This window comes from Heteronotia binoei, chromosome 21, assembly GCF_032191835.1.
Source record: "Heteronotia binoei isolate CCM8104 ecotype False Entrance Well chromosome 21, APGP_CSIRO_Hbin_v1, whole genome shotgun sequence".
Classification (NCBI taxonomy): Eukaryota; Metazoa; Chordata; class Lepidosauria; order Squamata; family Gekkonidae; genus Heteronotia; species Heteronotia binoei.
In genome coordinates, this window is record NC_083243.1 from 93,716,062 (window position 1) to 93,844,791 (window position 128,730).

The window sequence follows — 128,730 nt, forward strand, 5'->3', positions numbered from 1 at the left end:
AAATACCATGTAAGTGGTGCTCCTGTTAGCTCTGAAGCCACACTGGCTCTCTGGGAGGAGTTCTTCTGCAATGGTGGGCACCAGTCTGTTCAGGAGTATTCTAGCAAGGATTTTGCCTGCGATGGAGAGCAGGGTTATCCCCCGGTAGTTGGAGCAGTCTGACTTTTCCCCTTTGTTCTTGTGTAGAGTAATGATGATTGCATCGCGAAAGTCCTGTGGTAGTTTGCCTTGTTCCCAGCAGGTGGCAAGTACTTTGTGAAGTGTGCTATGTAGTACTGTGCCCCCATGCTTCCAGATCTCTGGTGGGATTCCATCAACTCCCGCTGCCTTGCCACTTTTCAGTTGCTTGATGGCTTTAACAGTCTCTTCTAGGGTGGGGATCTCATCCAACTCTGTTTTCACTGGTTGAAGTGGGGTGAGGTGGATTGCTGAATCTTGAACTACGCGATTGGCACTGAAGAGAACCTGAAAATACTCCAACCACCGGTTCAGTATGGATACCTTGTCTGTGAGGAGCACTTGGCCGTCTGCACTACGCAAGGGACTCTGAGCCTGATATGATGGACCATATACTGCCTTCAGGGCTTCATAAAACCCTCTTAAATCACCAGTGTCTGCACACAGCTGGGTTCTCTCTGCAAGCTTGGTCCACCACTCGTTCTGAATGTCTCGAAGCTTGTGCTGGAGGTTGCTACATGCAGCGCGAAAGGTTGCTTTTTTCCCTGGACAGGAGGGCTGAGCAAGATGTGCTTGGTAGGCAGATCTCTTTTTCGCCAGTAGTTCTTGGATCTCTTGATTGTTCTCATCAAACCAGTCCTTGTTCTTCCTTGTAGAGAACCTGAGGACTTCTTCAGAGGTCAACAGGATGGTAGTTTTTAGGTGTTCCCAGAGTGCTTCTGGAGAAGGGTCTGTGGGGCAACTGGGGTCCTCAATTCTTGTCTGGAGTTTTGCCTGGAAGGCAGCTTTAACTTGGCAGACTGAAGGCTGCCAACCTGAAACTTCCTCCGGGGGATACCGCCTCTCCTGGGTGTAGATTTAAAGTGAAGACGGAGATTACAGTGTACAAGACGATGATCCGTATGACATTCTGCACTGGGCATTACTCCGTGCAGAATGTCATAACAATAATTAACAATAACAACCATCAAAATAATGTTATTATAACAGCACCCGCCTCACAGTCTTACTGGATCGTTTTTATGTGCTGTTTATGGCTACCCCAGCCCCTCTTTCTCCTCAGTTCTTCCTTTTAAAACTTTTCCCTCAGGACTATAGAACTCAAGGGGTGGGTATGATATGGATTTCTCTGTTCAAGTCTCTTCGGGGGTTTTGCTTTCAGATGGATGTATAATACAATTCGTAGGGGACCACAGCAGTTTTGTTAGTTTTCCCAAATTATAGGCACCAGAGAACTTTAAAATAAACCACAGATATTTAATTCAACACAAAGTCTTCAACTGGGGATATGGGAGATATTTACATGGGCTACAAAGAATCTCATACAGTTAACAAGTTGCTCAGTTGTTTCAGGCTTTCTAATATCCTCTTTTTCTTAGGTCTCTCAGGTTCACAGTTCCTATTTAATACACTCCACCACTAGTATAGGCTGGCCTCTTGGGTATACTGTGCCAAGTCTCTCAAGTCGACTGGAGCCTCTACTCCCAGCCCTTCTGACTTCCAGACCCACATATATTCCCTCAACCACCTCTCTATATCTTAAGAGATGTATTTAAGTGTCTGTGACCGTTCAGGCCTTCACAGTGACTCTCCATCTTAGTCACACACAGCCCCTTGCTGTTTTTATAAAACTAGCAGTCAGCTTTTCTTCTTACGAAGACTCTCCTTAGCTACTGTCTCAGCTCCCTCAAAGACGAACTCTCTCAGACTCTGTCAGACCCTAACTCCCTCTGGCTCTGTCAGACAACTAACTGACTGCCTCAGCCGTTAGCTGTCACTCCACACTCTCTGAGAGTTTCGAGCACTCTGGCCCCCACCCTCAGGTCACCTGACGCAGGCTCTGTGCGTCTTCAGTTTTCTGTTTAACTCATCTTACCATCACAGTTATATATAACAATTTTCAACAGAATTCATTCTTGTGTTCTTGGGCAGTAAATACAGCATTTTCAACAAAGTCCATCCTTGTGTTATAATACAGGACAAGTAACTAGTTGTATGATGGAATCGGCCTGAATTAACTTACAGACCCAGTTCTGTCAGCCCCTTCCTGAGTTTGACCACTTCTTGGAGGGTGCTATACCATGTCCTGCCACTATGGCACATTGCCACCACCTGCTCAGTTTAGGGGTCTTGACTGAAAGGAACAGGACTCTCTATCTCCCTTCCCAGTTCTGACGCCTGGGAATTGCAACTATGGGTGGTTCCTTCGTGAAGTCTCAGTGCTTGTACCTTTGGGGAATGTTTAGCCAAAAATGAAACAGAAGGTTTTGTACTTGCTTATTAAAAGAAGCTGGCTTGCTTCTTATCACAGCCCAACAAGAGGAAGATATTAAGAATTCTGACGAAATTGTAATACAGAATGAGTTTACAACTAGTTACTTATCGTGTATCATAAAACAAAAATGGACTGTTGGAAATGCTGTATTCCAACAAAAGAATGAACGCTGTTGAAAAAGGTCATATTTTTATGGTTGTTACTGTTAATTCTCTATGTAAATGATATTTGTGAAATTCATAAGTAGTTTTATTTAAAAAGTATAGTAGCCCATATATTACAGTTATTTTATTTTAATTTAGCATGATTCTGTGAACAGATCATGACAGGGAAGGCAGGAAGAGCTTAACCAGTGCTTAGTTCTTGTGACCCTTTCTTACATGCCCAGAGAAATGCTGATCACCACTTTGGGGTCAGGCCAGGCCAATTTGGCCAGGAATCCTGGAGGTTTTTTGCCATCTTATGGGCATGGGACAGGGGTCGCCGGGGTGGAAGGAAGTATTTGTGAATTTCCTGCATTGTGCACAGGGTTGGACTAGATGACCCTTGAGACCCCTACCAAGATTATATGAAGGTTTCATATCCCTGTTTTAAAGGAGGCTAGATGGGTGATCTATAAAAATAGTAGATCATATGGTAAAACTGTTTCTGGACCGTACCAATTCAGACTGGAGCATGGGTATTGTATAGTTGAATATGTCCTATAGAGGAAATGACCTTAATATGGGGGAGGGGGACATATTTGAAATATCATAGCTGAAGCAAAGAAAAAGAATTTAGTTACTCATTGAAAGTACTGATTTTATGTCTAAGAACTGTAGGCTTCGTTAACACAGAAAATTTTGTATATTTAAAATATAAACATACAACTTAAAAGAAATGCAGTGCTTTATTGAGAAACTAGATTAGAACTAATTACCACATGTGCATTCTTCTTTGTATAGAAATGTTTTGGTTTTTTTACACAGAGGACCATTTAATTATATGGCTCTGACGAGGGGTCTGGCCAGACAGAGCTGATGGGGTTAACAAACCCAGTGGAACCAAGAGCTGGCCCCTCCCACAACTTGACTGATTCACTGCTGCCGCCTGCAACATTCTCGGCGCCTGGCTCTACAGCTGATGAGGAACAACAACAGGCAGACATACACACCAATCCACCACCCCGCCTTACTTGCATACAGGAAAGCTCCATCAGGACATAGCAACCAAATTGAAAGAGGCCAGAATGCGGGCAAGATGTTCACTCAGCCCAGAGTTTTAGCAGACCCCAGGCTGGCCCCGCTGCCTGCTAATTGGAAACAGCAGCAGCAGGCTATCTAAGCTCCTGCTTCGAGCTGCATGCTCTGTGAAAGCAATGTCCATCTGGTGACTTGTGACCACTCTGGCTCCCGTTCCTAGGCTTTGTTCCTGCTCTGACTTCCCGGTTTCCTGACTCCTGGCTTGTACGACCCTGCTCTCAGGCTGTGTTTTGGATTCAGCTACTGGTTCCCTCAATGCTCTTCTGGCTCTGACTCGGACTGAACTCGGACTTCCTCCTTGCATGCACCCCAGCTCGTGACATATATAATCTTCACCCGCAATGTCAACTGATATAGCCCAGGAATCATTTATGTTTGCAGTTTGTTCAGTCTAGCTTAGTTGGAGCATTAAGATGGTACATTCCTCCCTTTATCATGTCAGTTATGTAGCTTCTTGTTTTTTTTAAAAAAAAATCACCACTTTAGAAAAGAAGACTATTCATATGGTGCATTTTCAAGCAAGCAAATTTCCACATGGACACTGAGGGCAACATGTGGACTGGAGTATATTAAGAGGAATGTAAGGAATTAAAGGATCTAAGTTCATTTGGGAGGGGAATAGTTCTTCAAATGCTGCAATAAAGATAAGACAGAGAGAAATGGAGGAAAGATTATCTGGCTAAATCAACAGTTTATATATTTAATGTAAATATTTGACAATTACCCACATTTACCAAAAGCATTGCCCTAACTATCCAGTAGGTGGTGGCAGGACATCACCAATGCTTCCTAATTTTATACACTTCTTTTAATTTTACAGTCTCTCTTACATCATTTTGCAGCACGCATGCATGCACGCGCACACACACACACATTTTTACTTTGCTTTCTCTTTACTTTTAAATGCAAATAGTGTTACTGAAACATTAAACTCTCATTGAAGTGCCCATGTTTAAGCTTCCTCAGATTCTTTTTACGAATGTGCTTTCCTGAACTGAAATCTTACAGAATCTGATCACATGACATGCTATTTGTTGCATTCTTTAAAGCACAAACTTAAAAGTGCAAAGAGTACCCATAGTAAGTTGAGAGACAGACAGACATTCACCAAACCAGCAAAAAACTCTCTTCAGAATTGCTGGTTATTAGTTAGGAAAAGGATAACCTCTCACTGTCAATGAGACCACAGAGAATGAAAGTGACTTTGGGAATGGTCTTTAAAATAGGGGCAGATACTGCTTCCTAGACACTTTTTAAAGTTCAAATGTGTAGAATTTCATCCAAGGTGATCATTTCAATAAAATGCTGTGCTGCACACATTAAGGCAAACAGCAATATATACCACCTTTTTGTACTCCCCCCCATCCCCGCATTTTTCAAGCCACTGTGTAGCAGAGCTCTGCATTGGCATAATGCCTACAAATAGTCAAAGTGCTGGAAAAAATAATGTGCTATTCCAGCCAGATGTTCCTGATAAAAAATGTGCAGACAAATAGTTTTTTCATACCAAGTAGCTCTGGTAATTTCATTGCCCATCCCTGCTGTTCACCATGACATTAAGAATTATCCCAAGGGACATCAAGTCCAGCACTCAGCTTCCATCAGAAGCCAGTTAAATGCCCTTCTGAGCTCCCAAAGCAGAGCATGGATATTGTAAGCATCCCTTATTTTTATTCCCAGTATCTGATACTCTTTGGTACATTGCCTCTGAACATGGGTGCTCATGTTGGTCCATCTAGGATACTACTGTCTGTTAGGGTTGCCAGGTCTGACTCAGAAAATGTCTGGTGACTTTGGGGGTGGACCCAGGAGACTTTGAGGGTGGAGCCAGGATCAAGGATGTGACATCGCTTTTGTGATGTCACATCCTGTGATATCACTTATAGGTCAAAGGTGACATGCTCACTTCTCAAGCTCCACCCCTTCTGATAATGTCACTTCCAGCACACTGCACCACTTCTTCCTGAGATGTCACTTTCTGGGCACTCCCCCAAACCCGCCTCTTCCTCTGAAGTCACTTTCTTCTTTTAAAATTCAGTTCAAATACACTGTCATATATCATTTCTCGCCCCTATCTTTTCCTCATTTTACATTTCCTGTAGACTTTTAGGCTTCCTTCCAGGTAGAATCCCCCCCCCCCCCAAGCCTGTCAATAGATATCTTGACTGGAACTGACAGGATTAAATCAGAGACCTTATATATGCAAGGTATGTGCTCTTAAATAAGAACCAGCTCTGAAAGCAATTTTAATTACCTGAAACTGTGATGTGATTTTGTGGCCTGTTTTGTTCCACATCTTTATAAATGATTTGGATGAAGGAATAGAGGGAATGCTTATTTAATTTGCAGATGATACTAAATTGGGAGGGAGAGCAAATACAGTAGAAGACATAAACAGGATACAGGATGATATTGACAGGCTAGAAAACTGGGCTGAAACCAATAAAATGAATTTTAACAGGGATACATGAAAAGTTCTGCATCTAGGTAGGAAAAATCCCATGCATGGTTATAGAATGGGGGAGACTTGTCTTAGCAGTAGTATGTGTGAAAAGGATCTAGGGGTCTTAGTGTACCATATGCTGAACATGAATCAATAGTGTGATGTGGCTCAAAAGGCAAATGCAGTTTTGGGCTATATTAACAGAAGTATAGTGTCCATATCATGTGAGGCGATGGCATCATTTTACTCTGCACTGGTAAGACTTCACCTGGAGTATTGTGCTCAGTTTTGGGCACCACATTTTAAAGAAATAGACAAGCTGGAACTGGTCCAGAGGAGTGTGACAAAGATGGTAAGGGGTCTGGAGATCAAGTCCTATGAAGAAAGGAGCTGGGCATGTTTAGCCTGGAGAGGAGGTACTTGAGAGGTGATATGATCACCATCAAGTATGTGAAGGGCTGTCATAGAGAGGATGGTGCAGAATTGTTTTCTATTGCCCCAGAAGATAGGACCAGAACCAGCGGGTTGAAATTAAATCAGAAGAGTTTTTGGCTCAACATTAGGAAGAACTTCCTGACACAGCAGTTCCTGAGTGGAACAGGCTTCCCCGGAAGGTAGTGAGCTCTCCTTCCTTGGAGGTTTTTAAACAGAGGCTTAGATGGCCATTTGACAGCAATGCGGACCCTGTGAATTTATGGGGAGGTATTTGTGAATTTCCTGCATTGTGTAGGGGGTTGGACTAGATGTCTTTGGAGGTCCCTTCCAACTCTATGATTCTGCGATTGTTGATACAGCTTTAACAAATAGCTTCACTGTAGCTGTAGTCCTAAAAACATTTTCTGAGGATTAAAATCTATCAGTGAATAGGGACTTACTTTTGAATTGAATTATGAATTTTAAGAGAAAGCAAAACACAATTTTAGTGCTCCTGTATGTGTATGTCTTCAGGGATCAACTATACCTGGTTTACTTGCATGTTTTATTCTTACTTCCTGCTTTCTTTCATTGATTATGAATGCCATTTTCAAAACAACTCAACTGTGTGCAGCATCCTCCATGCACTTGTGTGGAGTTATTCTATCTAACATTATATAATATAGTGGGTTCTAAGCATTGATGAGATGAGATAGCAGTGATAAACAGCTCTTTAATAGATACAGCATGGTGGAGACTGCTGAACTGGGCCAACATGGCCAACTATATACAACTCTGCGTTCCTGCACAAGCATGTTATTGGATCGTTCAAACCAGCAGGGGACTGGGTTTGGTGCAGGGCAGCAAGGATTTGGATCCTGCTGCCCATTGTTCCCAAGTCCCCAAGCTCTGTTCATCTGGCTCCAATGAGCCTGGCAAGAATGCCAGTTACAGTCTTCACTTACGTCCTGTACACAACACATTATATTCCCAACTAGTATTCCTTGGCATTTGAATAGATGATATACGTGTACAATACTCAGCAAAAATTGTATTTTGTATTATGGCAACAAAGTGAGAAAGGATTCAATGGAAGAGCTGGATCTGATAACTATGTCTATGACATACTTTGCTATTATTTATTTGTTTATTCACTTCATTTGCATTACTTATTTATAGCTCACATTTCTAGCTGAGTCAAAGTGAATAACAGAATAAAACAATGAACTCATACAGCATAAAATTTCCAATGAACAATACAGTAGCTCAGAATTAAAGATAGTGCGAGCAGCAAACTGCCTAAGGCAAGGTACATTATATGCAATGTAGTAAGTGAAATTACAAAAATAGAAGACAACACCATAAAAGCAGGATAATACCTTGAATAATCAGTGCCGGAGATTATGATCCCATTCCATCGTAAAGTTGCCATCCTGGACTGTTCCACTCTGCTACAGTTCTAATCCAGTCTGTGATGGAACTGGCTCAATTTGACTTACAGACCTAGTTCTGGGCTTGTGCCACTTCTGGGAGGGATCTATTCCATTTCCTTCCACTGGGGTACACTGTCACCAATGTCATGTTGGTGTCTTCCTGCCAGGAGAGACAGACATTTTCCTGATACCCCTTCTCAAACTGAGACCCTGCCTCCAGTTTCTTGTTACCCAGCACCAGGTTAACAAAAGGATCTGATTCCTTCAAAGGAGGGGGGGGGGCTGGAGGATTAGCAACAGTTGCCTTGACTGCTTGCCTTCCCCCTTCCCAGGACTCCCCTCCCAAAGTAGCATTGGAAGAGCTATGCATTCAAAATATTTAAATATTTATTAAAAAGAGAAAAAAAGATTATAAGCATACTTTTGTACCCCACCAGATCAGCAACCAGAAGAACAAAGAAAAGTTGGTCATAAAAGTTGAAGTAGGAAGTTCTGGCTCCTTCCTTCCTTCCCCAGGGGACCAGAAGGAGGAGGAGCCTCAGCCAATAGAAGGAAGAGAGGCTTAGCTCAGTAGTTCTGCTGTGCGATTGAGAGAGCCTGGCAAAGCAAGCACTGCCTCCCCCCCCTTCTTCCCAAGGGAGGAGCCTCAGCAGATTGAGAAAATAGAGGCTTTGCTCTATAGTTCCTGTGTGATTGAGCAAGCCTGGCAAAGCAAGCTGTGATGCAGATGGAAACGAGAGAGAGGGAGAAGGAAGCAAATGGCAGCCAATTGCTCGTGGGCCTGATAGAAGTCTCCAGGGGCCTCATTTGGCCCCTGGGCCGCATATTTGACACCCCCGCATAGAGCATGTTTTTAATAGCTAAACATATTTTTCATAGCGCTGTAAGAACTGGGGGAAACCAGTATATCCATCACAAATGCACATGAGAAAGCATTACAAACTGCAACTTGGATCCACCAGAGTTTTTTCTATGGTACATGGCTTTCACCAGCTGAGTGTGACTTTTTTACCTCCTGTCTCTTATGGCAGCTCCTCATCTCCCCCCCCACCCCACCCCGTCTGTACCTCAGAGACAGGTGACACACACTCACACACCCCGGAACAGCGTTTCAAATTATTGCAGGAGGGTGAAGGTGAGAAAGTCACACTTTGTTGGTGGAAATCTTTGGAAGAATTCCAGTGACTTCAAGCCAATGATTAAATCTGGACAGCTACATAAATTTAAAACTTGGGCCTATATGGCTGTCTAGATTCAAATAAAAGTCTGCCTATATTTAAAGTACTATTTCCCCCCAAACAGGGTATCTATATGATCTAACACCAAATACCTCAGATCAATAGAGGTGGGAGCTTCTTAAAAATGAAATATTAAAGGCACAATAACAAATTATTTCTATGAGAAAGAAAACTTGGAGGAGCTTAAAGAAGCCAAGGTGGCTTCATAAAAAGCTCTCTAAAGACTTGAAAAATAAAAGGCTAATTTAGGAAATGGAAGGCGGGATTTATAACCAAGGATGAATATAACCAAATAACCAGCGCTTGTAGAGAGAAAGTTAGGAAAGCTAAAGTTTAGTATGAGCTGAGGCTAGTGAAAGATGCTAAAAACAACAAAAAGGGTTCTTTTCCTACATTCAAAGTAAGAAAAAGAGCAAGGACATGGTAGGCCCCTTGCAGGGATAGGAAAATGAAATTGGAACAGGTGATGAAGAGAGGGCAGAACTGCTCAATTCTTACTTTTCCTCAGTCTTCTTTTGTGAAGGAAAAGGTGCTCAACATGACATAAACAGAACACATGATAAGGAAAGGTCATTGCAGCCTAGGATCAGCATAGGGGTAGTACATCAACACCTAGTTTCTTCAAATCCTCAGGGTCAGATGAACTGCATTCAAGTGTACTAAAATAATTTGGAGACATAATTTCTGAGCCTCTGTCCATTATTTTTGAGAATTGTTGGGGAACGGGTGAGGTGCCAGAGAACTGGAGGAGGGCAAATGTCCCCATCTTCAAGAAGGGGGAAAAGGAGGATCTGGGTAACTAACAACCTGTCAGCTTGATGCAAAAGTTTAAGAACAAATCAAATAGTCAGTCCTTGAGCATTTAGAAAAGATGGCTGTGATTACTAAGAGCCAGCATGGGCTTCTCAAGAACAAGTCCTTTCAGACTAGCCTTATTTCTTTCTTTCTTTTTTGAGACAGTTGCTACCTTGCTGGGTTAAGGGAATGCTATAGACGTAGTTTGTCTTGATTTCCATAGGGCTTTTGATAAGGCTTCACATAATATTCTTGTTGACAAGTTAGTAAAATGTGGTTTGGATCCAATTATTATTAGGTGGATCTGTAAGTGCTTGACAGTTTGCACCCAAAAAATACTTAATGGTTCCTCAACCTCCTGGAAAGGAGTGACAAGTAGAGTGCCTCAAAGAACTGTCCTGGGACCTGTTTTGTTTAATATCTTTATAAATGATTTGTATGAAGGAAAAGAGGGAATGCTTATTAAATTTGCAGATGATACTAAATTGGGAGGGGTAGCAAATATAGTAGAAGACAGAGTTACGATACAGAATGATCTTGACTGGCTGGAAAACTGGGTTAAAACATATAGCATTAATTTTAACAGGGGTAAATGTAAAGTTCTGCATTTAGGTAGGAAAAATCAAATGCATCATTATAGGATAGGGGAGACTTGTCTTGGCAGTAGTCCATGTGAAAAGGATGTAGGGGTCTTAGTGGACCGTACACTGAACATGAGTCAGCAGTGTGATGCAGCAGCTAAAAAGGCAAATGTGATTTTGGGTTGTATCAACAGAAGTATAGTGTCCAGATTGTGCAAGGTGATAGTATCACTTTGCTTTGGTTAGACCTCACCAATGTTCCCTCTAAGACGAGTTAGCATGAGCAAGCTCACAGATTTTTAGCTTCCAACTCACACATTTTTTGTCTTAGCTCATAACGGATGACCCCAGAGCACACTAATATATGCAGTAGCTCACAACTTTAATTCCAGGAGCTCACAGAGTAGAATTTTTGCTCAGAAGTCTCTGCAGCTTAGAGAGAACATTGGACCTTACCTAGAGTATTGTGTTCTGTTTTGGGCACCACAATTTAAGAATGATATATACAAGCTGGAACATGTCCAGAGGACAACAGAGATGGTGAGGGGTCTGGAGACCAAGTCCTATGAGGAAAGGTTGAAGGGACTGGGTTTGTTTAGCCTGGAGAGGAAATGAAATTAAATCAAAAGAGTTTTCGACTAAACATTAGGAACAACTTCCTGACAGAACTGTTCCTCAGTGTAACAGGCTTCCTTGGGAGGTGGTGGGCTCTCCTTTTTTGGAAGTTTTAAAACAGAGGCTAGATGGCCATCTGACAGCAATGCTGATTCTGTGAAATTAGGCAGATCATGAGAGGGAGGGCAGGGGGAGATACTTGTGATTTTCCTGTATTGTGAAGGGGTGATGACCCTGGAGGTTCCTTCCAACTGTATGATTCTATGATTCTCTGTGTGTGTTTGTGTGTGTGTTTGCAAGTGAAAGACTTGCAAGTGTAAGAGGGACTTGCATGTGTAAGAGAGAGATTTGGCATTTGTGCTTCAATAACCTTTTTTTCTGAATGCAACTGAGTTACAAAAAGAGTTATCTGAAAGAATATACTCAATGCAAATGTAGAAATGAATGAAGAGTGACATGTGCAAGCTGCAGAGTTACTTAAGTGGAAAACTGGTAATATATCTGGAGTTCAACTTGCTGTGTGTTGTTCCATAATGAAAACATAGCATCCCCGAGCAGCTTTAAGATTCAGAGATCCCGGAGAAGAATGCTTCCAGATGAACAGATTATGACAGCAAGACTGCCTGTCTTCTGCACTTTCCCCAAAAGTAGCATTCAGAAGAAGCTCATGTTTTCCCATAAAGTATTTGTGGATCTTCAGTGTAGAGTAAATTTATATATTCTTCAGAAAATCTAACTCGAGTGGCTTTTTATTCCACCTCCTTTCCTTAGGTGCAAAAAGTATTTTCTTAAGATTTTATTATTTGAAACTGCTCTGTATGCTGCCAGATGAAGATGCAACACCCATCCTTCCAAGAAATCAGGGTTCTTTTGACCCTAGAAGTCATGGGAAAAATTGATTTACCCATTTAAAGCTTTCTGCAGACACCAAACTCCAGTTATGCTTTCTCCCCAATGAACTACAGTGCCCTGAAGTCCTTCTCTTCCCTCCCAACTGCCTTTTAAAAAAAAGTTTAGAGTTTATCAAAAGGATAGAGGGGGTAATTCTGGTCCCCAGCAGGCTGGGCTTGAAAGTGAAAGTACTATGCATAATCGTAATTGGCGCTCTAGTGACCGCAACAAATATTGAAAAATGATTTTAACACTGTTTCCATGTGTAAATAGATGAACAAAACCTGTTATCTCAATTTGATAGGAAGGTGCAGCAAATACTTAAAACTAAAATTTCTCTCCATAATTTATATCTATAGATACTTTCTCCATAACAAATTTCACACTTTTGGCTTTGTGGTTTTAAACTACTTTTGCATTGGGGGTTGAAATTACCCCCAGAGAACCAGTGTTTGCAACCTGAATTGTTCTGCCTATAGTAGGAGAAGGCTAAAAGCCCTCTGTTTATGCTCTGTCAAAGCTTCCATTATGTACATAGCCACATGGAAAACCTCAAATTGAACTGTATTGCAATTTTGGAAAATGGGGCCATTCTATCCCTCTTGCCAGGGGTGGTTTTGTAGAAAAAAGAGGTGGCAGAGCTCTTTAGCATAACTCAGCATATGCTGCCCACCCACCCCCCCAGTCAAAAGCAACCCAATGCAAGAAAGGAGAGCCCCGGGCAAGCAAGGGCAGCTCACTGGAGCTCTCCTTGCCCCCCCCCCCCTTCACAGTCAAAGGCCATCAAAATCTATGGTGCAGCCTCATTTGGAATACTGTGTACAATTCTGGTCACTGCATCTCAAAAAAAGATATTATAGCACTGGAAAAAGGGCAGAAAAGGGCAACTAGAATGATTAAAGGGTTGGAACACTTTCCTTATGAAGAAAGGTTAAAACGCTTGGGGCTCTTTAGCTTGGAGAAACGTCAACCAAGGGTGATATAATAGAGGTTTACAAGATTATGTATGGAATTGAGAAGGTAGAGAAGTACTTTTCTCCCTTTCCCACAATGTGAGAACTTGAGAACATTCTTTTTTTCACAATAATAAAGTTTATTTATCCTTTACATAAAATAATTACAAAGTGTCAACAATTTAGCATACCTCAAATCTGACATATGAAAATCACAGTAAACAAGGACAAAACAAAAATTAAATACAGATCAAAAATAGATCCGTTTTTTGTAGAATGAATTGTTAGGTACAATGTCATATTCAGTTAAATACTTTACCAGAGGAAACCAGACAGCTACCACACAATGGTCATATTGCTCAATTGAAAAATCTAAAGAATTGCGTGCAATTTTATTCAGAACAAACAATTCCCACAGCCTATGAAACCATTGAGCTAATAAAGGTGGAGAAGAGTTTACCCAGTTTGCAACTATCGTCATTCTAGCTGCTGCAATCAAAATATTAATTAATTCAACAGTACCTTTGTTAAGCGCATGGTCTTTCCAATTGTGTAAAAGATATACATCAAGTTTTAGAGGGAGAAAGTAACCTGTAATAAGTTTGATCTGAAATTGGATTTGTTTCCAAAATTTTGAAATATGCTTATATGTCCACCATCCATGTATAAATGAAGCAACCTCATCACAATTTTAATGCAACTAGATGCAATAGAAGGGACAAATTTATGTAACCTAGCTGCAGACCAACACCACCTCATAAGAATTTTTACAAATTGGAATTTAATAGTAAAAATATTAGATTTGTTACCATATGAGGATCAAATTCTGTTCCACTGAAAGCTATCGATATGTTTATTAATGTATTTGACCCAACTAGCCTGATAGTTTAGAGGTTTAGTTTCAGATGTGTTAAGCAGAACTTTGTATAATTTGCATAACATCTTTAGAATCACCCTTCAAGTACTTGAGCAAAGCCTCAAAAACTGTTAAGGAGCGAGTACGCATTACTTGAATTTGAGGGGAGAAAAACATGTGCTTAATTTGCAGGTATTGAAACCAGTGAATTTTCAAACCTATCTTCTGTAAAAATTGCTTGTCTAAAAACTCATTTTTGTGCAGGTAGTCGATAAGAAGGTTACAACCTGTCACTCTCCAGTGTTTGATAAAATTACGGTCCTGGCCTAATGAGAACCAATTCTGGTTTAAGAACGTATATACTGATATATCCGACACCAGCCTATCTTTATATCTTTGCCAGATCGTGAAAAAGGAATTCAGGAACAGATTTTCAGTCCACATAGTCTGTACTTTAAGTTTTGCATTCCATAACAAATCTTCTTTATCATAAAGGATTAAGTATGAGGATTCTATTTGTTCCCTATGAAGTAATATAGCAATAGCTTGAGTAAGGATTGTAGCAACATAGTAGTTTTGTAAGTCCGGAAAATCCATACCATAAGAGTCTGTTGCCATTTCCTAATAGAAGAATTAGGAATAAGAATAGGAAGAGCTTTAAACAGGAACAAAAATTTTGGGAGAATGAAGTTTTTAATTAAGAAATACCTATCAGGCCATGAAAAATTCTGTTTATCCCATCTTTTTAGTTGAGTGCTTATTGAATCAAGTAATTTATCAACATTATAATGAATCAAGTTAGAAAGATCCAGAGGAATCTGGATTCCTAGGAGTCTCCAAGAAGTGGTTGTCCATTTATTATATCCCAAAAACTTAAGGACCTTTAGAGTATGTTGGTGAATTCAAATTGGGTATAGTTCAGATTTATCTCTATTGAAAGAGATACCAGATATAGAGGAAAAGGTGGAAGACACATTTTGCAAAGCAGAGATAGACTGTATTGGGTCAGCTAAAAAAAACTGTTAGGTCACCAGCATAAATAGCAGTGTTGTATTGTTTGTCACCTATCAAGATTCCAGCAATTTCAGGGTCTTAACTAATAGCTTCTGCTAGCAGTTCCAGTGCCAATATAAAGAGAAGAGGGGACAAGGGACAGCCCTGCCTAGTTTCTTTCTGAATATGTAGAGGTTGAGAAGAAAGACCGTTAATTTTTAGAGTGCCTGTGGGATTCCTGTACAAAGCTTCTATTGCATTTCTGAAATTAGGGCCAAAATTCATAAGGTCTATGACTTTGAGAAGGTAAGGAATTTCCACACTATAGAAAGCTTTTTCTGCATCTAGTGACAAAATTAGTGATTCTTCTTTTCGTAATTTACCATATTGAATAATATCAATAGCCTTACAAATAGTATCAGTAAGGTTTCGATTAGGGAGAAAACCCGTTTGATCCACATTAATATATGAAGGAAGAATTATTTTTAACCTATTTGCAAGAATTTTAGTGAAGATTTTATTGTCTGAGTTCAAAAGAGAAATTGGGCGATACGAAGATGGATATAATGGATCCTTATTTGGTTTAAGGATAATATTGGCTTGAGACCATGTTTCTGGCATTATGCCTGTTTTTAGAATAGAGTTACACAACCCTCTTAATGGTTCCGTTAACTCCCTTTTAAATAACTTTAAAAATTCAGGGGGGAAGCCATCATTGCCAGGAGTTGTTTGATTTTTAAACTGCGAGATTACAATCTCTATTTCTTTTGTGGAAATCTCTGATTCCATTATATTCTTATGCTCAAGAGATTTTTTAAAATAATGTTTTCTGTAAATACTCCTCTATTTTCCCTATGTCCAGATGAGTAAAAGAGTAAAGTTTGGAATAGTAAATGAAAAAAGCTTGAATAATTGATTTTGATAAAGTGTGGACATCACCACTTGTATCTTTAATTGAGTAGATATGCCTAGCCTTTTTTTGTTCTTTGGCCTTCCACACAAGAAACTTCAAGGATTTATGAGACCTATATCTTTGTTTGGTATAAATTAAATTTTTCTGTATGCTGTCATTTTCTAAAGTCTCTAGAAGATTTCTTTCAGCCAATAATTTTTGGCAAACTACTTGACTTCCTGAAATTTTGTGTTGTGCTTCCAGAGCCTTAATATTGGTTATTAACAGACTAATTGCATTCTCTTTTTTCTCTTTTTAAATAAGAATTTATTTAAATGAGTTGTCCTCTGAGAGTTGCCTTAAAAGCTTCCCATGTCACTGAATGTGAGGTGTCATTTGTGTAATTCTCCTTGAAGAAATTGATAATATCACTAGCTATTTCCTGCCTAATTTTATCTTGCCTAAATATACCTAAGTTCAAGAGCCATCTTTTTTCTTTGGGTTGCTGCAAGATAATGGAGAGTGGTCAGACCAAGCCTTAATTTCAATATCTGCCTTTGAAATTTTATCTATCAGTGTTTGAGAAATTAAAATAAAATCTATTCAGAAATATGACTGAAATCTCTGTGAATAGAATGTGTAATCTCTCAAAAATGGATTTTTAAGTCTCCAAATATCACAAAGTGAATGTTGTTGCAATAAAGAATGTAATAATATTTGTGAAGACTGAGAGGAGTATTTTAGCTTTCTGGGACTTGATCTAATAATTTATTAGAGATATAGTTTAAATCTCCGCCTAAAATAACTTCCCCTTCTTTAAAGTCTTGCAGAATTTTAAAAGTATGTCTCAGGAATTTAATTTGGAGTGTATTGGGTGTGTTAATTGCCCCTAGTGATACCAAGTGACCTTTTACCAAAATGAAGCATCCTTGAGAGTCAATTTGTAAGTCCTGAAATTCAAAACGGATAGATTTTGCAAGTAGTACTGCCGTACCTCTAGATTTTGAGGAACCAGCAGCATGGAACTGATAGCCAAGCCATGAGGATTTCAAAATAGGAGTATCGTTAGATTTGATATGAGTTTCTTGAAGAAAGGTAATATGTGGTTTGAATTTTAAAATGTGGGAAAGTATTCTACGACATTTTATACCATTATTAAGACCACGAATGTTTAGAGACAGAATTTGGTAGCCATTAGACATACTATGTTTAGTATTTTAAAAGGCTTAACAACTGATAAAGTGCTAACAATAATATCAAATAAGATTCAACCTCTGACACTGAACCTTGGAAAACTAAAATTTACTACTAACCCTAATATCTGTACTTTATACAGATTCCTAAAGTAAAACTAATCAAGAAATGAACTAATACAACACTGAGACAGTAGATCCCTTCCCTTATACCCCCTCTCCCCACCCCCAACCCTTTCCAGATAATGCTAGTTCCCTATAAATGCATTTCCACACAACACCAGTGGAATAAATATATGAATGTGAAATTTTGAGTGATAAACAACTCAATCTAAGTGCTAATTGCACAGTGCTAGTTACCAGAAATCTTAATACCTTATACATGCTATCATGAACACACAGGGGTATGTATATATAAAGTTTGGAGTTGACAATACACTTATAAGTACCACAAGCTTTTATACAGAGGAGAGTCACATAAAAAGCTTGGAGTAATAAATAACTTAACTGAAGTGCTAATTTCACAATGTCAGTTACCAGAAATCTTAATACCTTGTACACACTACAAGGGCATATATAAAGCTTGGAGTTGGCAAATCACTTAGAAATACTGCAAGCTTTTATACAGAGGAAAGTCACATTAAAAGCTTGGAGTACAGGAGACTAAAAACTCTCCCTCTTACTTTTTGCAATGCATGCTAGTAATTAAACCTAACTCTGGGAGGAAGATACCTTTTTTTAAAAAAAAAAAGCAAACAAACCCTGAAGCTATGTAATTGAACAAAGTTACCAAAAGACTTACAGTAAGAAGATTCATCTGAAAATAAGGTGCTTAGTAAGTTTCTGAAGTACCCAGATAGAGGCTTCTTAGACTTCTACTGAAAAAGCAGTTACAATATATCAAAGCAGCTTATTCATACAGGGGATGATTACATATAATTGCTTGGAAACTAACAAATAGGCTGGTAATATGACTTGTGCACTATACAGAGAAGAGTCACAAAAAAGGCTTTGATATATTACTCTTTCCATTATATAACCTCCTAGGCCTATACTTATCATAGAGCATCAGTCTCACGTGTAGACTCAAAACTTGAATTTGGAATATAAGACATGAAAGTAATGAAAACACTCTAATGAGATGTCTTAACTACTATATGGAGGAGAGTAAAGTAAAGTAAAGTAAATTTATTTTTATATCCCGCCCTCCCCCGCCAAAGGCGGGCTCAGGGCAGCTCACAGACATGGAGTACCATGATTTGAATAAAATGCAATGTAAACAACAGTTTTAAAATACAATTCAGTTACATAAGTTAATTAAAATAGATAAAACAGGCGCTATAAGGTGCTATAAATCACAATCATGCATAAGATGGCTGGATGACTACAGGTCAGTTTAGCCAGGTTCTGTCTTAAAAGCAAGCTGAAAGAGAAAGGCTTTGCAAGCCCTGCGGAACTGATTCAGGTCCCGCAGGGCTCGCACCATCTCTGGAAGTTGATTCCACCATCGAGGAGCCATTGCTGAAAAGGCTTGCTCCCTGGTTGTCTTCAATCTAGCCTTTCTTGGGCCAGGGATTTTTAAAAGATTTTGAGAGCTAGATCTCAGTGCTCTCTGGGGAATGTATGGGGAGAGGCGGTCCCTAAGGTAGGCAGGTCCTCGGCCATATAGGGCTTTAAAGGTAATAACCAGCACCTTATAGCGAACACGGTACACAACCGGTAGCCAGTGCAGGTCCCGCAGCCCAGGCTGTACGTGTTCCCACCGAGGTAGTCCCACCAGCAGCCTGGCCACCGCGTTCTGCACTACCTGAAGCTTCCGTGTTCGGTATAAGGGCAGCCCCATGTAGAGGGCATTGCAGTAGTCTAGTCTCGAGGTGACCGTTGCATGGATCACAGTTGCTAGGTCGCTGCGTTCCAAGAAGGGAGCCAACTGCCTCGCCCTCTTGAGGTGGAAGAAGGCGGAGAGGTACATAAAAAGCATGGATATTATTTTTCTTCCTATTATAATGTCTCATTTCTGATAAATCAACAAGCATACTTAACAAATATCTGAGCACCAGTTCCCTGGGGAGATTGTATAAAAAGCTTGGATTTGAATTAAGCAAAGTAAAAATAATGATGATATTCTAATGAAAGCCGTCTCCTTGGTGAGTACTAAATTTATCATACTCATTACTAGGGAGAGTGATATAAACAGCTTAGATTTCTGGAAATCAATAACATCTTCTTGCTAACTTCTAGGCATCAAACACTTGTATATAATACATATTCTTAAATATAATGGGAGAAAAAATACAACATGTTATGATGAACAGCAACCATATGTGAAGAAATCTATAGAAGTTACAAAAACACAAATTTCAGTTAGTGGTTACACTTAAAGAGATGGTTACTTAAATATTTTTTCAGGAGTAGATGATTGAGACAGTTTCCTTTTATTGGATTTTTTGTCCACTTCCATTAAGTCTTTTAAGTGTAAGTTGAATAGTAAGGCTTCCCCTGATTCCTCATCATCAGCAAAAAATTGCTTGCCATGCAGAGAGACCATCGGTTTTCCAGTTGCAATCCAGCGATATTTGATTTTATTTTCTTGCAGTTTTTTGGTAACAGGTTTCAGCAAACGTCTAATCTGGAGCGCTGTAGGTGCTAAGATCTGACATTCATTGTACAGCAGGAAACCTTTTTATTTTGCCACATTCAGAAGTGACCTTCTAACTCTAGCATCCAGAAAAGTTACCACAATATCTCTGGGCAGAGTTCGTTTTGAAGCATTAACAGAACCCAGTCTGTAAGCCCTTGAGATGGCTGGAAAAATGCCCTGTTCCAACATTAAAATGGAGGCTAGCCACTGCCCCATAAAGACAGTTAAATCTGTAGAATTCTCAGTGCCCTCAGCAAACCCACGAAATTTAATATTTCCTTGTCTCACCAACCCTTCAAGAAGTATAGTTCTGTCCTCCAAATTGATAATCTCTTCCTGTGCCCTCTGACCTGCTTCCTGGTTCATTAAACTGTTGCTATAAGCAGAATCAGCGATCTGTGCTGTGGAAGAGACTGAAGCAGTTAAGTTCAGTTATTTGTAAGTAACAGGTTGTAACAGTGAAACGATCTTATCTGAGATAGTCTGTAACAAGGATTCTTCCTTGGCTTTAATAGATGATTTAATAGAGTCTTGAATAAATTTCCTTGATGCAATGTCAAAACCCGGTGTTTCCAGGCTATTTGAGTTAAGGGTCGCCATTTTAGCTGTTAGTGCTTTGTTCAGGCCGCTCTCAGGCTGAGGTAATTTAGGTGGAAAAAACAAACGCTGTTGCCTTAAAGAGTTTTTAATATTAGCTACCTTAGGCAGGCCTGTCTTCCCCATGTGTTGGGATGTTTTTAGCAGGATTTTTGTTGGGTCGGAGAGGGATTTTAGGGGGTCAGAGGACAGAGTGTGGGATCAGACGCCTACATACTCCGATGCCACCAACTGTCCAGATTGAGGACATTCAATGAAGTTGCTGAGCAGTCAGGTTAGAACTGATAAAAGGAAGTACTTCTTCACCCAAATGGTGATTAACGCATGGAATTCACTGTCACAGGAGGTGGTGGCGGCTGCAAGCATAGACAACTTCAAGAGGGGATTGGATAAACATATGGAGCAAAGGTCCATCAGTGGCAATTAGCCACAGCGTATTGTTGGAACTCCCTGTCTGGAGCAAGTGATGCTCTGTATTCTTGGTGCTTGGGGGGGCACCGTGGGAGAGCTTCTAGTGTCCTGGCCCCACTGATGGACTTTCTGATAGTGCCTGGTTTTTTGGGGCCACTGTGTGACACAGAGTGTTAAGGACTGGTTGGGCCATTGTCCTGATCCAACATGGCTTCTCTTATGTTCTTATTCCAGCAAGCCACCTGCTGCCCAAAATCACATAAGAAGTGAAGAAAGGATGTTGTGGGCTTCTCCAGGGGTTAATGAGGGCTGCTGGGGTGTGGCAAAGCCCCAGGTGGCTGGCTGGCTGCCTGCTCTCCTAAGCCAGGTATAATATAGTGGGTCCAATGCATTGAAGAGAAGGGGTGGTAGTGATAATCAGCTCTTTATTAGACACAGCATGGTAGAAGACTACACTAAAGGAAGACTGAGGAACTGGGCCAACAGGGCCAACTATATACAACCATGGTTTCCCGTGCAAGCACGTTATTGGGTCATTCAAATCAGCAGGGGGCTCATGATTGAAGCAGGGCAGTGGGATTTGGATCCTGCTGCCCATTGTTCCCAAGTCCCCAGGCTCAGTCCTTCTGGCTCCAATGAGCCTGGCTGAAACACTCGTAACAGTCTACACTTTGGTCCACATACATAACACCAGGGATTGTTATGCAGCTGCACCTACTAGTCAATGAGCAAGGTAGGTGGGGAGGAAGAGGGGAAGCCATCAGAAAGGTTCAGGAGCTGCACTCCTGTGAGCTGCTGCTCAATCTGAGGCCTGCCTCTTGCAAGACAAGCCTGGACATGTTTGCAGGCATCCTTTGAATCTCACATTTTTCAGACGAGAAGAAGCTATTTAGTCTGAAACTTTAGATGACCCATAGCCATCTGTGCAGTGAGCTGATCATTTCCCTTTGTTGTGCTCTATCAAAACTCAAATTGGACTGTATTGAAATTTTGGAATATGGGGTCATTCTATCCTCCTTCAAGACAAGTTACTTTTATGTTACCTGTTGTTCTACATTGCACTATTGTTACATTAACTTTCAGTATTGTAACACTTAAAATGATTGCTTTCTTTAAAATAAACAGTTTTACAGATTCCCAACTGTGTCTTATGCTTTAAAAAATGGTGGGAACAGTTTGACCCCGTTTACATTTCTGTGGGGGTTTGGTGTTTTCAATGAGGGGTATTTTTGACCCCAATTTCAAATTTTACTTTTTTTTCTCCTGAATTACTGAAGAAAGTTATTCTTGAGGCCTGGTTTTTTTCCTAATAACTAATGCCATGATTGAGAGCACTATCAGGTTTCCATTACTTCTTGCTGTATATCAAGTCACTTTGACCCCTATTCCAAAGTAATTTAGTCATTTTTTTGCCTCCGTGAAAGTGGAGAGCCAACTTTGTAATGTAACTCTTGTTATACAAGTATCCACTTAAAACACAGTATTCCAAATGAGACCACACCATCGATTTATACAGGGGCATTATACAGGGGAATTGATTTGTTTTCAATTCCCTTCCTAATAATACCCAGCATGGCGTTGGCCTTTTTTATTGCAATCGCACACTGTCTTGACATTTTCAGTGAGTTATCTACCACGACCCCAAGATCTCTCTCTTGGTCAGTCTCTGCCAGTTCACACCCCATCAACTTGTAATTGCAGCTGGGATTCTTGGCCCCAATGTGCATTACTTTGCACTTGGCCACATTGAACCTCATCTGCCATGTTGACGCCCACTCACCCAGCCTCAACAGATCCCTTTGGAGTTCCTCACAATCCTCTCTGGTTCTTACCACCCTGAACAATTTAGTGTAATCTGCAAACTTGGCCACTTCACTGCTTACTCTCAACTCCAAGTCATTTATGAACAAGTTAAAGAGCATGGGACCCAATACTGAGCCCTGCTGCACTCCACTGCTTACCGTCCTCCACTGCGAAGACTGCCCATTTATACTCACTCTCTGCTTCCTATTACTCAGCCAGTTTTTGATCCACAAGAGGACCTGTCCTTTTACTCCATGACTCTCGAGCTTACTAAGGAGCCTTTGATGAGGAACTTTATCAAAAGCTTTCTGGAAGTCAAGGTAAACAATATCTATCGGGTCTCCTTTGTCCATATGTTTGTTTACCCCCTCAAAGAAATGTAACAGGTTAGTGAGGCAAGATCTTCCCTTACAGAACCCATGCTGAGTCTTCCTCAATAACTCGTGTTCATCAATGTGCCTACTCATTCTGTCCTTTATAATGGTTTCTACCAACTTTCCTGGTATTGAAGTCAGACTGACTGGCCTGTAGTTACGCGGATCTCCTCTGGAACCCTTTTTAAAGATGGGGGTGACATTTGCTACCTTCCAGTCCTCAGGAACAGAGGCAGATTTCAATAAAAGATTACATATTTTTGTCAGAAGATCCACAAGTTCAACTTTGAGTTCTTTCAGAACTCTTGGATGTATGCCATCCGGACCTGGTGACTTGTTAGTTTTTAATTCGTCCATCAGTTGTAGGACCTCCTCTCTTGTCACCTCAATCTGGCTCAGGTCTTTCAACACCCCTTCTAATAGAAGTGGTTCCGGAGCAGGCAAACACTTCTCATCTTCCACAGTGAAGATGGAGGCAAAAAATTCATTTAGCTTCTCAGCCATTTCCCTATCCTCCTTCAGTAATCCTTTGATCCCTTGGTCTCTTCTTTGTTGTCTTTGCTGCCACCATCCTTGAGTATTCAACAATGTTGGACAGCTTCCATTTTCTTCAATTGGATGATATGTTTAGTCTCTCTCATTTGGTTAATGAGACTGAGTTTTATTTGAATTTCTGGATCCAAGCACAAATGCTCCTTTGTGGAGTGGCCCACATCCTACCATTTTCCTGGTACCCTTTTAAAGTGACCTAGTTACAACCAACAGAAAAAATCTGTCTGATATTCTAGTTGTGGGGGAAAAAAACACCCCACCATTTGATCCTGGTTCTGTTTAAGGTAAGGAAATAATCACTTATTAAAAGCAAGTGAAACCGGTGTCACTTTCTTGCTTAACTGCCTAAAACTCAAAGTATATGCTATACAATGGTCACTTTAACAAGGATGGTCAGGCATGATTCTCCAGAGAACTATAATGAATGGAATGTTTATTATCAGAGCTGACTCAAGCAGTGACAAAAGTATTGCACCTGGGTGAAAAGGAGTTGATCTGTCAAGAAAAAGGACCTTAAAATCAATCACATATTTTTTAGGGTGGGGGGAGATTAACAGCATCAATTATGATGGTGGTGGTGCTTTTCTTCTTCTACCCTCATGCTATTTTATAAAGCTTTCTGATATTTCTAAAATAGCATGTGTCTATCTATGGCTTTGGTTTTTAACACTATAAAACATACGTTGTACAAGCAGGGGTACCAAGGAATCATATAAGGAGGGGAAATTTTGCTTTTATTATTTTTATTTATTTAAATATTTATACTATGCCTTTCCCTATGGCTCAAGGTGGCTTTCAAATCTAAATTTAAAACATACAAATTACAATAAAACTACTAATAAGACCCCTCCCCCCAAAAAATGTGCAGCTTACACCCCATTAAAAGCCTAGGCAAGGGTCATGATATGTGGTGTCAACTTTGCCTCCTTTGCAGTGGGTCACTGCAAATTATTTTTCCTACAGGCTTCATATAAAGATTGAATAATAAGGGAGATAAGATTAAATCCTGTGGAAATTTAGTAGACAAAACCCATGTTAATGATAACTGGTCTTCAGTAACAACCCTTTGAATCTGGTCTGTAAAGAATGGTTTAAATTAATCCAAAGTACATCTCTGATATATACTTAGAATCATAGAGTTGAAAGGGACCTCCAGGGTCATCTAATCCAACCTCCTGCACAATGCAGGAAACTCACAAACACCTCCCCCTAAATTCATAGGATCTTCATTGCTGTCAGATGGCCATCTAGCCTCTGTTTCAAAACCTCCAAGGAAGGAGAGCCCACCACCTCCCGAGGGAGCCTGTTCCACTGAGGAACTGCTCTAACGGTCAGGAAGTTATTCCTAATGTTGAGCCAGAAACTCTTTTGATTTAATTTCAACCCATTGGTTCTGGTCCTACCTTCTGAGACACAGAAAACAATTCCGCACCATCCTCTAGATGACAGTCCTTCAGGTACTTGAAGATGGTGATCATATCACCGCTCAGTTGTCTCCTGTCCAGGCTAAACAAACTTTCCTCATAGGACTTGGTCTCCAGACCCCTCACCATCTTTGTCGCCCTCCTCTGGACCCATTCCAGTGTGTCTATATCCATCTTAAAATGTGATGCCCAAAACTGAACACAATACTCTAGGTGAGGTTTTACCAGAGCATAGTAAAGCGATACCATCACATCACATAATATTGACATTATACTTCTGTTGATACAGCCCAAAATTGCATTTTTAGCCACCGCATCACACTGTTGACTCATGTTCAGCATATTATTCACTTAGACCTCTAGATCCTTTTCGCACATATTACTGTCTCCCCCATCCTAAAACCATGCATTGGATTTTTCCTACCTAAATGCAAAACTTTACATTTATCCCTCTTAAAATTCATTTTATTGATTTTAGCCCAGTTTTCCAGCCTGTCAAGGTCATCCTGTATCCTTTTTCTGTCTTCTGTGTTTGCAACCCCTCCCAATTTAGTATCATCTGCAAATTTAATAAGCTTTCTCTCTATTCCTTCATCCAAATCATTGATAAAGATGTTGAACAAAACAGGTCCGAGGACAGATACTTGAGGTGAAGCAGGGCTGAAATAAAAAGATATTAAATTAGGTAAATTGAAAGCCATCAATTAGGCACAAGGGCAAGAAAGCAAAAGGTCAAAGAGATTTTGAAAGTGCTTGCTAGATGTCTCTGTGAAATAATCCTCCTAGATTGTGAAAGTAAGGAAAGGGAAGTTAGCAGTGTGTTTGGCAGCATAAGGCAGCAAAAGAGGAAGTTAATCCTTCACCCACTGCATTTGCCTCAACTGCGGAAAAGAGGAACTAGAAACTGGCTGGAATAAGCATTGAGCAATGTACCTTGGAAAATGTCTTGGGAGCAGGTCAAAGGTGCAAATGTGTTTTTTATGAAGGATATTGCTGCAAGAGTGTTAGCAACATCAATGCCATTTATGGAAAGACCCTCCCTGTCTCCTCCTTGTTCCTTTAGTAATATGACGCTTGTAATGATGTATGAGATATGGTGTGGTCCTTTCCTATAATTGTGCAAGTGTTTACTGGAAATGATTGTCTGTGACTGTAGACCTTCCTGAAATCGGGGCTCCTAGATTCATTTAGACATGAGTCTGGTCTGGGGTCTGTGTACACGTTAAATAAACAGCTGTTTCTTTCTGATTTCGCTTGTGGCCTCATTTCTGCCTGACCACCAGCGGCTAAGGTTGCTGCTACAGAGGCACTCCACTTGTCACTCCTCTGCAAGAGGATGAGGAACCATTCGCAAGCACTCTTTGGGTGCAATCTGTCAACCAGTTACAGATCCACCTAATGGTAACAGAATAAAAACCACATTTTACCAACTTGTCAACAAGGATAGTATTTGGAACCTTATCAAAAGCCTTACTGAAATCAAGATAAATGATGTCTACAACATTCCCCTGATCCAGCAAGATAGTCTCGAAAAAAGAGATCAGGTTAGTCTGACATGACTTGTTCTTGAGAAACCCATGCTGGCTCTTAGTAATCACATCCATTTTTTCTAAAAGTTACAGGACCGACTGTTTGATGATTTGTTGTAAAACTTTTCCAGGTATAGACATCAAGCTGACAGGTCAGTAATTACCCAGATCGTCTTTTTTCCCCTTCTTGAAGATGGGGACAACATTCGCCTGCCTCCAATCTTCCAGCACCTCTCCTGTTCTCCAAGAATTCTCAAAAATACTAGCCAGAGGCTCCGAAATTACATCCGCAGCCTCTTTTAGAACCCTTGGATGCAATTCATCTGGCCCTGAGGACTTAGTTTCATTTAAAGAAATTAGGTGTTTATGTACTATCCCTATACTGATTCTAGGTTGAAACTTCATACCCTCCTTATACGTTCTGTTTTTGCCATGTTAAGCACTGTTTTCCTAAGAAGAGAAGACTGAGGGAAAGTAGGAATTGAGCAGTTCTGCCCTCTCTTCATTACCTGTTACAATTTCACTTTCTTGCCCTCGCAATGGGCCCACCATGTCCTTGCTCTTTTTCTTATTCTGAACATAAGAAAAGAACCCTTTTTTATTGTTTTTGGCATCTTTCACTAGCCTCAGCTCATACTGAGCTTTAGCTTTCCTAACTTTTTCTCTACAAGCACTGGTGATTTGTTTATATTCAACCTTGGTTATAAGGCCGTCCTTCTAATTCCTAATGGAGTCTTTTTTATTTTCAAGTCTTTAGAGAGCTGTTTAAGGAGCCAACTCGGCTTCTTTAGACTTTTTCCATTTTTCTTCTCATAGGAATCATCTGTGATTGCGCTTTCAGTATTTCACTTTTAAGAAACTCCCACCCCTCCTGAACCCCCTTCTTCCTATTTCTGACCATGAGATTTTACCCAGCATAGTTCGAAGTTTATCGAAGTTTGCCTTTCTGAAGTCCAACCTGTAAGTCTGACTATGTATAGCTTTTCCCTTCCCTAAGACTGTAAATTCCAAAATCACATGGTCACTACTGACCACCTTTCTGAAGTCCAACCTGTAAGTCTGACTATGTATAGCTTTTCCCTTCCCTAAGACTGTAAATTCCAAAATCACATGGTCACTACTGACCAGGGTGCCCACTATTTCTACTTCTTCAATCAATTCTTCCTTGTTGGTGAGAATCAAATCCAAGATAGCAGATCCCCTTGTTTCCTTCTTCGCTTCCTGGAAAAGGAAGTTGTCAGCAAGACAAGTCAGGAATCTATTTGACTTTTCATTTTTAGCAGAGTTGGACTTCCAACAGACATCTGGGTAATTGAAATCTCCCATGATCACTATATCCCTTCTCTTGGAGAACTTTGCAATCTGTTGTAGGAGTATCTCATCCAAGTCCTCTGCCTGGCTTGGTGGTCCATAGCAGACCACCACAATAATATGACTGTTATTTCTAACTCCTTTTATTTTTACCCAGAGACTCTCAACTGATCTGCCATGCTCAGATTCACATATTTCCTCAAGGCTGTTACTTCTGCTCCAAACATTTCATAAAGGTAGTGCACTCTGCTATATCAAAGGCAACAGATAAAGTCCAGAATTAGAAGCAACAAAGAGACAAGGCCTTTGTCAGGGCCAGCACTAGGGTTTTGCCTCTTCAGGAGCCCTCCATGCAAATGCCCTCCCCCCACTCAACCCTCCCACAACATGGGAAGACTGAGCAGGGACAGATGGCCCCATTTGCATGGAGGGTTCTTCTAGAGGTGCAAACACACACACCCCACTCGACCCTCCCACAGCGCAGGAAGACTGAACGGGGACAGATGGCCCTGTTTCCATGGAGGGCTCCTGTTGAGGAGCCTTCCATGCAATACACACACATCCCGTTCAACCATCTCACGGTGCAGGAAGGCCAAGCGGGGACAGATGAGGAGCCCTCCATGCAAACGCCCCCCCCTTACTCGACCCTTCTGCAGCATGGAAAAGCTGAACAGAGCCAGATCACTTGGTCTTTCCCTTCCCTAGCACCCTCCGAGGATGCTGGGGAAGGGAAACACCACTCTTTCTCTGCTCTGAGGGGTCGAGGGGAGCTCCTCTGATCCCTCAGAGCTGAGAAAAAATGAGTGGGAGGCTCAGGTACGGTGTGAGAAGGGAGGAGGCACCTGCCCCACGCCCTAGGCACCTGCCCCACACACCTAGTTCATCGATTCCCACGCACCGGCCCTGGCCTTGTCTACATTCAGATGGAGATTGGGGATCTTTAGCTAAATTGCCACCACCATATCTGTCCCATAGCCTGAGTTGAAGTCATACTGAAAAGGGTCCAGAGCTCCTGCATTATCTGAGAAGGGCTTGAGTTGGTCCAGTCTTAGTTGCCTTGTTCTGCTCTCTTAATTACCTTGCTCAGAAAGGGCAAATTAGAGGCAGGGTGATAACTGGCCACATCACTTTTTTTTAGGGATATTTTATTGTGCAGGGGATGGCTGACTGCTCTTTGAGTTGCAAAGGAAAAATGCCTTAAGTCAGTGACTGATTTATGATAGACATCAAATACCGATTTATGGGGTTCTTACATGATTTCAGCAGCAAGGATGAACAAGGATCCAGAGCACCCTTGGCTTGCCACTACTCCCCCCCCCCCAACCTGTGACATTGACTCAGCCCACCCTTGCTGTCTTCCCACCCATCCACCTATCCTTACCTTTCACTCACCTCCCCCCCTTGCTGTCTCCCACCTACCCCCAATCCTTGGCATTCACTCACCCCCCCAATTGCTATTTTCCCACCCACCCTGCAACTGAAAGAAGAAGAGGAGGAGGAGGAGGAATAAGAAGACTGCAGATTTATACCCCACCCGTCTCTCTGAATCAGGGACTCAGAGCAGCTTACAATCTCCTATATCTTCCTCCCCCCACAAGAGACACCCTGTGAGGTAGGCGGGGCTGAGAGGGCTCTCACAGCAGCTGCCCTTTCAAGGACAACTCCTGCAATAGCTATGGCTAACCCAAGGCCATTCCAGCAGGTGCAAGTGGACGAGTGGGGAATCAAAACCGGTTCTCCTAGATAAGAGTCTGCACACTTAACCACTACACCAAACTGGCTGGATCTGATATAAATGAGATCTTGTGTACCTATTTAAGATGAGGTAGCAGAGATATAAACTTTTTAAAGGACACAGACAAAAATGAATAAAGATTTTTTTAAAAAAACTTAAAACATGCTTTAAACATTAGCACCTGTTGGTCTTAAAGGTGCCTTCTCTGTATTTGTCCCATGGGATCCAGGGAACTGGCCAAAGGAAGCTCTAGCTCTTTCCCTCCCTCCCCGGGAGACCAGGAGGGGGAGGAGCCTCAACCAATGGAGAATATTGAGGTTTTGCTCTGTAACTCCTGTGTGATTGAGCGAGCCTTGTAAAGCAAGCTGAGAAGCAGAAGGAAGCAAGAGAGAGGGAGAAGGAAGCAGCCAGGAGCCAGTTGCTTGGGGGCCTGATAGGAGCCCCCAAGGGCCTGATTCAGCCCCCGGGTTGCATGTTTGACAACCAGTGCTAGAAGGTGAAGGAAGCAGGAAAAGAGGAAGGCCCAACATGAGATGGATTGACTCAGTAAATGAAACCATGGCCCTCAATTTGCAAGACTTGGGAATGGCTGCTAATAATAGGGCATTTTGGAGAATGTTAATTCATAGGATGCTTTCACATAGCAACTGTTTGCGAGTGGTTTTTGCTATTCTTACACAGTAAAAATCCAGTTGCAAAGTGTTATTTAGTGTGTGTGAATGCACCCACAGAGTTGTCATAAGCTGGAAGCAACTTGATAGCACTTAACAGAAACACACACAATGCAAAAAGCTAGATTCCCCCAACTAAAAATAACTGTAGGGTTGCCAGGTCCTACCTGGCTGCAGGCACAAGGACTTCCTTTCATAGAGTTTTATACCAACCAGCACCCCATTTGACATGCCCAGTGCAATTATATCACTTCTGGTTGATATCATCATGTCAGGCGCAGTCAAAGATCTTTGGAGGCAGGGCTCTCCCACCAGCCAATCCTGTGCCAGTGGGTTGGAGGCCCCAAGATTGGGGAGGGGGGGAACCTGTCCCTAGAAGGAAGTTGGGAGCCCTAAATAGCTGGCTTAAGTCTGTTTGGAAAGCTGATTAAGTTACTAACACAGAAATTTGCTGGATATTTCCAATAAATGTATGAAACTAAGTCATGTTCATAACGATCTTGAATGACAAAACCATCAAAGGAATCTCTTCTTAGGTTTGTATGAGCTATTATGAACAATATCTGAGATATATGCCAATTAGATTGGATAGACGTTATACATAGCTATAAACTTACATGAGATCATGTTAACAATGTATATTTTGTATTTTATATTTTAATTTCAGGAGAATGTGTGGTTATTTTCATAACAATTTATGTTCTGCTTGTATCAACTAATTCTGAGGTGACAGTTTATCTCTTATTTCTTAATTTAAACATTGGCCTTTATAGCTTGGTTATTTCACTGAGAAATCTGTTGGCTAATATACTTTTTTAAAAAATCAAAAGTTTAGACAAATAAAATGGCCTACAATACCTAGCATTCCATAGCCCGTTCTATTGGGCAGGAGGAAAAACAGAAAAAGCATAGGCTCTGATTAGTGTCAGTCAAACAAAGCAGGAGTCAAGTAGCACCTTTAAGACCAACAAACTTTTATTCAGAATGTAAGCTTTTGTGTGCATGCACACTTCTTCAAATGAGGAATGAGGTACAGTAAGCAGAGCTACATATAGCTGGTGGAGTTTAGAATGCAAAGTGGTACAAAGTTAAAATCCAATAGCAGAATAGTAAAATTAACAAATTCAGAAAACCTTTTATAATAACACAGGTCGAGATGCAGGACAGGAACCCGGAAGTGACCGACAGGCTGCTTCAGCGTGCCGCTGCGCCGGCCCCCTGGGCCCCACAACGATGGGACCGATGCCACAGGGACGGGCTCGAAACACTCTATGACCCCTCAAAAGAATAGCAGTCTAGCTCGCTTCCCCCGAGCCCTGCCGCCATAAGCCTCAAGGGGGCTCATTTTGCGGCATCTCCCGGCGGGAGGGTGGCATCCGCACGGGACACATATCAAATGAAAGAGGGGGCGCAGGGCTATCAGAAACAGCCAGCGGAGGGAGTCGCGAGACCACCCCACTGGGGGATCCACACCCCGAAAGTGATGAAGGTGGCGCAGATAGAGCCAACAGAGCAAACAGGACAAAATAAATAGGCTGCATTATGCAGCACAGTTGAGAAAGTGCCTTATCCCATATACTGATGAAGTAAATACAGGATCTGAGAACAAAATTGCACCAGAAGACACAAACACAAAGCTCCCTTACACTGAATCAGTGCTTGGGTCCACCAAAGTCAGTATTGTCTACTCCAGTCACAAACACAAAGCTCCCTTACACTGAATCAGTGCTTGGGTCCACCAAAGTCAGTATTGTCCACTCCAGTCACAAACACAAAGCTCCCTTACACTGAATCAGTGCTTGGGTCCACCAAAGTCAGTATTGTCCACTCCAGTCACAAACACAAAGCTCCCTTACACTGAATCAGTGCTTGGGTCCACCAAAGTCAGTATTGTCACATAAGAACATAAGAGAAGCCCTGTTGGATCAGGCCAGTGGCCCATCCAGTCCAACACTCTGCGTCACATAAGAACATAAGAGAAGCCCTGTTGGATCAGGCCAGTGGCCCATCCAGTCCAACACTCTGTGTCACATAACAACATAAGAGAAGCCCTGTTGGATCAGGCCAGTGGCCCATCCAGTCCAACACACTGTGTCACATAACAACATAAGAGAAGCCCTGTTGGATCAGGCCACTGGCCCATTCAGTCAGGAAGGGAGGAGGGAGGGATGGAAGGAAGGGAGGGAAGGAAGGAAGGAAGGAAGGAAGGAAGGAAGGAAGGAAGGAAGGAAGGAAGGAAGGAAGGACGGACGGACGGAAGGAGGGAGGGAAGGAAGAAAGGAAGGAAGGGAGGAGGGGGGGAAGGGAGGGAAGGAAGGAAGGGAGGAGGGAGGGAAGGGAGGGAGGGAGGGAAGGAAGGAAGAAAGGAAGGAAGGAAGGGAGGAGGGAGGGAAGGAAGGGAGGAGGGAGGGAAGGAAGGAAGGAAGGAAGGAGGGAGGGAAGGAGGGAAGGAAGGGAGGAGGGTGGGAAGGGAGGGAAGGAAGGAAGAAAGGAAGGAAGGGAGGAGGGAGGGAAGGGAGGGAGGGAAGGAAGGAAGGGAGGAGGGAGGGAAGGGAGGGAGGGAAGGAAGAAAGGAAGGGAGGAGGGAGGGAAGGAAGGAAGGGAGGAGGGAGGGAAGGAAGGAAGGAAGGAAGGAGGGAGGGAAGGAAGGAGGGAAGGAAGGAAGGAAGGAAGGAAGGAAGGGAGGGAGGAGGGAGGGAGGGAAGGAAGGGAGGGAGGGAAGGAAGGGAGGGAGGAGGGAGGGAAGGGAGGGAAGGAAGGAAGGAAGGAAGAAAGGAAGGGAGGGAGGAGGGAGGGAGGGAAGGGAGGGAGGGAAGGAAGGAAGGGAGAAGGGAGGGAAGGGAGGAGGGAGGGAAGGAAGGGAGGAGGGAGGGAAGGGAGGGAGGGAAGGAAGGAAGGAAGGAGGGAAGGAAGGAGGGAGGGAAGGAAGGAAGGAAGGAAGGAAGGAGGGAAGGAAGGAAGGGAGGAGGGAGGGAGGGAAGGAAGGGAGGGAGGGAGGAGGGAGGGAAGGAAGAAAGAAAGGAAGGAAGGGAGGGAAGGAGGGAAGGAAGAAAGGAAGGAAGGAGGGAGGGAGGAAGGAGGGAAGGAGGGAGGGAAAGAAAGAAGGAAGGCCAGCTGCCCCCCCTCCGCCAGCCGCCCCCCCCCCCGCCAGCCAGCCACCCCCCCCCCCGCTTTTGGCTTACCTTGATCGAGGGCGGTGGCGGCCTCTCCTCCGGGCTGCTTGCGGGGCTGGCGGCGGCTGCGGAGGCCGGGAAGGCGGCGGAGAGGCCGGCGCTGGTCTCTGGAGGGCCTCCAGGGACCAGCGCTGGCCTCTCCGCGGCCTCCGCTGGCCTCTGGAAGCCCTCCAGGGACCAGCGGCGGCCTCTCTGCTTCCGGCGCTGGCCTCTGGAGCCCTCCAGGGACCAGCGCCGGCCTCTCCGCGGGCCTCTGGAGGGCTTCCAGGGACCCGTGGGGGCCTCTCCGCGGCCTCCGCGGGCCTCTGGAGGCTCTCCAGGGACCTGCGGGGGCCTCTCCACTGCCGGCGCTGGCCTCTGGAGGCCTCCAGGGACCAGCGCCGGCCTCTCCGCGGCCTCCACGGGCCTCTGGAGGCCCTCCAGGGACCCGCGGGGGCCTCTCCACTGCCGGCGCTGGCCTCTGGAGGCCTCCAGGGACCCGTGGGGGCCTCTCCGCGGCCTCCGCGGGCCTCTGGAGGCCCTCCAGGGACCCGCGGGGGCCTCTCCACTGCCGGCGCTGGCCTCTGGAGGCCTCCAGGGACCAGCGCCGGCCTCTCCGCGGCCTCCGCGGGCCTCTGGAGGGCCTCCAGGAACCCGCGGGGGCCTCTCCACTGCCGGCGCTGGCCTCTGGAGGCCTCCAGGGACCAGCGCCGGCCTCTCCGCGCCCTCCGCGGGCCTCTGGAGGCCCTCCAGGGACCCGCGGGGGCCTCTCCACTGCTGGCGCTGGCCTCTGGAGGCCCTCCAGGATCCCGCGGGGGCCTCTCCACTGCCGGCGCTGGCCTCTGGAGGCCTCCAGGGACCAGCGCAGGCTGCTCCGCAGCCTCTCCGCGGCCTCCGCTGGTCGCTGGAGGCCCTCCAGAGTCTCTGGAGGGCCTCCAGCGACCAGTGGAGGCCGCGGAGAGGCCTTCGCTGGTCGCCGCTGGTCGCTGGAGGCCCTCCAGAGTCTCTGGAAGGCCTCCCGGGACCAGCGCCGGCTGCTCCGCGGCCTCTCCGCGGCCTCCGCGGCCTCCTCCAGAGTCTCTGGAGGGCCTCCAGCGACCAGCGGAGGCCGCGGAGAGGCCTTCGCTGGTCGCCGCTGGTCGCTGGAGGCCCTCCAGAGTCTCTGGAAGGCCTCCCGGGACCAACGCCGGCTGCTCCGCGGCCTCTCTGCGGCCTCCTCCAGAGTCTCTGGAGGGCTTCCAGCGACCAGCAGAGGCCGCGGAGAGGCCTCCGCCACCGCCGCCGGGCCCCGCGCGCGGGCGGGGAAGGCGGCGAGTGAGGGAGGGAGCGTCCCTGCGCGTGCGCAGGCGCCTTGCGCACGCGCAGGGACGCTCCCTTCCTCACTCGCCGCCTTCCCCACCGGCGCCCGCGGCCCACCGCCTCCGGGGCTGGCTAAACCGGGACCTCTAAATGGTCCCGGTATAGCCAGCCCGGGAGGCGGGAATAGGGGGCCAGAACCGGGACATTCCCGGGCGCCCGGGACGGTCTGGCCACCCTACCTCCAGCTCACACATTTTTGTCTTAGCTCAGGAAGGATGACCTCAGAGCACACTAATTTATGCAGTAGCTCACAAGTTTAACGCCAGTAGCTCAGAACTTTAATGCCAGTAGGTCGCAAAGTAGAATTTTTGCTCACAAGAATCTGCGGCTTAGAGGGAACATTGACTAAGGCTCAGGCTGTTTTTAACATTCTATGCTATGACGACCGGCTTAGTTCTTACTGTGCAATTTTGGTGAGAGCTTTTTTACAGGTTAATTTCCAAACTCTATTTTTCTGCCTACCTATGAAGTTTCTCAAAAACATAGAAACCCCTGCCTTGTCTGTTGCTGGCCTTGTTGTGCTGCTATGGTCATTTATATGAGGGTCACACCAGATGTAATAACTGAAGTAGTAGTAAATTTAAAGAGTTTAAAATTATGATTTAGGACATCCTCAGTTCTACCTGTGCCATGTGTTCTCTCTCTCACACACACACAGGGCTGGATTAATAATTAGATTAATTATATGGGTCCCCATGCCTTTAGAGGCCCTGGGTTGGCTCCCCCCACCTCAGTTTTCTCCCTGCTTGCAGCTCTCCCAGCCTGCACACGCAGCCAGCAACTCAGCTGCTCTTTGCCCAGTTTGCCTGGTGCACCTGCTGCTGGAGTCATCACCAAGTTTGCCTCTCTCTGCCTTTACCTCACAGCTTTGTCAAAGGGGCTTTTGAGAAGGTGCCTGCAGGCTGTAATGGGGGCCTCAGGCAGTGGGGCAGGCACTCCAACTCTGAGAAAATTTGTGAGGGGTGGGGTCAAGATTTTGACCGCCTAGTGGCCTCCACAGGGTTTAATCTGGCACTGCTCTCTCTCTCTCTCACACACACACACACAGAGAGCCTTAGACCCCATTTGCAAGACCACTGAAAACACTGCTTAGGACAGAGATCCCCAGCCTTTCTCAACTTCAGAACTGTTAAGTCAGTCAAAAATAAAACAGCAGCTGTACTTTCGCAAATGTTAAGTTTTACCTCAGAATCTTTCCCAAACATCCTTTCCCCCATCTCTTCCTTTCTCAGTGCTTAAAGAACTAGCATTAATCTAGTGTGTGTGGGGGTGGGGTCAATACAGGAGAGTTTGGGTGCCAAAAGGTTAGTTGCAGAAGCATTGAGAGGAAGGGCACAGTACCAATGATATAATGGGAATTATTAATGGGTTCCAGTGATGCAAGTACAACATGGGGGAAAGAACAGTTGCTTCCTAGGAAATGCAGTTGCCAACAATGGGGTCTATTTCTGGAGAGATGTCATCAGAACAGGGGTGGAAGTACAGCCTGCCCAGGAAAGAGACAGCAGAATATTAGGCATTTCATAAATGGCTGGCTGGTTGGCTGGACGGATGGACAGATGGATGGGTAGTGCTGGAAAAGTGCTAATAGCCCTAACTGGTTAGAGGATGAGTGTGGAATGCATAGCCTTAAAGGGTCAAAGGCTTAGAGGGAAGATGATTGACTTCTTTTGCTGGTTAACTGATACAGAGAGGCACCCATTACAAAGCCTGAATTACAATTAGTTGTCAGCAACAATCAGTTTAAAATGACTGAAATATAGTTGGTTTTGGTTTCTATGGATTTTTTTTTTTGCTAGATGATGATGACCAAATTTGGAATTTGTACCCTAGAGCAAAACATGACTTTTCACCTGCCAAGTTTAAACCTGAAACCTATCTGACAGTCTAACTTGACCATTATACCCATAAGAGTAAAATAAAGCAGTTTATGTGTTGTAAATTAACATCAGCCTCTTCTGTACCATATTCTGACCTGAACCAATGAAGGGTTTTGCAGTTCTTCAGTATCCTAGGCTGGGTCAGACTATTTCTAAATACATTTTAAACATATATAGGACACACAGAGAAACAAGAAAAATCAGCCACTCAGCAAAGTGAAAAAGAAAGTGGGGAACTATTGCTGCCTCTGCCATCCAGCCAATAAGAGCACAACCACCTAGCTAAGGAACAGGGTCAAGTACTACAGAATGGATTGGGGATGTTCCTAAGCAGGGCTGTCTTAACGCATGGGCCTGATGGGCACTTGCCTGTGGGCCCCACAAGCATAGGGGCCCCATACTAATCTGTGTATGATGCAGTACTAATAACCAGGTACTGATAGTTTGTGAATATATGAATGGATAAGCTTTTTATTTATTTTTCAAGCCTCGTGTATTGTTCAAATGTTTATCATGTTGGTTAGTTGTTGCTGTACAGCATGTATTTAATGTTTCAACACTGATTTTGTTGGAAGTGCCAATAAAATAAATATATATTCAATTTTATCGACCATTTACATTTTTATTCCTGTGAGTAGTTGCCGTAGGGTCCCAGTACACTGCTTTGCCTGGGGCCCATAATGCTGTTAAGATGGCCCTGTCCCTAAGCCTTGATATCTCACACTTCTGACCTGGATGGGCTCTTCTTAGATACATGTTAATAACATCAAACAAGTTTCTTTATCATGTATGGTCATAACAGGCATGAAAAGGGTACCTCAAGTGAAGGGATTTCACATTGCATTGCAGCAACAGAGGATCTCACATATCTACTACAAAAGCATTATAGAGGCCTAGTTGTGCACTGTAAATTGAGAAAGTAAATAGCAGCCAGACTAAAATGCCAGGTCCTCAATGTTTTGAATATGTTGTACAATTAAGTGCTAAACATTGCTTTAGGGATTCCATTCTATTATCCATTATGATTAGCAGAGCAGATTTCTCATATGGATGGCATTGTTCTACATCAGCGACCCCCAACCTTTCTGGCATCAGGGACCGGTTTTGTGGAAGACAATTTTTCCAGGGATCGGGTGGGGGGAATGGTTTCAGAATGATACAGTTGTGCACTTTATTTCTATTAGTTTGGTATGATGGTGAAGTGTGCGAACTCTTATCTGAGAGAACCAGGTTTGATATCCCACTCCTCCACTTGCAGCTGCTGGAATGGCCCTGGGTCAACTATAGCTCTCATAGGAGTAATCCTTGAAAGGGCAGCTTCAAGGAGAGCTCTCTCAGCCCCCCTACCTCACAGGGTGACTATTGTGAGGGAGGAAGGTAAAGGAGATTGTGAACCGCTCTGAGACTCTGAAATTCGGAGTGGAGGGCAGGATATACATCCAATGTCGTCTTCTTACTATTATTATTACTACATTGTAATATACAATGAAATAATTATACAACTCACGGCCCAGTTGCTAACAGGCCACGGACCGGGACTGATCCATGGCCCAGGGGTTGGGACCCCTGTTCTACATCACTGATGCTGGTAGTGCATCAAGGGGGCTATTTAAATGTGCATAGATCCAGGTGAGTAGTTAGGGTTGCCAAGTCCCCCACGGCCTCTGGGAAAACTCTATGGTACCACAGAGCATCTTGGAAGACCATAGAGTCTTCCCGAAAATGCCTAGAGCGGCTGGCACACAGCATCAGCTGCACAATGACGTCACTTCCAGGTGATGTCGTTGCACCAGCAACATCAGGGGGTTGCTGGTGCAACAGTGGGTTGGGAACCTCCAGGGCGAGGGAATCCCAGCCCAGGGGCTTGACAGCCCTATGGGTAGTTGCATTGGTCTAAAGCAACAGAATAAATTTAAGAGCCCAGTGGCACCTTTAAGACCAACAAAGTTTTATTCAAGGCATAAGTTTTTGTGTATACACACACACTTCTTCAGATACAATATTTAAATGTGCAGTTATGGAAGTGGTTGTGAATCAACAAATGGCATTAATAAGAGGTTTCAATAAACAGTGGATCTGTATCAATTGTCTGTCATCTGGAAAGCAGTTGTAATAGTGGGAGATCTCCAGCCACCACCTGGAGGTTGGCAACCATAGGTCAGACTATGTCAACAGGGCAATTATTTGGAAGCAATCAGTCTAGAGTATACTTGAAGTGATACAGCACTTCAGTTAAGAAGGGGGAAAACGTGACAAGAAAGAATCTCAAATTAAATAATCTTTATAGTCCTAACAAGATACAAAGCTAGAAAAAAGAAATAATAGAGAAATAAAAACATGAGACAATGTTGCAATATAGTAACATAATCCTAGAAATACTGCCCATGGCAATTGCCTAATTTGGGGGAGAGGGAGGCATGGAAGGGTAAGTTTGAGAAAGAAGTACTTTTCTCCCTTTCTCACAATACAAGAACTCATGGGCACTCAATGAAATTGCTGAGCAGTCAGGTTGGAACAGATAAAAGGAAGTACTTCTTCACCCAAAGGGTAATTAACACATGGAATTCACTGCCACAGGAGGTGGCAGCAGCTACAAGCATAAACAGCTTCAAGAGGGGATTGGATAAACATATGGAGCAGAGGTCCATCCGTGGCTATTAACCACAGGATATTGATGGAACCAGGGCTGGTGCGTGGAAGTTCGTGACCTAGGCAATTGCTTAGGGCACCAGCTCCCAGCAGGGGCAGCGGGCTAGCGCCCCCTCCCCGCTCGCATCATCCCTGAGCCTCCAACTAGAGAGTGTGTCCTCCAAACTCAGAGAGTGCCAGGGCATTGAGGGGTCAAAGGAGCTCCCTGGCCCCTCAGTGCCCAGAAAGAATGGTGCTTCCCATCTTCTGTGCCCTCCGAACTTGGTTTTTTTGGCCATTGGCCTGATCCAACATAGCTTCTCTTATGTTCTTGCATGCATTACCGTGTTCAGGAGAGAAGAATCCATTGCAGGAGAAGGAAAAGCTATTCCAGTGCAGGGAACTCCCAGTGTGAAGGGGAAAACCCCTGAATTGGAACCAAGTTGGAAGCTGGGGGTCGAAGTGAGGGATAAAGATCCAGGGCAAAAGGAAGGGAATTCAGTGATTCAGTAGAAAGGATGGAGGTTTGATAAATAAGCCAGTCACAAAGGTGCGGAAGGTATAGAATAAGTTAAATTGAAAGAAGTGGGGGGAGGGGGAATCCTGTGACTTCAGTGGAAGAAGGGTCAGGAGCAGAATTGACTACAAAGTTGAGGGATGCCAGATGACCCATAGATAGGTATGGAAATAATGTGTGTATGAGGGTACTTCCGGAGGCTTTAGACAAGAGGGCTTTAAAAATAGATGGGCACTCCAATGTGATACCATCCATGGAAAGTCCTTCTAGTTCAAGAGCCCATACTTTGATATTAAACTGAGTATCTGATCCAGGCATCCAGTATGTTTTGGGATGAGCAAATATAAAGGACCCTGGGTGCCACCTCTTTTGAAATGCTCCCCATTATAACATAGTTTTATTTTTTTAATTTATATTCCGTTCTCACTCACAATTGAGGGGCTCAGGGCAGATTACGACATAAATGAGCAGTTAAAAAACAATTGTAATCAATACATACAGTTCAAACATTTAACCACATGTAGGGTTACCAGCTTCCAGGTGGGGCCTGGAGATGCCTTGCTTTTACAACTGATCTCCAACTGGCATAGACCAGCTCCCCTGGAGAAAATGGCTACTTTGAAGGGTGGACTCTAGGACATTGTACCATGCTGAGGCCCCTCCCCTCCCCAAACTCAACCCTCTCCTGGATCAACCCCCAGTCTCCAGGTATTTTCCAACACAGATCTGGCAACCCTAACCACATGATGTATTTTATTGATTCCCAGGGAGAGAGAAGAGGGGAAGAAACAGAGGGCAGCATATAAATAAAAACTCCCTGGTCTTACCCATAGACCTGGCAATATAGTTCTGTTTTACAGGCCATGGGGCATTGAGCTATAGTCTGTGTGAGTGAGAACCCCCTATTTTTGGTGTATATATGGACATCGTGATCACTGGTTTGGTTGCCAGGGTGCCTGGAGTTTCAACTTGCACATATCTGCGCTATAACTTGGGTTTGGCCTGCCATTTCTTAAGAAACTTATGTGAATGCTATAGGCCTCACCTTTACAGCAGCAGTCTATCTCTGAATGGGTGCTAGCAGAAATGAAAGCAATCTCCCAGCCTCTCCATGCGTGCACCATCTCAGCCGTTGCAGTGAAAGAAGCCACGCTGCCATGAGCTGTCTAGTCAAGCAGTTTTCAGCCCTTCTCGATGGAAGCCATTTCCAAGGCTAACACCACTAGCACATCCAGACTCCATGAAGGAGAAGCGGGAGCCCCACGTATCAAGTGATTGCTTCAGACTTCTGCATAAGGCCATTATGCTTGTCTTAGGCGTGTATCCTGCCAGACTGCCAAGCCTTTGTCAAACAGAACATTCAACAAAAGAAGATGCCAGCCAGAGGAGTAAGAAGAGAAAGACCAGCCTTAATCCAGAGCCAGAGCTATTGTGTAAATCGGGTGTCACCTTAGATACCAATTTGGCCCTCTATTGTAATTTTAGATAAGCTTGTGTCCTCTCAACCCATAACTTGCCCAAACTATCACTTTGGAGCCTCCACTTTTCTGAGGTAATGAACCATGTGATGCAGAATCATATCCCATCTGACCCTGTGTTATAGATCCTTGGACCTCCCTCCCCCTTGGGGCTCAAGGTAGTCCTTATAACCTCTGACCCAATGTCCCCCAGGTGTGTATCTGACAAGTACCCCTACCCTGCTGTTTAGATACACTCCCAATACCTGATTAGTTGAGGGTCCTGCCCCCATCTCCTTTTTCATCACCATTGGAGCCTTCCTGGAAGACTACGATAGGTAATTGTATTGCCCTGTTTGTCCATCCCTTGCGTTACCCCTTTATATTTCATGCTATTTTCTTAGGTCTGTATGTGTGTTGAATGATTTTATTCCCTTGTATGATTGTCTTTATTTTATAACACCCTTGATTATTAGACAACATCTCCTCGTTATTGGGTGACTTCCAAAGGAGACATCTTCTGTATACATAGATCCTGATCTTGCTAGAGCCTAGTTGCTCGCCATACTAATTCCCCAAACCTAAATCTTGGGTAATTTGACTAACACCTGCCACCTGTGGCTCTTCCAGATCTGACCAAGAAGTCCATCTTCTCCTCTATGCTATATTCTAAACTAAGAGCAGGCCCTTGTTTGCTACAGATCACTTCAAGTTTAGAAATCAAAGCTATCTGGAAAAGGGTTTCCAATGGTTACTGGACAGCTATGGGACTCCTGTCTTGCCTAAGCATGTTCTAAAATATGTCAAGGTCTTCTTTTGGCTGGCTTTTGATGACTAGAATGAAGCTACTAGGAAGAGTTGAGTTTTCTCTTCTCCAATGAATGAGCATGCAGAGCTTTTGCACATTTGGTCTCCCTCATTCATTTTAACCAAAAGAGCAGACCTGCAGCATAGGAAAAAGAACTGTGCTCAAATTTGCCTCTCTCCACTGAAATAGTAAAAAAAACAAAAAACAGTTCTTCTGGGTGGAGGAAGCTCTATGTACACTTCAGAACTGCTGCTTGTATAAGAAATTTCTGGCTGGAGGTATATTTAATTTTTGTTGTTGTTCACACAGGGTTTCTGGGATTTATTTATATTGTAAAATGTCAATTTTTAGTCTTCTTTTAAAATAAGTAAAATATATGAACTGAGTAAAAGAATTAATGTACATGTCTGCCTTTGTAGAACTGTCAACAGTGTGCATTCATTGATCATGGTGAGCATATTTCTGGTTATTTACTTAAGTCATGTCCAGGGATAAACCCTGAATTTCAGCACCACCAGCAGTACTGCACGGACAGTGAACCTGTCAAACAAACTCAGCTCAACTGACCAGAATAACTCCTCTTAGCTAGAATATTGAGGCAGGCTCAAACAAGCAACCTCCACAGGACAAAGGCACACCAGGACAAAGGGCAAGCAGTGTCCAGCTTTGTTCTGTATGGAGAGCAGGAGAGGTTGTGACAGATTCACAAGGAAAGGGCAAAAAGAGACAAAGATGAGAAATACAATCTTAGGTATGCCATTTGTCAAGTGCAAGAATAAGACTTTTTGCCCTTTATTCTCTAAATCTTTAACAGCATTCAAATGGTTTGGCAAGTTCAGTAGATCTCTTAAGACATCTCCGCATTAGCTAAGAACCCAGACTCTTGTGCTCTTGCTTGGAATAAATCAAGAACATGAGAAATAGTCCTTTCAGTGGTATAGAGCAATGTGTAACCTAAACAAAAGCTGTTGAAGCTGGGGTACATTACTGGTGAATGAATGTTGTGCTGATCCCAGCCTTCTCAATGTGGTCTTTGTGAGTTTCAAAAATGTCAGTTTCCTTATCCAAGAGGCTCCAGCTGAGGTGGACTAGCCATTAACATGACAAGGAATGATCCCAGCGAGCTGCTGTCCTGGAGAGCCACTGGTGGCTAGAAGTGAGCAAAACCTAGCAGTTCTGCTAGCACCACAGGAGGCCTTGGGCTCAGATCCTTCAGCAGCAACTATGATTGTTATTGGCCGGCAGGGCTGGATTAACCATTAGGCAAAGTAGGCACTGACCTATGGGTCCCCACACCTTTAGGGGCCCAAGCCAGCTTTCCCCCCTGCTTGCAGTTCTCCCAGCCTGCACACACAGCCAGCAACTGAGCCGCTCTTTGCCCGACTTGCCTGGTTGGCTGCTGGCATGGTCTCCAAGTTTGCCTCTCTCTACTTCTCCCCAACAGCTTTGTTAAAGGGGCTTTTAAGAAGGTGCCTGCAGGCTGCAGTGGGGGCACAGGCAGTGGGGTAGGCATTCCAACTCTGAGATAATTTGTGAGGGGGCCCCCAAGATTTTGACTGCCTAGGGGCCTCCACAGGGTTTAAATCCGGCACTGTTGGCTGGCCTGTTGCCTCCCTTTGCACTGTAGCTGGTTGGCAGTGAGTGAGCTGTCATGTATCATGGGTGCTGCTGGTCAGATCTGACCTGACTAGACCAGGCTATGCTGCTCTATAGTGCTGCAGGGGCCATTTGACTTGGCTTGCTCCTGGGCTGCTTTAACTCCCAAGTCTGTTCTTGGGCTTCAGCTTCATAGTTCAGTAAGTCCACATGCTTTTACTGAACTCACTAATAGAAGTACAGTCTGTGAGTAAATGGGTAATTTTTTTGGGTATGTTTGTATTTTTATGTGCATGTGAGTGTGAGTGTGCACCTGGAAATCATGTTGGTGACCTCTGGTGACTGACCCCTACTGGGACCATGGAAGATATTCAGAGAGGCGGCTGAATAAACCTATCCTCATGATTACTGGTATTTCAAGGAGGTCTCCCATTCTAATACTTGCCAGAGTTGACCCTACTTAGTTTCTAGTATCTTATGAGATCCCACTTGCCTGGGCTATCCAGGTCAGGGCTAGCAAGTCAGTATTTATATGATTGGTATTTCAAGGAAGTCTCCCTTCCAAGTATTAACCACAGTCGACCCTGCTTAGCTTCCAAAATCTGATGAGATCAAGCTTGCCTGGGCTATCCCGGTCAGGGCACAAGTGAGTATAATTTTGTATGCCAAACTATATTCATAATAACCATGACTGGATCACTTTGTCTGGTGCTGTTACCTTGCTATACATCCTGAGATTTTTTCGCTCTAAGGGGGCCTTCTATGTTCCGGCAGCACTGAAACTGTTCCAATACAAAGTGTTAACACAATTGCTCTATGGTATTAACCTGGGCATTTCGGCTAAAAAACTGAAGGCTCTCGAAAAAGTGCAATCTAAATTTCTTCGTAACGTTTTGCAGCTTCCGCCAGGTGTGTCAAATGCCCTTTTGCGTTTAGAAACTGGGCAAATGAGAATTGAGGCCAGAATTATGTTATCTTCGGCATATCAATGGCTAAGGATCCATAAAAACAAAAAATAACTCAAGACCCCTATAGGCCAAGGTGGCTGCAATTGGTCAGAAGCAACTTAGAAAGTATAGGATTCTCACTTGAAAACCTCTTGGCGCAGAGCTATGCCAAAGCAAAAAGTATTATCAAACAAAGAATCTGCGATATAGAGAGACAAAGGGATCTAGAACAGGCCCCCTCTTTTTTAGCATCTACTGAGACCAAATATGTTATGAGGACGGCCAAGTACTTTTTTTATTTGGAGGTACCAGCCCACAGAAGAGCCTTTACGTTGGCTCGATGTGCAGCCATGCCCTCAAAGGTGCTAGAAGGGAAATATAGAAAAGTCCCGTATGAAGACCGACGCTGTCCTTGTGCTATGGGAGAGGTGGAGTCGATGACCCATATGTTTTTTCGATGGCCTTTCCACCAAGTACAGAGGAATAGGTTTGTTTCCCCGTTTGTAGTTAAACCAATGGCAGACGCGGATGAGGCATGTTTGGAGAAACTTTTGGTGGATGCAAGTCCAACTATCTCTAGACAGATAGCCAAATTTTGCCATTATCTTGTGAAGTTCCATACTAAGAAACAAGAAACTGCATGTCTTGTATGACCTCTTGGAATTTTAGTTTATAAATGTTTTTATATACTCTGATTTAAAGGATTTATATAAATTGGAACTGACTTGAATTTTAAAATCGGTTAAATTATATTTTAGTTATCTTGGATTGTATAGGTGGGGAAATGTTCAAGTATTTTATGTTTTTTTAGGAGGGTATTTTATACTATCTTAGGTATTTTAGGAGGGTTTTATATGATGTGTTGTAGTTTTTATATTGGTCTATGACTGTAATAAAGTTCATTCATTCATACCTTGCCATACTCAGGGAGGTTCAGGTGCTCAGATGCTGAATTTGCTTTGTAGGCACTGGTGTCTGTCAGAGAGGAGAGGAGAGGAGAGGAGAGGAGAGGAGAGGAGAGGAGAGGAGAGGAGAGGAGAGGAGAGGAGAGGAGAGGAGAGAAGAGAAGAGAAGAGAAGAGAAGAGAAGAGAAGAGAAGAGAAGATAAGAGAAGAGAAGAGAAGAGAAGAGAAGAGAAGAGAAGAGAAGAGAAGAGAAGAGAAGAGAAGAGAAGAGAAGAGAAGAGAAGAGAAGAGAAGGGAAGGTGGCTCAGTGGTAGAGGATCTGCTTGGGAAGCAGAAGGTCCCAGGTTTAATCCCTGGCATCTCCAAAAAAGGGTCCAGGCAAATAGGTGTGAAAAATCTAAACTTGAGACCCTGGTGAGCCGTTGCCAGTCTGAGAAGACAATACTGACTTTGATGGACCAAAGGTCTGATTCAGTATAAGGCAGCTTCATATGTTCGTATGTTCAAAGCTAAACTAGGTAGCAGGAGTAGATTGCCTGAATTAGGTTACTAAACCCAGGGAGATTCCATCAAGAGACTGACTTTTATTTCCTGAAATGGAAAGAACTATGTTTTATTGTATTTGTTTACAAGTTTTTATTCCACTTGTCTTAAAGAAGCTCTGGATGGCATAACTGGTTCTTCCTCCTTCCATTTTACCTACACCTATAACCTCATAAGGTAAGTTATAGTGACTGACCCAGTCTAGTTGGACATTTTAAGAATCATGCCAGAAAAGGCCCTCCCCTTTCTTTTCTTTCTCCCCAGTAGTCCTTTATCCTCTGGGCAATGAGATCCTTCCAAAGTAAGGAAATCCAGAGCAAACCAAAGAATTTGTGCATAAGGATAATTTGTCAAGTAATTGGCTGGACGTCTCAAACCTTTGGTTCAGATGCACATGGCTGAATTTCGAAAGGTCTTTGCAGGCATGGAATCACAGTCATTCATCAGCTTCCTACAGGTTAATTCTTACAATCTAATCATGCTTTTCCAACTCCATATTGACATGGAAGATAAGATTAAGACCATTTGGTGACAGTGCAAGCTAGACATAGCAAAGCAAATGAAAGGAGCAGAGATATTTTTTAAAACAGCCAAATGCAGGCAGTCCATGATGCTGAGATATGTGGGTATAGATTAGATTTTTTTATTCCACATGTCCTCCAGAGTTTAGAGCAGCACACATGGTCCATTTCCCCCATTTTATCCTCATAACAATACAGTGACCTAGGTTGGGTTCAGAGAAAGTGAACCAACATCCCCCAGAACAGAGTAGAGGGTTGAATTGAGGTCTTTCCAAACATAGAGTGTGATCACACAAGAGATTTGGCCTGACCTAGCCACACTTCCCTTCCAGATTTAATGTGCACAATCACATATGCACACCTGCTCCTTGAGTCCCACCTGTACTTACCTCATCTTAGGATGGGCTGGGAATGGAACTTCCTGGCAGCAAATCTCTAAAATGTATGCAGGGCGTGTTTCTCAGCTGTCTGAATGGCTGGGGTGCGTAATGCACCCACTCTGCATGTACAGGAGCAGTCTGAATGCTCCTCTTGCATGTGTGTGGCGTGTGCCTCTTCTGGCAGCAGGACGAGGACTGTGTGATTGCTGCGGCATGTATAAAAGAGAACCAGTTTTTTTCAAAGCTGGGATTCTGCTGTGCCAAATTTCCAGTGTGATCCCACCCATAGTCTGACACTCTGATCTCTGTACCATACAAGTTTAGGATGCTAAATGCCTGCTGAAACTCTTTTATTCTTTTATTGTTCAGAACTTTATATTTTGTGTTATATGCTACATTCAGTATACCTCCTAAAATATATATGTATGAACTGCATATGTACATAGATAAATAGAAACTGCTGTAGACAAGCCAAAATCAAAAGCATCTAGGAACCCTTATCCAACAGAGATCAATACTGGAAGTTGTGGGGAAATAATGAATCACTTAATTTTAAAGGAATATAAGGAAGTTGAATTCTTTTTTGGATAGTCAGTGTGCTTAGAAATGTGAGGTTCTGGAGCAATTTAGAAAAACCTCATTAAATGTTAATAGCATCTTAGCTATAGTTGTCAACCTGTATTGTCACAGTGACAAGTTGGCTAGAAGCTTCCTGCAATGTTTTACATGCTAAGGCTACAGTAGGTAGAAGGGGGCTCAAAAAGAGTGGAGTTCACTGCTCACCAATCTAGTCATACATTCAACTGCATATTCTGTTAGACTGATGTAAGTAATATGCACTTGAGCTTCCATTCCTTCATGCACACATAACGATATTGCTTATCTTCTATATCCCACTTTTTACATTTATTATTTCAGCTATATCTCTGTAACTTCCTGTTGTATGTGTTTATCTCATTTCATCATGTGCTTTGTTTCATATTTTGCCTATCTAACAACAGTTGGAAGTGTCTCACATACATGCTAAGTGAAACAATTACTGTTTGGATTGAATCTTCTTTTGAACTGACCTCTCTTTGTAAAATGCCTCCCACCCACCCCCACCCCAACCTTTCCGTTGTGTGTATAATCGGCCTTATAGACTTACATGCCTATACATCAGATGAAGTGAGCTGTGACTCACAAAAGCTTATGATGAAATAAATTTTGTCAGTCTTTCAGATGACACTGGACTCCTGTTTTGGTCTATTTCACTTACAGATAACATGGACAGCTTTGCAGAACTGAATCTCAGTGTATATCCTTGTGGCACTTTGGTTATCTTGGATGTATTCTTTTCTCTGTAAGCTGCACCATACTTTTACATAGCTCAAACTGATTGTCCTGCATCTCTGGCAGCTAACTATGGGTTATATACTGTCCACAGGGATGGATTATTGCTGCCCAGTCCTTTTTTGTCATTAAAATTATGACCCGTAAGAAACCTTTTTGTGTAGATGTAGTCTTGGCCTCCAATCTCCATCCTACTTGACCTGCAGGGACTGGTCATTTACATATTTGCATTATCATTGTCCATTTTTGACCAACAGGTCCCTAAAGCAGGATGTCCAGTGTGAAATTTATGAAGAATATTATGAAGGAGTCCTGAACAAGTGCTGGACCACCCATCCTCAAAAGGTCTTTTGTTTGATTTCCACCTTAATTTCATTACGCTTTCCCACTACTCTTTTTGACATGAATTTGTCATCTCCACTGCCAACACACCTCTCAGCCTCTCTGTGCTCTTAATGGCTGCACTGACAGACAGGAGTTCACAAGACACTCTCATAGCTGTATTACTTGGTGTCAGTTGTCATATTGTTGCATAAATCCCCAAACATTTGTCAGGCAAAAGGGTGGAAATTAAAGGGGTGAACAAACCAGAAGTACACACTAGCACCATGGGTAGAGCAAACACAGTTTTACCTGGAATTAAGTTCCCCGCAACCTGGACAGTGGAAATGGACCAGCCTGAGACCAAAGTATGAAAATGTCCACATTCATGTTCCTGCCCATCAATTAAGATAATCAGCAGAAGTCCTCTCAGCGTGCTTCCCCTTCAGAGGTCAGCAATATGACTACAGAGGCAGGGCTTTTTCAGTTATGGTGCCTCATCTGTGGAATTCCCTGCCAACAGCTATTCACTTGGTATCTACCTTGATTAGAATTAAGTGCCAAGTGAAGACAATTTAGTGTTTGGTTGATTTTCCCCCCACTCATGTTCAAGCTGGTTGCTTTAGGCTGCTGGCTGTTGGTAATACTGGGATATCCTAATGATTTAAGCTACCTCAGAAGCCTGTTTGGTAGATACAAATTTAAAATGAATAAATATTCTTCCCCTTCCATAAGGGCCAGTCTAGTGGTAGTCAGCAGATCAGGACCTACATGTGGCTCTATGGTATGCCACCTGTGGCTCTTCAGAACACTGTTTCCCAGTGTGGCACTTTGCCCATGTTTCAGGAAAGCGGGAAAGACCCTAGTCTAATGGAGCCTGTGGTTGGTAGGTGGGTTCCACCTTGAAGCAGCTGTCCCCAGAGAAATGGGTAAACTGCAAACCTCCTTAGGGCCTCATGTTGAGAATGGAAATATGGTTCTTTAGGTTGTCATTGATGTGAATGTGGCTGTCTGCAAGCCATGGAGTGAGCATCACTGAGCTAGTCTCTCTCCTTCCTCCCAGCAGAGGGGCTGCATTTTTGACACTTGCATAACAAGGCAGTAGTTCAGGAGGTGCAACTTGCTCCCCCCCACCACCTACACACACAATCACTGCATCTCCCTTCCGAGGAAAGCTGCACCTGTTGAATTCCTCCACCTCTTGGAGTTAGCAGGAACAAAGGTGCGTGCAGGCACAGCTATGGGAAGAAGCCACCATCTCCCACAAATACAGCAGCCCCCACCTCGCGCACACATCATACCACACTCCATCGCCCCCCCCCCCCCGCCCTTGCGTTCTCTTCCGACTCCTCCTCCCGCCACTGATTTTGCGCCGGAGCCCGGCGCGTCTGCGCTCCCTCTGCCCACTTGCCCCTCTTCTCACAGCGGCGCCGCCTCCAGAGCTGTCAGTGCGGACGCTGAGGCAGCTCTTCCAGCCGGGTCCCTCCTGCTTCCCCTGCGCCTGACGACGACTTCAGCAGCAGGTAGAGCCCCAACCGCAGCGGCGCCGTGAGCCATCTCTATTCCCGTCCTCCTCGGGCAGGAATGAAGGCTGTTTAGCTTGCCCTCCCTGCCTCCACCCCTCCCTCCCTCCCTCCCTCCCTCCCCAGCCCGCCCGCCCGCCCGCCAGCTCGCTCGCCCGCTTTTGATCAAGCGGTTTCTTTCGGAGGCGAAGGATGCGTTTAGGGGGAATTGTGAAGGACAAGGGCTTGTCAATACCGTCCTAGGGCCGGGGAGACCACCGCTGGAGGGGACGGGAGAGTTCCCCAAGAAGCAGTGCAGGGGAAAGGGTGGGTTGTCAATTCGATGCATGCCTTTTCTTTATGGGGCTTTGTTCTGTGCTGGGCTCTTATTGGAGCCCATGCAGAATCCTCCTGACAAGGGAGACAGACTGCACCTTTTGCTTTAGTTACTTTAAGTTCTTCACCTTATAGTATTTTGGTCAGCAGCACCTACCGCCCCCCCCCCCCCCCCTTGCAGCTAGGAAACAACCAAATCGAATGATCCAAAATAAGGGATGGGTAAGAGTTATGCTTGCAGGAGGAAGGAGGTGGGTGGAAGATGGAAGAGCCACTGTATTACATGGGAATACAAAAGACAAGAAGGTCCATTGGTTTCAATGGAACTAAAGGGCACTTTTTACAAAATTAAGGACACCCCTTAAAATATAAGACATCTGACAACTCAGGATCGCACACCTAACACTGCTAACCCATCATCTACAACATTCATATGGGGTAAGATCTGTCTCAGAAGTCAATTCTCTGCCCCCCTTTTAGGTTGTAGGCTTCTAGTTTGTAACAGGAATCTATCTAGACATTGGTAGATTATATTTGAAACAACTGAGAGGAATGATCTAATTTTATCAATATAAAAATATAAACGGTATGGGAAGGCACAGTAGGATGTTTTCCCTGTTTTTGGAGATGAGCTCTGAGCAGTCATCCACTGGGACAGTTTTATCAAGCAGGTAGCAAGTGGAGGGAGACATTAAGCCCAAGGGATGTTTCAGGAGTAAATTTCTGGGGTTTTTTAAAACTGACTTGTATCCTTTGGCCACCCTCTCTGACTCCTAAAGAGATGCTGGCCAAATCGCACACTGCATTTTGTGACAGTCTTTGCTGTGACCTCTTCCCCAGCTCCCTGGAAAGTGGGCCAGCTTCTCATGAGAGATATCTTTTTCTCTCTGGCACTTTCTTGCTGAGTTTGTGCACTGGCAGGAGGCTACACTCTGGCCTCTGTGATTATGCACATATGGAGCATGCTTTGCTTCAATTATTCATCTTGGTGCCCCTATAATTTCCTGCAATTTCTTTTCTCAAGGGAGCTTCCGTGTATGCTGCACTTGCAAGGGTGGCCCCATTTGGCCACGTGACTTTGTCTAGATCTTTTATCTTTTTAAGTCTTTATTTAGACACTCATTGCCAGAGAAATAAGGGTTCAGCAATAACAGGAAAATTCATCTGGGCCAGTCTAAATACACTATAAACACTCTCAAAAACAAAACATCAGAGGATTGCATTTTAGTGCAAGGCTTTCAGGAAGGCATATAGTAGCTAGCCTTTTGGAGGTTCTGGGCTCACATTTTGTAAGCTGCAATAGCCTTTCAAACCACCTGTTTTTCCAAATGCTCTCACTGATTCCAGTGATTTCACATACAACAGTGATGTTTCTTGAAATGACATTTTGTCCACCTGATAAGTATTCTTGAGACTACAGTTCCAAACAATGCCTATGCATCACTCGATATTGTTGGAAATCCGTCCAGCTTGTAATCATTTATACCTGCATGGTCTAAAGGCAGTTGAGGATACTGAATATCATATTCTGTACTTCCTATCACAACATAAAGCAAAAGAATGTTTTATTTGCCTGGCTCTTTTTGGTAAGCCGATGCTCAGATTTGTTTCCTGTTATCTGTTACACAAAAGATTGTTTTGTGCGCCATGGCTGCAGAGAAGATTGGAAGCAGGCTTATTAAATCAATGCCTATTTCCTGTCAGGCACCTTGTATAACTATCATGATTTCTGGCTCTTTTATTCACCACAGTTGTCAGATACTTATTTTAGATCTTTTGTGTTTATGATGTATTGTTTTCACTGATGTTGGAGAGTAGGGATTGTGATGACCTTTAGCTATAACTAAGAAAACTGACAGACTGACAGTTTAATAGCCAGTCATGACCATAAAACTATTAGCAACAGCAAACCAACCACAAATCCTTAGACATCTGTGACTTCTTACTTTTTTGTCACAATTTTTAACCACAAATAATCAGCTGAGACATTTTTTAGTTCAGTAAATAAGTAGCAAATTGCATAACATCATTAGAATGAGTGTATATCATCCCATTTGCTTGTATAAAATCTTAACCATACAAATCAGCACCAGATAACTCGAGTGAAACCAAAAATTGTTCACATTTTATCATTGTCTCAAGTTTCTGCGTGCCATGTCCTTTGCTCTCAAAAAGATGCACATAGACCAAATTCTGGCATCCAAATTTGGTATCCTGGATAAATTTCCTAATATAATTAAATAGATGCAAATGTACTGTGCTTCCTAAATTCTGGTGTTTGACCCTCTTAGGGTTTTTTTTTTATTAAGGAAGGAAGAAGTGATGGGAATGAAAATGTGAGGGGATGGAAGATTAGAGGTCAGAGGCCCAGCAAAAGTAGAGAATAGAATCTGTGGCAGGGACATGACAGAAGGCACTCCAGCCTCAGCCTCTGACCACTGGAAGTCAATCATGGCAATTGTGTTCTGGTTTCTGAGGGCCTTGCTAAATAGTATGTTAGGCTTCCCGTGAAAATAATAATACCTGAAGATGATGCTAATCTTATAGTGAATTGACAGTAGTCCTATATTGCTAATGTTACCAAGTTGCTTACCTTGCTACCAAGATGGAGTCCCCTATCTGGTGAGTTAAATACTGTCACCAAGTATGTAAGGGGGAGTAAAATGGAGGAGTGGGAAGAACTAAGAAAGAAAAGCATAAAACTTTTAAACATTTGAAACTCACAGACACATTTATAGTTTAACAGGAAGGAATTCTGATGCATTGTGCTGATGACACAGGCACCATCCAGTAGCTGCCCACCACAGATTAACATAGCACAAGGCTATTAACTCATTCAGTATTTTTAAAGTTTTCTCCTTCCTTTTAGTAAAGACAATAGTACTCCTATAACACTGTAGGCTTCATGGTAGAATTTGTGGGGGGAAAGCTCAAATCTCAAAAGCCTAAAACCAAATGTTACCCATAAAACCAGCATTGTACAGGATTCAAGGTTTAAGAATTCATTGTTCAATTGCTAGAAATATGTCACATTTCAATGTTGTGGGGGGTTTTTTTAGATTTTTACCTCTGATTAAATAATTTAATTTCAACGCCAGTCACACTAATTAGTAAATCAATCATTTGATAAAATAGAATGTAAGAGTCTTGCCTTCCATCCTAGTTTTATTCTGTTGTATTACCTGATCTAGATAGCCCTGGCTAGTCTGAGTTTGTCAGATTTTGGAAGTGTAGCAGGGCTGGCCCTGGCTAGTATTTGGATGGGATTCCTGCCAGGGTCATGACACAGAGGCAGGCAGTGTCAAACTACCTCTGAATATATCTTCCCTTGGAAACACCACAGGGTTGTCATAAGTCAGCTGTGACTTTATGGCATTTTCAACCACCATGGGCTTTGTTATTAGAAGACCAATGGAAACGCTGGAACCAAATTTCTCTTCTGATTACAGAGTAAATCCAACACTATTTGAAGCCCATTAGGATTTCACTGCTGGTCTATCAGTCATTAGTGGCACCGGCTCTTCAGGGTTTCAGGTAGATGTCATTCACATCCTCTGTTACCTAATCCTTTTAACTAGAAATCCTGAGGATTAAACCTGGGACTTTCTGAATGCAATACAGATGCTCTTGTAGTGAGCCACAAATACTCCCAATTCATATGTAAACTTCACACACCCATGGTGCATCTACATAGGCTACTTATTGCCAGTATACCAGCTCTGCAAGTAAATGGATCAATTCATGTGGCAAGCAAACACACAAATACATTAACACATGAATCATAACCTTGGTCCATCAAAGTCAGTATTGTCTACTCAGACTGGCAGCAGCTCTCCAGGGTCTTATGTCAAAATCGTTTATATTACCTCCTACTTAATCCTTTTAACTTGAGATGGTACGGATTAAATTTGGGACCTTCTGCATGCCAAGCAGATGTTTATCCACTGAGCCACAAGCCCTCCCCTAAAGCACATTTCTACATGACAGGACATACATGAAGCACTTGGCATGGGCAAACATTTTACCTTTGGCAGTTGTCACATCTGTTGCTGTTTCTACTAATTTCCAGATTTCCCTCATTTCAAAATCACCTTCTCTTACTGCTACCTGAGAAACTAGTGGAGTTCTCAAACCTCTTTTTTATTAATTAGAAGCTCACCACTACTAAAAGTAAAATCCAGTTGCTTCACATCAGCTATAGCATTCTGTCCTTGTCTGGACTGCTTTCCTAAAGCCAGAACAGACTTGCACTGGCTCTGCTGCCACTTGGAAGGGCCATGAGATGCTATGGAAGGTAGTTAGACAGGATCAAGTCAACTTCCCCTTCTTGTCACATGTTATCCGGTTTCTAACATTAACGTGCCAAGTGAGGAGGAGGAGTTAGCCACCACAATATGGCCAGGTACTGCTATGAGCAAGTCCTAGTACCAGCACATGTTTGTGAACTGTGGTATTGCACTGCCAGCCCAGCCCTATAACTCTTGAATCAAAATCTATGTCATAGTATGCTAGTTGGCTTTTTGCATTGCACTTAAGAATTTTCAGATTGTCCCAGCAATACTTTCAACCACATGCAACCCACAGGTAGTTCCCCTCTGCAAGTTCTTTTCAGTGCCATATCTGGTATCTCAGATGTCCTGTAATGTCTCCCATCTAGCCTTTCTAAGCTACTCAGATGTGCCAATTAGACTGAACACAAGAGTGGAATTCTTGCTGTGTTTGATCAAAGGACTGAGGTTTCCAGTAGGAAAAAACCAGTCAGGAGCAGGAACTGATCACAGAGCTAAGCAGCAAAAAGATCCATCTGGAGCATTGTAATTGATTGCTTGAACAAAGAGAGAAAAGAGGGACAAGAAACAGATTTACAACTGATTTCATGATGACCCTACCGTCAAATGTTTGCAAACTACAGCAGTGTTTCTCAGCTGGTGGTATCCATATAACTGGTGAGGTGCAGAAGTAGTCTAGATGATACATGGATTTTTCATTAATATTACTAAGATTTGGTGTCCTTCAGTCCCCATGACCACCTGCAAGTATAACATGCCATCTCCATCTGACTCCACCTCTCAGAGATGACTCATCTGTGACCTTTTGGCATGCTGGTAGTAATCTTGGAAATTAGGTGTTTCTCCTAATCTCACACTTTCTCTACCCACCAGCAAGTGTCTTTGATGTACCAGTTCCCACCGACCCTACTTGCCAAGGATCATCCATTGTGCTCTGCAACATGTTATGTCCTTAACGCTTACAATAGATATAATAACAGAAATAAACAATAAATATAATAACAGAATGTCTGTAAAAATATATTTTTTTAAAAAAAGAAGTTGGCCTTTTGTTTCTATCATGGTGGAGCCCAGGTTCTTTCATTGAGTAATTGGGGGGGGGGTCATAAAAATTTGAGAACCTCTTTTCCAGAGTACCTACTCCAGGATGGGATGGAGATACATCTTATAAACAAGGATCTATGATAATGATGATGGTGGTGGTGATGGTGGTGATAGTATTAATAAAAGTACATAATCAAGTCACAAGGCAAGAGATAGGCATAGGTGGTTTGCCATTGCCTTCTTCTGCATAGGAAGAATAAAATTAGCTAGATAACATTGCAGCTATTTTAAACCCCATGTAAATTTGTGTCAATGCACCAAGACAAAAAAGGTATGTAACTTCTCCCTCCTATCCCTGGGTATTTCAGTCATGCTTAATCTATACCCCAGTTACAAAAGTCTGTTATAAGAGTTGTCTCAAAGCTATCAGAAATACAATTGGAAAGAGGACATTGTTCAATAGAAACATTAATTTTTACAATATTTTTGAGACAGGTGAATGATAAATAATGACATACCATGTAAATAAGAGAAATTGGTCTCAAGTTTATAATATATAATTTAGCATAATTTGTATCTCTGCTTGAATCTGAACTCAGTGCAACTCCATCAATCACTGGGGAAATCAGCAGAACAAAATCTGATTGATACTACTATTAGGGTCATTATATACCAGCAGATATCTAAGTGGACTTGTACCTATGAGACTGGTTCTCAATTCCCCTTCACAGAATAGCCTTTGAAGAGGTCACTTTCTCTGTTTTTACCATCTTTGGGACAGGAATAAAAATGACCTACCTTATAAGCTTGTTATGGGAATGAATTGGGTAAATATATATCTGCTGGACAGTAGAAGTGTTCAATGAATTGTTAACAATGGATATAAGAGGGGATGTCTGCATATGCCCTAACTGGGGAGATAAAGTTATGGAGGATGTATATTGGTTGAAAAACTGTATAAGATATGAAATGTTGACTATGACTGGTGGGAGTGTCCTTTGAAGAAGGGATTATATAGTACATATAAAGTAGATATAAGTTATCAAGTAAGATTTGTTTTTAGTCTGTTGGTTTCCTAGGGAGCATCTGAGGAATGTATCTGCATGTTCATTACCATCAGCAGGTCCTTTCAATGTGGGATGTGAAACACCATAAATTTGCTATTTGACATCGAGAGAAACCAATAAGGTGTACATTGTGTCTTACCTAAGCTACATGCCAGATCCAGATAACTAATAAACATAGGATAGTTGTAAATCAACTATCAAAATTAATATTCTATCTATGAGTTACCTCTCCATTTGCATTAGTAGCTCTACACAGTTTGTAGATTGATATGTATCAGTGATACAGGTCATCAAGGCTTCTTTTTTAAATATCAGAAATGCACAGGAACACAGCTTCAGCTGTCTTGGTGTTTTCAATTTACATTGTAACCTCTTATCCCATGTATGACCTAAACTCTCTTGCCTTCTTGACAAGTACCACACAGTGGCGCTGTAGCCCAAGCCTGTATTGCTCTTCCATGCCTGCTCCAGAACCACTAATTTTGGAAGGGGTGTTGAAAGACCTGAGTCACATTGAGGTGACAAAAGAGGAGGTCCTACAACTGATAGACAAATTAAAAACTAATAAGTCACCAGGTCCAAATGGCATACATCCAAGAGTTCGAAAAGAACTCAAAGTTGAACTTGTGGATTTTCTGACAAAAATATGTAATCTTTCATTGAAATCTGCCTCCATTCCTGAGGACTGGAAGGTAGCAAATATCACCCCCATCTTTAAAAAGGGTTACATAAGAACATAAGAGAAGCCATGTTGGATCAGGCCAACGGCCTATCAAGTCCAACACTCTGTGTCACACAGTGGCAAAAAAATTTATATACACACATACACTGTGGCTAATAGCCACTGATGGACCTGTGCTCCATATTTTTATCTTAAACCCCTCTTGAAGGTGGCTATACTTGTGGCCGCCACCACCTCCTGTGGCAGTGAATTCCACATGTTAATCACCCTTTGGGTGAAGAAGTACTTCCTTTTATCCGTTTTAACCTGTCTGCTCAGCAATTTCATCGAATGCCCACGAGTTCTTGTATTGTGAGAAAGGGAGAAAAGTACTTCTTTCTCTACTTTCTCCATCCCATGCATTATCTTGTAAACCTCTATCATGTCACCCCGCAGTCGACGTTTCTCCAAGCTAAAGAGTCCCAAGCGTTTCAACCTTTCTTCATAGGGAAAGTGCTCCAGCCCTTTAATCATTCTAGTTGCCCTTCTCTGGACTTTCTCCAATGCTATAATATCCTTTTTGAGTTCCAGAGGAGATCCGGGAAATTACAGGCCAGTTAGTCTGACTTCAATACCGGGAAAGTTGGCAGAAACCATTATCAAGGACAGAATGAGTAGGCACATTGATGAACACAGGTTATTGAGGAAGACGCAGCATGGGTTCTGTAAGGGAAGATCTTGCCTCACTAACCTGTTACATTTCTTTGAGGGGGTGAACAAACATTTGGACAAAGGAGACCCAATAGATGTTGTTTACCTTGACTTTCAGAAAGCTTTTGATAAAGTTCCTCATCAAAGGCTCCTTAGAAAGCTCGAGAGTCATGGAATAAAAGGACAGGTCCTCTTGTGGATCAAAAACTGGCTGATTAATAGGAAACAGAGAGTGAGTATAAATGGGCAGTCTTCGCAGTGGAGGACGGTAAGCAGTGGGGTGCCGCAGGGCTCAGTACTGGGTCCCATGCTCTTTAACTTGTTCATAAATGATTTGGAGTTGGGAGTGAGCAGTGAAGTGACCAAGTTTGCAGATGACACTAAATTGTTCAGGGTGGTGAGAACCAGAGAGGATTGTGAGGCACTCCAAAGGGATCTGTTGAGGCTGGGTGAGTGGGCATCAACGTGGCAGATGAGGTTCAATGTGGCCAAGTGCAAAGTAATGCACATTGGGGCCAAGAATCCCAGCTACAAATACAAGTTGATGGGGTGTGAACTGGCAGAGACTGACCAAGAGAGAGATCTTGGGGTCGTGGTAAATAACTCACTGAAAATGTGAAGACAGTGTGCAATTGCAATAAAGAAGGCCAACGCCATGCTGGGATTTATTAGGAAGGGAATTGATAACAAATCAGCCAGTACCATAATGCCCCTGTATATATCGATGGTGCAGTCTTATTTGGAGTACTGTGTGCAGTTCTGGTCTCTGCACCTCAAAAAGGATATTATAGCTGTAATGCTGTGGACCAAGATTATATATGGTTCCTCTTAAATTTTAAGTTGGGCAGGCTTGAGGCCTGCTTATAAATTTTTAAATGTTTTATTTTTTCTTTTGGCAAAGCCCTAGAACCTAAAGGTCAGGCCCATTAGAGAAGGCCTTGAGTTGGTGCACCTGCAGATTTGTTGCCCAGGGAACTGAAGGGAGACACCTGTGGCTGACACCCTTATCTGGGTCTCATTAATGTTATTTTGTGAAGTTGAGTTCTGATTGGATTTTTCGAATCTAACCACGAGGGCTCCTTAAGAATAAAAGATTACCTTTTTCTTTGCTCTGAGCTCTCTACGGGATGATTGGACTAGACTCTGGAACCCTAGACTCTACGCTGGGGCTCTCTGTTTGTGGATTCAATGGACTTTGTTGCCTGATTTCTTTGGAACCATATGGTGCCTTTAGTTAAGTATATTTTGCAACGTTATTGTTTTGGCTCACTGCTCTTAATGATAATTTTTAAGCCTATCTTTAAATAAACTCTTTTTTGGTTTTAAAAAAGAGCTTTCTTGTCGCTTTGTGGGGGGGGGGGGGTGTAGCAACATGCCAAAAGCTTACTCGACCGCTCCGAAGGTCGCCTAATCTACCAAATAAGAAAAAATACCTTGTCTGGGGAACTCCCGGCCACATCTGCTGTGGTTGGGCTTTCCCTGGTCTTAGAGGATAAAACTCTGAGGTTGGGCTGGGATCTCAAAGTGTAAAAAGTAATCCAGCCTGGTGGCAGTTTACCCCAGGATCCAGTTTTGGGGCCTGGATATTTGGATTTTGTTTGAGCCACCATTCTACGGCCCGCCTGGTCTCGGTCATAGGGGTCGGACCGTTACAATAGCATTGGAGAAAGTCCAGAAAAGGGCAACTAGAATGATAAAGGGTTGGAACACTTTCCCTGTGAAGAAAGGTTAAAATGCTTGGGGCTCTTTAGCTTGGAGAAACGTCGCCTGCGGGGTGACATGATAGAGGTTTACAAGATAATGCATGGGATGGAGAAAGTAGAGAAAGAAGTACTTTTCTCCCTTTCTCACAATACAAGAATTCGTGGGCATTCAATGAATAAAAGGAAGTACTTCTTCACCCAAAGGGTGATTAACATGTGGAATTCACTGCCATAGGAGGTGGTGGCAGCTACAAGCATGACCAGCTTCAAGAGGGGATTGGATAAAAATGTGGAGCAGAGGTTCATCAGTGGCTATTAGCCACAGTGTGTATATATATATAAATTTTTTTTGGCCACTGTGTGACACAGAGTGTTGGACTGGATGGGCCATTGGCCTGATCCAACATGGCTTCTCTTATGTTCTTATTCTGCAGTCACTGATTGGCCACAACATTTGCCTGCCTCCATTTTCTTCCTGCCACAGGGAAAACGAAAGCACGATCCTGGTGAGCCCTTCTTCTTTCTGCCTTACACATTTCCTCATCTCCTGGAGACCTAGTAAACCTCATCTACATGTGTCCCAGGTAGTCTTCAAGTCATGGTTTGCCTACTGCGACTATCCTTAGTTTGCAGAAACATCTCTGAAGTCCCATGTGCATAGTTTATATGGTGTCCTCTGTGAGGATCTGGGAGGCCCATGGCTGGTGGGAGACTGTAGTAAAGGCGGACTGGGACTCCCAGGAATGACTCACCTGCTTTCATGTTGATAAGTCTGTTTTCAAGCACATAGTTGAACAAGAGCCTCCATAGTGTGAGTTGTGTTCCAGACAGATTTGGAGCCCAACAAGTGTGCTGGCATTGACCTCTTTTACATGGCTGGAGGACATGATATCATTGAAATTATGTCCCTGTTTTGGGCTCAGCTAATCACAGTCCAAACTGCCATTTGTGACTTTAGGATGGCACTCATGGAAGAACTGTCCCACCTTGCTATCACTGTGGCCAGGGCTTCTTTTGTAGAAAAAGCCCAGCAGGAACTCATTTGCATATTAGGCCACACACCCCAATGCCAAGCCAGCCGGAACTGTGTTCCTCTGCGTTCCTGATCAAAAGAAGCCCTGACTGTGGCTGTGGGCAACAACCCTTCACTGGTAAGGATGCATGTTCCTATACCCTGATGTCCTGTTTTGTCCCCCCCACCCCAAACTTTGTGAATTGCTGCCCAGACAAGCCTTCCCCAGCCAATTATAATGCTTTTGATTTTTTCTTTCAAAATCTGCACAATTACAATTATCACTGCTAAAATTCATTTGCATCTCTTTAGCCTAGTTTTCAAGACTGTCTCGATAATACTAACCAATCCTGAATATATATGTGTGTGCATGTTATGGGGTATGTTGGGTTGATCTCCCAACCGGAATGTGGCATCAGGAGTACCTCAGCATGGGGTTGATAATCCCAGGTTTGCTGCCCTGAATTTTCTGATGGGAGGATGTGATACAAAAGTGATAAAATTAAACTATCTTAAAAGAACAAATCCTTACCATTCCACTTTTTTATCACTGCTTAGAGCAGATCTTAAGCAATGCTGCACTAAAGATGTTTTAAAATACATTATATTAGTCAGATTGATTAGCAGGTCTGCAACTCACAATACAAACTCACTATTTGTCAGTTTCCATGGTGATTTCTCCTACACCAAATGGATTAGAATCAAAATCCTAATTATTAACTATAGTGCCAAACTTGTGTCAGGAGGGCTGATTACAGACTGGCACTTTGGGTCGACTCAGAAATGCCTCTGAAGTCGACCCCAAAAAACTGTCCAGATGGCAACATCTGCTGCCCATCCCTGTCCCACACTTACCCCATCCTTGAGGACACTCTAACCGCCTCAAAAAGGCACCACTTGGAAAGTGGTCCCTTTTCGCTGGGGCAGCTCCAAGGTGGTGCCCGGCCATCTGGAAGACGTTCCCTGGCCGCCCGAGGCCTGCCCCTTCTTCCAGCACCGTCTGGAAGCTCCAAAGCACTCTCCTTCCAGCTGGCTTTCTTCGGGCAGCTGCAAGCCACCCCAAACCGGCCATCTGGTTTCATCCAAGGTGTCTCTTCCTAGAGATGCTCCCCGCTCACCCATCCAGAGATCTCTTGCAGGGAAGCTACTGCTTGGTCTTCAGCATTAATCAAATGAGAAAATGCTAGAAGAGGCTGTGGCTCAGTGGTAGAGTACTTGTTTGGCACATAGAAGGTCCCAGATACAATACCTGGAACATACAAGGATGAGTTTGGTTTTTTGTTTTAAAGAACATTTAGTAAGCAGTATGCCATAATCCCTAGCATCTCCAGGCTTGTTTTTTTTTTTTGGTAAAGAATCCATTAATAGTTAAAATGAAAGACATCAGCTCAAGACCCTGGAGAGCTGCTGCCGGTCACTATACTGACTTTGATGGATCAGTGGTTTGACTCAGAATAAAGCTGCTTCTTGTGATCAGATACTGTTATGTAGAGCAGGGGTGGCCAATGGTAGCTCTCCAGATGTTTTTTGCCTACAACTCCCATTAGCCCCAGCCAGCATGGCCAATGGCTGGGACTGATGGGAGTTGTAGGTAAAAAACATCAGGAGAGCTACCGTTGGCCACCCCTGATGTACAGCATACAGTGTTTAAGGGGAAGGATTTTTGTGGCTTAGGTTGTTGGACCAGGTTTTTTAAAAATAGAAAAATTAAAGAAAACTTTATGTTGCATTCTAGAATATTTTTACCTATCTGTATATACTGACCTTTGGAACTAAAACACAAGACATCTGGTAATGCTGATGCTGTGTTTAGATTATAAATAAGTCTTACAGATAAAATTCAAGGTACAAAATTTCCTGAAGAAATGAAGCAGTGAATGAGAAGATTATTTATAATCTAAACATAGCATTAGCATTACCAGATTTCTTTATACCTTTGGGTATAAAGGAACCTGGCCCAAAGGGTTTTGGTACAGAGTCATTTGGATCCCCCCAGAACCCTTGGGAAACAATAAGGGTTAAAAATATGGGACCCATGATTAATGCACTGTCTATCAGTGAGAGGAAGGCTCTCAACATGGGCAGGGAATTTGGGTGTCTTGCACTTATATGGGATCCAGGAGGTACTCTCTGAGAGAGCAAGAGTTGCTGGGAATAGTAATGTCCTCTTTGATTGATCAATCTGCCTGTTTATCCCTTCAATTTTCTGATTATTTGGCTTCTCTCTCTATGCTTCTTCCCTGCCTTGTATCTTTTGGTGAGAAATAGGGTTCAGAGGACAAAATTACCTATGACCATTTGACATATATATGACAAATATGTTGAAAAATGTACCAATCCTTATGAGAACGCTGGTGGACTAAAGCAGAAGGAATAACAATGGTCTTTTTCATATCATTTAATGATATGCAAGCTGTAAAAGCCAGAAAGGATTAGACAAAGAAAAAAAACCCTCTTGAGTACAACTGGTCTGCTTTTTAAAAGATTCTGCTAAGGGAAATGATAGTTTTACTCCTGAGATATTAGTCTTTCCAGGCAGACAAAATAATAGCTCTGGGAGAAGGTAAAGATCATCAGGTGACAGAAAAGTAGGTGATTTTCTTATATCAGTGAAGCAGCTATGGAAGAAATCTGTAATTCTCTCTGGGATTGCAAAGCTGAAGAGCAAGCACTGGAAAGCATTTGTATTGAATGCAAAAAACAAAATGGAAGGTGAGGAATTAGGCTGTGATGCTGAAGACTTCCCATTGAGGCTTTGCTTGTTCAACTGGAACATATTAATAGTGTACACCATGTAGCTCATGCATTTTTACCAAATGCAGATCAGAGGGGGATACTCCTACTTTAATATTCTGTACGATTCATAGAATAAACATATGAGGATAAAGAGGACATTTAAGGGAGGGCATTAAGGTACTGTATAAGTCTAATCCATACTGTAGAACCGTTAAATCATCCTCAAGCACCCCTAGATCATGTTGTGGTATAATTGGTCAGGAACCAGGAAAAATGCCTTCTATCTCCAAAGCAATTACCCAATCTCTGACTTTTGCAATTGTGCTGAAAGAGTGTGAGTGAGGTTTTATGGTCTCCATGGTACTTCTCACTAGACCAAAGGCAGATAGTCTTCCTTCAGTATAAAACTCTTAGTAGCTTAGATAATTAAATTTATCTTGATTTCAGTACAGATTTTGATAAGGTTCCACATAATATTCTTGTTGACAAATCAGAAATGTGGTTTTGATCCTATTACCGTTAGGTAAATCTGTAACTGGTTGACAGATCGCACCCGAAGAGTGCTTGTGATTGGTTCCTCATTCTCTTGGAAAGGAGTGACAAGTGGAGTACCTCAAAAATCTGTCCTGGGACCTGTTTTGTTCAATATCTTTATAAATGATTTAGATGAAGGAATAGAAGCAATGCTTATTAAATTTGCAGATGATACTAAATTGGGAGGAGTTGCAAATACAGTAGAAGACAGAGTTACGATACAGAATGATCTTGACAGGCTGGAAAACTGGGCTAAAACAAATAACATGAATTTTAACAAGGGTAAATGTAAAGTTCTTCATTTAGGTAGGGAAAATCCAATGCATAATTATAGGATGGGGGAGACTTGTCTTAGCAGTAGTTTGCGCAAAAAGGATATAGGGGTCTTAGTTGACCATACACTAGAATGAGTCAGCAGTGTGATGCAGTAGCTAAAAAGGCAAATGTGATTTTGGGTTGTATCAACAGAAGTATCAACTGCTGTTGCTAGACCTATCTGCTGCGTTCGATATGGTCGACCATCGGCTGCTGACCCGCCGCCTCGCCGACGCAGGAATTCGGGGGCTAGCCTTACAGTGTCTCTCCTCCTTTCTTGATGGTCGGGGACAAAGGGTAGCAATTGGGGGGGAGCTGTCTCAGAGGCACCCACTTCATTGTGGTGTGCCCCAGGGAGCAGTTCTCTCCCCGATGTTGTTTAACATCTTTATGCGCCCCCTTGCCCAGATTGCACGGAGGTATGGGCTGGGTTGTCATCAATACGCAGATGACACCCAGCTCTATCTATTGATGGATGGCCGGGCTGGTGATGTCCCTATAAATTTGGACCGGGCATTACAAGCCGTGGCTGACTGGCTCAGGCTGAGCGGGCTGAAGTTGAATCCGGCGAAGACTGAGGTCCTTTGCGTGGGCCGCGGCGGACCGGGAGGGGAGATTACCCTACCGGCTTTTGACGGTGCGCCACTGGTACCAGTGCGCAAAGTCAAGAGCCTGGGAGTGCTTCTGGAATCCTCTCTATCAATGGAGGCCCAGATAGCCGCCACTGCTAGATCCGCCTTCTTCCATCTTAAGAGGGCGAGGCAGCTGGCTCCCTTCTTGGAGCGCAGCGACCTAGCAACTGTGATCCACGCAACGGTCACTTCGAGACTAGACTACTGCAATGCCCTCTACATGGGGCTGCCCTTATACCGAACACGGAGACTTCAGGTAGTCCAGAACGCGGCGGCCAGGCTGCTGGAGGGACTACCACGGTGGGAACCTGCGCGGCCTGGGCTGCGGGATCTGCATTGGCTGCCGGTTGTGTACCGTGTTTGCTATAAAGTGCTGGTTATTACCTTTAAAGCCCTATATGGCCGAGGACCTGCCTACCTAAGGGACCGCCTCTCCCCATATGTGCCCCAGAGAGCACTGAGATCTAGCTCTCAGAACTTACTAACAATCCCTGGGCCAAGAGATGCTAGGTTGAAGGCTACTAGGGAGCAGGCCTTCTCAGTGATGGCCCCTCGTTGGTGGAACCACCTTCCAGAGATGGTGCGAGCCCTGCGGGACCTGAACCAATTCCGCAGGGCTTGCAAAACATTTCTTTTCCAGCTTGCTTTCGAGATAGAACCCGATTAATCTGACGTGTGGACATCTAGCCATCTTGTGGATATTATGATTACAGTTTTTAGCACCCATTTTATACATTTTATCTATTCTAAATAATTTATTATGCAATTGATATATTTAAAATTGTTTACATTGTTTTACATGAATCATGGGATCTCCATGTCTGTTAGCCGCCCTGAGCCCGCCTCGGCGGGGGAGGGCGGGATATAAAAATAAAGTTATTATTATTATAAAAGTTATTATTATAAGTAGTGTCCAGATTGTGCAAAGTGATAGTCTCTACTCTGCTCTGGTTAGACTTCACCTAGAGCATTGTGTTCAGTTTTGGGCATCAGAATTTCAGAAGGATATAGACAAGCTACAACATGTCCAGAGGAGGGTAATGAAGATGGTGAGGGGTCTGGAGACCAAGTCCTATGAGAAATGGCTGAAGGAGCTGGGTATGTTCAGCCTGAAGAGGAGATAATTGAGAGATGATATAATCACCATCTTCAAGTACTTGAAGGCTGTCATATAGAAGATGGTGCAGAGTTGTTTTCTGTGGCCCCAGAAGGTCGGGCCAGAACCAATTAGTTGAAATTAAATCAAAAGTTTTTGGCTAGACATTAGGAAAAACTTCCTTACAGAGTGGTTCCTCAGTGGAACAGGCTTCCTCAGGAGGTGGTGGGCTCTCCTTTTTGAGGGTATTTAAACAGAGGCTGGATGGCCATCTGACAGCAATTCTGTGAACTTAGGCAGATCATGATAGGAAGGGCAGGAAGCATTGCATTGGGGCTTGGTTCTCATGGTCCTTTCTTGCATGGCCAAGGAGATGCTGTTTACCACTTCAGGATCAGGCAGCAAACTTTCTCCAGGACAGTTTGGCCAGGGATCCTGGAGGGTGTTTTTTGTTTTGTTTGTTTTTTGCCAGGGGTCACTGTGTGGGGGTGGGGGGAGGTACTTGTGAATTTCCTACATTGTGCAGGGGATTGGACTAGATGACCCTGGAGATCCCTTCCAACTCTATGATTCTGTGTTGGCAGATAAAATCTTCTGCCATGAACAAATCCTTATTTTCAGACATCAGTGTCTTTAAGACTATAGTCGCTGTTGCTGTGAGATTTAAGTTATTAGTGACATCAGCACCTGGTTGTTATGTGTGTCTAATGAATGGAGCAAGCAGTGCATGGTATCAGCACAAATCAAAGAAGCTGGATTGCATCCCTGCCAACCAGAGGGCAGGCAGACTGCTCATCGCACAAGCTTTTGATGATTTATATAATTGAAACACTTGCAGTTGTCCTTAGACATTAGGGTGAATGCAATGTGTTACAGTGTAGCCAACTAGAAAGGGCTAAGATTTTGTAATGCAGCTTGCAAGCTGCTGAGAAATGTATTCCATTTGGCCTCACAGTTTCATGGTAATATACATTCATAGATCCAACCCATTAACCATTTGTCTGAAGGCCTTTTGCTTGTGTAACATCTTCATAGTTCATCTTATTCAAAGTCAGAGAGGTGTGTATGTTCTAGGAAGATCTGGCCCACATTATTAGAAAAAGACTCATAACTGCAGAATTCATTGGACACCCCAATGTTCCCTCTGCTGCATTGTTGTGAGCAAAAATTCTTTGTGAATGCAAGGCTGTGAGTTAGCCTAAATTTGATTATCACATAAACTTGCTTTTTAGATTATTACCATGACCTTGTAAAAAATCTCAGAATTTACTATATTTTAAGAACGATTTAAACATTTAGTGATTTATTGTTATGAGAATGATTTAAACATTAAACTTGTAATTTACATGTGCACATCATCATGAACTATGAAAAATTACACTAATTTTGAAACAGACTAATGAGCTGTCATTTTAAGAGAATGAAGAGTATGCATGTAGAGTATTTACACTGTGGGGCAATACACTTTCTCCAAAGTGGGATCATATGAACAATATCTTTTAATTCCTCCTATTAATGTATGAAAAGCAGGATGATGCATAGGATAGGGATGGGGCTTCAGCACCCAGCTCTTGACAGGGTGCTTCTGACACCAGCACGAATGCTGAAGAGCCTGGGCATGGCTTTTGATGCCTTGCTAACAATGGAGGCCCAAGTCACAAATGTTGCCAGGTTGGCATTTTACTAACTTCACCAGGTCAGACAACTGACTCTCTACCTCTCTTCCTATGACCTAGCCACAGTGAACCATGCAATTGTCACCTGCAGGTTAGACTACTGTGACTTGCTTTACCCTCGGCTTCCCTTGGGATTGATCCGAAAGCTTCAGCTGGTCTAGAAAGTGGCAGCATGTATCTTTACAGGGACACTACTGTGAGCACACATACAACCAGTGTTCTACCAGCTGCACTGGCTTCCAGTTGAATAGTGGATCAAGTTCAAGGCTTTGATATTAACCTTTAAAGCCCTTTGCAGTCTGGACCAGCGTACTTTCAGGATCCCCTCTCCCAATAAATCCCCCAAAGACCATTGTGCTCCACAGACCAACATCTACTGGTGATCCCTGGCCTGAAGGAGGTCTATTTAGCCTCAACCAAGGCCAGAGCTTTTTCGGCTCTGGCCCCAGCCTGGTGGAACAGTCTCCCAAGTGCAGTCCCATAGGACCTGTAAATGCAAGTCTGTGGGGCCTGTAAAATGGAGATCATGGCTGGGTCCAGATTGGCAGTTTAAACTGACACAGGGATGGCTGGCAGGTGGATTTAAAAAACAAGTCTGCTGCCCGTCTGGCTCCTATATTCACCCCATCCTCCAGAGTCTCTGAGGCGGCTCAAAAAGCTACCACTTATGAAATGGTAGCAAATTCTTCTGCCACGCGCCATCCGTCTTTCCCGGCATCTGAATGTGGGGGCTTGCAAGCGAGGCAAATTGGCAGCTGCTTCCAATTTTTAAAAAACCTTATCCACTAAGCACACAAGCACATATACACATGACCACTAAAATGAATGGGGAAAAAAGAAACCCAAACCATGCCAAGGGGATGGTGTGCAACAGCCATGTGACCATGCCAAAGCACTCCCCCCACCCAGCGTGGGATATGGGCAACTCACACAAGACCATCTGACCGGGAATAATTTGCTCCATTTTGAACCAGCCCAATTTGAGATGCCTCCCGTGCTCCCAAAAGTGCCCATCTGTACCCAGCCCTTGTTAGGTATTCTTATAGCAGAGATATGCAGAGGCAAAGCACCCAACACGTGTATTAGGTTTTTTTTAAAAAAAATATTTACTTATTTAGTGAGGGAAGGGTAGCTGGGAAAAGAACTAGCAAACAAAGGATTAACATCCTCTCTGACTTTAGTAACCTATATGTTGACTCTAAAGTCTAAAACTCATGTTATTACCCCAGGGGACAGTTAAGACACAAAGCAATAAACCCTCCACCCTCCACCCTCTGGGACATCTGATTGATTGATTACCCAATTGGAGAATCTCGAACCTAACTAATTATGCATACTGTCACCTTGCTCTGGTGGCAAATATGTGAAAGCTATCCTATTGGATCTTTAAATTTAAACTAGCTAAAACATCAGTGTACATAAGCAAACAATTATTTCGTGACTTCAGGCAGAGAACTTGCAAACTCCAAGAGATGTTCCATCAGACCTATAGCTGAGGAGGTGGGAATCCAAACTGTACTGGCCTCCCCCTGCGCTGCTCTGCTCCATCTGCATTGGTTCCATCTGGCACAACTCTCATTTGCCCTCCCCCTCCCAGGTTTAGTTATATCTACCTGTACACACATTGGGAGCCTGGGAGTAGATTATTATCAGTGGCATCGATAGCAGACTACTAGAGTAATGTAAATTGTGATACTGAATTTTAAATTGTTTATTATATTGTGGTTGGTCAATATCATGTTGTATATATGCTGCTGAACCAGGCCCGGTGCTAGGGGTTCTGCCTCTCCAGGCAGACCCCTGCGCCAGTCCCCCCCCCCCCCCCCGGACAAGCTTCCATAACAAAGTTTATTACATGCAGGGCGGCAAGTGCAGGGTGGCAAGTGCGGTGGGGGAGAGCAACGGGTGGCACACAAGAGTGCTGCTGCGCCGCCGCTTTCCCCCTGCACTACGCTCTTCGGAGGCTTCCTGGCTGCTTTCGGATTGAAAGCGGCTTAGCAGCGCCTTCATGGGAAGGCGCCGCTTGGCCTCTTTCATCCTCAAAGCATCCGGGCACCACTAAAACATTGCTCTCTTCAGAGGCTTCCAAGGAAGCCTCCGAAGATCATGGTGGCCGCTTTCAGGTTGAAAGCAGTCGGGCAGCGCTAAAGCACCACCCTCTTCGGAGGCTTCTAAGGAAACTGTCAGTAGTGCGTGGAAGTCCCGCAGTATGAGTGTGCTGATAAGAGCAGCCTCGAGTAAAAAGTCTACAAAGACACAACTTCAGTAAGCCGGTTGAAAACAGTTGTATTGGGGTTACAGCATAAGAGTGGTTAAAGGCAGTCCAAAGCAGTCAATGCACAGGTAGTCAGTCCATCCAGGTCAGAAGTACAAAGTCACAAATCCAAAGCTTAGTCTACACATACCAGGGTCATTGCCATCATCAGTCAAACGGACAGAGTAACGGTCTCTGTTATCAAATAGCTCTCCACGTCTCCAACACTCCTTCCTCCTCATCCACCCAAGGCAAAGTCTAAGGACTAGGTTGCTGGTTCTTATGGTAGAGCTGGCCTATCATGTTCCACCCCACTTAACTAGCTTCACATGCCTCTCGTTAGCTAGTATAGTTGGAGTTACATAATGTTGCATCAGCAGTTTTCACCTTAAAGTGCCTGGTGCTAACACCCTCCCCTTATGTAACGACATGTACTATACATTTTTATCATAAAACATTTTTTCATTTGTCTTTAACATTCATTCATTCATACAGCATGACATTACTGTCTCATTTTCTAAGGCCCAAAGCTATACAACTTTCTTTGTGCTTTACATGGGTTTGAAGCTTGGTAAACAAGTCTGCGATATTGGCATTCGTTTCACAGTACTCCAGTGCTATCAGTTTGTCCTCTAAACATTGCTTCACATTATGAAAGCGTACATCTGTATGTTTAGACCGATTCTTGACTCCATGAGAGGTTGCTAACTGGATAGCTGCCTGATTGTCTTCCCTTACAACAATGGGATTCATGTGACATATGCCAAAATCCAACAACAGTTGTTTGAACCAAATGATTTCTGTACACACTGTGCTTAATGCTGCGTATTCTGCCTCGCAGGTGGACAGAGACACATGTTTTTGTTTCAGTGATCTCCACCCAATTAGGGCGCCACCCAGAAAGATAGCCATTCCAGTTGTGGACTGTCTAGTTTTAGGATCATTAGCGAAACTAGCATCCGCATAGGCGTACATATCAAGATCATCAGTAGGTGTTAAGAATAAACTCAAGTCTATGGTTTGCTTTAAATATCTTAATATGTGTTTGGCTGCTAGCCAATGCATTTGCCTAGGATCTTTAACAGCTCTAGCCAAAACATTAGTGGCCATGGCTATATCCGGTCTGGACCAATTTGCGAGATATGACAGACTTCCAATCAGGGATTGATATATTCCTTGGTCAAACAGTGGACTCTGTTCACATTCAGATTCATTACATGGTAGCATAGGATTTTGTACCCCTTTACACTGTTCCATCTTGAACTGTTTTAGTAATTGGGATATCTTTGCCCTCTGTGATACCCTGTACCCATCATGTACTTTAGCAATTTCTAATCCAACATATTGCCTGATCTCTCCTAGATCTCTTACAGTAAATTTTTCTTTCAGAGCATCTATTGTATCACTCATTATTTTGGCAGTTTTGCATATCAGTGCCAGATCATCAACAAATATTAAGATGATGGAACGTTGCTCCCCTGTTCCCTTCATGAACACACAGGGATCTGCAACTCCTTGTTTATAACCCATCATTTTAAGGTTATCCACCAAATGTTGGTTCCATTCGAACCCGGATTGCTTTAATCCATATAGGGATTTCTTAAGCAACCAACAAGTGTTAGCATTATCACCATCATCTGAGACACCAGGTGGTTTTCTCATATATATACTGTGCCTCAATGGTGCATGTAAGTATGCTGTTTTCACATCAAGATGCCTAACTAAACATTTCTGTTTGGCAGCAATTGTGAGAGCACAATACAGTGATGTAGCCTTTAGTGTGGGCGCAAAGGTTTCGTCATAGTCTTGCCCCCCCTGTAAAAACCCTTGGGCTACAAGTCTGGCCTTGTACTGAGTAGTACCATCTGTGCCAGCCTTCAGCTTAAACACCCATTTACACCCTATGAGTCTCTGACCGATAGGTAGAGTCGTTTCCTCATAGACGTGCTGGTTTTGCAGGGATTCTAGTTCAGACTTCATTGCAGCGCGCCATCCAGCCTGCTCGTCTGTTGATAGGTGCTGTAAGCTTTCATAACTCGAAGGCTCAGCAATCACTGCGCATGTCTGTCCTGGACTGTAGCGATCAGGTGGCCTCGTTTCTCGAGTGGACCGCCGAAGAATTGGTTCTTCAGCTTCATCAGACACAGTCTGTTGTGTTGCCATCTCAGGTTGCAGAGAAACACCGGCTCCTGGCGATGTAGGAGTTAACGGTTCATCCTTGATGTCTCCGTTGCTGGGCGACGGGCTCCTCCTCCCCCTCCTAGGAACGGGTAGCGGCTCTTGTTTCACTCCTGCCGGAATGATTAGAGTTGAGGACGTTCGTTGCCAGCCAACAGTTTTTTCAAGAAAGCTAGCCGATGCGCTAGTCCTTATTTTCTTCTCCCCATCACGGCAAAACCTGAAAGCTCGATGGTTGTTAGTATAGCCAACAAACAGCAATCTTACAGCCTTATTTTTTCCTTTCCGCCTGAGCTCCTTAGGGATATGGACGTACGCTGGAATCCCAAATATCCTGACATGCTCTAAGGAAGGTTTCTTGCCGTACCACGCCTCTGCAGGACTCATACCTGTAGCTGACGACCAAGGCAAGTTTAATACATGCGACGCACACATCATGCCTTCGCCCCAGTAACTCATAGGTAAATTACTGTCCTGTAACATGCACATACACATATTGGTCAGGGTCTGATTTCTGCGTTCGCAGAAAGCGTTATGCTGGGGGCGGTAAGGAGCTGTGCATTTCCTTTCAATGCCGTGCCTCCTGCACAGAGCAATCATCCGCTCATTACAGAATTCAGTACCGTTGTCACTCAGAATAGTCTTAGGGTATTTCCCTGTCTTGCGGTGCACAAACCGAAGCCAATTATGAAACGCTTGGAATGTTTCTGACTTAGACCTAAGTAGGTAGCAGAATCCATACCTTGAAAAGTGGTCTTCGATACATAATGCAAATTTTGCTCCGCCCAGACTCTTTGTTGGGAATGGACCTATCAGGTCGAGGAACACCAGGTCGAGTATGTCATCGGACTGAAACTTGCTTGGAGATATGGTAGCTGTCGTTTTGGATTTAACAGCCTTGCATACCTCACATTCAATATAACACCCACATGGCTTGGTCTTAATTCCAGCTGCTTGAAGCGTCTTCTTTACTGCCTGGAAATTAAGGTGCCCCAGCCTGCGGTGCCAAAGATGAATGCAGTTATCATGCAGGGGTTCATTAGTACTCACATGTTGTACTGTTTGCTCCTTTTCCAGGAAATAGAGGTCGCCTTTCCTTTTAGCCTTTGCAGTAACTTCACCTGTACATATATTGCAGTCAGTAGCTGTAAAACAAACTTTATATTGTTGTTCAGTTAAAGCAGACACTGATAACAAATTATAATTCAGACTTGGAACATTGAGCATTAGGAATTTCCTCCCCAGGCTCGGGATGTTGACAAGCCCATTCCCAGCTACATTGGCAGTCAGCCCATTTGCAAGCTTCACGCTCTGACCTTGCGTAGGAGTAAAAGTCTCAAAGAGCCTCCTGTCCTTGGCAATGTGCTCCGTAGCACCACTGTCAATCATGAATTGCTGGCTGCTGCTGGAGGAATTATTTATGATTACATTGCACCCACCTCCTTTGGTAACAGCTGGAGAATGTTTCTTCTTGTACAAAGAACACTGGCGTTGCAGGTGTTGTGTGCTTCCACATAAGTAGCACTTACGCACAGCATTTGTTTTAGCTACTACTGCCTTGCACTCTGCCCCTTTAAGGACCTCCCAGGCAGGAATATTCATTGTTGAATGAAAGTGAGCTGCGTCCTTCCGTCTCATAGCCTCATTCAACAGGCGTTGGGTGATACTGGACACGTTAATATCAGCTTGTGGAATAATGTCAAGATTAGCCACAAATTGGTCATACGTACTGTCCAGAGAACATAGAATTATGTAGGCTTGCTGCAGGGGAGTAAAAATTACCTTCTTGTCCTGCAGCTGGTGTAACATACGAGTCATGTGCTCCAGATGAGTCATCATGTCTCCACCTGCCTCCAGACGTGTGGATAAGAGCTTTTTCATTAAGAAAATGTGTGACCCAACACTTTCTCTCTCATATATCGCCTTCAGTGCATCCCAGCACGCCTTGGCTGTGTCGGCCCCTTTAATATGAATGAGCTGTGAATCCTCCAAGGTCAAGCCTAGCAATGCAAACGCCTTCTCGTCATTGCTCTTATGCTTTGCAATCACCTCGGCATCATCCACGGCATGTAGTGTAGCTATGTCCGGGGGGTGTGCCACGTACTCCCACAGCCCCTGGAACTTCAACAGTAAAGTGACCTTCTCTGACCATGTTGCGAAATTATCTCCATTAAGCCTCTTGATCAAGAAGCCAGAGATATGCACACTGGACTCCATAGTTGCCTGTTAACACAGAGTGCCACGCCCCAAACTGTGCGCTTACTCACGAGTAGAAATTCTGGCGAGTGCTGCTGCAGACAGTGCTTACTCTCCTGCAGACCACGCTGGGCCCACAACCGATGTCAGTAGTGCGTGGAAGTCCCGCAGTATGAGTGTGCTGATAAGAGCAGCCTCGAGTAAAAAGTCTACAAAGACACAACTTCAGTAAGCCGGTTGAAAACAGTTATATTGGGGTTACAGCATAAGAGTGGTTAAAGGCAGTCCAAAGCAGTCAATGCACAGGTAGTCAGTCCATCCAGGTCAGAAGTACAAAGTCACAAATCCAAAGCTTAGTCTACACATACCAGGGTCATTGCCATCATCAGTCAAACGGACAGAGTAACGGTCTCTGTTATCAAATAGCTCTCCACGTCTCCAACACTCCTTCCTCCTCATCCACCCAAGGCAAAGTCTAAGGACTAGGTTGCTGGTTCTTATGGTAGAGCTGGCCTATCATGTTCCACCCCACTTAACTAGCTTCACATGCCTCTCGTTAGCTAGTATAGTTGGAGTTACATAATGTTGCATCAGCAGTTTTCACCTTAAAGTGCCTGGTGCTAACAGAAACCTCCAAAGAGCGCAGCAGCCGAGCAGCGCCTTCCCAAGAAGGGGCAAGGGAAGTAAGGGGGCACCTTATGGTGCACTAGGTAGGGTAGCACCCTAGGCAGCTGCCTACCTCCGCCCTGGCTGTAACCCATCCTGTGCAGGCTAGAAGCCAAATAAAATAATAAGTAAATGATACACTACGCTGTTTCTGGTTTTGCATACAAATTTTGCCAAGTATCTAGAGAATCAAAACACTCAAAAAATCTTGGAGAAATGAGTAACAGAACACAGCATAAGAACACTGAGCTAAAATTTTTGATGATGGTAGTGGAACACAGTCAGGATAGCCATGCCTGTCAGCAGGAAAGCCCTGGCTTGAGTGCTGGGTGATCATTTCTACAGGAGCCGAGAGAAAAGCTCCAGGGTGAAGGAAAGGGGCAAAAAGAGGGAGCCATGTGTCTGTCTGTTGTGTGCTTTTGTGAAGAGGGGAGCGAGAGAGAGAGAATTCAAGGGAGTCCATGAGAAAGTGAGTGTAAGAGAAGCTGGGGGGGATCTCAGAGTGTTTCTTTCCTTACTCTTGCTCTGCCATGTGAGTGATCCTTTCAGCCCCAGGGGAGATTTCAGCCCCACCCCCCCTTTCCTTGCCACTAGGGCAAACTTAGGAGAAGTCTGATCAAAGTGTGCGTTAGAGATTGTGGAAGATCTTGGGGCTTTCTTAGAGGAGCTGGGGACAGATTTCCTAGAAAATGAATGGGAAAGGGAAGGAAGGAAGGAAGGAAGGAAGGAAGGAAGGAAGGAAGGAAGGAAGGAAGGAAGGAAGGAAGGAAGGAAGGAAGGAAGGAAGGAAGGAAGGAAGGAAGGAAGGAAGGAAGGAAGGAAGGAAGGAAGGAAGGAGATTCCTCCTCCCTTCAGGTTAGGGCTGCCAAGCCCCCGGTCTGGGCAGGGCTTCCCCCGCCCGAGAGGTTCCCAACCCACCAGCCCACATTTGGCCAGTGGGGGGGAACCTCACCCTACGTCACCGGCGTGATGACATCACCCAGAAGTGACATCATTGCACCAGTGTGCAGTGGCCGCTCTAGGCATTTCTGAGGAAACTCTATGGTTTTTCCAGATGTTCTAGCCATTTGGAAGGGAAAACTCTATGGTACAGTAGGTACCATAGAGTTTTTCCCTCCCAAATGGCTAGAGTGTCCAGGAAAACCATAGAGTTTCCCCAGAAACGTCTATAGCACCCGCACACAGCATCACCAGTGTGATGACATCACTTCCAGGTGACATCATGGTGTTGTGCGCACTTCGTGCACGTGTGAAAATCATTCACTCCAGGGCTAAGGGGACTTGGCAACCCTACTTCTGGTTCAGAGTGATAAGATAGGGGGGAAAGGGCTATAAATTTCTTGCCTGCAGGCTCGCTGGAGTGAGCTAATGGTCCTGGCTTCTCTGCTACTGTGCTGGGAGCAGACCTGTTAGATTCCTGTCTTCCTCTCACCCTCTGTCTCTCTCTTCCCAGCCCCTTCCCATCCTTACCATTGTCTCTTTTTGGTCCCCCCCCCCCCCAATTACTGCATGCTCAACCACAATTGCCACTCACAGAGCCCATCTCCCCTCTTTTTCCTTGCAAAGCAAGCAAGTAAAAAAAGATAAATCAAGGAGGAGTGGGAGATAGAAAGGACTTATTTGAAATTTGTCACTCTTGGAGAGTCATTCATGCACCCCTTTCCTTGTGTCACAGAGAGTTAGAGGAGTGAGAGAGGTGCCATGAGTCTGGGCTGGGCCTCTAAGTGGCAAGTCCTGCCTCTCTCCCTTGCTCATCCAGTCAAGAGCCACCATGAGTTCCATAATACATGGCCTCCTTCCTGCATGCCCTCAAAGCTAGGGTTGGTGATTCTCCCTTTTTGTTCTACAATCCCCAGTTGGGGGCAGGGGATCCCCTGGTTTGGAGGTCCTCTCCCCAATTTAGGGTTATCAGAAAATGGAGGGGGGGAGGGAAATATCTGCTGAGCACTCCATTATACCCTATGGAGACTGGTTTCCATAGGGTATAATGGAGAATCAATCCATGGATATCTGGGACCCAGAGAACCTGATATTTTTAGGTAGAGGCACCACATTTTCAGCATAGCATTTGGTGCCTCTCCTCAAAAAACTGCCCAAGTTTCAAAATGATTGGTCCAGGGGGTCCAATTCTATGACCCCCAAAAGAAGGTTCCCCTATTATTTCCAAATGGAGAGAAGGCATTTAAAAGATATGCAGTCCCTTTAAATGCGATGGTTTTCATGTTTGATCTCTGCCATCTTGTCTCCTATGTTATCTACTTTACCAGTCAACTGTGCTATGGCAGTTAGTAGAGTATTTTGCATCTCTTTCATATCTCCCTGCATGGTCATAAACTTCCCTGGGCCAGACGAAGAGCTAGGTGAAGGGATTGGTGGTTTACCTTCTCGATTATCTTTTTTAAAAATTATCTCTTTAAAGCCAGTAGCAGCTTTATTTTCCATCCTTATTAGTATATTTGCAGTCACAACCACAAATTCTGTGTGCCGCCTCTTTAGTAGTTTGTTTTGGAACTTTAGTAGTTTGTATTAGATAAGCTAGTATCTGTCAGACAGTACCAATATTATACAGAGATCATAGAAAAACAGCCTTCTTGCTTCTATCAACAATTTACCAAACCCAAAACAATGAAGACTTATGTTAAACAAAAACTTTTTAGCACAACCATCTTTAGTACCACCTAGCCAAAACAGTTCAACTCACTGAAACAGAAACAGTTCTCTGTGACGTCTTTTCTAAAGAAGATAGTTCAATGAAGTCCAAGTCTTAACAAACTCATCCAACTGCTCCAAGTTATAAATTGTAATGCAGGGCTGAATGCCCCATTTGTAATCCACAGGTAAAATCAGAAATTAAAAAATAGCCCAGCGGAAAAATAGAATAAACAAAAACAAAGCAATCCAGTTATTCCCAAAATAAAAATGAAAAGATAAAAAAACTCCACAGAGGGTAGGGAAAAGAAGAAAAAATGGAGAAAAATTAGTATATAAAGATAAAAAGAGTATTCAAACCATGTAAAAAATAAGACCAAAATTAAAGGGTCATATCCATAATATCCACCATCAGGAGTTTATAATCCACTTCAAAAGCTTTCACAGCTATTCTTCCATCAGCCAACAATATAGCTGTATTTTATAGTCCAGTATATAAATCCCACAAGAGTTTAAATGTCTATTTAAAACTCACAAATTTATTCAGAGCACTTCAGCATAAGCTTCAAACTCCTTCTTGTACCAGCTGTCCTTCTCATCTATATATATACTTGCAAACAACTTTCCAAAAGCCAAGTCTTTCTCCCAGAAAGAAGTTTAAAACGGATCAATTCAATTCAGCCATCAAGCCTTTTCTATCTTTAGAAACTGGTGTGATTTATATTTTTCATGCTAAGATTGTAAAAGTCACCAAGTTAGGCAGAAACTTTCGGAAGCCTTGGAGGAGAAAGGAAGGGTTTCCCCCCTCCTTTCTCACCACCTTTGCCTCTACCTGTGTTCCGCTTCGCTCCCAGCTCTCCAATTTCCCTGGTTAAAGAAGTAGTGCCTCAAAACTTGATATGAAAAGAGGAAAGAGACTTACAGTCTTCATTATAATAATGCAGCTTTTTCAGCTCATGCAGAAGCGCTAGGTGAAGAAGAAAGAAGTCTGGCAGTCAACCCCGTTGCCATTTAAAAATGGCAATCAGGGCAGCAAGGCTCACAGCGAGGTGGGCTCAGTAGACAGCCACCTCTGTCAGCCCCAATCCTCAGCTCAAGCTGTCTGCCTTCCGGGATCCTTCCTGGGTCCCAGAGTTAGGTCTCCCAAGGGACGAGACCCCTAGACTGCTTGATTAAGGATCGGCTCTGGATGTGCTGGTCCGATTCGCTCCTTAGGCTGGGTCGAGAACAGAAAACAGACAGCAGAGACCAATAAAGCCTTAAAGGTACTAGATTCACAGGTGACGGACAATACACAAAAGGTGGAACAACTGGGAAAAGAACAGAACGTTCATGATAGCAGACTTCCACAACTGGAAATAGAGCAGCCTATATGTTGAGGTTTCAAAATGTACCAGAAGAAAAAACTGAAGATTTACACAAAATATTAAGTGAGGCCTTGGCAAAAATTCTACAGGTGGCACCTGAAAGGATGGAAGAAGAGTTTGATCAAGTTAAGTGAGTACTATCAAGCGTTACGAGATGGAACAAATTGCCTAGCAAAATTCATTTGAAGCTTACAAGAAAGAAGACCAGAGACAATATTTTGAAGAAAGCAATAGACAAACCAATGACAATAGGAAATATGGTGAATGAGGAGGTCCTACAATTGATTGACGAATTAAAAACTAATAAGTCACCTGGTCCCGATGGTATACATCCAAGAGTTCTGAAAGAACTCAAAGTTGAACTTGTGGATCTCCTGAACAAAAATATGTAATCTTTTATTGAAATCTGCTTCCGTTCCTGAGGACTGGAAGGTAGCAAATGTCACCCCCATCTTTAAAAAGGGTTCCAGAGGAGATCCACGTAACTACAGGCCAGTCAGTCTGACTTCAATACCGGGAAAGTTGGTAGAAAGCATTATGAAGGACAGAATGAGTAGCCACATTGACGAACACAAGTTATTGAGGAAGACTCAGCATGGGTTCTGTAAGGGAAGATCTTGCCTCACTAACCTGTTACAGTTCTTTGAGGGGGTGAACAAACATGCAGACAAAGGGGACCCAATAGATGTTGTTTACCTTGACTTCCAGAAAGCTTTTGACAAAGTTCCTCATCAAAGGCTCCTTAGTAAGCTCGAGAGTCATGGAGTAAAAGGACAGGTCCTCTTGTGGATCAAAAACTGGCTAATTAATAGGAAGCAGAGAGAGAGTATAAATGGGCAGTCTTCACAGCGGAGGACAATAAGCAGTGGGGTGCGGCAGGGCTCAGTACTGGGTCCCATGCTCTTTAACTTGTTCATTAATGATCTGGAGTTGGGAGTAAGCAGTGAAGTGGCCAAGTTTGCAGATGACACTAAATTGTTCGGGGTGGTGAGAACCAGAGAGGATTGTGAGGCACTCCAAAGGGATCTGTTGAGGCTGGGTGAGTGGGCGTCAACATGGCAGATGAGGTTCAATGTGGCCAAGTGCAAAGTAATGCACATTGGGGCCAAGAACCCCAGCTACAAATACAAGTCGATGGGGTGTGAACTGGCAGAGACTGACCAAGAGAGAGATCTTGGGATTGTGGTAGATAACTCACTGAAAATGTCAAGACAGTGTGCGATTGCAATAAAAAAGGCCAACGCCATGCTGGGAATCGTTAGGAAGGGAATTGAAAACAAATCAGCCAGTATCATAATGCCCCTGTATAAATTGATGGTCTCATTTGGAATACTGTGTACAATTGTGGTCGCCGCACCTCAAAAAGGATATTATAGCATTGGAAAAAGTGCAGAAAAGGGCAACTAGAATGATTAAAGGTTTGGAACACTTTCCCTATGAAGAAAGGTTAAAACGCTTGAGGCTCTTTGGCTTGGGGAAACGTCGACTGTGGGGTGACATGATAGAGGTTTACAAGATTATGCATGGGATGGAGAAAGCAGAGAAAGAAGTACTTTTCTCCTTTTCTCACAATACAAGAACTCATGGGCATTCAATAAAATTTCTGAGCAGTCAGGTTAAAACGAATAAAAGGAAGTACTTCTTCACCCAAAGTGTGATTAACATGTGGAATTCACTGCCACAAGCGGTGGTGGTGGCTACAAGCATAGCCAGCTTTAAGAGGGAATTGGATAAAAATATGGAGCAGAGGTCCATCAGTGGCTATCAGCCACAGTATATATATATGTGTGTGTGTGTGTGTGTGTGTATATGTGTGTATATGTATGTATATGTGTGTGTGTGTGTGTGTATATATATACACATACACACATATATTGGCCACTGTGTGACACAGAATCTTGGACTGGATGGGCCATTGACCTGATCCACCATGGCTTCTCTTATGTTCTTATGAACAAGATACCCAAATTCGAAAGACTTTACATATTACTCTGCCAGTCACCAAACGTGGTCAAGAATTGATATGTGGTGACTCTCTACAAATTTGGTTAAATACTTAGTTGAGATAGAAATCCAAACAAGAGTCATATCAGATCATAGTCCTGTAATGGTAACTCAAAGGCACACAAATGAGAAGAACGTGGAGGATAAATACTATTTTAAAAGATAAAGAGTTTCTCAAAGAATCAAAGGCTGAAATGGAATCTTTTTTTAAACAGAACATAACTCAAGATGTAAAGATGCAAGTACAGTATTTTTCAGTCCATAAGACGCTCCGGACCATAGGACGCACCTTCCTCCTGGGGGGCGATTCGCTGCCTCCGCTTCTGATCCCAGCACTTCCCCCGCGCCTGCCTGCCTGGCTCCAGCTCTGCTTCCAGCAAGCGCTGGGATCGCTCCACGCTGCCCCCACCACAAACCCAGCGCTTCGCGAGTGCCGGCTGCGGAGGGGGCAGCATGCTTCCTCCGTGCCTGTCTGCCTGGCTCCAGCTCTGACGCTTACAGCAAGTGCCAGGATTGCTCCCTCCACCCTCCGATTCCGGCGCTTGCTTTAAGCATCAGAGCTGGAGCCAGGCAGATAGGCACGGAGGAAGCACGCTGCCCCCTCCGCAGCCGGCGCTCACAAAGCGCTGGGTTTGCAGAGGGGGCAGTGTGGAGCGATCCCTGCACTTGCTATAAGCATCAGAGCTGGAGCCAGGCAGACAGGCACGGAGGAAGCACGCTGCCCCCTCCGCAGCCGGCACTTGTGAAGCGCTGGGTTTGCGGAGGGGGCGGGTGCTTCCTCCGTGCCTGTCTGCCTGGCTCCAGCTCTGATGCTTAAAGCAAGCGCCGGGATCAGAGAGTGGAGGGAGCAATCCTGGCGCTTGCTGTAAGCATCAGAGCTGGAGCCAGGCAGACAGGCACGGAGGAAGCACGCTGCCCCCTCCGCAGCCGGCACTCACGAAGCGCTGGGTTTGCGGTGGGGGCAGCGTGGAGCGATCCCTGCACTTGCTGGAAGCAGAGCTGGAGCCAGGCAGGCAGGCGCGGGGGAAGCGCCGGGATCGGAGGCAGCGGATCACACACACACACACACCCCGGAGGAAGGTACGTCCTATTGTCCCTTCGCTCCATAAGACGCACACACTTTTCCCCCCACTTTTTTTTGGGGGGGGGGGAAGTGCGTCTTATGGTCCGAAAAATACGGTAGTTTGGGACACTGCTAAAGTATATTTTAGGGGTCTTGCAATTAGGCATAGTGCAAAGAAGAAGAAAGAAAGATCTGAAAATTTTCAGAAATTAATGTTACAAGCAGGAGAAGCTGAAAAGAATTTAAAAGCACAACCAACAAGACAGAAGTTTCAAAATAAGGTTAAAGAAACACAGATTCAACTTAATTTATTACTTATAGAGGAGAGGGAGAAAAAAATTGAGATTTGCCAGACAAAATTTCTTTGAACATGCTAATAAACCTGGAAGATGGTTGACTTGCAGAATGGGAAAAGAGAATGCTAAAAGAATAATACCGGTTTTGAAAGACGAGAATAATAAAGAGAAAGTTCAAAGACAGGAGATACACCAAATTGTGGAACAATTTTACAAAAAACTACATGAAGACAAACAAGTTCAAAAGGTAGACTTAAAAGAATACATTAGCCAAAATAATCTTAACAAATTTACAGAACAACAACAAAAAATTTTACTTGAACAAATAATGATAAGGAAAGTGGGAGATGCAATGGCATCTCCAAAGAATGGCAAAGCTCCGGGTCCAAATGGACTACCTGCTGAGTTCTATAAAGCCTATGAGGAGCCTTTACTGTTGCCATTCAAACATCTTCTTGAAAGGATTCAAGAGGAAGCCCAAATACCAGTTTCATGGCAAGAAGCTACAATATCCTTAATTCCAAAAGAGGGTGCAGATTTGAAAGATATAAAAAATTGTCGGCCCATTTCTCTTTTAAATGTGTAGTACAAAATTTTTGCAGCAATTTTGGCACAATGCCTGAAGAAGGTCCTACAGTCCACAGTTGCTTGTATATAAGAGAAGTGACAGCTTATAGCACATGCTGTAAAAGTGAAACTAGATCTGGAAGCTAGATGATCTAGATGACAGCAGGTGGCTGGGTGCCAGAGGTATTGCATCAGCCAGAAGCTCAGTCAGCATGACACAGCAAGATGCTGATTGGCTGGTCTATGTATAAATGTACAGAGTCACTATGGTGTGAGTGGGTTAATGGAGTTGGAGTTGCAGCAGAGCATACTGTCGGAGAGAAGAGTGAGTGGTGTGTAAATAAATGTATATAGTGGTTTTACAGCTACTGTGTACAACCTTCATTCTTGCGTCGCTAAGAATCACCCTCTTGGACTCTAAGCGCATCAGCATCCACAATACATCAATACCAGACAGGATTTCTCCCTAGAAGATACTTGAAAGATAATGTTAGAACAGTATGTAATATAATGGAATACTATGAGAGTCATCCAGAGAAACAATTGGCATTAATCTGTCTGGATGCAGAGAAGGCCTTTGATAATGTTCATTGGCAATTTATGTTGCAACAATTGAAGGGAATGGAATGTGTTGAGAATTTCTTGAGAATAGAATCAGTATATTCCTCGCAAAGGGCAAGGGTGATGGTGAATGGCAAACTAACAGAAGCAATTGATATTGTAAAGGGAACAAGGTTGCCCACTGTCACCACTCTTTTTTATCTTGTGCTTAGAAATACTGAATAACCAAATAAGAGGAGATACAAGTATTAAGGGAGCGGTGATTAAAGGTGAACAATACAAATTGAGAACTTTTGCGGATGATCTGGTTTTTATATTAGAGCAGCCAACAGACTCAATTGACTGTCTGATAAATAAGATTAACCAATTTGACCACTGGGCAGGACTGAAGATTAACTATCATAAAACAAAATTCCTGACGAAGAATATGACGATAGAACAAATTCAACTTCTCCCCAAAAAATCAGGGTTTTTGTATGAGAAAAGAATCAAATACTTAAGTGTACATATTTCAAATAAATGTAGCAGTTTAAAAATGGACAACTAGGGTCAGCCACCGGCTTCAAAGAAATTAAAAAAGATCTGGAAAAATGGCATGATTTCAACTTATCTTTAATGGGAAGAATAGCCTCAATAAAGATGAGCATTTTGCCAAGACTGTTATTTTTATTCCAAGCTATTCCAGTACTCTTAAATAGTGGGGTTTTTTCAAGAATTGAATAAGAAAGTTTCTAAATATATTTGGCAAGGCAAAAAACCAAGAATCAAACTAAAGATACTGCAAGACTCTAAATTGAGAGCAGGAGGACTTCCGGTTTCGGCAATGCGGGGTTGAGAGCAGCTTGGACCGATGCGTCCCAAGCCAATCTCAAATCAGCATTTTTGAGGGGTTGCCCACGAAGAATGACTTGATTCTGGGGGCAAGGAAGGCTTCCAGAAGACTGGATTGAGCGGTAGATCAGGGATGTCAGCGGAGGTGGCTGCTCCCACGATCCCGCTTTTCTCAAGCCTCATTCTGCTGATCATCATTTTTAAATGACAAGAGGGTCAGCCACCGGCTTCTTTTTTTTCCCACCACTTTACATTCCGGACTTTCAAGCTTCATAAAGGACATTGTAAGTGTTTTTTTCCCCCATATTTCATTTAAGACTGGTAGCATTTGCAGGGAAAGAGAGAATCAGGAGTAGTTTTTGAGCAAGGCAAGAGACTGAGAAGGAGGGGGGGACTCTCCCTCTTTCTCTTTCAAGGCTTGCAAAAGTTTGCACAACTTAATATATGGAGAATACCTGCATGTAAGAGATTTCATCAATTTATAATAGATGACTGAACTTAAAAGACTTGTCTTAAATTCCCCTTGGGGGATGAAAGTGTTTTGCTTCTGGGGAAAGATCTTTGCTGACAAACACACTTGGATGTGAGAGCTGGATGGTTTAGAAATACTTTGAAGAACTAGTTCAAGTGTCTTGATGGAATTTATAAACACTTTAAGAAACTATTAAAAGCTGGTGGGTACTTGATATTGATTATAAGGTACAACAGGATCTCTGGTTGTAAGAAGAGTACTTTGCAATTTCTTTAAAAACCTGGTTTTTCATCTATTTTTGTAGATATATTTTATCTGATATTTTACCTTTTTTTCTCTCTTTTTTGGTTTGGTGTATATCTGTGGTTGGATTACTTTTTGGATATGGTTGCAAAGATTTTTGGTTTGGGATTTTGTTTTTTGTGTACCTGTATGTCTTTATTTTTGGATTTGTGGGTTTTTTTTTCTTTTTTTGTTTGGATTACTGACGTTCTGCTTATTTTGGGGGCATGTGTTTGGATTATTTTATTTATTTATTTATTTATTTATTTGGGATTTATATCCCGCCCTTCCCACAAGTGGCTCAGGGCATTACAAATAGGGCATTCAGCCCTGGATTACAGATTTATGGTTTCTCTACCTGGATTATTGAATTTTTCTTTGATGCATCTGTCTTTTTTGCCTTTATTTTTGGGTTTGTTGGCTTTCCTTTATTTTCGTCTGGATTATTGGTTTATAGTTTGAATTTGGGTCTCATCCTTGGATTACAAATAGGGCAATCAGCCCTGGATTACAGATTTACACTTTGCAGCTTTTATATCTGAAATTTAGCTGGAAGACTGGTTGGTGATTTGGATTACAACTGAACTAGCTTTGATTCATATAACAGGCAATGGCGGCAGCAGCTTCAGAGAACTGAACTGAACTGTTTCCCTTACTGACCATCTACTGTGGTGAACTGAAAAGGGGTGTTTATTATTTTTAGTATTGTTTTGACTAACACAAATTGCTGACAGAAACCAGAAGGTTGCTTTCATTCTTGAACCGTTTGATAATAAGGATATTCTTGGGCATAGTCTAGTTTATCTGATATAAACAAGAACAAAGAGTTTCAAAATAAGCGTGGAAGAGGCATTATTGCATTTTTGCTTGTGAGTGTTTATATTTCAACAAGAATGAGTGATCCCAGGGAATCTGTTAAAAAAAAGGACAACAAAGAAGGAAAGCAAATATTTCCTTCACCTAATCCTCCATCTGGTCCGGGTAAATTTACGACTATGTAAGGAGATATGAAAGAGATGCAAGCCGTTTTAATGACTGCTATAGTACAACTAACTAATAAAGTAGACAACATTGGTGAGCAGATGGCAGAGATTAAAAAAGAGCTTTTGGAGAATACCGAACAGACAACTGAGAATAACAAGGCTTTAAAAATACTAGAGGGTCAAGTGACGGAGAATACCCAAAAGGTGAAACATATAGAAAAAGAACAGAGTCTACAAGACTCTAGACTGTTACAACTTGAAGTAGACAGAGCTGCATATATGTTGAGGTTTCAAAACATACAAGAAGAGAAAAATGAAGATTTACAGAAAATTTTAAGTGAGGCCTTGGCTGAAATTTTGCAGGTGACTCCTGAGAGGATGGAAGAAGAACTTGATCAAGTTAGATGGGTACCTTCGAGTTATACAAGATAAAACAAACTGCCCAGTGAAGTCCATTTGAAATTTACAAAAAAGAGGACCAAAGATAACATTCTAAAACAAGTAAGAGACAGACCAATGATGATAGCTGGAAATATGGTGAAAATTCTGAGGGAGGTTCCCTGTTCTGTGAGACAGAAAAGGAGAGAATACCAAGAGTTAAGAGACTTTCTGAGAAGAAGAGAAATACCTTATATGTGGTTAATGCAAGAGGGCTTCTTTTTACATATCAGGAGACCAGATATAGGATTAATTCCATCTTCAAAGTGCAGCATTTTTTTTGAAAGAATGAAGGGAAAAGAAGGCAAAGAAAAGAAGGATGAAGAGGAGGAGGGAGAAGCTTTTGGGGAAGAAAATCCAAATGAACCACGGAGATATCATAAAAGGCAACACCTCAAAAAGGATAAGAAAGATAATGATAATTCAAATCCATAATGGCTTCAATAGTCTCAATCAATGTGAATGGACTCAATTCTCCTGCTAAAAGGAGGAAGACATTTAGATATTTTGCAAAATTGGAAATGGATATAATTTGCTTACAAGAAACTCATATTCTAACAAAAGACCAACACTTCTTGAAAAACAAAAAATTAGGTAATTTATTCACAGCAACAGATAAGTATAAGAAGAAATGGGGAGTGGCAACATACATTAAAGATAAATTTAATCCACAATTGCAATTTGTCTCTGAAGATGGAAGAATTTTGCTAGTGGAAATCACAGTGGACAATAAAAAAATTTTACTTGCAAATATCTATGCCCCAAATGATCACCAAAAGAAATTTTTCCAAGATTTGCGTTTTAAATTAACAAATTTGGAATATGCAGAATATTGTTTAATAGGAGACTTTAATGCAGTCTCGGATAGACAATTGGATAAAAAAATGCTTAAACAGATGAAAAATAAAGGTCCTCAATTGCCAGTAAGCTTCTGGAAATTAGCAGAAAAAATGGATTTGGTAGATGTATGGAGAACAAGATATTCCAACTCTAAAGACTTTACCTATTACTCTGCCAGCCACCAAACCTGGTCAAGAATTGACATGTGTTGGCTTTCGGCAAGTTTTATTAAAGATCTAGGTGACACAGAAATCCAAACAAGAGTCATCTCAGATCATAGTCCTGTAATGATAAAGCTAAAAGGTTTACGGAAGAGAAAAGTATGGAATTTAAATACTTCAATTCTGAAAGATGAAGAATTTCTTAAAGAATCCAAGGCTGAAATGGAATATTTTTTCAAACAGAATATAATGCAAGAAGTGAAGATGCAAGTAGTTTGAGATGCTGCTAAAGCTTACTATACGGGCCTTGCAATTAGATATAGTAGCAAGAAAAGAAAAGAGAGAACTGAAAATTTTCAAAATTTAATGTCACAAGCTGGAGAAGCAGAAAGGAATCTTAAAAAACAACCAACAAAATGTGAATTCCAAAAAAAAAAAGTGAAAGAAATGCAACATAAATTGAATTTAATTCTTATGGAAAGATGGAGATTAAACTGAGGTACGTGTCACGGGCTGGGGCCAGGCCAGGCAAAGTCCAGGGGCAGTCCAAGGTCTGTAGCTGGGTAGCAAGGAGGGTCCAAAGCGCCAAAACCGAATCACAGTCCAGGTATCATAGGTCAGAGGTTCAGAAGCCGAAGTCAGGGGGTCCAGAAGTCAATGCCGAAGTCAGGGGATCCAGAAGCCAAAGTGGATGCTAGAACATCAGGTAAATGACTAGTTGCTTCCACAAAGCCTTCTCTCAAAGCCCACAGCTATATAGCCCTCTGCTGTCTGTTGCCCATTTGGGCTAATTGCTGACTCAGAGGGCAGCCAGGATCCTGCTGAGACTCAAGCACCCTCACTCCTAGAAGGGCCAGAATCCTTTCAAGACTCAGGGCTCAGGGAGCGTCTTGCTCGTGAGCATGCCGCCCTCCTCCGATCCCTGAGGTCCTGACGAAGGCGGTCACGCACACGAGCCACCCGAGAGGGCGAGGCAGGGGGGCTTGGATCTTCTCCAGCAGGAGGCAGGGGCACTGGTTCAGGTGGCAGGGGCACAGTTTCTTCTGCAGGCTCGGCTTCTTCTGCAGGGCCCCCAGCACCCATGACAGTACGCTAGATAAAAAAATTTTGAACGTGCCAATAAGCCTGGAAGGTGGTTGGCTTATAGGATGAGAAAAGAGAAGGCCAAAAGAATAATTACGACATTGAAAGATGAGAGCAATAAAGAGAAAAGTCAAAAGCAAGAAATATGTGGAGCAGTTTTATAAAAAATTATATGAAGAGAAGCAAGTTCAGAAAATAGAGTTAGAAGAATATATTAATCAAAATAATCTTAACAAATTTACAGAGGAACAACAAAAAATTTTAAATGAACAAATAACAATAAGGGAACTTGGAGAGGCAATGACATCTCAAAAGAATGGCAAAGCTCCTGGTCCAGATGGTCTACCTGCAGAATTTTATAAAGCCTAAGAAGACTCTTTACTTTTACCATTTAAGTGCCTCATTGAAAAGATCCAAGACGAAGGTCAAATACCAGCTTCATGGCAAGAAGCCACAATATCTTTGATCCCAAAAGAAAATAATGACTTGAAGGACATTAAAAATTATCATCCAATTTCCCTTTTAAATGTGGATTATAAAATTTTTGCTTCAATATTGGCACAACGTCTGAAGAAAGTTTTACAATCTATAATACACTACCATCAAGCAGGATTTCTTCCTAAAAGATATTTGAAAGACAATGTCAGAACAGTTTGTAACATTTTGGAATATTATGAGAGACACCCAGAGAAACAACTGGCTTTAATTTGTTTAGTTGCTGAGAAAGCTTTTGACAATGTTTGTTGGTATTTTATGTTAGAATTGAAAGGCATGGAGTGTGATGAAAATTTTCTGAGTAGTAAAAGCAGTATATTCTTCACAAAATGCAAGGGTAACAGTGAATGGCAAACTAACAGACATTATTAAAATTCAAAAAGGTACAAGACAAGGCTGTCCATTGTCACCTTTACTTTTCATCTTATCTTTAGAGATGTTGAACAATCAAATAAGGGAAGATCCAAATATAAAAGGAGCGGTGATAAAAGATGAATAATATAAACTCAGAGCCTTTGCAGATGATTTAGTCTTTATATTAGAACAACCAATGGACTCAATTGACTGTCTTACAAATAAGATCAAACAATTTGGCCAATATGCAGGATTAAAGATTAATTATTATAAAACAAAATTTTTGACAAAGAATATGACAATGGAACAAATTCAATCCTTCCAGCTGAAATCAGGATTTTTGTATGAAAAAAAATTAAATAACAAGGTATTGTTAAGAATCACTGGTTCTGGAAATCTTTGTACCACACATCGTCATGGTTAAAACCGAAAATTTACCAGAAAATTCCAAAATGGGTATCTCCAGTGGAAGCATTCACTCCTCCAAATCTTTTGAAACCTAATCAGAGTTATAGATATGACAACCTACTGAAAAACAATAACCAATTGAAAACCAGGGAAGAGCTAGAAAACATGGACATTAAAATTAGTTGGTAGTTGAGAACGCAAGTTGAATCCAGGTATGCCAAAGATAAGATAATAGACTTTAACACAGGGCAATATCCATTTAATAAAATCTTTTTAGGTCCTCAAGAAAAGCTAATCACTAAGCTATATGCATACCTATTACAGATGAAGATGCAAGATGAGATAGTAAAAGACTGTATGGTCCAATGGGCAAAAAACTTGGGACATAACATCACGTTAGAAGAATGGGAGAGGCTGTGGAAATTCAATATTAAACTAAGTTAGTAACCTTTAAAGAAAATCTGTATAAGATGTTGTATAGATGGTACATAACTCCACAGAAATTGTGTAAGATGGTTTATGAACTATTACAGAAAATTCTGAAGACACAGATTCAATTTAAACAAGAACTGTTTTTATTGAATATATATCCTGAGGATTATTCCAAAGAGATGAGACATTTCTTGGCACATATTAACACAGTGACCAGGATTCTTTTGTCACAGAGATGGAAACTTCAGGAGATCCCCACAAGAATGGACTTGGTGGGGAAAATTCTGGAAATGGCTGAGCTGGACTACTTATTCCAGTTGTTGGCTGGGAAATCTAAGGAAGAAGCAAGAAAATATTGGTTGAAACTACATATTTGGTTAGATATTCAAGACTCTTAAGATTCTTTGGTGTGAACTTATATTTCCTTTCTCCTGTATCTTTTACTATAAGACTGCCTTTGTTGGAAATGTTAACATGAATATGCACTTCAACAAGAAGACTTACAACATAAATGTATCAAAATGTTGATGATTTAAAGTTAAGAGATAATAATATGTGACAATATATGTATTATAAGAAAGTATATTAGATGCAGACCTGTATTCTAAGAAAGTATACTACATGCAGATTAAGATATATTTGTAACTATAATTTTCTATTCCCTCTTACCCTTTACCCTCAGCTTTTAGAAAACCAATAAAACTTTTAAAACTAAGAAAATGGTTTTCAAAAAAGTCCTTTCCTCCCCCCCCCCCTTGATTTCTCTCTCTCTCTCTCTTTGCTCATTTTCTTGTCTGCGAGTGGCAATTGTGGCTGGCCAGGCAGGAATAATATGTGGGGAGAAGAGAAACCAATAAAGAGGCAACAGTGGGGATGGGGGAGCTGGAAAGAGTGAGTGGAAGAGAGGACTCTAACAGGTCTGGTCAGCGGCACAGTAACAGAGGAACTGGGACCATTACCTCACTCCAGCTAACATGCAGGTAAGACACTTTCAGCCCTCCCCCCTTTTATTGCCCTGAGCCTGGAGGGAGAGGGAATCTCCTTCCTTCCTTCCTTCCTTCCTCCCTCCCTCCCCCTCTCATTCCTTTCCTAGGGAATCTGTCCCCAACTCCTCCATGAGAGTCCTCAGATCTTCCTGGGGTAGGGGAGGGGAAGAAAAGAGTGGGTTTCTTTTTTTAAAGCTACAGAAATCCTACAACAGCTTCTGAAGAGATGGAGGCACACACAGCCAGCTGAGACGGGGAGGCAGGCAAAGTCCAAGGGTGTGCAGGAAGTCGCCTATTTGTGATGGAGTTCATGGTGACTCTTGACCGGATGAGGGAGGGAGAGAGGTGGGGCTCACTGTTTTCATGCCTGGCCCAGTCTCATATCACTTCCTCCTCCCACTGACAAAGAACAACTGATGGTGACCACTGTGGGTTGCTGCTCCTGCATGTTGCTAGATCAAAGTGGAGCCCATCTGCTTCCTTCATTCCCACCTTTAGGAACTCCAAGGGCTAAAAATATCTGTGCCAGTGCACAGTAGCACACTTTAGAGGGAACGCTGGGTACCACCTGCAGTTTTTAATTCTATTATCATCAGTGCAAGGATAAACTCTTTCATCTACAATATTGATTTTGCTAGATGTCAGAAAAATCCTCCCTAGCCAGCATGAGAGTATTGATATTTTCTTTCTCCCAATTTAAGTAATTGGTGAAATGTCAAATTTCGGAAAGGGGCTGAAACTACAGACTCAATAAGTGGGCTATTATATTTTGACGTCTGCTTTCCAGGCCATTAATTTAATAGCAGTAGGATGAATCACATGTGGGAAGTATCTAGTTGCTTTAGCAGCCACATAAACTTCACCATCTGTTACCTATTGATAGTAGATGACTTGGATTCATACATAAAGTTTCTAGAGAAATCACAACCCAATCTAATATCTGGCCTATGTTGTCTCCTTTGCATTTTGACCAATGCCTATTCATAGAAATTGGGCACAACAATGCCGGTTGCAGGCAGGGCTGCTGAGAGCCATCATGAGCCCCTGGGCAAAGATTGAAACCATGTATTCCATTTTGTAATTTTATATTTGTGCACACATGTTGCATCCATAATCTGACATTTCCAACATTTTCCATTATACTCCTTATTAGTTTTTGCAATGTCTTTGGGAGTAATATACCATCTAAAACATTTTATACCAATTTCCCCTTAATATTTGACATTTAATAAATTTAATTTTTTTAGTCCATAGGTGTTCCCACTGGCACATGCATATATTTTCTCCAAAATTTTGCATCCCTTTTATCATACATTTTTTACTTGCTCCATTTCTGTATCACATTGCAATAGCATTTTATAATCTTTTCCTAATAGGTTCTTTGAATCTCCAGTGATTACTTGTTCAAAAGCCATTTTCTCTCTTAATCAGCCCCCTTCTTTGACTATTTTTTTTTTAATTTGGACACCATTTGATAGTACAACTACAGAATATTTTTTCCTTGAAATCTTGAATTTCTCACCAGGATTTTATTTTCCCTTGTTTATCCATCATATACTCATAATTTACATAGTCTGTTTTACTTCTTATACTAATATATCAATAGGCATCAATTAGAGATGTCAGTGGCAAGGCTGGTGGACTTATTCTATTCTGCACTGAAACTATATTCTTAATAGTCTATCCCTCAAACTATGAGTGCCATCTTGGTTTTGAATGGTTTTTAATTATTTTAAAGTGTTTATAGATAAGCCTTAGTTGTGAGTCCATAGAGGCAGATTTAATGGCTTTTAGAGCAGTTTGCCATTGGGTTGGTTGAACTGGGGTACTCATCTCTAGGTTCCACTGGGAGCAGATATAATCCAAATTAAATTTTGTTTGATGTCTTAGAAAATTATATATAACAATAGGTTGCCTAAGAACAGTTTCTAAGGACAGAAGTAGGTGAAATGCAGTGTGGGAGGTCTGAGACGGCAGTAGCTTCTGGTCCCAAAACAGAACATAGACAATATTTTAGTTGTATATATGGCCATGGACAGGAAATTAAATTCTGTGGGCAAAATGTCAAATGGTTTTAAATCATCTTCTGGTTCAATTAGCTAAGCATATTAAACGCCCAGAGATTCATTATCTCAACAAAAACAAAAACCACTTTTATTCCTTATCCTAATACTAGTTTTCTCCCCAAATTGTTAGATTTCTGTAAGCCAATTGAGTGTGCATCATATGTCAAGATGAGCAAACAGCTTCAATTACAGATTAATGAACTTTTGGACATTTGAAATGGGTAGAGCAAACCCAAAGTAGCCCACTTACATAGAAGGTAAAGCTGGGTCATTTCCAAGTGAGCCCAATCAGGTGTTCAGAAACTAGAGTCCAGTACTGTACATTAGAAAGCAGAAAGGCAAGATGGTATTGGTGCAGATCATTGAGAGATTAAAGCCCTCCTGTTCTGTAGGTAGCTGAAGCTTTTTATATTCAATTCTAGGCCTACCTGAGGGGCTCCACATTAATTCCAATTAACCCAGAGGAGCTGAGGGCCAATCAATGGAATTAGCCTGTAGAGACCTGGAACTCACTCAGACCTGTTGTAAATAGCTTGGAGGCTTCACCCCTCTGCCTTCCTCACCTTTTCTGATAATATGATGAAACCTCTCTGAAGCCAGATTTATAAGATCTGGGATTCAAGAAAATTTTAACAAATCATATTCTTGGTGAGCTACATTTTAAATTGAAACTACGTGGCTACTACAGCCAATAAATGCTTGGAAGGGACTAAATTTAGCCACCTCTAAAATTGGAGAAATGAGCTTTTGAAGCTGGAGCAGGGAAGTTTGAAGGACAAATGAGTCAGAATTTACTGGAGAAGCTGTTAAGCTTGGAAGTCATTTTGCTTTCCAGTTGCCAATGCAGGGCTTTTTTGTAGCAGGAACTCCTTTGCATATTAGGCCACACACCCCTGATGTAGCCAATCCTCCAAGAGCTTATAGGGCTCTTCTCACAGGGCCTACTGTAAGCTCTTGGAGGATTGGCTAAATCAGGAAGTGTGGCCTAATATGCAAAGAAGTTCCTGCTACAAAAAAGCCCTGCCCAGTGAACACTATGGACTGCCACTTGGAGAAATGGAGAACTTGTTCTGCAAAGCAAGATGGGCTTTGGGACAATGCTGGCTGAGGCTGGTCCTTTTCAATCCCCACTATAAGTAGGGTTGCCAGTCTCCAGGTGGGGCCTGGAGATCTCTTGCTTTTACAACTGGTCTCCAGCTGGCAGAGATCAGCTCCCATGGAGAAAATGGCTACTTTGAAGGGTGGACTCTACGGCATTGTACCATGCTGAGGCAACTCCCCAAACCCCATCTTCTCCTGGATCCACCCCCAAAGTCTCCAGATATTTTCCAACATAGACCTGGCAACCCTAACTGTAAGTATTAGCAACAATGCAGGAGTCCTTCTTGGCTTTCAGGGCAATGCAGTGGTCATTATATGACAATGCACTAAGGATACCAAGAGATAAATTGTTTTTCCCCCCAGCAAGTTGGAGGGGGGTTGAAAGAAGGATTGGTGATGCCTACAGTAAAAATAGAATTCAAATGACATAACTTTTTTTAAAAAGTACACATTGGATCAGTACAAAAAGCTGAGAATGAAAACAGATCAGCAACTGGAGAATAAAACAGCGTAATATATCCCATGGGACTGAGTACTTTATCACTGTGTATAGTATGTATTGTCTACTTGCTGTTATGTATTATCGTGCTCTCCCATACAATTTGTTGCATTAACTAATATTTTATATTTTGTTTCAGACTTCTATAAGCCTCGTCATATTACTTTGCTTGTTGGATGTGTCATCCTATTGATTGCATTGACTTCCACTGTAATCTACCCTGTGTCTCACTGAGAAAGGTTGACTGTAAATAAATAAAATCCAGCACTACCTACCCAAAAACACAATCAAAAGCCATCATCATCAAACATTTGTAACAACATCCAACTCAGCACCAATTAAATCAAAATCCTGACTCCCCCCAAAAAAGTAGATTTTTACACTCCTCTTAAAAGCAAAAAATATGGTGGTGGATGAGTGAATTTCATAATCTTGTTGCCACTGAACAGGCCCTGTCCAAGGTGCCAGTGACTGAGCCTTGGTCTGAAGGTACAGTGCCTTGCCAGATGATATTGTGTGTCTGAGTAAATTCATATGACAGATTATGACCCTTCACATTGGCCCCAAACCTTTTAGGGCTTTAAAAGTCAATGCAGGCACTTTGATACTAAATTAGACTGGGAAACTGGGAGCTTGTGAAGCAAAATCAAGACTAGTGTAAAAAGTAGTCAAAGTGAGTTGCCCAGGAGACAACTGAACAGTTATACTTTAGACCAGTTGAAGTTTCTAAAAACTTTTAAAGTCATCCCCATGTTTGAGTAACAGTATCTCCCATATTCTTTCTGCTTTAGAAATTGCTTGGCTCCCACAGAAACAGTCTTGTGAATTCATTGCCTGCCATTTGGCAGAGGGCCAACTCTGAAGTGACAGGCAGGGCAGACAGGAGACCCCAGTAATCAAGCTCTCAGTCTGAGTGATGTTTTAATGAGCACAGGAAAGAAAGGACAGAGAAAGGAGCGTCATGTCTAGGAAATGACTGCCAGGCTTGTTCTCTGACTGAAAGCACCAATAGATCACGTTTTAGCCTCCTGCCATTGGATTCATAAATATTGGGGAAGGAAGAAATGCAGTGGTCTCATTTTGTCTGTGTTTCTCATGGGCTAGCCCACAACTGTTTATTGTAGTCCACAGGCTATATTTAATTTTCTCATACCCCACAGTAGGGATCCATTATTTTGATTTTATTTTACTTTTAGGGGTTTTTTTGTTTTTGCATTTTTCCTTTGTCTTATTTCAACAATGAGACATCCTAAGTGCCACTGTTTGTCATGAGGTCACCGCCGCTCTTGTATCAGCCAGGGAAACAATTCTACATATTAAGTGATTTTACTAGTAATTTGCTTCAGCCTTTGCTTCAACCAGATTCATCCATGCCCTGTGAGTGGTGACCCAGTAGAATCCAACTTTGACATCCACAGGGTTTCCAGATGCACTTTTCTCAATGAATCTATCAGGTAGAGCATATATATAGTTATAGTGGATTGCAAACTTCAGGCTATAAAGATTTCCAGAAGCTTTTCTTGCTTCTGTTTGGTGGTATCTCATAACATTGTAACTTACTCTGTTATATTAATCTGTTGTGTTACTATGTATAGATTAGCTTTGTTTTCCTGTTTAGTTTTACTTGAGAATTAATGTAATTTATGTATTTGCAAAACACATTGCAAAAAGAAGAGGCAGAGGACAGGACTTCTGCTTATCTCTCTCAGGCTGAGTCCAAGACAAGCACTTTGGTGCCTTCATGGTGTTGTAGTTAACATGATAAACCAAATTCTAATCTCCTCTCTGCCAAGGAAGCTCACTGAGTGACCTTGGATCAGTAATGTTCCCTCACCTATCTCACAAGGTTGTTATGAGGATAAAATGAAGAAGGGGAGAGTGATGTTGTAAGTTGCTTTGGATCCCCACCAGGGAGAAGCAGGGTATAAAAAATAAAGATCAGCAAGCATGCCTCTGACTTGTTCCCGCATAAGAAGGCAGTCCACACCATACAGTCCCCCATCAGTAGGTATTGTGCCTTGTGATCCTATTTTGAGTATTAACAACCTAAATTAGACTGAGGAAAGCCTGCACACAGACACACCAGTAGAGCCCAATCATGTCTGTTCTGTTGTATTGAATGGTGCTTACTTCCAAGGTAGACGTGCATAGACAAAGGCTAGTTTAAGCCATTTCCCTGCAGCAATGAAATGTTCTAAATAAGTAAGTAAATAGGTATGTATGAAAGGCAGAAAAGCAGTTTTAAGCATTCTTTGATTCACTTTCTGCCCTGCCAGGAAAGTTGATTTTCAATTGCATTTCAACCTTCCTACATTTTCTGAGTCACTTGTGAATGGAGATGTTAATTGGATGCAGATTTGTGGTCCATCATCCACCATTGTTTACAAAGCATGGAGGACTGCTAAAATGTTTTAACCTGTATTTAGGGGATTATGGGCAAGTGACATGGGTGTCTCTTCTTCTGATAGAGGGGTGATGGTGATACTAACATGGTAAAAGCATTCTCTCATGGTTGGTGGAATCCATATAACCAGAAGCAGAGGAAGCTTCCTGAATGCTGAGGAAGGCAATATACATTTGTATGTGTGGGTTTTGACCCTATTCTTTTAAGCGTTTGGTGCCAGTTTTATCTGTTTTCTTCATGGAGTGTCACAGAATCTCTCTAGTATATAGATTACATATGCTGTTCAACTCGTGCAGAATCTAATCCTGTTTGACCAGAAAATCAGAAACAGCAGTTCTCAAGTTGGAGGGTAATTTGAAAATGCTTCAGTTAAAATGTTGTTCATTTTGTTTTCAGATATGCTAACTCAACTGAAAGCTCAGCTTCTGTTCGGCTTCCTGTGTCAAGTAGCTTGTCCCCTGGCCTATGGCTTCCCTGCTGATTCTGGAACTGAGTTCCGATCTGCTTTCTCTGTTGCTCGGACCAGCAGCATGGAAGGAAGCACAGAAATGGTGATCACTTTTGACAAGGTCTACGTGAACATTGGTGGTGATTTTGACCCCAAGGCTGGATTATTCCGGTGTCGTATCCCTGGAGCCTATTACTTCTCCTTCACAGTTGGGAAGTACCCCAAGAAAAACTTGTCAGTCATGCTGATGAGAAATAAGAATGAGGTGCAAGCAATTGTGTATGATGAACATCACCGTAAAGAGCGGAAGGTGGCCAGTCAGAGTGCCATGTTACAGTTGGATTATGGTGACACAGTCTGGCTTCGTTTACATGGAGACCCTAAATATGCCCTCTATAGCAATGTGGGCCCTTATACAACTTTTACTGGGTACCTCATTTATCCAGACACCTCTGGCTATTTTCAAAACAGCTTGAGCTCCCAAGAACTAGGAGATGCTTCAGGGCCTCCCCCTCACATAATTCAGCACCTTTCTGTGAACCAGAATGAAATCTCAGAGAGACGTGTGCTTTCTGACCAGTCAAGCCGATTGCAGGACCCTCGCTCAGCATTTTCTGCTGCCCGTTCTGAAAGCCTCCTGGGATCAGATGAGAAGCAGACACAGCATGAGCCCATTACATTTGACACAGAATTTGTGAACATTGGAAAAGATTTCAACTCCTCAAGTGGCATCTTCACATGTCGTGTTCCAGGTGCCTACTACTTCTCCTTTACTATTGGCAAGATGCCCTTTAAGACCATGTCAGTGAAACTAATGAAGAACCACAATGAAGTACAGGCTATGATCTATGATGACAACCACTCAAAACGGCGCGAGATGCAGAGCCAGAGCATCATGCTGCCTCTGCAATACAGTGACACCATCTGGCTTTACAGCCACCAGCATGATGGCTATGGGGCTTATAGCAACCATGGCAAGTACATTACCTTCACTGGGTTCCTAGTCTATCCTGAGACTAAGCTGAAGCCACCTCCCGATGCCAATACATCTCTGGGATCAAGGAACTAAAAATGGAACATGGAAAGAGCTTAAGAGAAGCCAAGATGCAGCGGACTCTGGAGCAGGTCCTGGACGGACATCATCATTTCAATGACAGTGTTCAGCGCATGCTATTGTATGTCCAGTGGATTCCTTCTGCTGCACGCTTGTGTCCTGATTGCAGAGTCATTGTTGTTCCTCCCATTCATCCATAGAATGACTTTTGCAGGGTATGTGTTTTTTCATTATTGCTGTTCGGTTCTAGCATAAAGCATGAGGTAGTTGGGGGGTAGAAGTAGTAGGGGCAGAGGGAAATAGGAGTGACTACAGAAACTGCTACAAAAATGCTGGAAGAGCATAGAAAAGACTGCCCTCTCTACAAGGCACTTGGGAGCTGATAACATCCTCTCCACATGCAGAGAAATGTCTTGAGAGAGGGACACATGTAATGAAACAATGAACTCAATAAAACCCTGAGACAAAAGGTGCTGGATTTGCTTGTATATTTAATGTGGTATTTGATCAAGAACACCTATTTGCCACACTTACCCAATTCAGGAGAAAAGAATATATGTGCTAGTTTTATAAAATAGTAATTGATTAATTATCATATGGCAATGTGTCATATAGCCAGGTTAGATCATTAATCATCTGCCTTTTAAGTAATTAACAAGCTCTGGCTAGTTTAAATAAATCTGCATAAAAGGAAATGCCATCTTTTACTTTGTTTCATTCTCTATTACATTTACACACCAGAGCCAAAATAGATGGGAAAATAAACAAGTATGTTCTTAACTCACAACTTCAGCAATTAAAGCTGGCCCCACAGGTTAATCAACTGAAATTTTAATATTGAAGCCTATGACTGTATTATATACATGATGGAGAAGAATAATCACTGGTTTGGCTATTGCATGGAATGGTGATAAGGGATGTGGTCTACAACAGGTGTGCCTCTGAAGAAAATAATCTGTGTACATTTTAGCACCACCGGTGCTGTGTGGTGAACAGCAGAAGCAAACAGAAGCAATATTCAGTCCCCAACAACTCATTACAAGAATCAGGTTGTACCTCTGTGAAAGAGACCCTGGAGAGCTGCTGCCAGTCAGAGCAGACAATACTGACCCTGAAAAACTAACAAACTGATTTAGTATAAGACAGCTTCATGTGTCTAGTTCCATTAACCAAAGGGCTCAATGTTTTCTGGTGCCAGATGAGAAAAGCCATGCTCCTTCTGAACTGCATATCCGGTAATAAGGTTGCCAGCCTTCAGGTGGGGCCTGGAGATCTCCCGCTTTTACAATTGATCTCCAGCTGGCAGAGATCAGCTGTCTTGGAGAAAATGGCTGCTTTAAAGGGTGGACTCTATGGCATTCAGGACCAAATCTACATGTTTCTTGAGGGGAGGCAAAATTAAAAAATGACGCCCCCTTATGAGCCATTCTATCTTGTGGTCCCATAGAATACAATGTACTCCATACCCAATTAGGCGCCCACCCCCTCCATCAGCCCTCGGGGCAAGCACCCCCCTCTGACTCCCCTTAGATCTGGCCCTGATGGCATTGTACCTTCCTGAGGCCCCTCCCCTCCCCAAACCCCACCCTCTCCCAGATCCACCCCCAAAGTCACCAGATATCTTCCAACACAGACCTGGCAACCTTGTGTACAAAGAACTACAGCAGAGAGGCTTAGCCTTGAGTTGGGCGTATAATTATTTTAAGCGAAGAGGTCTATGGTATATTAGAGAAAACAAAACAGGAAAGGTGGCCTTTCTGCATACATTTCTATATAATATGAAAGAAATCCATAGTGCTAAAATGTACATGTTCTGTAGTAACATACATATTAAAGTAAGTGATCTAGAATTAATATTTGTCCTTTTTGCTTTGGAGTCTCTAGTTCATGGTTAGCTTGGACTGGTAGGAGTTTTTCAGTACAGTAATGTAGAAAGGTATTTCCTGCCAGGGCCTTGAGGCCAGAAGCTGGGCAGAATTTACAGATTCCACAGGACAGACTTGTTTGCAGAGCTCACGGATGATTTCAGTGACTGACTGTGAGAAAAGGTTGATCCAGAGGTTCTTCTCCAGGCCTTGGATGGCACGAATCTGGTAAGCACAGTAGACAGCAGTGAAAACCAGCTGCTCAAATTCCTCTGCAGTAATAGGAATATCAGATTGTGAAAGATGATCTAGGTGCTCCTCAATCCCAGCTGGGTGTTTTGGAATTTCATGCTGAAAAAGCCGGAGTAACTGTTTTGCAGGACGCAGTGAGGCCACCTCTTCATCTTGAACCCTGATTGAATCATTGGTAATAATTTTAATGCCTCCCCAAAGTAACTGGAAGAGAATGAATAAAAACATGGTCAATGAGCAGCTCCGCTCCAAAGTGAGCATCCTGAACAGACTATGAGTGACCTAGGAAAGGGGTTGTTTTCCATTGCAGTATGCATTGCTCGCTTGCTTGAGTCAGATGGATAAGTGATACTGAACATTTGTTGAGATATTCATTTAAAAGTCAGAGGTGATATCCAGACAGATAGAAACAAGACAAACGCTTATATAAGAAATAAAGTTTACTAAAAATAAAAATTAAGGAAAGTTACTCGGGTTGAAATAAAATAAGCAATGCATTCTACCTTGCTAAGTACATCCTAATAGCTACTTGGCTACTTCTGTAATAGCTACTTGGCTACTTCTTGCTTTCTTCTTCCCAGCTAGCATAGAGATAGGAAGGACAGCTGTTAAGCTTACATAGAAGACCAAAGCATCCTTACAAACAAGGTGTTAGCCGACCAACAGAAAGGTTACAAGTCAATCCATTTCCTTCTTCGTTTTCATGGGCTTACTACAGGCAGTTTCTAATTGGATACAAACTATAAAACATCATCTCCTGTTTATTAGCTAATAACAATAGTTAACCCTATGATGGCTGAAATGTATATAATTTGAATTCCAACAACAATTCCTAAAACCATTCAAATACTGCTTAATAAAACATTGTGTTCACTCCTGTTCTTTGTTCATAGACCACTGGGTGAGATTGGCTTGGAAGAACTCACTGGCAACATGAAGAGGTTTTCATGGATAGAAGATCCTGCCTTTGGCCAAGGACTAGGCTATGTGACCTTTGGGTCCATTCGAATCCCTTGTTTATATATTACCATCTCCCCTCAATCCAAACCTTTCCTTGCAGTGATTTTATAGCCTTCAACAGACTGTGGGGATGGGGTACATATCCAATGCCTTTTGATGTCTCCTTGATTTCTATTTCACTCACTCTCAGTCTATGCTATTCCACGGACTGCACCACAGATAGAGTAGGGATCATGGCAATAATAAGGTGGATCCAGAGACAGGCAGATGCTTTTGTGGGATTATCCACACCTTTACTGTGTTCCTATTTCTAGTATCCTAAATCAAATATAACAGGCAGGCAACTCTGATATAGATGCATTGTTTGTGTGAATTGCATTAGGATACATTCAATTCATGAGGATCGTGAAGATCATTCATTTAGAGCCCTGAGCAAATGAAGGTGCCTTAGAGCACATGAAGGTGCCTTATACCAGGGTTGGCAAACACACGACCTGCGGGCCAGATCAGGCCCGCAGCAACTAGCTGTCATCTGCTTCATTTTCCCTTGCCTGCTTTTTTTGGTCACCATTTTGTGTTTCTCCCCAGATAAGCCAGAGCAGCAAAGCAGCCTTTCCCTCTCCCCCCTCCCTTTTCCCAGCCAATGAGGAAGGTTGGCTCTATAGCTCTGCTGGTTGATTAAGTTTCCAAGGCTCAATTAATCACCCTGCAGAGCTACTGAGACAAGCCTCTCTTCTTCTAATTAATGGCTGAGGCTCCTCCCCCTCCTCCTGCCCTGGAGAAGGAAAGAAAGAGCCAGAGCTTCCTTTGCCAAACCCCACCATCAGGAGAGCTATAAAGACTGCTTTTAAGACTAGCAACGTTTTAGTGAATGTATGAGCTTTTTGGCTTGCTACAGAGACACAGAGAGAGAATTTTGTTGGGCTTGTAACTGGGTTCCCCTCCTCTTTTTCACTGTACTCATGCCCTCCAGTCTTTCTCAATAGGAAAGCATGTGAACTATTTAGAAGAGAAATATCAGCATTAGGCTGAGAGTGTGTTCCACCTCAGGGTTTACCCAGCAAATTTTCCTTATTTTTTCTTTCACGTTTTCCTTTGATTGGGGGTCTTGAATTTAGACTTCCCAGATAGTAGGCTGACACTGACCATTGTACATGGCTGTCTCTCTGTTCTTGTAGTTGTTCTTTGGGGGGGGAGGTTTTTTTTTTGGGGGGGGGGTTAGTTGTAGTCATTTTTCTGGGGAAAATGATAGTTTTGTAGACAAGCACATAGCCCTCAGTCTGTGCCATGGTGCCTTCACATGTTCTTGACTAGTATGTGAAGCAACGTCTGTACAAAAGCTCACAATGCCCAGCTGCTTCATGTTCCTCTGGGTCTTAGACTCAAAGCATTGACCATGAGATGTCTGTAATGAATGTCAATGAATCAAAAGTAGGGTTTGTAGAATCTTTCGGGCTCAAGTGCCGTGTTCTACTGGAGAAAGTTTTTCTTCCTCAGTGGCGTTGCAGCTGCTGTGCATTGAGTGGGGCCAGGGCTGCTGGAGAGCTGCTATTTCTAGGCTGGAGGGGGTGTGGTGAAAGGGCAATTGGTTTGTGGATGTGTCCATTGTTTGGTGGGGCTTCATCCTTGCCAAAAACGTACAGTTGTAAAAACCCTCATCCACCGTGCATCACGCATCTGTGAACCAAGCCAACTCCAGCAGGAACTACACCACCTCAACCAATCACTGCAGGCCAATGGATACTCCCAACAAGAAATTAGAAGAGCCCTCCATCCCAGGAGACCATCCACACCAAATCCCGAGCCTCACACAAATGTAGGTACAGCCTTCCTGCCCTACATAAAATCTGTCACCGACCGCATTGGCAAAATTCTCAAACGCCACAATGTTGACACAGTCTTCAAGCCCACACAACAGATCCGCCACATGCTGCGCTCGGCCAAAGATATGAGAGATCCACTTTCAACCCCTGGAGTCTACAAAATACCCTGCTCCTGTGGTGCAGTCTACATTGGCACTACCCAACGCAGTATCAACACCCGCCTCACCGAACACAAGAGACACTGTCGCTTGTTTCAGCCAGAAAAATCAGCTGTAGCTGAACATGCACTTCAAGAAGGAGACCACGTCATCCACTTTGAAAGAACTGAAGTCCTTTCTACGGTCTCACAATATCATACCCGCCTGAACAGAGAAACTATTGAGATTTACAAACACCAGCACAATTTTAACAGAAAGGAAGAAGGCATTTTCATCCACCAATCTTGGTACCCAGCTCTGCAAAACACCCTACAGACTATAAATTGCAGAAAGTCACAGAACAACCAGCATATTCCACAGAACAATCAGCACAGTCAACAACCATCTTCCTTATCTTCACACTCCTTCCAACCCTCCCAGCAATTAACACAGAACAATGGTCACATTCAACAGCCAGTTTCCTTATCACTACCCTTCCAGGAAGCCCCACCAAACAATGGGCACATCCACAAACCAATTGCCGTTTCACCACACCCCCTCCAGCCTAGAAATAGCAGCTCTCTAGCAGCCCTGGCCCCACTCAATGCACAGCAGCCAAGAAGGTCAAAGCTCCTGCTCCGGCTGCAACGCCACTGAGGATGTTCTTCGCAGCTGAGAACGAAACGTCTGGAAGAAAAACTTTCTCCAGTAGAACACGGCACTTGAGCCCGAAAGATTCTACAAACCCTAATGATGTTACCAGCCGTGAAAACCTGAAATCTTTGATAATCAAAAGTAGGTTTGCAACTTACAGATGTGCACACCTGAACAGCACATATTCAAGACTGGTACAGCACAGACATTGTCTGCAGTTTTTTGATGCAATAATTCATAGCAAGAGGTGACATTTATCTAAGACTGTAAAACAAAATATTGCAAGCGGGCTAATATTTTAAGCATGTTTTATTTTAAGCAAAAAAAAAATTAATTGTGTGTCTGTGCCTTTTATAAAGTTTATATGTCCACTACCTGGCATTACATTTTATGATACACATGGCTCGGCCCGACAAGATCTCATATATGTCAAATCTGGCCCTCATAACAAATGAGTTCAACACCCCTGCCTTATACTAAATCAAGGTTCATCAAGGTCAGTATTGTCTGCTCAGACTGGCAGCAGCTCTCCAGTGTCTCAGGCAGAGGTCTTTGACCTCACCTTCTACCTGATCTTTTTAGCTGGGGTGCTGGCAATTGAACCTGAGACCTTCTGCTGAGCCACAGCCCTTCCCTTGAAGAACACTGCTCTTCAACTAGTGGTTTGGACTATGTAAAAGAGTTCATCCACAATATAAAGCAAGTCGCATAAGCAATACTGCCATCATTTTTTGTGTGTCTGGGGATGTTTAGAAGTAAGTTCGGCTTTTAAGAAAAGGATGTGGAAGAAAATAAGACATTATTATATCCAATTAATAAATTAAACGTGAATCCCCTCTTCCAGTTAAAGCTAAAGACAGGATGCGGTTCTTTAAAATATGAGAATTATTACGTTTACTAAAGTGAAATGATCACTACAGTAATGTTGACTGGCCAATAACGAATGCATTCTCATTCAAATACTCTCCATCTCTGCATATCAGGAGTGGGTGGGTTCCACAATGCACCTGATGCAGGCTATCCTGTGATGTGTAAATTGGTTTGTGTGCCTCTTCTCTGTGGGTACAGCTTACATTCACAGCTGTGACTGAAAGCTGTACTCACATGGAAAATCTATGCATTGCCCAGTTCACACAAAACAGGATCACATGTATCACACTCCTGAAATGTGCAACTGGCAGGCTTCTCCAACACAAGAACAAAATGCCACTGTAACACCCACAGGTATCTACATTGAGAAGACCTGTCATACACTCCCACCCTTCCCTTGCCTCAAGCAAAGCTGTAGATAATTCTAATGATCAAAAATAGCCTGAGGGTGCCATCTTGTGGACCATCATTTAGAAAAGCAGACAATTGTGTTTTCCAGACATTCTAGTTAAAGCTGCAATATCTGAGGATTAGTTAAAGTGAAAGTGAATCTGGAATCCTCAGCAAAGTAGACCTTCCTTCAGTGCTAGGCTGATAATGTAATATTTTCTGTCAAAATGGAGGACTCAAGAAAAACAAGATGCAGCAAAGCTATGCTGGTACTCCTTCAGCAAAACATCTGATACAGGAACCTGAGGTACTGGCATCAACAAGTAACTGGAGCAGGAACCCTTTTCTGCTTTCACATCCTGGACAACCAACCACACTTCTCTGGGGACCAACAACATGACTAGCTGGGGTAGCTTCATGCCCAGAAGTTGGTGTAACAGTGATACAGGCAAGGTGGGATATATTAAGGTAGGATGATGGCTAGAGATGTGGCTCAATAAATGGAAGTATTGGAAGCCCTAATTATTTCCCTCGAGGTATCACTTAAATTACCTCTAGCATGATGCTAGCCTTCTCAGACCCATTTGACTCGGCAAGATCTCCAAGGTGATCATCTGAAAAACAGAAAATAATGATCCATTTTTCTAAGCAAGCAACCCCACATTTTTCTAAGCAAGCAACTTCCTTAATATACATGATAGTACAATTGTAACATTTTAATATACTATTTAGAGCATTTATGTCGCTAAACAAGATCATATTACAAGGCCAAACCCAGAGCCACCTTAAACGTCTCTTATTTGGTTGAAATACTAATATATGCTATTGTTTCATGCATGAGCTCTATATGTTAAGAGCACACTTTGTGGGGTCACAACATGGCAAAATTACATGCCTGGTAGCCACAACTTTCCCTGTCTCCCCTTTTCATGATATTTTTTAACATAACCTTCCCCCAAGAGCTCTGGGCAGCATCCAGGGTTCTCCCGTCCTCTGTTTATTCTTGCAAGAATCCTGTGAGTTAATTTAGACTGAGAGTTAGAGAGTTAGTGTCTGCCCAAAAGTCATCCAGTGTGCTTCATGGAACTGACCATGGCAGCAAAGTGCTTAGTCTGTAGTCAGTAGTTTGTTCCTTTTCTGGTGCCTTTTAGTAATGGAGCCTGATAAACTGGCTGTATCTACTACTGGAACAAAAGATCACTTGCCACAGTTATTGAGACCTTGATGATGTCTACATCAGGCTACTGTCATGCACTCAACATGAGACTACTCATGAAGACTTTCCATGAAGTTTTCCAGAAATCTACTGCCCATTTATTGATAACATCACACTTGTTTTATGAGAATGCATCTATCTTTTGCTACATATTTCCAGGCAAAATTAAAGGTGCTGATTTTGACCTTTAAAGCCTTATATAGTTTAGATTCAAAGTACCTTATGGAGTATATACTTCACTGAACTCCTTAAGATCCTGTTTATGACATGGCAACCAGAAAATTACAGAGTATTTCCATTGTAGCCATACCATAGATACACACAGAGGCATTACAATGGGTGTGTGTGCGTTAAGTGCTATGAAGTCACTTCTGACTTACGGAGACCCTATGAATTAATGTCCTTCAAAGCATCCTATCATTAACAGCCTTGCTCAGGACTTGCAAACTGAGGGCCGTGGCTTCCTTTATTGAGTCCATCCATCTCATGTTGGATCTTCCTCTTTTCCTGCTGCCTTCAACTATTCCTAGCATTACTGCCCTGTCCGGTGACTCTTATCTTACTCATAATGTGATAGCCTCTTCATTTATTTTAAGGAGCATTCAGACTTGATCTGAACCAGAATCCAATAGAAAATTAATTATGGATACTCCCCATGACTTGAACCCTCTGTTCCCCTTCGACCATCTCCTCCAACTCATAAAACCATTACTGGTTCAAGATGCTTCTGTTCAACATTGTAGATTCAAAAACGTCTCCAAGCCCTGGTTCAATAAAGAATGCAAGCAAGCAAGAAGAGATCTAAAATCAGCATATCATGCGTATAAGAACTCTGAGGGCCTTGATTCTCTGTGTGCACAATACCATCTTTCATGTTCTAAGAAGTTATACAAACAACTGATTGCCACAAAGAAGCGTGAGGCTAGGGTGACCATAATGTCTGAAGGCCAGCCAGGGACACGTGGGGGGGGGGAGGTAGGAGTGCGCGCACGCAAAGCGCGCTCGCGCCGCCGGAAACAGGAAGTGACGTCACTTCCGGTGACGTCACTTCCGGTGACGGCATGCCACCACAGGAAACAGGAAGTGACATCACTTCCTGTGACATCATTTCCCCGCGTCACCTGCCGGAAATGGGAAGTGACATCACTTCCTGTGACATCATTTCCCCCAAATGACATCATTTCCCCCAAATGCCACGGCCGGAAACAGGAAGTGACTTCACAGCACTTCCTGTGACATCCCCAAAAATCCCCCAAATATCACCGCCGGAAACAATTTTGTTCTGAAATCCTGTATATACTTCATCAGTATATGGGATAAGGCACTTTCTCAACTGTGCTGCATAATGCAGCCTATTTATTTTGTCCTGTTTGCTCTGTTGGCTCTATCTGCGCCACCTTCATCACTTTCGGGGTGTGGATCCCCCAGTGGGGTGCTCTCCCGACTCCCTCCGCCGGCTGTTTCTGATAGCCCTGCGCCCCCTCTTTCATTTGATATGTGTCCCGTGCGGGTGCCACCCTCCCGCCGGGAGATGCCGCAAAATGAGCCCCCTTGAGGCTTATGGCGGCAGGGCTCGGGGGAAGCGAGCTAGACTGCTGTTCTTTTGAGGGGTTATAGAGTGTTTCGAGCCCGTCCCTGTGGCATCGGTCCCCTGGGCCCCACAACGATGTCATCAAAATGGTGGTGCACACACGGAGCCACTCTAGGCATTTCTGGGAAAACTTTGTTTTCCTGGATGCTCTAGCCATTTAGGAGGTAAAACTCTATGGTACAATAGGTAGAGTTTTAACCTTCCAAATGGCTGGAGTGTCCAGGAAAACCATAGAGTTTTTCTGGAATCACATAGAGTGGCCCTGCATGCGTGCCGCCATTTTGATGACATCACTTCTAGCGTTGCACATGCGCGAATGTCCCCCACCAGGGCTTGAGGAAGACTTGGCAACCCTAGTCTGTGTCTTTAAGGCTGAATGGGGATGTGGGGGAGAGCAGGCAGAACAACATGGCTGCTCCCAGTGATTGTGAATGCAGCCCAGACCCTCTGTTGGTTGCATAATCTTTTCAGAGGTCGTTTGCATAGGAAAGGTAAATTTGAACCTTTGGTTGCTCTGTGTTACTTTAAAGAAGCTGGAAGTTCAGCAACTCGTGAGTAGAGATGCCAATCCCCAGGTGGGAGCAGGCTCTCCCCCGCTTCAGAGTCATCGGAAACTTTGGGGGGAGGGAAATGTCTGCTGGGCACTTCATAATTCCCTGTGGAGATTGATTCCCATAGAGTATAATGGAGAATTGATCTGGGGACATCTGGGGCTTTGGAGAGGCTGTTTTTTTAGGTAGTGGCACCAAAGTTGCAGCATAGCATCTGATGACTCTCCTCAAAATCCAGGTTTCAAAAAGATTGGACCAGAGGGTACCAATTCTATGAGCCCAAAAGCAGGTGCCCCTATCCTTCATTATTTCTAATGTAGAGATGGCATTTAAAAGGTGTGTGGTTCCTTTAAATGTGATGGCCAGAACTCCCTTTGAAGTTCAATTATGCTTGTCACAACTTTGCTTATGGCTCCACCCCCAATATCTCCTGGCTCCACCCCCAAAGTCCCCAGATATATCTTGAATTGGACTTGGCAACTCTAGTGCCATCAGGAGGTCCACCAGTGGGACCAGGACTACTAGAAGCCCTCCCACAGTGCTCCCCCATGCACCAAGAATACAGAGCATCACTGCCCCAGACAGAGTTCCAACAATATGCTGTGACTAATAGCCACTGGTGGACTTCTACTCCATATGTTTATCCAATCCCCTCTTGAAGCTGTCAATGGTTGTAGCCACCACCACCTCCTGTGGCAGTGAATTCCAGGTGTTAATCACCCTTTGGGTGAAGAAGTACTTCCTTTTATCTGTTTTAACCTGACTGCTCAGCAATTTCATCGAATGCCCACGAGTTCTTGTATTGTGAGAAAGGGAGAAAAGTACTTCTTTCTCAACCTTCTCTATCCCATGCATAATCTTGTAAACCTCTATCATGTCACCTCTCGGTCGACGTTTCTCCAAGCTAAAGAGCCCGAAGCGTTTTAACCTTTCTTCATAGGAAAAGTGTTTTAACCCTTTAATCATTCTAGTTGCCCTTTTCTGCACTTTTTCCAATGCTATAGTATCTTTTTTGAGGTGTGGTGACCAGAATTGTACACAATACTCCAAATGAGGCCGTACCATCAATTTGAGGCCTTCGCTGGCCGGCGCTGGTCCCGGAAGGCCTTCCAGAGGCTCTGGAAGGCCTTCCGGGACCAGCGCCGGGTGCCCCGCGGCCTCCCCGCGGCCTCCGCTGGTCCCTGGAGGCCCTCCAGAGACTCTGGAGGGCCTCCAGGGACCAGCGGAGGCCGCGGGGAAGCCTTCGCTGGCCGGCGCTGGTCCCGGAAGGCCTTCCAGAGGCTCTGGAAGGCCTTCCGGGACCAGCGCCGGGTGCCCCGCGGCCTCCCCGCGGCCTCCGCTGGTCCCTGGAGGCCCTCCAGAGACTCTGGAGGGCCTCCAGGGACCAGCGGAGGCCGCGGGGAAGCCTTCGCTGGCCGGCGCTGGTCCCGGAAGGCCTTCCAGAGGCTCTGGAAGGCCTTCCGGGACCAGCGCCGGGTGCCCCGCGGCCTCCCCGCGGCCTCCGCTGGTCCCTGGAGGTCCTCCAGAGACTCTGGAGGGCCTCCAGAGTCTCTGGAGGGCTTCCAGCGACCAGCGGAGGCCACGGAGAGGCCTCCACCACTGCCGCCGGGCCCCGCGCGCGGGCGGGGAAGGCGGCGAGTGAGGGAGGGAGCGTCCCTGCGCAGGCTCCCTCCCTCACTCGCCGCCTTCCCCGCCCACGCGCGGGGCCCGGCGGCAGTGGTGGAGGCCTCTCCGTGGCCTCCGCTGGTCGCTGGAGGCCCTCCAGAGTCTCTGGAGGGCCTCCAGGGACCAGCGGAGGCCGCGGGGAGGCCGCGGGGCACCCGGCGCTGGTCCCGGAAGGCCTTCCAGAGCCTCTGGAAGGCCTTCCGGGACCAGCGCCGGCCAGCGAAGGCTTCCCCGCGGCCTCCGCTGGTCCCTGGAGGCCCTCCAGAGTCTCTGGAGGGCCTCCAGGGACCAGCGGAGGCCGCGGGGCACCCGGCGCTGGTCCCGGAAGGCCTTCCAGAGCCTCTGGAAGGCCTTCCGGGACCAGCGCCGGCCAGCGAAGGCCTCAAATTGATGGTACGGCCTCATTTGGAGTATTGTGTACAATTCTGGTCACCACACCTCAAAAAAGATACTATAGCATTGGAAAAAGTGCAGAAAAGGGCAACTAGAATGATTAAAGGGTTAAAACACTTTTCCTATGAAGAAAGGTTAAAACGCTTCGGGCTCTTTAGCTTGGAGAAACGTCGACCGAGAGGTGACATGATAGAGGTTTACAAGATTATGCATGGGATAGAGAAGGTTGAGAAAGAAGTACTTTTCTCCCTTTCTCACAATACAAGAACTCGTGGGCATTCGATGAAATTGCTGAGCAGTCAGGTTAAAACAGATAAAAGGAAGTACTTCTTCACCCAAAGGGTGATTAACACCTGGAATTCACTGCCACAGGAGGTGGTGGTGGCTACAACCATTGACAGCTTCAAGAGGGGATTGGATAAACATATGGAGTAGAAGTCCACCAGTGGCTATTAGTCACAGCATATTGTTGGAACTCTGTCTGGGGCAGTGATGCTCTGTATTCTTGGTGCATGGGGGAGCACTGTGGGAGGGCTTCTAGTAGTCCTGGTCCCACTGGTGGACCTCCTGATGGCACTAGAGTTGCCAAGTCCAATTCAAGATATATCTGGGGACTTTGGGGGTGGAGCCAGGAGATATTGGGGGTGGAGCCATAAGCAAAGTTGTGAAAAGCATAATTGAACTTCAAAGGGAGTTCTGGCCATCACATTTAAAGGAACCACACACCTTTTAAATGCCATCTCTACATTAGAAATAATGAAGGATAGGGGCACCTGCTTTTGGGCTCATAGAATTGGTACCCTCTGGTCCAATCTTTTTGAAACCTGGATTTTGAGGAGAGTCATCAGATGCTATGCTGCAACTTTGGTGCCACTACCTAAAAAAACAGCCTCTCCAAAGCCCCAGATGCCCCCAGATCAATTCTCCATTATACTCTATGGGAATCAATCTCCACAGGGAATTATGAAGTGCCCAGCAGACATTTCCCTCCCCCCAAAGTTTCCGATGACTCTGAAGCGGGGGAGAGCCTGCTCCCACCTGGGGATTGGCATCTCTACTCACGAGTTGCTGAACTTCCAGCTTCTTTAAAGTAACACAGAGCAACCAAAGGTTCAAATTTACCTTTCCTATGCAAACGACCTCTGAAAAGATTATGCAACCAACAGAGGGTCTGGGCTGCATTCACAATCACTGGGAGCAGCCATGTTGTTCTGCCTGCTCTCCCCCACATCCCCATTCAGCCTTAAAGACACAGACTAGGGTTGCCAAGTCTTCCTCAAGCCCTGGTGGGGGACATTCGCGCATGTGCAACGCCAGAAGTGATGTCATCAAAATGGCGGCACGCATGCAGGGCCACTCTATGTGATTCCAGAAAAACTCTATGGTTTTCCCGGACACTCCAGCCATTTGGAAGGTTAAAACTCTACCTATTGTACCATAGAGTTTTACCTCCTAAATGGCTAGAGCATCCAGGAAAACAAAGTTTTCCCAGAAATGCCTAGAGTGGCTCCGTGTGTGCACCACCATTTTGATGACATCACTTCCGGGTGACATCATTGCGCTGGCGATGCAGGGGGAGGTTTCCCCTGCTGGCCCAATGTGGGACAGTGGGTTGGGAACCTCTGGGGTGGGCTCACCTGGACCAGAGGCTTGGCAGCCCTAACACAGACACACCATCCCAAGAGGAAGCTTTTCCAAGTGGAGTATGAAGCCTCCGAGGTGGAAAGACACATGGTGGCTGTGGGGGCAGGGCTTCCCCCCGCCGCCAGCTGATTGGGAACAGGAAGAAGCCTAGGAAAGCAAGAGAACCCCTGCTGGGAACTGGGGATTGACAAGACTATATGTGACACAGAGTGTTGGACTGGATGGGCCATTGGCCTGATCCAACATGGCTTCTCTTATGTTCTTTTAGGTTCTTTTAGGTATAAAGTATACTTCACATCAGCTACATTTAATTATATAGTATTCATTCTGCCTGTTTCCATTCTTGGAAACTGATTTGTTACTCTGTTCCTGTACAGTTGTGCCCATTTTTGCCTGTGGCCTGTGGAAAGCAATTGCAGATAATATTTTGTATTGTCTATTTTTAACCACTCCATTCTACCATCCCTCCTATCAGTTCCTGGCCATCTACAGATCAAACAATCTAGTCACAGTGGATTAGCAGAAAACCAAAAGACAAGCAGTGCAATTTATGAGAAGATTGCCGTGATGGCTTCCATGTACTTTGACAGCCAAAGAACAAGAGAGAACACTGCATCCAAATGCTCTGTTTAATTTTGAAAGAGATTGAATGATGAAGAAAAATATTTTCAGAAGTTCATCTTTGGGGTTAATAGATTGATCTCATGGGTCCATGGAATAAACAGAAATATGACATCTGATATATCTGCATTGGCCATATTATAAACAATTGTCAGCTTTGTATTTTAGAGTGATTTTCTCCAAGGAAGCAGATAAAAGGTTTGTGGAAGTGGCTTAGAGAATGAGACTATGCCTTCTACACAAAAAGGTAGAACATCGCTACTCTACCCCAGTTTCAGGCTCTTTGATCAAAGCCAGATGTCTGTGCTTTTGGACTGAACTTGGATGGAAGCTGCATTTCTTTTCTCCTTGGTACATATTCCAGGAAGCCTTAAAACTCTTTGTACGAATACTGTTGCTTCTGAAAGCCGCTTTATTAGGGCTGTCTGAAGGATTTCCACTTCTTTCTTTTTCAGTTGCTAGGCTGGCAAAGGAAGGTGATCCTGAGCTTTTCAAGAGCTGCAAGGGAAATTATATCACTGTGATAAGAAAAGCCCTATTTTAAGAATGTCTCAATGTTATGCTGTGTTTAAGCCCGCATAGGTGCACCTCCATGAACCAATGGCATTCTATTTCAGGCTTCACATTGCAAATCCTATCAACTCACTTATGTGCCTACTATAAATGCAAACCCCTACTTCTTAGAATCAACCCAAGTAAGTCTTTCAGTTTTCAAAAAAGTCACAGAATTGTTCTCTGAAATTAACTACAAAAGTATTTTTAAAGGTAAATCTATGTCTAATTGAGTATAAAGAAGATGGAGAACAAAATCCAGAAACAGTATATAACAACAGAAAACAACAAAAGCCAGCATTTCAGAAATGGAAGTGTTTCCCTAAAGACACATTCTGCTAGGTTTCTCATATCTACCACCTATGTTCTAAAGCTGCTAGAAAATTCCCAGTGCTGCTAAAATGCTAATAGTTCTAGCAGAGAGTATCCTGAATGAGTAGATGTTTTTATTTTAGCTACTATTCAGGAGATAAGTCAACATTATCACTGCCTTTCTGTGGAAGTGTGTGAGAAAGAGCTGTGGAAAGCTGTGGAGGCTGGTGTTGATTCCAAATGCTTGTCTGTGACAAGAGTTCAACTCCTTCTCCTGAGGCTGACACCTTCCCCCCATCAGAGGTTTGTGTTGTTAACAAGTGAAACAGGTGCAAATGCCACAGGTAGAATATTCTTAAATCATACTGGGAAAGCAACATCTGTTGAATTTGTCACACAGGTGTTAAAAGCACAGAGCTCTGGTGTGGAAGAAACTGTCAGTTTCACCTTTTCCAAATGCAAACACCGTCCCCTTCTTTGCCTTGTAATAGGATTGCTGAGGTCTATTTGGGACCCATCTAGTGTGCCTTCTGTTTCAGAAGGTGCAGTTTACCCAACAGATTTACACAAATGGGGTGCTGTGCCCTTGCCAAACTTCTCCCACCTGTACAGTCTCCAAAGTAATGGGAACCCTTCTTTGCGAAGAACTAAATAGCTCAAGTAGCCAAAATTCCAAGTCTAGCCCAGCACTTAAAGCAATATACTATTTTTACAATTTCATAGCCCTGCTAGTTTGAATTTTTATATTAATACCTGCATGACTGTATGGCCCTGTTGCCTGTAATATTCAGTAGCATAACTGCTATAAATGTAGGCTTCAAACATTTGATGGTGAGCTCTAAATGATGAAAGCTAATGGTGAAATCAATTTTGTTAGTCTCTAAGGTGCCGCAGGCTTCTATGTAATTTTGCATTGGCTCTATTCCTTGAACCTTTTGAGTCTTAGGTTTGTTCTCAGCTTTCCCTTTTTTGTTGCCAGCCACCTTACAGAAGAGAGGGGTTTTTTGTGTTTTTTTAAAGAGGATATAAATATTTTAAACAAATAAATGCAAAGCAAGAATTTCTCCAGCGCAGGTGCACTTCCCACCTTATGGCCTTACCTGTCTGCTGATGCGATCCAGCAAACACAGAGAGCACCAAAGCTACCCACAGACACATACCAACATGCAGCTTCAGCATCTGGGCCATGCCAGGAATACTGCCCTCACTCCTGTGCCGGATACACACTTTGGGTAAATTAATTGTTGTTTACTGTAGCTCTTTCCCCTCTTCTTTCAATCCCAGAAGTTACTGCTGGAACCGTCCCCCCCCCCTTCTATTTTAGCCCTACTGCAGTTGAATTCCCATTTCCTAACAGTTATTTTCCACCATAACATGCAAACGTTGAAGGCACAGCGTCTCTAAGCGTTCTGCCAGCACAAGTCCCATTTATTTAGAGCATTAGACAGTTTCTTTTTCTCCCTCCCTTTTTTGGCATTTTATTCCTGATTTTTTCCCAATAGAGAGCCAGCTCTGTTCTTCTTAAAGGAGGAGCAAGGTCTTAATAGCTAAGGATTTTAACTGAAAATGCATATTGATAAATTGGTCCTCCTTAAAAAGAAAGGTCAATTGATGCCACCTGAAGACTTCAGGGAGCATGCTCCAATCTGCTTCACTTCATTATTTTCCCCTCTCTAGCATGGAAATCAAGAGCAATGTGTTATTTATTAAATATATAAAGTGGCTGGAGCTGACAAATCTAAGCATGCTCTAAAACATCCAGAATGGATTAATGTGGAGGAAGAAACGGTATTTCTTCTTGATGTGTTCAACATTGGTCCTGGAGGAAGGTAGAAGTTTAGGACTACACAGGCTTAACAACCCTGAATCCTCTCCAGGGGTGGCCAATGGTAGCTCTCCAGATGTTTTTTGCCTACAACTCCCATCAGCCCCAGCCAGCATGGCCAATGGCTGGGGCTGATGGGAGTTGTAGGCAAAAAACATCTGGAGAGCTACCGTTGGCCACCCCTGCATCAGTTGGCTACCCAGTGCCATGTCAAAAATGTTAGACATATCTTTTGAAGCCCAATTATGGTCAATTATGGTTCAGCAAATATTCATAGGGTTTCTAAATTCATAGGGTTGTTTGTAAATTTCCTTGTCGAAGTGGGCTTTGTAACTTTACTCATTGTTCTTAATTACAGATGTTAAATACTTTAGAATTTGTTAAATACCTAAGTATTTTGTCACCTGGGGCTCTTCTTTCATTCTTTAGTCATATAATTATCCCAGGTCTCCTTTGTTTGTTGATTTCCTGAAGTTCTGAGTCATCACTCTAACCTAGGGTCGGCAACTGCAGGTTCGAAATTCCTGGAAATTTGGGAGCGGACCAGGAGGACAGCTAGGCATGATGGGCATGAACCAGGAAAATGCTGTTTGGTTTGTGGGTCATAGTTCATGCCGAGTTCATGACCCATCACATGAACTTTTAAGAGCTGAACAAACTGGTTTGGTTTGTGAGGTTCTTGGTCTGATAGCCCCCCCCCCCCCACCCTGGGCAAGCTGGAGACAGCAAACTCACAGGGGCTGACTCCCCTCTAACTGCCCTCCAAAGTTTGGTAATGACTGGATTTAAGTGGTCCAAGTTATGGCCCCTAAAGAAGGTGCCTTCAAGAAAGTGCTTTCTGTGGAAAGGCTAGCTGAGAGGCTGTCATTTTGACAGACACAGGTTCAGGAATGTAGAGAACATATCCTGAGCAAGCTAGAGACACCAAACTCACAGGGGCTCTCCAGCTGACTCTCCTCTGTCTGCCCTTCAGGTTTGGTCTGGGTTATAGCCCCCCAAAGAAGGTGCCCCCATCTTTCATTGTTTCCAATGAAGGGGGGGAGGGGACAGTCAAAAAAGCAAGGTCAATAGAAGCCCCACATAACAGAATCAAAGTCCCAGAGAATCTCTGCAGTAGAAACTGAAGGTGGGGGGCATTTTTGCAAGTCCAGCCAAACCAGTGCAATGTACTAGTGTCCAGCAGAACCCAGAGTTAATATGGCAAAACCAGCTCAATCACAACCAAAAGGGGAGGAGGTTTGCAAGTCCATTAGAACCAGTACAATGTACAGAGTGCCCTGCAGAACAAGTGCAATCACAGAATGCCCAGCAGAACCTAGTGCCACTGGCATTGCAAATTTAAAAGGACTGACCTCAAATCACAGAGTCACAAATCCAAGTCCCAGGTGGTGGGGTGGGATTTTGCAAACTCTGTGCAAGAAAATGGAAAGTGAACACAAAGGAAGGTCCTCAAGAGGTGGGTGGGGGTGGGAACCCCCTACTAAAACTGACAAGTGTTTCCAAGGCTGGAGAACTCTGCTCCCCCCCTTTGAAGTTTGGTAAACATTTTGTTTGAGCAGAGACAATCTATCTGGAAATGTGTCCATTCACCAACCACATAAACCTCCAGGAATTGCTTGACAGTTTGTGGAAAGTTCTTGCCAGCTGACCTGCTACGAACTTCAGTTTGTGAACCATGAACTGGCCAAAATTCATAATGGACTTCAGTTCATTAGCTGGTTCATGCCCACCCCAAAACAGCTGGGGTTGGGGAGAGAATGGGACTCAGGAGGGCTTGGAATTACAGCTCATTTCCAGACTACAGAGATCAGATATCCCAGAGAAAATGGATGCTTTGGAGGGTGGACACTGTGGCATTGTACCACACTGAGGTCTCTGTCCTCCCCAAGCTCTACCCCCAAATTTTCAGGAGTTTCCCAACCTGGATCAGGCAACTCCCCAACGGTGACCAGGGGAGACTTGGCAACCCTAGCAAGGATGTGATATTTTAAGAGTCCATCCTTGGAAGCTGACATTTTCTCTAAGGGAACTCATCTCTGTAGTCTGGAGATCACTTGTAATTCCAGAAGGTGAGTAAGCTTACTTTAATCACAGGGCTGAGAGCTCATTGACAATTGCAGCAGGTTCTCAAACCTTACTCTACAGCTCCCTTTGCTCCACAGCCCCCATTGCTAAAGGGATTCCAGAATCAATATGGGATAAAGCTACTATCCATTTAATAATTTCATACAGTGGAGAACTAATGCACCTCGTCCCTCAACTGCAGCACAATAGAGATTGAAGCTGTACACGCCTACATTTTTACCTTTGCACAAACAATGAAGGCATAAAACCTTAGCTCCATACTGTGATTCAAAAATCCTAATGTTGTTAGGCTTGTCTCTGTCTCTGCTGAAGTTACTAGATAGCCTGAGAGGGCACAATGACAGACCTAGGTTCAAAGCCAACCAACTGCCCAAGCCCTGCCTCACCTATCTTGAAGGCAGCTATTTGTACCATTCTGCAGGGTTGCCAACCTTCAAGTGAGGCCTGGAGATCTCCCAGAACGCTAACTGAACTTCAGACAACAGAGATCAGTTCCCCTAGATTAGGGGTGTCAAACACATTTGTTATGAGGGCCAGATCTGACATGAGACCCTGCTGGGCCAGGCCATGTGAGTCATAAAATGTAATTCCAGGTAGCAGAGATATAACCTTTATAAAGGACGTAGACAAACACAAAGATTTAAAAACTTAAAACATGCTTAAAATATTAGTACTCATTGGTCTTAAAGGTGCTTTCTTTGTATGTCTCCCATGCGATCCAGGGAACTGGGTAAAGGAAGCTCTGGCTCTTTCATTCCTTCCCCAGGAGACCAGGAGGGAGAGGAGCCACAGCCAATAGAAGGAAGAGGGGTTTGGCTCAGTAGCTCTGCTGTGTGATTGAGAACCTGGCAAAGCAAGCTCTCCCTCCCCCCCTTCCTCCCTCAGGGAGGAGCCTCAATCAATGGAGAAAATAGAGTTTTTGCTCTGTAGCTCCTGTGCGATTGAGCAAGCTTGGCAAAGCAAGCTGTTATGCAGAAGGAAGCAAGAGAGAGGGAAAAGAAAGCAGATGACAGCCAGTTGCTCGGGGGCCTGATTGGAGTCCTCCAGGGGCCTGATTCGGTCCCCGACAGCATGTTTGACACCTCTGCCCTAGATAAAATGACAGCTTTGGAGGGTAAACGTTTATATCCTGCTGGGCTGAGAACAGCATAAACTGAAAGTCAGGGTTATAAATTAACTACATTTTAAATAATTAGGAGATAAAGTATTTACATGCAAGTTCACTGCAAGAAACCTCTCAAGAAAACTGGGAAAACAGCAAGGTCTCCATACTACCAATTAAAGGCAAAAGATGTCTGTCCAGATTTATCTATCATCCTCAGGTAGGAAGCACAACACATGCTTTGCATGCAGAAGTTTCTTGATTCCTTGCCATCTCCAGTATAGGAAGCAGGGCTTCAAATGATGTCTGCCAGTTAGACAGTACTGAGATGGAGAGACCAGTGATTTGGCATAGTAGGAGGCAGTAGTGTGTCCATATGCCTACCCACTGCCTCATACACAATGCTCAAAGCATCCAGTAGCCTGATTGCCTTTTCATCTGTCCAGCCAAGTAGCTTCCAGTCACTGTTACCATTGGAGCACCATGCAATGGCTCCTAGTAATCCCATAAGGAACTGTCGGTGTTGCAAAGAAAATGTCAGTAATTCTTGCTAGAAGGGGTTTGTAGAATCTTTCGGGCTCAAGTTCCGTGTTCTACTGGAGAAAGTTTGTCTTCCAGACGTTTCGTTCTCGGCTGCGGAGAACATCCTCAGTGGCGTTGCAACCGGAGCAGGCGCTCTGACCTTCTTGGCTGCTGTGCATTGAGTGCTCAAGCAATGGAAGGCTCAAGCAATGGAAGTTAAATATAGTCAGATCCAGACTCTATTCATTGTCCTGGGCCAAAGCCTGTAGGAAGAGAAGCGTCTTTCATTTTGCAACTCAAATTCATCATTTGCTTCAGGCACTGATGTATAACTATAACTCTTCAACTACAAGTTCAGCTTCTTTTATCACTTATCCTCAGTGTTACAGCTCAGGGCCCATGCTGTTTCTGTATCATGACTAGCTCCAATTCAGTGTCATTTATTTGCAACAGATGGGTGATTAGAAAGCCAAATCCACAGCTCCCACTCTGATCCACATTTAAGAAGCTGCCTTCTTGATTACAACATTCACTGAGGTTTAAAATAAAGCAGCACGTAATGATCCCATGTTGTTTGTTGTTGTTCAGTTGCAGTCAAGTCCGACTCTTTGCAACCCCATGAACAAAGTCACACCAGGCCTTCCTGTCTTCCACCACCCTCCAAAGTCTGCTCAAATTCATGTTTGTTACATCAGTAATGCTGTACAGCATCTCATCTTTTGCCATTCCCTTCTTTTGCCTTCTGTCTTTCCCAGCATCAGGATCTTCTCCCTTCTCATTTCATGGCCAAAGTATTTGAGCTTCAGCATCTGACCTTCCAGGGAACATTCTGGGTTGATTTCCCTTAGGACTGACTGATTGGATCTTCTTGCATTCCAAGGGACTCTCAAGATTCTTCTCCAGCACCAAAGCTCAAAAGCATCTATTCTTCTGCTCTCGGCCTTCCTTATGGTCCAGCTCTCACAGCCATACATTACTACTGGGAATATCATCGCTTTGACTATACGGACTTTTGTTGGCAGCATGATGTCTCTACTTTTTATTATACTGCCCAGGTTCACCATAGCTGTTCTCCCAAGGAGCAAACGTCTTTTAATTTCATGGCTACAGTTAGGGGTGTGCATTCGGTTCGGCCGAACTGAATCAACCGCCGAATCACCCCTGATTCGTCTGTATACGGAATCGCATACAGCCGAATCCAATTGGGGCCCATTATGCGGGAGCCGAGTATGGCTCCCCGTATACTTCTGTATAAATATTCGGAAGTATACGGAATTCAATGCAAAAGGCGGGAAAGGGGCTTCTGCAGCCTCAGGGGAGCTGCTTGCCTCCTTTCCCGCCTTTGGTAGCCTTTTCTCACCTCTCCCATAGCCTCCCTGGGATCAGGGAGGGGGAAGAGGAGCCCCAGCAGCCAATCCAAAGCATGCATTTGCAAAATGCACAGCAAATGCATGCTTTGCAGGGCTGTTGTGTAGCTGATCCCCCAGCCATCAGCAACATTGTTGTTCTTTTGATCTTTTGCTTACTTGGGTATCCAAGGAAGCACTGTTGTCTGGCCAATCACAGAGCAGTGCTATTTTTTGAAACTGCTCTCTGTAGGGCCAGAGAACCTTTTTAAGGAGTCTGCCTGGCTGGACTCCTCCATTGCTGCTGTGTTGGTGTGTGAGAGAGATTGTGCTGTGCTGGCCCTTGGCCTCAGCTGCTGCTGCTCTCTCTTAACCTTACCAGACTTGCCTGGAGTAGAGAAGACGTCTAAGGTAAGACAGTCTTGGGGTTCTTGTTTTTATTTTAGTTGGTAAAAGGACTTTTTAAGACTCAGAGTCTCTTTACTTATCCAGATTTGGGTGGTGGCACTAGCTTATTTGGGGTTAGGGTTAGGGGGTTCTGCTGGGGGAGGGGGCCTGGGGTGGGGGCGGTTTTGCCAATTTTCCCATATCTTACTTTAGTGAGAGGACTTTTAAAAGTGCAGTGTCCTTTTACTTTTCCCTATTTGGGTGGCTTGGATTTCTTGGGGTTAGGGTAAAGGTTTGTTTTGGGGGGAGGGGTTGGGAAAGTTCCTGTATTGTTAAAAGTTAAGTTTTTTACTTTTTTAAAAGGATTCTGTGTTTGATTTGTTGCTGCTGTGTTGTGCTGCTGTTGTTCCTTTTCTCTTCTGGTTCTGGCTCTTGGGGGGGGTGCTGTTTGGCCTAATTTTCATTGTTTAAAAGGCCACTTTTTTAACAGTTTGAGTTTGTGTTGGCCTTCTGTTTGGATCTATTCTCTATTGCTGCAGGTTTTGCATCCTCCTGTCCTGTTGTCCCCCTTTTCCTGGTTCTGGTTTTGTGGGGGGGGGGTGTGTTGTTGACTGATTTGGCCTGAGGTTTCTTATTGGTGAAAAGGCCACTTTTTTAACAATTGAGTTGCTTGGCCTTTTCTGATTGTGCTGTGGGTTTTTTTTTTTTTGGGGGGGGGGGGGTTGGTGGGTTAAAAGTTAAGTTTCTTTCTGTCACGTTTTGGTTTTTTTAAATTACCTCTGGTTGGTGTGGGGGTTGGTGAGGGTGTGTGTGGGCTGGGTCACTTTCATGTTTTTATAGAGTTATTTTTGGAGTCTGAGTGTGCTTTCGGTTTGGCTAGGACCACTAAATAGGCTGCCCCACTAATAAGGGTGTTTTTAGGGACTGTGTTTTTTAAAATTTAAAAAATAATAATCCAGTTTAGGGCTTTATCTCCTTTCAAAATTCAAGTAGGCCAGATAGGGGTGATTTAAAAAGATTTTAGGTTTCTCATAAAAGGCAGTGCGACTACTAGGCCACATCAGGCTCCCTTTTAAAGAGACTAGGGTTGCAGTGCATCTTGCTTTCAGCCACTGAAAGCTGATGCATCCTTAGATTTCCATAGGGTAAACCATAGCTTCTCTCAAGTTATAGGGAACACCTGATTTCTAGTTTGCAAGGAAATCAGGTTTGTCCCAGGATCTAGTTAGGAGAAGTTTAACTAGGAAGATATAACAAGGATTGCCTTCATCTCAAGGTAGCCTTTTAAAAACTGTAGCCAGGTCACCTAGTCTCCTAAACTTTACCAGACTACTACTACCCCAACCCAAAGAGGGACAGGTTAGGGTAGGGACCAAAAAAACAAACAAACAAGTTTTGGTGGGAGGGTTCTTAAAAAGAAGTCAGGGCACCTGTTGGTTCAGGGTACAGTGCAGTGAGTTAGGTTTGTAAAAAAACCCACTCTCAGTTCAGGTTGTGTGAGACTGGCCAAGGGTGACATGAGTGACAGGCAGCAGAAGAGGGGCCCTGGGGGCAAGGTCAAGGAGAAGACTAGAGGGGTGGAGGGGAGGGGGAGGACCCAGGTCTCCCTCCCACACACACACCTGTTCGTGGGGCCACTCCACAGCCGCCTTCCAGCACTCCGACCTCTGGCCGAAGTGTGATGAAGAAGAAGGCCCACCTTGAGGCTGCTGCTGGGGCGCCCTCATCAGAGGTGCCAGTAGGTGCTGGCACTGAGCAGGGGTCTGCTGCTCGGGCAGTCTCTCCTCCAGCTGATGTCGCTCGGCCTCAGCAGCAGGAGGAGGGGCAGCAAGAGCAGCCCTCCTTGGATATGAGCTTTGGGGACAGTTTTCTGTCCAAAACGATCACCCCAAGGAGGGTGCAGAGTGTCGTGCAGGAGCTGGAGGAGAAGCTGGTTGAGGAGGACCAGCCCCCTTCTTCGTTTTTTTCAGGCACCAGCAGTCCTTCAGGGGATGACCAGGAGTGGAGACCGCATGGGGTGGAGGGGGAAGAGATGGAGACACATGAGGTGCCTCCATCTCTGCCCACTTCCCCCCGGCGGCCAGCCCCTCCTGCCACCCTGAGACACGATGTGTCTGCTCCGAGCACCTCAAAGGAGGTGGCTCCAGACACCCAAGCTGCCAGTCAGTTTGGGCATCTGTTCACTTCCGAAGTCTGGAAGCATTTCCAACTTATGGAGGATCCACGCTATGCGCAGGGCCAGCTGTGCAGGGCCCGGATCAGTCGTGGGCGGGACCTTGCCCACCTGACTCCAGGGGGGATGCGGAATCACCTGCAGAAGCACCACCCAGGGGTGCTTCTTAAGGGGGAGGAGCAGGCTGGTGCTGTGGTGCCCAAGCGGCCAACATCACCCAGCCAGGAGGTCCGTCCCATCGCGACTACCTCCGATCTCCAGGAGCGTTCCGTGGGAGAACAGGGACGCCAGGCATCACTGCCTGAGATGTTTGGTAGGGGTGGCACCTGTGTGCCAAGAGGGGGAATCAGGTATGGCAGGAGGGTGATCGCCTGGAACCTTGCCAGGTCGGTCGCCCATGGGCTTCCATTTTCAGTGGTCGAGAATCCTGGGGTGCTAGGGTTGCTCGAGTACCTGGCGCCCTGTACAAAGTTCCTGCCAGAACCACCCTTAGCAGGACCATTGTGCCAGCTGTTTTCAGGGCGACCAGATCTGTGGTGAAAAATCATTTGTCCTCTGCTGCCGGGGGGACTGTGCATTTCACCTCAGATATCTGGAGCTCCCAACATGCGTTTGAGGGGTATCTCTCCCTGACTGCGCATTGGTGGCAACCCAGTGAGGTGCAGGGTGGGGGTGGCAGTAGTGACAGGCAGGGTCAGGGCCGCCAGGCCGGCTATCGCTGGGCCTTGGTGCACGCCAAAGCAGTCAACACGCCACACACGGCGGACACTCTCAGAGCCATCCTCTCACGGCAGTTAGAGGGCTGGGTAGGCAGCGGGGACGTCGCCACAGGCTTTGTGGTGACTGATGGTGGCTCCAACATCAAGGCGGCTGTCCAGAGTCAGGGCCTAAAATGCCTTCCTTGTGTGGCCCACCTTCTCCACCTCGTGGTTAAGGACGCATTGGGCCAGACGAAAAGCCAGGATCATTGGTATTTAGCCGCGACCCATGAGTACCGACTTCTGCTCCAGAAATGTCGGCATATCACGGGTCGCTTCTCACACTGCAATATGGACTCGTATCGGCTACGTGAGAAACAGACACTGACAGGCGTGCCAGGGCACCGCCTGATCGGTGATGTCAGCACATGCTGGAACTCCACCTGTGCCATGCTGGAGCGCATGGTGGAGCAGAGAGCAGCCCTGGATACCTTTGTCTCTAAGACTAGGGTCTTTCGGGATGAGAACCGTCTCACCCAAGAGGATTGGGTGGTCATTTCTCAGACTGTGGAGGTTCTTGGGCCCTTCAAGACCCACACAGAAATGCTCACATCTGACACAGCAAGCATCGCACTGGTCGTACCCATGGTCCAGATGGCCCGTGAGGACCTGGCCTCGTTTCTAGTGCCAGCTCAAGGCCATGCAGACGTTCTTCCAGCGGTGCGCGCCCTGGTTGTTGGGCTGCAGGAAGGGCTTGAGGCACGCTTTCAGACTTTCACCCAGGATAAGGTCTACATGATGGCAACCATGTTAGACCCGCGCTTTAAGGGCACAGTTGCCGAGCGGGCCAATGAGCTCAATCGCTGGCGAGAAGAGCTCTCCCAGAAGGTTGAGCATTCCAGAGTCAGGGTGGGCCCAGTGCCAGTAGTTGAGGAGTGGGGGGAAGCAGTTCATCTGCGACTTCCACTGCTGTTGTTCATCCCCAACCTCCCCAGCTAGGCAGTGTTTCCCACCAGACTCACGCCATGAAGAATCCTGAGATGACACTCATCGGGCGGGTCGTTGGCCCCTCTAGGAGTGGTAGGGCACCAAGAGCAAAGACAGGTGCTGCAATGGTGAGGGACTATCTTTTGGAGCCCCTCGAGCCACAGGAAGCGTCTCCTTTGGACTACTGGGTCACGAAGGAGGAGGTCTGGCCAGCCCTCTCCTCTGTGGCCAAGGCATTCCTCTCATGCCCACCGACGAGCGTGCAGAGCGAGCGCATCTTTTCACATATGGGCGACATTGTCTGCCCACATCGCAATCGCCTGCAACCCTGGACAGTTGAGCAGTTGGTCTTCCTGAAGGTCAACTTGCCTCTGTTCGGCTTCCCGAACGTAGACTTTGAGAGTGAATGAAGTGAGCACCTACTTGTGCCTGCATCCTCTCTTGGCCCGTGCTTGGAAGGTGGTTGTAAAATGCTCCTCCACTAAAAATAAACTAGAGTCCAAAGACAGCCCAAAAACTCACTCACAAATTGATTGGCAGTGCATCCCCCCCCACCCCTCATCCCTCCCCAAACCAAAAGTGAATGCTGGTTTAAAAACTGCAAAGCGATCCAAATTTCCCCAGTCCGCCATCCACACATGCCTAATAATACTGAAAGGGCCATTGCAGCCCCCAACTGTAACCAACAGCACCCACAGGCCCAGCCCAGAGAACCCAGGTTTTTTTTCAGGGGAAGGAGGAAGAAAGATGGAGGTGCCAGTGATGATGACAGGCAGCCAGCAGCCATACCAATGCTGAGGTCCCTCTAATGGGACAGTGATGCTGGTGTGCTGCTCAGCTGAGAGAGAAGGAATAGTTGCCTTCCTCTCACACAATCTGAGGCCCTCCCAGTGATCTACCTCATTTGGGGTGCAATTCTGGCTCGCCTCCTCATGCTGCACCCTGGGTAATGCAAAAGAGCCTGGACCAGCCAGCCATCCATCACTCAAGGCAAGTCAAAATGCTTCTTACTTTGTGTCAGATACAGAATGATGTGGAGCTAGGTGTGGTGGTCCACCACTTCTCTTGTTTGAGAGTTGTGTTGTTTGGGGCAGGGCTGGAGAGCTGGCATATGTAGATTGTGTGTTCTGTGGCAGGGAAGCTGGCACCTGGGTGAGAGACCCAGAGCCAGCATGCTTGTTGTGCTTGGCCAGCTCTCCCATGTTGTTTGGGGCAGGGCTGGAGAGCTGGCATATGCAGATTGTGTGTTCTGCGGCAGGGAAGCTGGCACCTGGGTGAGAGACTCAGAGCCAGCATGCTTGTTGTGCTTGGCCAGCTCTCCTCGTGTTGTTTGAGGCAGGGCTGGAGAGCTGGCATCTGCAGATTGTGTGTTCTGTGGCAGGGAAGCTGGCACCTGGGTGAGAGACCCAGAGCCAGCATGCTTGTTGTGCTTGGCCAGCTCTCCCCGTGTTGTTTGGGGCAGGGCTGGAAAGCTAGCATCTGGGTTTGCTGCAGCCTTGAGCAGATTGTGTTTTGTGTGGCAGTGACGTTGGCAACTGGGTTTATATTGGTTCCAGGCCTGCAGGGTTCATAGAGTAGATAGAGGGATGTAGTGCATTTGGGTCCTATAGAGATTCTCTGGTGTGAAGTTAGGTTTGGCTTTGGGTGCCCCAGGAATTAGACCCCCTGGTCCAATTTTTTTTTGGCCTTGTGGGTTTTGTGTGGGATAGTGCCCTGAAGCTGCACAGCCATTTGGGGGGCTCTCCTCAAAACCTCCTGCTCCCCAGAGCCACTTTTCCCATGACAATTACAGTGAGGAAGTGGCTCTAATTGGTTTTTTCTCACCATTGGGAGCAGTGTTCCTTTTGGGGTGCCCACAGATGGGTGCAGTCTTTTTGGACCAGGGGGGTTTCATGCTGGGGAGTCCCCTGAAGCTGCCCTGCAGTTTTGGTGCCTCTCCCTCAAACTCCTCTCTGGCCAGAGCCACTTTCCCCACAGCAATTATAGTGGAGGAAGTGGCTAATTGGGCTTTCCCCATCATTGTTGGCAGTGGGGCTTTTGGGGAGCCCAAAGACAGGGACCCCCTGGCCCAATCTTTTTGGGACTTGGGAGTTTTGTAGGGGAGAGTCCTCTGCTGGTTCCCTGCAGTTTTTGGAGCTCTCCCTCAAACCCCCTGCCCCCCAGTAGCCTATAATTATGCCCTATGTTGCCATTGATTTCCCTGGAATGGGACCCCCTGGCCCAATCTTTTTGGGACTTGGGGAGTTTGTAGGGGAAAGTCCCCTGAAGATCCCCTGCAAATTTGGGGGCTCTCCCTCAAACCCCCTCCCCTCCAGCGGGCTTCAAATATACCCTATTTGTCATTGATTTCAATGGCCCATAGGGTATAATGGGGCCATATATTCGGAAATAGCTGCGCATCTACCATATATGCGGCTATTCTGACTACGGAATACAGAAGTATACGGGATTCCGTGTCCCCCCCCCCCCCCCGTATACTTCCGAATCCGTGTACTTCCGAATTTTTTTTTTTGCACATCCCTAGCTACAGTCACCATCTGCAGTTATCTTGGATCCCAGAAATGTGAACTCTATCACTACTTCCATGTCTTCCTCTTCTATTTGCCAAGGTGTAATGGGGCCCAATGCCATGATCTTAGTTTTTTTCTGAGTTTCAAGCCTACTTTTGTGCTCTCCTCTTTCACCCTCAACAAGAGGTTCTTTAGGTCCTCCTCACTTTCTGCCGTTAAGAGTGGTGTCATCTGCATATCTGAGGTTGTTGATGTTTTTCCTGGCAATCTTAATTCCGGCTTCTGCTTCATCCAGGCCAGCATTCCACATGATGTACTCTGCATATAAATTAAATAAGCAGGGTGACAATATACGTCCTTGTCGAACTCCTTTTCCTATTTTAAACCAATCAGCTGTTCCATATCCCGTTCTGACAGTTGCTTCTTGACCCTTATACAGCTTTCTCAGGAGACATGTGAGGTGGTCTGGTACTCCCATCTCTTTAAGGACTTGCCACAGTTTGTTGTGATCCACAAAATCAAAGGCTTTAGCGTAGTTAATGAAACAGAATACATTTCAGCAAATATATAAATACATACATAGTCATGGAAGGCTTAGTGCCACTAGTGCTCACTCTCCAACAAGGGGCTGCCTGGCCATCCATATTTGGATTTTTAAACACAACCCCAGCAGCCAATTGTTTGAGATGATTCATGGCAAAACTAGGAAATTCTGCTTAATGCATGTGCAGAACCATAACTCTCTGGCCACTTAAGAGTCTCC

The 128,730-nt window shown here is 43.9% G+C and overlaps 2 protein-coding genes across 2 annotated transcripts; one reads left to right on the forward strand and one right to left on the reverse strand.

Annotated features, from left to right (window-relative positions):
* The first annotated feature begins 49,796 nt into the window (after positions 1-49,796).
* Positions 49,797-99,305, forward strand: C1QTNF4 (C1q and TNF related 4). The gene is made up of 2 exons (XM_060262670.1): positions 49,797-49,907; positions 97,731-99,305. Exon 2 carries the CDS (start codon positions 97,733-97,735, stop codon positions 98,849-98,851), a length of 1,119 nt encoding a protein of 372 aa, XP_060118653.1. The 5' UTR covers positions 49,797-49,907; positions 97,731-97,732; the 3' UTR covers positions 98,852-99,305.
* Positions 99,306-100,496: 1,191 nt separating this feature from the next.
* Positions 100,497-115,663, reverse strand: FAM180B (family with sequence similarity 180 member B). Its single transcript, XM_060261453.1, has 3 exons — positions 115,433-115,663; positions 106,340-106,401; positions 100,497-101,157 (listed from the first exon to the last, which is right to left on the reverse strand). Exons 1-3 carry the CDS (start codon positions 115,518-115,520, stop codon positions 100,717-100,719), a joined length of 591 nt encoding a protein of 196 aa, XP_060117436.1. The 5' UTR covers positions 115,521-115,663; the 3' UTR covers positions 100,497-100,716.
* Positions 115,664-128,730: the final 13,067 nt, after the last annotated feature.

What these genes read in the sequence shown, in the direction of transcription:
- C1QTNF4 (XM_060262670.1), top strand. Translation starts at nt 97,733, where the DNA reads ATGCTAACTCAACTGAAAGCTCAGCTTCTGTTCGGCTTCCTGTGTCAA.
- FAM180B (XM_060261453.1), bottom strand. Translation starts at nt 115,520, where the DNA reads ATGGCCCAGATGCTGAAGCTGCATGTTGGTATGTGTCTGTGGGTAGCT. An exon ending in TGGATCGCATCAGCAGACAG is followed by an intron (nt 106,402 to 115,432) that starts GTAAGGCCATAA and finishes TCTGTTTTTCAG; the next exon opens with ATGATCACCTTGGAGATCTT. An exon ending in AGGCTAGCATCATGCTAGAG is followed by an intron (nt 101,158 to 106,339) that starts GTAATTTAAGTG and finishes ATTCTCTTCCAG; the next exon opens with TTACTTTGGGGAGGCATTAA.